The sequence below is a fragment of the Toxorhynchites rutilus genome, chromosome 3, assembly GCF_029784135.1.
Source record: "Toxorhynchites rutilus septentrionalis strain SRP chromosome 3, ASM2978413v1, whole genome shotgun sequence".
Taxonomy (NCBI): domain Eukaryota; kingdom Metazoa; phylum Arthropoda; class Insecta; order Diptera; family Culicidae; genus Toxorhynchites; species Toxorhynchites rutilus.
Genome location: NC_073746.1, coordinates 97,097,449 through 97,241,627, shown reverse-complemented (window position 1 = coordinate 97,241,627; position 144,179 = coordinate 97,097,449). Strand labels below are relative to the sequence as shown.

Below are 144,179 nucleotides of genomic sequence, written 5' to 3'. Positions count from 1 at the left end.
TTATGGAAACCTAAGTAATTACTAAGGACAAATCTGTTGAATATGGTAGATGAGGAAACAGTTCGCAATATAGATCATGTAATTTGAGTTTTACCGTTGTTGACTTCTGAGCGCATTCAATTTGGCAATAGTAGGTTGTAGTTTTCTCCAGATTGCATCATTCACTTTGCCCAATAATGAATTGTCGGTATTCGTTTTTTTTCCTTTTCAAGACAGTATACGAACAATATTCGATGTATATCCCCCAATATAATGGTCATAAAATTTCCACCCAATGGTTGTGTTTTAAATCGCCTTTTTTTAGGGTTCGATGCAGTGTGATTAATGTTGTTTGGATTTCATCAAAATTTCTTTATCGGCGGAAAATCGGTCTTATTATGGTTTAATATGTCCGAACATAGTTGTGAAATGGTTACACTTTCCCATCTCTTACCAATTGTAAGTAAGCGCAGCATTCAGCTTGCTTCAATCTTTTTCGAATGTAAGTGCCTACGTAAAACATTCCCTACTCGTTCTTTTGAGATGTTTTTTTTATATGTTTATGAACAAGTACATATAACTTAACTTTCCGATCATTGAAAACAATATTATGGATTCACTCTATCATTTCTGGTGTTGCCACCTCTTTTGGCCTTCCAGTTAAAGCCTATCCACGTTAAATTTCGGACACTTTTCTTTCAGTGTAGTTTATGAAATATTCCAACGATATGGCATTAGTTTATGAAATATTCCACTAATCAATGAAATATTTCACTTACAAGACAGCTGAAACCCTCCTCTATATTTTGATGTCCAATATGTTTACATTCTTCTTCAGTTTGATAATATGGCGTCGAATCAAGTGGAAATACGCAAACGTATTTTGCGCAAACGGCAGAAAAATCCAACACTGTCGGTACGCGATCTTGCCAAAAAGCTGAAACTGCCGAAGAGTACCGTGTTTAGTGTGTGCAAATCGTTTGACTAGCGCTTAACTGTGGATCGGAAGGTTGGAAGCGGAACAAATCGAAAAGTATGCTCCCGACAGATGGACCGAAAGGTGGTTGCCATTATTGAGAAACATCCCAACCTTTCAGTTAGAAATGTGGCTCGAAAGGTTGGAAAATCAAAATCATATGTACAAAAAGTGAAGCAGAGGCATGGACTGAAGGCGTACGAAGTGAAAAAGGTGCCCAATCGTGATGATAAGCAAAATTTAACTGCAAAAAGCCGTGCTAAGGTGCTCTACATCAAGTTTTTGCAAAAATGTTCATGCACCACAATGGACGATGAAACTTATATTCTCGAAAACTTCAATCAGCTTCCGGGTTTCGTTTTTTATAATGCAATGCAAAGGAATACCGTAGCCGAGTGTTTCCAGACCAAGAAGCAGTCTAAATTCCCCAAAAAGTACTAGTACCGTTGGTAGAGACGAAAGATTTGGATTTTCTTGGTAGTCTCTATCAACAAAGATGTCTACGAGAAGGAATTTCTCCAGAAGCGGTTGCTACCATTCATAAGAAGCCACTACTCTCCAGCGTTGTTTTGGCCAGATTTGGCCTCTTGTCACTATGCAAAATCCATCCTGGAATGGTGTAATGCACATGAGGTCAAATATGTGCAAAAACAGCAAATCCACCGAACTGTCCAGAACTTCGTTCATTGGAAAAGTACTGGGCTCTGATTGAGCGAAGACTATTCGAAACTAAGAAGAAAGCGAATGGCATTAATAATTTAGAGAGGAGATGGAAAAGCGCCGCCGCCAGCATATCTGAGGATACTGTACGGAACCTAATGGTAGATGTTCTCAAGATAGTTCGTGAAATTTACAGACAACGTAATTAAAATTGGAGTAAGCTTTCCTTGTTTTAGACATAAGTCTATTTTACTGAATAAACAATCAGTTTTGTTGTATTACGTGAATTTTTGTTTTACTGGCATCATCTTGGTGTCCGAAGTTTAACGTGGATAGGCTTAAGTTCATCATCCAAAGTACTTGTGCGACCATGTTTAGATTCACCGACCGAAATACTAACAGTAAAAAAAATGTTTACCTGTATAAAGAATTACAAAAGTCATCATTCGAATCATTCGGAGGATGAGGGAAGAACTAAAACAAGAAAAACTGGATCTAGTAACACTTTGCGGTCTACATGAATGCAAATTGTGTCATCTTTTTTGGAATTGCACCCAAAAAAAAATCAAACGACGTCAACGGGGATCGAACCAAGGCCGGCTGGAATGCAAGGCTGTTTTACATGACCACGCTATCCACATAGCTAATGATGCTGTTAAGTAAATGCGTGATTATATTGCATCTGATTATAAAATGAAGTTGGGAAGTGTTTTCTAAGAGTTAAAAAGAGAACATAAAGGAGAGTTATATCTATCTCGGTCTGGGCCGTGTATGTGGCAAAGTATGCGGAAAGCTTATTTGTCTCTTGTTTCGCTCGCTCGTATTAATCTTATATTGATGTACCATATATGGTCGGGGTTTTGCCAAAATGAACCAAGCACCAAAAACATTATTTTGAGATATTTCAATTTGAAGTTTGGGCTCTCCTTAATTGACTGGGTCGGATCAAATCTATCAATTTATCGCTCACGTGTTACAAACAGGATGTCAAACATAATACTCCCTTTCATGCTGTAAGCACACATCTTCGTCAATTTCTGATTCAGAACTTTTAGAAATATGAAAAAAAAACAAGAACCCCGAACATGTATACTACAAATGATTACCAGTATTTGAGAGTCATGACATTTTCTGTTTTTTTAGGCCCATTTAATGTAATAAATCGGGATGACAAAACATGAGCTAAAAATCAATTTGGTGTTGATCTTAATATTATTAATTTAATATTTTAATAATAAATAGGAGTGGTGATTTCCAATCTTTGAAAACAAACATCCTAAACCCACCATTCGGGAGACATTTTGAATTCTTTGGATGGTCTGACTAACTCGGGAATTCTCTGAAAGATGTGCTGCACGATCATTCCATTAGTTATGTTGATCATGTACCAAAAACATTTTCTCATGCGAAAAAAAATTTTTAAAACTCGCTTGTCAATCACTTAGGCTACGACTAGGTGGTTTGAAAAATCTTCAAAAACAAAATTACAAAATTAGTAAAAAGTATAAACGTTACTAGCATCTGGAATTTGAAATTGAAGTAAAGAACCAGTATTTGAAATCAGTAAACAGGAATCTGATATCTGTATCTGGAACTTGAAATCTTGATTAATAGTCTGATATCTAGAGCTGTATCTAAAAGCTATATCAGCAATCAGTCAAGAAGTGGTAATTACATTTTAATCTGAAATTTGACTTGGGAATCTAGAATCTAAAATCTGGAAACTAAGACTAGAATTTCGATACAAAATTCATTTTCCTGCTTTGTATAGATCTCCACAATATGCACTTTTAATCAACGAATAATACCTGATTCAAAAATTTCATTTAACATTCCACATGGCGCTTTCAACTTTAAGCTCCTGCAACACCAATCATATCAGCTGCCTTAAAATTCTCAGAAATTTTCGAGAAAATTGCCAACGAACAAACGACAAAACTCTTGCTACGTGTTTGGAAATAAACGCAAAGCACTAAAGTTTTCCCCAAACTCCGCAAGGAAAGTCTTCTTCGCTACGTCGTGTATTTTCTCTTTCACTCCTCTCCTCCCCCCGTAGATTCTCATTTTTTGCGATGATTTGATTTATTTTGATTTGATTTGTTACGAGTTCAAAGTTTTCCTGGTGTTCGCTTCCAACCCAATGCCAATTGCGATGGGAAATAGCGGGGAAGGCAGGATTTGGATAGAGTTGACAAGATTTGTGCCATTCTGTATGCCATCACCGTCATCATCATCATCATCATCATCATCGTGGAAAGCCGTGGATGGCGACGTAGAAGACGACGGAGATGGTTTCGTCAGCGGAAGCAGAGAGGGCGAGGGTAGATTGAGAGATTGAACCCATTCCCGAAAGAGCGTGACAAGTTGATGCTTCAGCAGAGAGCTCAATCGAATGGTTCCCTCCTGCGCCCCGGAATGATAACGAGAGCAGGGAACTAAGCAGGGGCCAGAAGGACAAAAAGTGTTACATTTGAGGTAATTCAATCAACATAAAATTACGCTCCCTGTCAAAGGATAACGCAGTGTTGGATTTTGCGATAGGGTAGGGGGGGAGGCAGTCGGTGTCATAGGATTTGGATTCTAGGAATGGGAGCGATGGTACGGAAACGTAGACCCCGAAGGGAAATGTCCACTTTTTAAAATTGTGTTTATGGCGCTGTGTGGTTTTTTTAAACAGTTAAACAAATATTGGATATTCTTCAATTGCAATTTTCATTATCATACAGCCATTCCATGCCAAAACGACATAGTGGTTCTCAGATTTCCGTTAAAAGTGTTAGTTCTGTTTCTTATCGCAAAATATTAGAAAATATTAGATTCTATGAAATATCATAACTCATAAACGAAAAAAGACACCTCTCTGACTTTCGGATATGTTATGTGAAAAAAGCAACTTTCAAGAAAAAAAATATGGGGGTCTTCGTAGCCACATTGGTTGCGCGTTCGCGTAGTAAGCAATCGATCGTGAGTTCAAAACTCAGGGCCCTCATTGACCATCTTTGTGTTGTTACAGAATAACTACGTCCACGCAACAATCATCAGCGATGGAGATCGATTCAGTGTCGGAGTCCTGGCCTCCTTTTATCCATACATCGGGCTGTTGTGCTGTGAATAACACAATAATGATCATATCAGCTGTCTCCGCTGTCTGGTGGCTTAACTGGATAATGGAAGGACAGATAGAATACTCTTACGCCTAAATGGCTACTATGTAATGCACCATACAGTATAGAAGGAATTCTTTTACGCCGAAAAATGGCAACTGTGTAATGCTCTATTTATAGATATGATAAACATGTGACATGTACACGATTAAAGTTTGGCTCTGTTACAGCCAGAAATAAACAAATAGGATATGAAAAAAAATAATTTAAAAAATATGATGCCCTTGGTCCCGAAACCATCTTCTTCTTCTTCTTAAATGACACTAACATTCCCTGAGGAACTTCGTCATCTCAACGTAGTATTACTTGCGTTATATTGAGATTTCTATGCTAAATTACACGCCTTGAATGCATTCAAGCCGTGTAATTTGGCATAGAAAATGGCAAGCCCTAGAATACGCGTGACCACAGTGCAAGTCGGACGAAATTTCTACCGAAACTCTCGAAACTTACGGAAACAATATCCTATTGTTTCCCAAGTGTAATATTTTTCTTAGCAAAAATAGCTTTAATTTGATATGTCGATCATTCGAATCGGTTCAGTAGTTCGAAAGTTATGAATTTTTGTGGTGGAAAAAGGAAATATTTTTCGAACCGTTGGATAGTATTGAGAAATCATAACTCAAGATCAAAAAATAACCCCTTTCTTGAATTTTGGATATGTTATGTAAAAGAAACTCAGCTTTCAAGAAAAAAAAATATATAAAAAATATAGCGCCCTTGGTCCCGAGACCATGTAAACTATAAAAAACCAATACAATCAACAATTATGAAAATAAAACCCATTTTTTTACAATTGTAATATTTTTTCAAACAAAACTTGTTCATTGCCTTCAATGTATATCAATAGTATATCAATCATCTAAATCGGTCCAGAAGCTCAAAAGTCATGAATTTTTGAAAAAATCATTTTCATTTTCGAAAAAAAAGGAAAAATTGATTTTTGGACCACCCTAATAAAAAATAAGGGTCCAATATTTTGCGATATGGAACAAAACTACAGTTTTCCATGGAAATCTGAGAACCACTTTATCGGGTTTGCATGGAATGGCTGTATATAAAAATGTTCTGTTTGTTTATGTATGGTTCAAAAACTCAAAAAGTTCGAAAATGATTGAGCTCTAAGTTGAATCCACTTAAAGGAATGTTGTTATGGCATGAAAAATTGACATTATCCGGACTATGCCTGTATATTTGAAAAATAATCAAGGATTTTGTTTCTTCATAAAGTCATTAGTGAACATGTTTAAACCGAAAAAAAATGTGAGACCAATCTCCGGATGTGATCGATATTGGAAAGTACATTCTCCTGAAACACGGAAAACAAAACAAATATAGGAGGTTGTGTTGGTGACACGACCACATTGTTGACGTGGACCTACGCTGTTATTTTGTTAAAGTCGTTTGTTAATAACTTCGGATATTGTTTTAGAATGCTGCGAAATTTTAGAAATAACTGATTAGTAGAAAGGTTTGGTCGCCCTGAAAAGGTGTTTTTATCGTTGTTGACGATAATTGATTGGTGATTCATTCTTACCCTCGCTGATCGCGTGTCGCACTTTGTTTCATATCAATGCATTGAAATTCCGGTGGCCTTTTTCGCAAACTCGGCTACAGGCAAATATATACTTGTTGCAACAGCACCATTATTCCACATCTCATAAATACATCAATTTTTCTTCGGCAGAATGGAAACAACAACATCAATGGCAATACTTTCAAGTACCAAATATCATGCTAAATGTTATTCAGTATTGTCTCAGTGGAATCGCACCACTAGACATCGTTCGTACAACGAAAACCAACCAGCACCAAACAAGCGTTCAACATAGCAGGCACACAGTGCCATACATTGGTGGCTTAAAGCGAATTCCCTTCATTTTGCGCTATTCTCAAAAGGAACGCTTCTGTTAATGTTACTGGTCTTCAAAAATGTTGCATTACTTTCTAATGCTCGAGATAAGCCCTGCTATTATCCTTAGTGGAGAAAGGATAACCTAGAAAAGGGTTGCATTGCTTCATTATGCTCAAGATTAGCGCAAATGCTATCCTTGTTGAAGGCAGTTTTGTGATTGGCACGCGAGCCCAAATAACTCACAGCATTCCAGTACGGCATTCACTATGGTTTAGCTTGATATTTATGTAGCGCACAACCTTAACGCCTGTTTCGCCATAGCGTCAGTTCGATGCATTGATGTACCGTTTTGTCTCATATTCCGAACAGTCTCAAATTCCGTACACTTCATTTTTCAATGTAAATTTCCTAAACTTCCATGTTATAAATGATTGTATAATTAAAACACCGATATTTTTTGAGGCATAGGCTTCATTTTGATATAATTTACAGGTATCGATACAGCCTATATATTATAATATTAGATATTTGCCAAAAAGTGACAGTCAATATCAAGGATAAAATGTTTGTGTTGGCAAGTTCTGTAAAAAACAAGCATCGTTCATTTTTTAGTTTCTGTAGTTTTTTCAACTATTTTGTGTGCTGTTTTCATGTAAAGTACTAAAAATGCTAAGAATCTACAATAAATGGATGAAAAAAAAGATATTTTATGCAGAAATCTTCATTAAAGTTAGTGTTCGGAAGACGAATCAAGTTTCTATGCATGATTCAAATTACGAACACTTCATTTTTATATGTGAATTTACTTTAGCTTTATTGTTCTAAATAATTTAATAATCTGCCATTTAATAAACTGCCATTCTTTGGGTTATAAACTCAATTTTAACTTCATTTATAGGTAGGGGGTCTTCGTAGCCTAATTGGTTGCGTATCCGCTACTAAGCGAACAATCATGAGTTTATAACTCAGGGCCCTCGACTGAACATCTTTGTGTGTTATTCTAGCTACTACGTCCATGCATCAATCATCATGTGATGGTGATCACTCAACATACGATCGATCTGCTGCATCGGAAATTGGTGCTATTTATAAACACAACAAAAAAAACAGGAAGTGGGTTATATCTATGGTATAACCGCAAGGGTGACGTAGGACTATCGTTGATTTAGAGATCATTTGTTTGAAGTTGAATCTAAATTCATTCTGAAGGAATGAATATTTGGGGGACTTCGAAAACGAGAGCGTTACGTTGGAGGCACAAGGTTTTATTTTCCTCGATACTGGAAGCCCACCAGTGGTTAATGCTAACTCGATAACCATCTGTTAATAGCACTTGATTGAAACATATTTGGTCACAGTGTTACATGGATAGAAAACATTCAAATAAACTCTTTCACATGAATGTATTCTTAAATTCCCAGAGGAACTGGCAGATTATTTTCCAGATCTTTCTCGATGTTGAATGGCATCCAAACGGAAAGAATTCCGCGCGTGTATGTGTGTGTGTGTGTGTGTGTGTGTGTAGCGGCTGCTTCGAGATCTTCCCGGGGAACCGTTTGTGGCATCACTCTCCTCCTGATGGATTCCCTTCTGGCCTAAGGTACACAAACAGGCTCTTGGTGACACCGTTCATCCGCGCTTTCATGATAAATGAAGAGCTTCACCACAACAGCGACAACATGCACCAATCGCTGTTCAATTTGAACTGAGTGGATTTCCGAGCGGCGCTCGCTTATATACCGATTGGTGATTTCAATAACCTGTTTTGAAAGCAATTTTAAGACTATTGAAACAAGTTTTAGGATCAGAAAGTAACAAGTATAGAACGCGTAGACATTTTATCTTTCGAATGAAGTGTTTATCATACCATTTCGTTCAGTTGTTTAGGAGCTATTAACGCTCAAAATCTCGGTCTCCGGCGTAACGCTTTCGTTTTCGAAACTTTGATTTTACACCCCGGTATAGAAATGAAAGACGTAGTCCTACGTCAAAACCTATCAACAGTCCAGCTGTGTCCAACTGTGAACATCCAAACAATAGGAATATTCTTACCCCGAAAAATATGACATGCGTTGTGTATCGATAGAATATACAATAGAATAGAATAGGAATACTCTAACGCCTAAAAAAACGGCTAATGTGTAAATAAATAAAAATGTGTCGCTGAGATAGGAATAATCTTACGCCTAAATGGCTACTGTGTAATATACAACATGAGAAAAATGTACAGCTGAACTGCTAGATGAGCCTAATAATAAAAATAAACAGATGGGATAAAAAAAAAGTTTGCTCCCGTGGTCGAGTGGTTAGCGTTACACATTATCATACCGGGGGTTCGGGTTCGATTCCCGTTCTGGTCGGGGGAATTTTTCGTCGAAGAAATTTTCTCCGACCTACACTGTGGTCACGCGTATTCTAGAGCTGGCCACTCAGAATGCATTCAAGACGTGTTATTTGGCATAGAAATCTCAACTAAATGCTAATAAAAATGACGCAAGTAATACTACGTTGAGACGGCGAAGTTCCTCTAGGAACGTTAGAAGAAGTAGAAGAAGAAAAAAAATCATTTACAGGTATCGATGCCGGACCAAGGGCGCTATCTTGTTCCCGAAGGATCCTTGGTTCTTAAACCATGTAAACTGTAAGAAACAAATACTATCAATAATTACGAAAGCAACACCCAATTTTTTGCGAGTATAATATTTTTTCAAAAAAGACTAGCTAATATATCGATCATATAAGTCGGCCCAGTAGTTTAAAAGTTATGATTTTTTGAAAAAAAAAGCATTTTTGCTATTCGGAAACAAAGACACAAAAGTGATTAAATATATTTTTAGTTTTGAGTTTTGATTTTAGTAGCATGAATATGTATTTGTAAATGAATTTTATTGTACTCAAGTGAAAAAGAAGGCTCTATTGTATCCAAAAATCAAATTAATTTCGCGAAAGAGTATCATTTCGATTAAGGGGGTATTTTAGTGTTAAGACATGAATTTCGGACGTTTTCTCAAGCCCGTAAATAGAAAACGAAAACTATGTTTACTATCTATTATATCGTTATTTGATCATCTATCTTTTAACAATAAAACAAAAATAGAACGGAGAAAAAATATTCATAACTAGAATAGTTACAAACTGGTGAAGTGATGGGGTTCATAAAAAGTTGTGCCATGGCGTACACGATTCTAGCCCTCCTGGTTATCTGAAACAGAAAAATCGAACAGATTCCAAATCAGATGCCGCTATCGCATGGACTTCGGACAAGTCAAAAACATCTTTTTTGACAAAATGGCGGCCGTTTGAAAAACAAAATGCGGTTAAAACGTTGTTTCTTACGTTCACCGATTTTTAAAAAAATAGTAAAATTTTAAAATTATCATTTTTCAATGGTTCATGCGATAGAGAGATGCATGCAGATTGTATTCATAAAAAATTTACATGAATCGGTTCAGTAGAACTCGAGATATCGTGTACGCCAGTTTGAAAAAAAATGGGTGGGTTATATCTATAATATAACCGCAAGGTTGACGTGGTACTACCTAAGCTTAACAATCATTTCAGTGAGCAGAAGGTATGAAGGCATATCATTCAATGCAATTTTGAGTAACCGAGCCAAAGCGTTAGGTTCGTATCCGTTTTTGTAATCCGTGTTAGAAAAACACTTTTCGGAGTACAAAAAAAACATGCGGGTGCAGAAGTACCTCCGGCTTGCATGAATCAACAACTTCTACTTTTTATACTATAGAGGATTTAAACCTGAAAGTTCATTCGCCTCTAGTGTCTGTACGATTTTCCCAGGTCCCTAAGTTTAGAAGACCGTGTTAAGGAAACATATTCTAGTTTGCACAAAGGCAAGCGAGTACAAAAGTATTCGCAGTTTGCATTTATTTGCAAAGCCGATTTCCCCAGACATCTTGGTTTTGAAGTCTGTGTTAGTCAAACACATTCCAGACGGAACAAAAATGCCCCCGACTTGTATGAATTTGCAATGCCAATTTCCTCAGACACCTTGGTTTTGATGTCTGTGTTGGGGAAACACATTTCAGTCGAAACAAAAACACACCCAACCTGCGTGAATTTGCAATGCCGATTTCCCTACACATTTCAGTCGGAACAAAAATACCCCCGACCTGCATGAATTTGCAATGCCAATTTCCCTACGCTCCATAGATTTGAAGTCTGTGTTAGGGAAACACATATCAGACGGAACAAAAAAAAACCCGAATTCATGTATTTGCAATGCCGATTTCTCCAAGGCTGCTTGGTTTTGATGGTTGTGTAAGGGAAATCTTAAATCGGGCCAATCAAAACAAGGCAGTTATGGCGTTTAGATAACGCTCAACATTTTACAGTTTTTCAATTGTTTATCTAATGAAAAATAACATTTTATTAATTGCGATAAAAGCATAGAAATATTTCCTATCAATTGATGCAAACATCTTTCCGATCCAGTAAGAAATGTTCGAGTTATAAGCATTCGGAATCTTTCATTTTTTCCTGCATGTTCTTTGTTTAGGTTTTCATTTTACCCCCCATATACTCCGGTTAGACGTAGTCCCACGTCAAAAAACTAGTTTCGAGAAAAACGCGTTTGAAGTCCATTGTTATGGCCGTACCAGGTTAGATACCGCATCACTAAAATGACAGAGGAAGAGATCCATTATTCATGCCCTAGCGCAAATATTCCTCTTTCGATACTTGCCTCTTTGTTTATATTTATTATTGCGGCGGCATACTTTGCACCATCAAACAATTGTCCATCAGAGCATCGAAATATTAGGTGATTATTGCATCGCGACAGGGCCAATGCACACGGGAGAAGATACGAATGGGATTTCAGCGTAGCGAAAATATATAAATCATTCCCCTTCATTGCTCGCCGATAAGTTGCTCGTTATTGACGACACGGGTAGGGAAGCTCACAAATGAGCAGAACAAATGTATGGGGAAACGGAACTGCTTCTAGTTTTCAACCGTTTAAACTGCTTACACACTAGAGGATTGTAATATATAGCATAACAAACAACTCTTAGGGATTTTACGATTTGTTTGGTATGTAAATCGCTAAAATCCGTTCGCTGCGAAAATAATAATGAACGTTAATATTATTTCATAAAAACGTGACCTGTTTTCCGATTTGACACCCTTAATGAAAGACACAGTTCTACGTCAAAAACGAACGAATCATTGCTACATAGTCTTCAGTTTCATGATATCGTTCGAAGCATTCCCTGGAACATCATGCGGCTGAAGCTATGTAATCATTTCACATCGATACACTACGTCATATCGTAGAAAAAACCATACCATGTAAACTAACGCCCAAATTCAACGCAAGAATGTTGATTGTTGCATTGTGGAATAATGTGAGCGGTAAGTAAAATCGGAATATCCTACATCGATTATTCGTTACATAGTTTACTTGTTTCACTTGTTTGTTTGTATGTTTGAAATCAAAATTCATACGTTAGCTGAGAGATATTAACGTTTAAAATCCATACCATTTTTCCATCAGATACATTGAAATTGGCCCCTATATTGGAAGTTTAGGCATAGTTCTACGTCAAAAGACCATTCAGATGACTGTTGATGGAGGGTCTAGGGAATCTCGCTTATGGAACACTTTTGAGTATTTGGGAAGGAAAGATCTGAGTTTTGTGTCGCCAAGTCTGTAGTTGGAAATTTTTCTAGCGTTAATCCGTAATCGTTAATAGATATTGATAGCGATATAATAATGGTCCCTAAAATATGAGGAATGTAAACCAAACTAAACTGGGATGCAACAAGAAACCCAATCAGCTCGAAAAACGATAACAGATGCACCGATAGCATTCACTCGATGTTGCTGAAATAGAATAGAAATATAGAGGTAACGAGTGAAATTCTTTTCGATTCGGATTACATAATATACCCTAATAATTGTGTGACAGGTCACCTGTTTGCTCGGGTTGTTCGAGGCTTCATCTCCTCCTACGGTTATAAATAAATTGAATTTTTCATCACTTTTTTTTGTGGGGTTATGCGAAAGACCGTGTCTATGCCAACTCTCCGTAAACTCTTGAACATTTGAAAGACAACATTCGTGAAGTTATGATCGAGATACCGCCCCATATGTGCCGAAAAGTCATCGAAAATGACCTGTTCCGAATGAAGGTGTGCGAGGAAGCCCTAGGTGGACATTTGAATGATGTTGTATTTCACACATAATGGCATAAACCAAACTTTAATTTGAAATAAAAGTTTCATCGAAATTCGAATTCTAAGTATGTTTTATTTCAATTTACTTTCGGAATTTAATGTTGGAAAACCCTGTATATATTGAACCTCGAATTGTTAAGTGAGAGTTTTCACTGAACTTGTTCGGACAAAATAAAAGTCCAAAGTCGAAAAGTGCCAGTGAGGCGAACTTTGTCGTCATCCGTGCTCCTGTTGAAGAGCTGGCATCCAACCGAGCAGGTGAGCTCCCGGATTGAACCCGGATACTATCCTGACAGAACGGAGTTGGATACTCCGGTGAACCCACATCCTGGTAAAGGGATCGCAACAAACCCGTGAAGCAGAATCCACAAATCCGTGAAGCAGAAACCACGTAACCGGATATTCCAGTAAGCAGCAAACCCAGATCCAGAACGGAACACCTATTGAACTTCCGATCTTGCAACATGCTCTAGATATAATATTACGATGGTGCACTCCTAATTCATTTTAAATTTATTCGATATTATTCCGAAATCATTACAGGTGATGCTCATAATGCTTCTTTAATTTAATTTAATTTTTATCAATTAAATTTTTATTAATTTAATTTTTATTTTATTCCCAAGTATGTTCCCTAACACAGTCATTAGAATCAATATGCCTGGGAGAATCCGCTTTAAAGATACATGTTAGTTGGGGGAAGTTTTGTTTCCATCAAAGTATTTATGTTCCCTAACACAGTCAACAAAAACAAGGTGCCCTACATTAAATGGCGTTTGTTCAAATTCTTTACTTACACGGCAAATATGTTGAATTCAATTGAATTCGAAAATTGTTTCATTCAATCAATAATTTAATCAATACATACAAAAGATTACTAAGCCACCGGTAGTCCCAAGTCAATATTGCGGTTATATCATAGATATAACCCACTATTTTTTTTAGCATCATTCGATTTTTGAAGCGATATATATCTTCCAAATGCAAACACGCTTCGCCTCAAACGCCAACCGCAAATTGTCGATTGTTCTGAAAACATTTGAAACCTAACCAACAATTTTCACTTAAGCGAAGTAATATTCACCGTGAATATATGTATTTGTCGATTCAAAAGATTCGTTATTGTTTATGTATTCGCGACATTCTTCATCATTTTACTTTGTGATTGCCAGTATCCAAATGACATTCAAAAATTTATAGCATATCAACCATTCAGTAAAATTTATTTAAACTGGGATAATTCTCGTTCTGTTGAGGGGCCATAATCTCTGCATCTAAATCAAGCGATGCTACACAATTTCCTAACTCCCACATGAAACGTCACCATCGTGAACAAAGCGTTTGCTTACGCAGAACTCGGAAAATCAATACGCCACATAAAAAACTAAAAACCCTAATGGCTGAAATTAAACCGTTCAACGTTAAATACATCCTCTTTGTCATTGTGCGACTCCCCATTTTGAATCCTGCTTCAATCCCACAGCTTTTCCCAAGCATCCACCGACAACACCCCTCCTGTCACCCATGCATCCTCCTCCACCCAACACACGAATCAGCCCACGCGCTGCGGGTTCAATCCATTTCACTTGCTGTTGACTCTTGCGTTCGATGCGAGATGTTGTGATTGTACATTTTTCCTACCATTCTCATTTGTATCCCCCGTTGTCGCGCCACTGCCGCTACCGCCCTTGTTCGACCGATGGCTGTGTTGGTATTTCTCGGAAACCACACAAAAATCATCCTTCGTGTTTCCATCTCAGTCGATCCCCAACTTTCCAGATAGTACCTACTCTGTCGGATGGATGTCCTGTGTCCTTCCAAGCATTCGCTCACTCGTACTCATCTGCTGCTCTCTCTGATTCTCAGCAAGAGCCTTTTCCACTTTGTTTTGCTGGAAATCCGTATGATACTTCAGCAAACTCCGCCCCTCGGAAGGGGCGTGACGCACGGATTGAATGGTCGTCATATTACATGTGGTGGAAGCAGTAATAAATAAACGTCAGTGAGTGTGAAATATAGAAAGAGGAAAGAGCGTATCAGAGTTCACCAGACGTTTGTTGGGGTTACTGCGTGGTGGAGGTGGAATGAGACGCAGGGTTTTGCTCAGTTTTGCAGTGTGGGCATGGTAACGAGTTGGATCGTTCAACCAAGGCGGAGAAGAACTTTTATCGATGAAGATTATGACATTGATTTTTCAAATGTACACTGTTAACCGTCTACTTCGAGTGGTAATCGAACTTCTGAGCTAGTTTTGATAATCTATCCATCTGTTGGTGGTCAACATATTGAAGAAGACAAACTTTTTAAAAATATTCCGATCTGAATGTCGTGACATTTAACGTACTGAAGAATTCAAGAATCTGAATTTAGTATTTACAAATGAGTTGTCATCGTGCATAATTTTATACTAACACTAAAATTTGAAAAATATTCCATTCCGTATTGTTTCACAGTGTGCAAGAAATGGATGGCGTATAACTTTTACATCCCCGCATAACAAAACATCAAAACCAACACACATGCGATATAGGGAATATCCATTCAACATCGTACCAGCAGCCTCCCAATGATAGACTCCTAACCCCCGCTCCAAATCCCATCAATAAATTTCCGTTTATCATTTGCTCTTCTCGGGTCGTCCACAAATGGATGGAATGGAGGCTGAACATAGTCCCATGTTGCTCTTATGTACTAGAAACTTCTCTCCAACGATGATTATACTTTGTGTGACGTTCGCACCGGAGCATGATGGTTAGACTCATCCCAGCTTGGAAAGTTAAACGATCCGAAGTGAGCATCGCAGCGTCCACTGATGGAACTGGTGCGATCATGGTGCTCTCTAGCTCGCAGAATCCGGACCGGATAATGTTGAATGGTTTGCCTTATTGTGGGGATATTGATGCAGGGGAGATTTTCACTAACATGAGATACCAACAAACAAAGTACAACCATCGAAGTGTTGCAGAGAGCCGGAAGTAGTCACAGTATGCGGACTTAGTGATTTTTGGCCAAAATTATAATCATTTGATATTATAATGTTGTTCTATATAGCGGTCCACTTTTTGTTCTATGCTAGGATCGATCAATCTTGGATCGATATTTAGGAGACCGGTTTTTCATGCCGATTTCCGATTTTTTTTTATCGATTCTCTGAACTCGAAAAAATCGCGAAAGTCGAACCTTTTTTGTAAACTTGTTTTTCATAGTACATTGATTTAAATTTCATCAACGTCCAACTGAAAAAAATATGACAAATTTCCTGGTGGCATTAAAAAAATTATAGGATGGTTGTCTAAAATACCGTCACATATGACATAGGATTAGGTAAGACCATTTGATATTGGATATGTTTGAAAAGTTCCATTATTAAGGGGGGACCCCGGTCCAGGAGATCGAAAAAAACGAATAGTATTTTTGGCATTTTTGGGAAGCTTAACAGTTCGTCTAGATGAATTGGTCTTCGAATTGCTTCCGCATCCACCGTATTCTCCAGATCTGGCCCTTCTATTTTCTGTTCGCAGACCTCGTAGTTTTTATTACGCGATACGATGCGATGCGATGCGATGCGAACAAAACTAAAACAATGATTTAATAACTCAATTTTTATTCTCGTTCAATGAGTTCGATTGTGAGCCATCACCATCACTTGCGTTACATTGCGGCAAAACACTCCGTTTCTCCGCATTGAAATACGCATCGCATCTCATTTACTACGTCAGGTCCGAGCGGTTTGCATTTGATTTCCGCATTTGGGAAGCTTTCCTGCACACGAGGCCCGCATCGCATCGCGTCCATTATGTCCTCGGTCTTATAATACGTGGCGTATCATCATAGATATAATCCACCCATTTTTTTTTTTCCTATATACCCAAAAAACGGTACAAACTGATAAAAAGACGGGACAACTAAAAATGGTCGAAAAAACGGTACCGTCCCGTTAAAAACGGTACGTTCGGTCAGCCTGAGAAAACAGCAACATTCTTCCGATCGGCTCGGATCAAACCAATGGTGCCCTCAAAGCCCCGACTTGAATTCTATTGAGAATTTATGGGCGAATTTGGACAACATCGTGGACAAAACTGACGTTACGAATAGGCCAAACTATTTTGCTGCGTTGAAGAAGGCTTGGGATGAGCTGGACCCACAACACCTCCGGAGCTCTGCTCCTCGAGAGTTGCCAACTATAATTTTCAAAAATTAGGAAGAATGAAAATATAAATCAGGAAGAAACAAGGATAGTTCATATTGGGTTGTCCGGAAAGTTCGTGCCGATTTTCGTGAAAACAAAAGCATCGAAACAATGTGTAGTGTTGTCAAAGATACATTAAGTCTTGCGTTGCCTTGATGGAACACATATTTCATATTCTCATATAGTTTTCGAATCATATTAACAGAAATTCCAAAGAGAAAAGTTATTTGGTCTCGCAGAATTTCGTAATATTTATGCAGAATTTATTGAAGTTTGCAAAACGTTTATTATTATTATATTGAATTATTCATCACCAAAAACGAAGGGGTAATTTTCCGCTCGAACTGAAATATCTCTGTGTGGGAGGGTCATACAGGAACGTTCTTGGAACCAAATAAAAGCTGATGGATAAGGTTAATTGGATTTGCTGTTGAGTTGGTTAGTCCGGAATATTCTTGAAAAAGCAAAGAAAAATTGATTTTTCATTTCTTCCCGATATTGTTGCCCACTACACCTAAACACACCAAGATAAAAATATGTACATAAAATATTCTAATACCGGAGAGTTGTAGCTTCAAAATGATACACATCTTATCGATATGCGTTGATTTTTCACGAAGTTACTGCATGTCAAAAGTTACAGCATGTTAAAAGTCACTCTAATTTTTTTGTCGAGTGTAATTTGGACCTGGCACCAAACGATTATCACTTTTTTCTCGCATCGGGAAATTTCCTGAGTGGTAAGAAATTGGAATAGGAGGTCTTCGTAGCCACTTGGTTAAGCGTTCGCTTACTGAGCGATCGGTCGTGAGTTCAAACTCAGGACCCTCAATTGACCATCTTTGTGTTGTTATAGAATAACTACGTCCACACAAACATCATCAGCGATGAAAATCGATCCACGGTCGAAATTAGATCGATTCATCCATACAACTGCTCTGCTCTGCAAGAAACATCGGGCTGCTGTTCTATAAATAACCCAACAATGATCAATATCAACTGTCTCCGCTGTCCGGTCTGCTGAACAATGGAAGAACAGAAAGAATACCCTTACGCCGAAATGGCTACTACTGTGTAATTTACCATAATGTAATGGGACAGAAAACTTAACGCCTAAATGGATACTAGTAACTACTGTGTAATTTACAGTTTATAGAAACATAAACATATGTACATGTACACGATTAAAACCTGGCTCTGTTACAGCTAAAATGCTAATGAGCCTAATAAATAAAGGGTGTGTCACATCAAATTGCATCACGGAAAAAACGCTGTAGAAATTTAATTTTTAGGAATTATATCTTCAGCTTTCGCTTATAATCAGATAAGAGTGTATAGATCACGTTGGCAATGCTTCACTGTCAATTTTTCGTAAATTTGGAAAAATGTCGTCGAACGAAAAAGAGCGTCGTGAATTAATCCTGTGCACTCATTTCGAGAATCCGGAGTTGTCACAGCGGGATATCGGTAAGATGCTGAGAATCGTCCAATCCACGGTCAGCATAGTACTAACACGATACTTCGAGAACCTAACCATCGACCGGGAGGTGAAGAACGGCAAAAATGGATGCTCCGTCAATGAAAAAGATCACAAGCGCGTAGTTAAGCAGTTTACACGTGATCCGAGAAGTTCGGTCCGGGATGTCGCCAATAAGCTGAATTTGTCAAGTTCATTCGTCCAGCGGACCAAGCAGCGGGAGGGCCTGCGTAAATACAAGGTTCAGAAGGCTCCTAACCGCGACGAAAGGCAAAACATGGTGGGGAAGACGCGAGCCCGGAAGCTGTACACCGAAATGCTGACGAAGCCGCATTGCCTGGTAATGGACGACGAAACCTACGTCAAAGCGGACTTTCGTCAGCTGCCGGGCCTGTTGTTCTTCTCCGCAGAGGACAAATTCAGCGTTCCGGAGGAGATTCGCAAGCAGAAACTATCCAAGTTTGCCAAAGAGTGCATGGTGTGGCAAGCGATCTGCTCTTGCGGAAAGCGGAGCGCCCCTTTCGTGATGACCGGCACGGTAAACGGGCAGGTTTACCTTAAGGAGTGCCTACAGAAGCGCTTACTACCAATATTGAAGCAGCACGAGGGCCCGACCATCTTCTGGCCGGATCTCGCTTCGTGCCACTATTCAAAGGACGTGTTGGAGTGGTACGAAGCCAACGGGGTCACCTTCGTGCCTGTGGAGCTTCCGATATTCACTGCAAGGGTTCCTCAATGCCGGTAGTATAAGCCTACAGTGAAATCACCCGATACAGAGAGGAAATATTAAGTGTGGCTTACCTATTCGACCGTTGTCTGCTGAAGGAGGAAATTGTGAAATGTGTGCTACTACTGCTGCTAACACCAACATCACTGTTATACTGTCAGCTGCGAGGGGTAGGGCATTGTGCATTTATTCTCTCTTCTACGCACCTCACATCTTCCTTCTTCCTTCATCTTTTTGTATTGTTTTCCTTTTTTTATCTTTTGTCTGTCATTCCATTTCTTTTTTTTTTCAATCTACGATACGAAATACTCAAAAAAATGATATAAAAAATATTCAGCTGCGTGAATTTCCTCTGATTACAGTCCTCACGGTCAATTTTGACCTGGATACTCTATCTATCACTAATACAGTTTGGCACATGTCCACATATTCTATAGGTTTGGAAATAAAAAAAAAAAAAACTTAGAGGCGAATGAACTGCAAAGTTTAAAGCCTCTTAAAAACAAAGAAAGAAGAAGAATAAAAAAAATGACGACAATCTGTCTAGGTGACATCTGTGTACTCAACACGCAGCGATAGAAACAAGTACTGTACGCACTCAATAACAAACCAACTGTCAAAATTCATTAATATCATTAATATGTGCTTATCCCCGGTTCAATAGTGCCAAACCACCCTGGTTTTTCTTTTTTAGCATGACTTCCTCTAAAGAAGCTCTGGTGGTTGAGTGGTTGAGTGGTGGTTGAGGGCAGCAGCATTATGTGACTGTATTGCAGCCTGCAGCTCATCATTGTAGTTGTTCCCGATTGACGATGCGGTTGACATTGCTTTATTAACAATTCTCATAAAATTTTCGACTAGCCCATTTTGTTGTGGGAAAAATGGTGTAGAGTATATTGTCTGAATTCCTCTTCCACGAAAAAAGCTTTCAAATTCTTCACCATTGGTATCGAGCGCAATCGTCTCTCAAACCGTTTTAGTAGAGAATATCCTTTGCATTGGAGTTGGTTTTACCGGTCTACCATTTGTGGCACAAGTTTCGCATGACCCATTGATCAGCATCTGTGGCCATGCCAGGTCACATCACTCGCACAATTGTGTTTAGTCAATATTCCGTTCTTGATGGATAGGTCATTCGAGACAGCTTAAAATCTGCTCAGATACTTCGACCACTTTCCTGACTACAAAGCTTCGACTTCCAATTGGGTTGTCTCATCTTTTGCAGTTGAATTCTGCGTTTTAACGCGTTTCAGTCGGCAGGACGCCGCCCAAGTTGACCGCATTTACTGCATTTCAATTTTATAACGGGCAGAACCTGTTGCGGTGCGCCTCCTATTACATCTGGAACAACGTTCCCGACGACTCCTAGAAAAAGCAATGCTAGCACGATATTCTTTAGTCTAAATTCTCTGGTTTATTCGTTTCCCGTCCTACGCTTCAATGGAGCTTTGGTAGAGCGTATATGATTAATTGAAGTATCATTGTACAAGCTGTATCAATCTGATACACTCCGTCTCTCGTTGCCGATTGTACGACGAATTTCGCTTCGCCACTAAATGTGCTAGCAATTCTAGCAAGTTCGCGGTTGAACATGTCCTTGAGCAATTGAGCTTTGACGAAACGTTTCTGATCTGCTGCAATATACTCACAAAGACGTACATTCTCATTTGTCTGGCATGGAAGCTCATAATCGATTCTCCTGATCGTTGTCGCGTGCACGAAAATGCTTCGTGCTCAGCCGCAGTGTCGATTGTTAATCAAAAATGACTTTCGATGTTCTTAACAAAAGTTGTGTAGCAATGACCTTCCTTCAGGTTTGGCCTCAACTTACATGCTCGTACAATACCCTGCAATTCTTCACCCATTGGAAGATAAAGCAGTTGTGACCGTTGTATGTGTCACACACGTTGGATAGAGACGCTGCGATCTCAGAGCCACTCTTAAAACCACTTTGAACCACATTTTGTTTGCATGTACGTTTTATGAGAAAGGTTGGATTTGATTTCATCGGACGTTCGTATTACTTGTCGTCGCTTCATACGCCGGAATGTCACGACACTTCCAGCTATCATCTGCTTCAGTGCATACAATGTTGTTTCCTGGGAACTATTGTTACTGATCGAGCAATTTCCGACTCGTTGTTTCTTTTCGATATTGGGTGGTTTCTTCGACATACCATTTTTTTCAAAAACGGTTGTCCCAACACGCAGTTTTGCGGTTGTCCCAACACGCTTTTTTCAGACGGTTGTCCCGACACGTCACTTTTTCCAAGCGGTTGTCCCAACACGCTTTTTTCAGACGGTTGTCCCGACACGTCACTTTTCCAAGCGGTTATCTCAACACGCAATATCTCAGGCGGTTGTCCCGACACGCCATTTATTTTCACAGGCGGTTGTCCCAACACGCCATTTTCTTGAATTTCTTTCCTCTATGCCGGGTGATTTCACTGAATATTTAATGTATTGTTTTTTTTTGCCAAAAAACACAAAATATCCGGCAGGATCGCCGATGTGGAGCTTCAGATATTCACTGCAAGGGTTCCTCAATGCCGGTAGTATAAGCCTACAGTGAAATCACCCGATACAGAGAGGAAATATTAAGTGTGGCTTACCTATTCGACCGTTGTTTGCTGAAGGAGGAAATTGTGACATGTGTGCTACTACTGCTGCTATGATATAACACCAACATCACTGTTATACTGTCAGCTGCGAGGGGTAGGGCATTGTGCATTTATTCTCTCTTCTACGCACCTCACAGTGCCAAAGGAAATGAACCCGCCCAACGCGCCGAAGCTTCGCCCAATAGAGAAATATTGGGCGATTATGAAGCAGGCCCTCCGGAAGAACCCAAAAGTTGTCAAATCGGAGGCGGACTTCAAGAGAAAATGGATTTCTGTTAAAAAAGACGGGTGGGTAATGTCGGGGACAAAACCGGAGTGACGTAGGACTATACAAAGAGGACAGCTTTTATTAAATATATATTTTAAATATATTGTTTTATTTTCTTCTCCTACGTGAATACCTACCTATCTACCTGAAAAATGGATTAGTTTATTGTTTACTCTTTATGAATATGTTGATGGTTCTGAAAAGAACCTTTGGTGTTGTGTTTTTGTTATCACTCGATATTCCCATCTTGTTCGGTTAAACCTTCCTGTTTAGCTATTGCGTTTGCCACTCGCCACAGCTTTCACAGTTGGAAAATTTCTTCCCATCCAGCTTGTGACATGTTGTTCAGTAAATTACATTTAATGCGACGTGCCGGAGAAACACTTTGCCACTCACTGAAACTAATTGTCGCCTTGATGAGCGCCGAACCGAAGCTGCTCTGTTCTTGATGCGGGTTTTCTGATTGTCGTGAGCAGCATTTCAAGCCAACTCGAGCACTCCGACGGCCGAAACTCTATAATCGCTGTTAGGTATACTGGTGCTCCGGAACCAATCTGTTCGGCCTAGTTACCCTTGCGGAGCAATCAGTGAATCTGACCAACAGGGAACTGGAGACCTGCACGGTTCGAGTGAGACTTTGCCTTTCCCTTAACTTGTCCTCCTTTGTTACGTCCAAGATGCCGATGCCGTACAACCACACGGGTTTACGGTTTGAAAGAAAATAAGATATTTTATTGGGGTCCGCGTGTTTTATACTCTAGCGGTACACACTCACAGGATAGAGACAAATCGGCAGACTCAGCCAGAGGGGCGAGTCCAACAAGACGAACGAATGAGCATTAAAAGGGAGCGATGGCAAAAAAATACATTCATTACAATTTGTTCACTCGTTGGATTCACATGTAGGCTAAAAAGGGTCCTTTTCAGGATCACAAAATTATCTTCAATCTAAAGAGTTTATTGTTTTGTTATCACTCGATATCCCCATCTTGTTCGGCTGAACCTTTCTGTTTAGCGATTGCATTTGCCACTCGCCACAGCTTTCACAGTTGGAAAATTTCTTCCCATCCAGCTTGTGACATATTTTACAGTAAATTACATTCAATGGCACGTCGCATTACCACCACTCAGTATCGGATTGGAGGTAATTTTAACCTGTAATTGAACATTTGCGATGACAGTGGTACAGTGTCGACTTTCAATGTGGGGTCATAATTTGGACCCCGAACTCTATGTTTACAAAAATGTCCAACTAAATAAGTCGCATTACATGTCCGTCCAATTAGCTAACTGTCGAACTAATTGTAGATTACTGTACTTTCAATCTGGAAACAATTTAAGAATTGGTGAAAATTGAATAATCAGGAAAGTCCCCAACTATCAATAAGCTCAGAACAACTGCCAAATTCACATACTCATCAGATCCTGGCAAACAAATTATGAAAACATCAATTTGTGTTTTATTATAATTTTGGATAATTGAACTTTATTTCCTAAACTCTTTTTTGGAAGGTTTAATGACCCTGAAAAGCGCCTTGTTTTATGGAATGGTTCCAATTTAGAAAACTTTGTACTCGTGGTTTTGAAAAAAACCATTTCGAACGCCCTCGATGCCGCCTTGTTCTGGATTTGCCACCAAAGCAGTTTGTATAAAGAACAAACTTTTTTCTTCTGCTACCTGATGCCGTTTTGCGATTGCGTTTGCCACTCGCCACTCGCTGCAACTGCCTGTTGTCTTGATGTCCACCGAACCGAATGTGTTCTGTTCCGAATGCAGGTTTTCTTATCGTCGCGAGCAGCTTTGCCAGCTAACTCGATCACTCCGGCGGCCGAAACTATATAACGCCGGCTAGATGGACTGGTGCACTGGTACTAACGCGCTCGGCCTAGCTACCCTTGCGGGGAACTCCAGATCAACACGGTTCGAGCGGGATTTTGCCTTTCCCTTCACTTTTCCTCCTTTACCATGTCCAGGCATGGCTGCTTGGGTTGGTTTGTTGATGTGTTGTGATGCGAACCGATGTAGTGTACGGTTTGGATGAGAATGATCGTTACGGCAGCGGAGCGGGGATTTTTAAGCTGACTGGCTGGCTCGAGAATTACGCATGTGTGAGACTGCGACCAATGTTTCCCTCATTTTTTTTTCTTTCCAATCGTGCTTCATTCTATTTCTTCTTCTTCTTTTTCTTTGTTTACGGAGGCTTTAAATCTAACGATTCATTCGTCTCCGACATTCTATTTCGCTGCTGCTCTGGTTGCCCGTTTTGGTCGGTACGATTTGAGGAGCACAAAATGGACCAATCAAAAATGGGCACATAGTGCATTTTGACAATGCTTGATATTTCACAATTATTCAATTATTTATCTCAAGAAAAATGAAATGTTATTCATTATGATAGATGCGTAGATATATTTCCTACCAATTGATGCAAAAACCGAACCGAAGCTGCTCTGTTCTTGATGCGGGTTTTCTGATCGTCGTGAGCAGCTTTGCAAGCCAACTCGAGCACTTCGACGGCCGAAACTCTATAATCGCTGTTAGGTATACTGGTACTCCGGCACCAATCCGTTCGGCCTTGTTACCCTTGCGGAGCAATCAGTAAATGCGACCAACAGGGAACTGGAGACCTGCACGGTTCGAGTGAGACTTTGCCTTTCCCTTAACTTGTCCTCCTTTGTTACGTCCACGATGCCGATGCCGTACAACCACACGGGTTTACGGTTTGAAAGAAAATAAAATATTTTTTTGGGGTCCGCGTGTATTATACTCTAGCAGTACACACTCACAGGATAGAGACAAATTGGCATATTCAGCCAAAGGGGCGAGTCCAACGAGACGAATGAATGAGCGTTAAAAGGGAGCGATGGCAAAAAAATACATTCATTACGATTTGTTCGCTCGTTGGATTCACATGCAGGCTAAAAAGGGTCCTTTTCAGGATCACAAAATTATCTTCAATCTAAAGAGTTTATTGTTTTGTTATCACTCGATATCCCCATCTTGTTCGGCTAAACCTTTCTGTTTAGCGATTGCATTTGCCACTCGCCACAGCTTTCACAGTTGGAAAATTTCTTCCCATCCAGCTTGTGACATATTTTACAGTAAATTACATTCAATGGCACGTCACATTACCACCACTCAGTATCGGATTGGAGGTAATTTTAACCTGTAATTGAACATTTGCGATGACAGTGGTACAGTGTCGACCTTCAATGTGGGGTCATAATTTGGACCCCGAACTCTATGTTTACAAAAATGTCCAACTAAATATGTCGAATTACAAGTCCGTCCAATTAGCTAAATGTCGAGATAAGTGTAAATTACTGTACTTTCAATCTAGAAGCAATTCTGTCAAATTCACATACTCATCATAACTTGGCAAACAAATTATGAAAAAATCAATTTGTGTTTTATTATTATTTTGGATATTGTTTTAGAAAGCATTGAACTGTATTTCCTAAATTCTTTTTTGGAAGGTTTAATGGCCCTGAAAAGCGCCTTGTTTTATGGAATGGTTCCAATTTAGAAAACTTTGTACTCGTGGTTTTGAAAAAAAACCATTTCGAACGCCCTCGATGCCGCCTTGTTCTGGATTTGCCACCAAAGCAGTTTGTATAAAGAACAAACTTTTTTCTTCTGCTACCTGATGCCGTTTTGCGATTGCGTTTGCCACTCGCCACTCGCTGCAACTGCCTGTTGTCTTGATGTCCACCGAACCGAATGTGTTCTGTTCCGAATGCAGGTTTTCTTATCGTCGCGAGCAGCTTTGCCAGCTAACTCGATCACTCCAGCGGCCGAAACTATATAACGCCGGCTAGGTGGACTGGTGCACTGGTACTAACGCGCTCGGCCTAGCTACCCTTGCGGGGAACTCCAGATCAACACGGTTCGAGCGGGATTTTGCCTTTCACTTCACTTTTCCTCCTTTACCATGTCCAGACATGGCTGCTTGGGTTGGTTTGTTGATGTGTTGTGATGCGAACCGATGTGGTGTACGGTTTGAATGAGAATGATCGTTACGGCAGCGGAGCGGGGATTTTTAAGCTGACTGGCTGGCTCGAGAATTACGCATGTGTGAGACTGCGACCAATGTTTCGTTCATTTTTTTCTTTTTCCTTTCCAAACGTGGTTCATTCTATTTCGCTGCTGCTCTGGTTGCCCGTTTTGGTCGGTACGATTTGAGGAGCACAAAATGGACCAATCAAAAATGGGCACATAGTGCATTTTGACAATGCTTGATATTTCACAATTATTCAATTATTTATCTCAAGAAAAATGAAATGTTATTCGTTATGATAGATGCGTAGATATATTTCCTATCAATTGATGCAAAAACCTTTGCGATCTATTGAGAAATGCTCTAGTTGTAAGCGTTCCAAATCTTGCATTTTTTCCTACTTGTTCAGTGCCTAGATTTCCATTTCACCCCCTATATCTTCCGGTTAGACGTAGTCCTACGTCAAAATACATTTTTTCCAGAATTGTGAAAAGTATTGACAAAAAACTGTATCCAGTAATGACCTGACAGGGATCCCAGTTTATTTATTACGGACAATTTTTATTGCGATGAAGCAAAAAGTAAAAAAAAAAAATCAGGAAAAATCAGAATTATATCAGTGAAATCTGGAGAAAATGTTTGTTGGGATGTCAGGGAACGTCCAAAAAGGTCTGAGAAATCCTGAAGAAGGAGGAAGGTTGGCATCTCTGTCGAGAAGTGTATGCCAAGCGTTGTCAGTTGCATATCGAGGCCAAAAGGGTCTCTTGGCTATTATTTTTTTGTTTTTATTCGTTTTGATTATTTTTTTAAATTAAACCATGGAGTGGAATTTTTATGTCATACCCTGAAAGTGCCAGTTAGGAACAAAAGTCATTTTTTTTCTAAAAAGAAAATCAACGATATTGAAATAGAAAAATGGTTTACTAATTACCTACTTTTACGTATTATTGACTGGACTACCGAAAAGTTTGAAAAAACTTTTAAAATTGGAACACTTTAATTTTAAATGGGGTGTTTTTTGCGCCCATCGGTGTACTTGATAAAATTTAATCTCAATAAAAAAATCATTGGAAAATTTCACAAAAATCGCGGTTTTTTTACATGACCAAACAGTATGCAGTATGAATTTCAAGCAATTCTAATCCAGTGTGCGGAGGGCATCCTAGCAGTAGTATTAGCGCTCACTAACCCTTCGAAACAGCTCCTTCATCCGTACGGCACACTCTGCATTACGCTCTGCTTCCCATTCACAACTGGCCAGCTGGTTGTGGATGCTGTGGCTGGTTTTCCGCGACAGATGGGAGGAAGTGTGTGCACGGGTCGGCGAAACGTCAAGTGGTGGCACCAGATTTCATCTTTCTCTCTCGTCGACTTTTGTCTGCCCTCCCCGCAGCATCACATCAGATATGTGTTATGGCTTGACTTGGCTGTGTGTGGTGTATGTCGTCGTGAACAGGGCAAAAATACGACATGGTGGAATTATAATGCCATTTGGTATATAACAGACGGGGGAGAGTATCGAAGTTTGCACTGGTGCTTCCTTGCTGTCGTTACACACCGCGGTAGAACGAGACAGCAGCCGGACGAGATGAGACGGAGTGATACAGCCGTCGACAGAGAGGAGGAGTTAGCTGATGCTTTTGCTGTGGCTTATGGCAAAAGTAAAAAATGTGGAATTTCGACATCAAGTAGGACGAATCATAAATTCTCTATTGCATGCATTTTCCGCGTGCTCTGATCTCCGGGAGATGATGATGGTGATATAGCGATAGCAGCAGCAGCGGCAGTAGCAGGCTTGGAGGGTTCATGTCATCCTCGCAGCGGAACTTGGTTGTTGTTATCAAATTAACGGAGTGATTTTTAGTCGCTGAACGGATCGGGAAGCGTACATACGGAATTCCTCTAAAGCTCTGCACTGTATGCAACTGTTGGAGCTCCATCGGTAACCTTACCTGCTGTTGCGTTGAAAGTTGGCAAAAAAAGGTGATTTCATGCGTTCATTGTCGCTCAACTGCATGAGTGTAGAAAAAGTGCAATCCTTTCCTGAGATATCCGCCGAAAAAATCTCAACTGCATCGTCCGGTATTGTGGTGGTCTTTGGGCACTGTCCAACCAACGTTTGATTAGGACTACAGTACGGAAGTCGGTCCGACAAGTGGATGTTAATTGGATTTTTCAGTGTACCGTTCGACACAAGTGAGCATCGTGAATGCATATCATCAAATTTTTCTTTTGGCGTTACCCGATTCGGAAGTCTAGCTGCATTTTGACAGTAGTGAACCTGATTCATCTCACCGCGAGCACAGCAATTAATGTGTGCAATTGAAAAGGATTAACGCGTGACGTGTGCCTATCGGAACAAACGAGCGGAAAAAGATCCGTGCCGTTGCTGAGCGCGAGTGCATCGTCAGAGATCAAATGGGATAATTTCGTTGGTGTCCGTGGAAAACGTTGTGAGAAAAAATAAGTGTTAGCTCGTTCTAGGATAGACAGTTGGGTGAATGTTTTCGTTCCGTAACATGGAAGGCTCGACGGTTTTGCAGGATAACAAAACAGGTATGGGTTGTTTTGAGTGAGTTTTGAGTGTTAGCTACAAATGAACTGAGATTGATCCCATTGAACCCATTTGATGAGATGAAATTTTATTCAACTGTGAAATGTATCCATATTTCCGAATTCTGGATTCCTGATTAGTGAATATTGATTTTTTTTAAATAGCATGAATACAAGGGGAACTTAATGTCTCCTTCCGTTGTGAAATAAAATATTGAGACCGTGAATGAGTTCTATATCTTTGTTGTTGTAAAAATTAATGGTTCATTAAAAAATGAACATATAAATAAATAATAGTAAACATGGCACAACCATATTTTTAAATGCCAGCTACTCTTCTTTATTTCCCTCTATTTCTTCTGGTAGCATTTGACTTCTTGCCATAAAAATGTTCTATTATCTACAACATCAAAATGATACTTGTGTTATCAAAACTAATCACTGAATGTTATTGCACGGGTGTCAGAAGCAGTGTTGCCACATTTTTATCGGTATTTGGAGAGTTAAAATCGATTTTCAGCTGTAGTTTTTCTTTCAAAAATCTGTACCGAAATCTGTACCAATCAAATATTTGTTGCATAGAAAAATCTGTTTGATTAACATGAACAATTATTAATTTCTCTTCAAAAGCCTCAAATTAACCATTTGTTTGATGATGCTCCTACATACCTAATATGCCTAACATAGGCTGCAAAGAATCAGTTGCTGAAAAATTTGAACTACCTTTTTAAAAATGTATAATATGTACCGTACAGAAATTATACCCAAAAATCGAAAAAAAACTGTACCCTTCCAGATAAATTTGTACTTGGCAACACTGATCAGAAGTGCTCACGATAATTCTGGGTGCTTCACCTGTATGTTTTTGAATTGAATAGTACAGTGAATCCGTGCAAATGCTATTCTTTTACATTTGTTCGATAGTGAAGAACGGCGAGAACTCATTCAAACTTCCAGTTTTTTCTTATCATGTATTACAAATATTTAGAAAATTACAAGTTGTTTTGGATACACCAATTGTCCGTTAATCTAGCGTTGCCGTTTAGATTCGATGATTAGCAATTTAAACAATATATATACTCTTGTCAAGACTAATCTGAATATTTTTTTTGTCATATTCTATGCGAGCTATCTCTGTAAAATGATGCCCAAACCTGAATCGCCTATTTTAGGATATTTTGAACAATAGAGCTCTCAAAGCATATACATCATCGAAAACGATAGTGTTGCGTCGGATGAATCCTAGTAGAGCGTGCATTTTAATCGCGACCGTTGAGATATGTTCATAGAATTTCGTTTCTGGGTCAATTAAGATGGCAATCATAAAAAAAATTGGAACAAGTGAAACGTTTTGTGCAATAGTTTGTTACAACTTTCACGATGAATACAATAAATATTGACATTTACATAATTTTTGTTCTTAGATAAGATTATTTTTCCAAATCATCTTGCAGGAAACAAAACATCGTCTAAATACAGGATTGGCAAAATGGCTCAAATTAGACTTTTTGGAGGGCTGAAAAAGTGATTAAAAGGGTTAACAATTTCACAGCTCTGCGTCGCATGTCAATCGGTTAACGCTAAAATAAATGAATGAACCTGTTTGTCTTTGTCCAACAAATTTGAATGTGAATGCGTTGATTATGTCGGAGAAAATTTGCGATTTTTATGTATTTTTATAAGAGCTAAAAATTATTATGATGGTAAAAAATGTCGAATATCGACAAGTTTTGTGAATTTATGTTTAAAAGTAATGTTTTTTTAATATTCTTTGTATTGAATTTCAATCAAAAGTGCTAAAACTTGACACCGGTAGCCCCGAAATCTGTGGTTTACAAACAGCCATTCCATGCCAAACCGATACAATGGTTCTCAGATTTTCGTGAAAATTTGTAGTTCTGTTTCTTATCGCGAAAGATTTCCGATTCAGCAAAATATTATACTTGCAAAATCATTGGATTTTGTTCTCATAATTATTCATTGTATTTGTTGACGTGGGACTACGTCTAACCGGAATATATGAGGGGTGAAGTGAAAACCTAAACAGGAAAAATGAAAGATTTCGTATGCTTATAACTTAAACAATTCTTAATAAATCGGAAAGATGTTTGCATCAATTGATGGGAAATATTTCTATGCATCTATCACAATGAATAAAATGCTATTTTTCATGAGATAAACCATTTAATAACTGTTAAATGTCAAGCGTTATCTAAACACCCTAACTAACACGTTTTGGTTGGCCCGATTTACGTTTTCCCCAACACAGTCTTCAAAATCAATGTGTCTGGGGGAATCCGCTTTGCAAACACAATCAAGTCGGGGGTAGTTTTGTTCCAACCGATATGTGTTTCCTCAAAATGGATTTCAAAAAAAAGGTGCCTGGGGGAATCCGCTTTGCAAATATATGCAAGCTGAGAGTGCTTTTTATTCGCTTTTTGTGCAGACCGGAATGTTTCTCTAACAAGTACTTCTGAACTGAGGTGCCTGGAAAAGCCGTCATCTCAGATACTAGGGGCGAATGAACTTGCAAGTTTAAAGTCCCTATAGCATAAAAAGTTGAAATTGATGTTGTTGATTCATGCAAACCGGAGGTACACTTTCTTTCTGAAATGTTTTCTTGGAGGTACACTTGTACCCGCTTTTTTTGCAATTCGGAATGTGTTGCCCTAACAAGGACTACAAAAGCGGATACGAACATATCGCTTTAGCTCGATTATTCGAGACTGTTGATTCAACAATATGCGTTGAACGTGCATGTCAAAATAGGAAAACTGAGTGCCTAAAGTTCATCAAATCAAGCAAATTCGCGGTTCGAGAACTACGTACACAAAGATATGTAGTAATTTCAGAAAGAAATGTAAAATACAATGATCGTATGACAATTCTTCCGTACACATATTTTGGTAGTCCTAGGCATAATATCGAACGTAAATGGATGGTCATCAAACTTACTTGTAACGAAAAACCTAATCTATTACAATGTATGAATTATTTTTACATGGCAACTGTTAAAATTCTCTATTTACAGAGCAAATATGTTGAACTCAATTGAATTCTAAAATGGTTAATAAATTGTTTTAGATTAAATGTTATAGGTGTTATAGATTAAATAAAACACAACTGTAGATCATTGGTTTTGTAGTTTTATGATAGCAATGAATGATAAGAATATTAAGCATATTCATTTTATCGGTGACTCCAGATTCATTCATTCAATTGAAGTATCGTTTGTCGTTTGCATTTTATGTAAGGCACAGTAAACAGCAAACAAACTATTTCTGCCGCTTTCCTAGGCGAATAGTGAAGCTGACGAGCACCAAGAATGCAACGGAATCGATTTTTCATGATACATGATTTCATGATGTTCTCTCTATTATTCCCCTTGCCAAAGAATGTTTCTTGTTAAATTAACATTTTGGACTTCTTGATTCTGGAGCTCGATAAGGCATCAGCCGGATAAAAACAATGATTGAGAATTATATGCATCGCAATAATATTTGTAATTTTCTCGTAAGCGTGCTAGGGCCAGACTTAAACACCAAATATGGGAATCGCGATTGGTGCCCTAATAACTTGTAAGCGCATCCTTTGGGTGATCACATATCTGTATAAATATTTTTGTAATTTGGCTTTTGTTTTTAACAAATACAGGGTGTTAGGTTTATCCTTGTAAATATACTAAGGTGTAAAGGAGGATCATATTTGATGATAAAAGAAAACTGTTCGAACACTTTACTTATGAAGCAAATATTAGGCTGTCAGAAAAGTCCTGCGGTATTCTTTTTGAATTTTCATTTGTTCATAAAATTAGTTACAATCATCTGCTTTAAGTCAAATATGCGCCGTTTTGTTCGATGACTTGTTCCCAACGAGATGCCAACTTCATAATACCCCTGTTATAGAAGCTCGCTTCCTTATTGGCAAAAAACTCGGAGAGCCAATTTTCACAGGCCTCTTTTGTGGCTAACTTCTGACTACCTAGCTCGTTCGCCATGGACAAAAACAGGTGGTAGTCACTTGGTGCAAGGTCCGGACTATACGGCGGATGCAAAAGAACCTCCCATCCGAGCTCCCGGAGCTTCTGGCGCGTCACCAAAGAAGTGTGTGGCCTGGCGTTGTCCTGATGGAAGACAATGCGGCCTCTGTTTATCAAAGATGGCTTCTTCTTCATGAGTGCTACCTTCAAGCGGTCCAGTTGTTGGCAGTACAGGTCCGAATTGAGCGTTTGGCCATAGGGAAGCAGCTCATAATAGATTATTCCTTGACAATCCCACCAAACACACAGCAGAACCTTCCTGGCCGTTAATGAGGGCTTGGCCACCGTCTGAGCCGCTTCAGCGGGCTTCGACCACGACCGTTTGCGCTTCACGTTGTCGTAAGTGACCCACTTTTCATCGCCAGTCACCATCCGCTTCAGAAACGGGTCGATTTTGTTGCGATTCAGCAGCGATTCACATGCGTCGATAAGGTCAAAGATGTTTTTTTTGCGTCAACGTGTGTGGCACCCATACATCGAGCTTCTTTGTGAATCCAAGCTTCTTCAAATGGTTAATAACGGTTTGATGATTTATCCCCAGCTCTTGGCCGATGCTACGGCTGCTACTATGCCGGTCTTTCTCGGCTAATTCAGCGATTTTGTCGCAATTTTCGACGACAGGCCTTCCGGAGCGTGGCGCATCTTCGACGACCTCTACACCAGAACGAAAACGTTGAAACCATCGTTGTGCGATGGAAATGGAAACTGTATCGGGTCCATAAACTGCACAAATTTTATTGCCAGCTTGAGATGCATTTTTGCCTTTGTCATAGTAGTACTGTAAAATATGTCGGATTTTCTCTTTATTTTGCTCCATATTTGCGACACTATAACTCACGAACGACTTAACCAAACAAAACACAGTCAAGGACTATATTATAGCGCGCAAAAATACCTTTCCAGCAAGCTATATCATGACTCGATACCATGAATACAACTAGAACTACGCGCTTACAACGACACCTCGCGGAAATACCGCAGGACTTTTTTGACAGTCTAATATATTGAACTCAATTGAATTCGAAAATTGTTTAATTCAATCAATAATTCAATCAGTACAAACAAATGCTACTAAACGAACGATAGTCTCACGTCAACCTTGCGTTTATACCATATATATAACACACCGATTTTTTTAAGTTTTTTATAGTTCTATTATATTATTTTAAATATTTTTTTCTTGAAAGCTAAGGCTTTTTCACATAACATATCATAGAATCAGAGATGTGTTTTGTTTTTGAGTTATGTAAATAGAACTAAGGTGTAATGGAGGATAATATTTGATGATAAAAGAAAACTGTTCGAACACTTTACTTATGAAGCAAATATATTGAACTCAATTGAATTCGAAAATTGTTTCATTCAATCAATAATTCAATCAGTACAAACAAATGCTACTAAGCGAACGATAGTCTCACGTCAACCTTGCGTTTTTATCATAGATATAACACACCCATTTTTTTATAGTTCTATTATATTATTTTAAATATTTTTTCTTGAAAGCTAAGCCTTTTTCACATAACATATCATAGAATCAGAGATGTGTTTTGTTTTTGAGTTATGGTTTTTCAAAGTTAACATGTTTTCAGTTTTCTTTCGATATTCCTATGCGGCTAGACTACCATGCGCGTAGATTGATTTATAGTGACTGTAACATGGTTACTCTATCAATAATCATTATAATTTCCGATCCTAGACTATCATGTTATACGCTGAAACTTGAATCAATTTAGAATATATGAATTATGATGAACAGATGAACTAATTTTATTCCAAACCTGTCATGTGCATAGTTAGAAATCAAGGTAATCTGATCAAAATATTGAATCAAATTAAAATAGATATCGACATGGACTTCCTTATAGATCAGAAAGTAATAAATCAATTTAATGATTTTTATGAGATACAAAAGCAAATATCGAAATTGATTCAACCCTCCACGAATAACATGATAATCTAGTATTAGAAATTATAATGAATACACTGAATTCTTTTTTTACGCGACTGATGCGTGTGCACAAAAAATAAAATCGCTTTAAAAAAAATAGTATAAATTCGCGTAAAAAAAGAATCCATAGTATTGATAAAAAAGGCCCAAGAATTTGCAAAACATTGATTTTTGGGCAGCTCTGCTCAGTTGGTCAAGAGTTCTGAGTACGCATATAATCTGAAACGTCAAACAACATAACGCCGAAGTCTGTTGTAGCAGATGATCGCGTATTTCGAAACTTATTGATCGAAACCTCGTATTATGAGCTGCTGAAACACAGTTAGTTCCGAACGTCAACTAATGAAACATTTTAATTGACCTTTGCTTATGGAAATGGAAAATAGTTTAGGGCTTTGTCTTCCCACAACACAATAACCGAAAAAAAATATTGCTGGTGAAGGAAAAAACAACTGTGAATAATATAAAGTGTTCCATTATTACAAATTAGTCAACCTTCTTTATATTACTGTCTGTCATTTAAAAAAAAAACCATAATAAAATTTTTGTTTTTTTGACGTAGGACTACGTCTTTCATTTCTATACTGGGATGTAAGTTCAAAGTTTCGAAAACGAAAGCGTTACGCCGGAGAACGAGATTTTGAGCGTTAATAGCTCCTGAACAACTGAAAAAAATGGTATGATAAACACTTCATTTGAAAGATAAAATGTCTACGCATTATATGCTTGTTACTTTTTAATCCAAAATCTTGTTTCAATAGCCCTAAAATTGCTTTCAAAACAGGCTATTTAAATCACACCAATCGGTATATCAGCGAGTGCCGCTCGGAAATCCACTCAGTTATGATTGCGCAACGATTGAGGTACGATCGCTGGAATGAATGGATGTTTCCCTAACACAACTTCTAAAATATTGAACCAGGGAAATCGGGAGCAACGGGTACTTCTATACTCGCTTGCGTTTCTGCAAATCGAAATGTTTCCCTAACATAGATTTCAAAACCATGGAGCCTGAGGAAATCGGCATTGCAAAATAGATGAAAGCAGCGGGTACTTTTGTACTCGTTTGCCTTTTGCAAATTGGAATTCTTCCCTAACACAGATTTCAAAATCATGAAGCCTGGGGAAATCGGCATTGCAAAATAGATGATGATGATGTTGGATTAAAGAGGCTTTAAACTTTTCAGTTCTTTCGCCTCTGATACAAAATAGATGCGAGCTGCGGGTACTTATGTACTCGCTTGCGTTTCTGCTAATTGGTATGTTTTTCTAACACAGACTTCAAAATCATGAGGCCTGGGGAAATTGGCATTGCAAAATAGTAGCGAGCGGTGAGTATTTTGTACTCACTTGCATTTCTGCAAATCGAAATGTTTCCCTAACACAGATTTCCAAACCATGGAGCCTGAAGAAATCGGCATTGCAAAATAGATGCAAGCTGTGGGTACTTTTGTACTCGCTTGTATTTTTGCAAACTGGAATGTATTTTCCCAATACAGATTCCGAAACCAAAAAGTTGGGAGAATCGGCATTGCAGATACATTCAAGGCAATACTGCATTTTTACACTCCGGAATTCGTTTTGCTAACACGGTCTACAAAAGCGGGTACAGATGCAACGCTTTGGCTCGATTATTCAAGACTGTATTGGAAGATATCTCTTCATGTCGCCAGCTCACTGAACTTCTACGCATACCTTTTGATGATAAGGCAAAATGTTGATAACTATTTCCTGCGATAACCACTACCATAATGCATGAATTGACTTAAATTGGTATTTGTTTGCAATTAAATTCGTAAATAGTTTCATTCATTCACTAGTTTAATCAATAATTTAATCAATACACACAAAAGATAGCTCTGCGCAGTGGAGGCGATCTAGCGTAGTGGTAACAACCATACCTCTCACGCAGAGATCACGAGTTCAATTCTCACTCCCAACATTCTTCCAAAAATGGAAGTAAAAAGTGACGAACCAGCCGAAATGTGTTGAAAGTCACTATAAAAGAGAAAAAAAAAATATAGCTCTGCGCAGCGGCGATATCGTACCCAATGAGGAACATCCGAGATGGGACTATTGCTAATTGAAGAAATACAATTGATTACTAAGTCAACGGCAGTCCTACGTCAACCTTGAATTTATATCGTAGGTATAAGCCATCCATAGTTTTTTTTTCAATTTTTTTATGCTTGACGATTCGTCTCTTTCCTCATGTGGGTATGTGTGTGCAAGGCGTTTATGTATGTGTGTGAGTGTTCTCTTTACTACCCTCACAGTATATTTCATCTACTGGTGTTCAGTCATCACGAAGATGAAGCCTTTATGAAAAAACTTTTCAAAACGAATGTTATTTTCCATATAATAAACGAAAATTGTTTCTCGTACTATTGTATAACTCAAACTATTCCTCGCGAAAAAAAAACAAACTTGATGGATGAAACTTTGTATACGTTTTCTGTATAAGCAACTAAGCGATGTGGTTTTGTGAAAAATGTACAAAAGAATTTTTTACAAATTTTTGTGCATAGTAATTTGACAGACCATTTTTATTAAATCTGAGATTGAAGAACTTGAAGTGAAGACGTTTTTTCAAGTGAAACTAACAGACCCGGTAAACTTCGTCCCGACCACAATGATTTTTTTTTATTTAAATTATTTTGAACAACCATGTTTCCTCCCTAAATTGTTGTTTGATGGTATGGAAGTAAATAGTTATCAACATTCTGCTTTATCATGCAATGGATTTTCATGCCTATTTTTGCATAAAAATTTGACACAGACAAAAATGCCTGAATCAAGTCTAAACATAATCATTAAGTTCCATTGATCTGATTTCAAATGGTGACATTTAGACATCAAACCTTTTTTAAAACCATTAGAACCTGATGTAGATAAAAAATCATCAAACAGAAAACTAATTGTTCATATCCGTTGAATCGTTCTCGAGTTAAATACACGGACATCAAATCATTTTCTGTTTTAGAGATAGTTCTGATTTAGTTTTGACATATTTAGAAAAAAATAAAAAAATACGCACTTTTCATGCAATACGCAGGTTTTATAGCAAATTTTTAATATCATCTTTTTGAAGCTACATTCTATGAGATTAAATGTATTATTTTTTTAATCGTGATTCTTATAAAAATAAACTTCCTTAAAGCCTCCGTTTCGAAATATCTCTAACTTATTTTAAATTTATAGAAATAGGTCCTTTTAATCGCAGCTTCTTGAGAACATTTTTTGAGTTTTTAATATGTACACTCGACGGAAAAAATAGACGAATTCCTCGTAACATCTAAATTTTTGAGTGATCTTCGAGATAAATCATTTTGAACGTTCATGTTTCTAGTTTTAGAATATCATACGCTCAATTTTGTTATCTTGCTGTGTGTAGGTTAGGGTGGCAATGGATGTATGGAATAAAATTCCTCATCGAATTTCAAAAACCAACTATGTACATTTCGTTTATTGGACATGATTTAGGGGTGACTCCAAACGCTCAAAGTTTTGATTTTTTGATCCTCGAAAATCTTCCAGGGGGGGAGGAAATTTGGGAAATCGAAATTTTTTTCGATGCCAAATGACTTAAAAATGCATGAAACGTCGAGATCTGGTGTCATCTCGAAAAAAAATTTTTGCCCGAAAATCGACCTTCTGGGACTTAGCCTGATGGCAATGAAGGTATGGAAAAAAATTTATCGAATCTAAAGAATCGACCATGTACATTTTGTTTATTGGTCCAAAAAAATGATCTGTGCAAAGTTTCAGCTCAATCGAACATGATTTAGGGGTGCCTTAAAGCACTCAAAGTTTTAATTTTTTGGACATTCAGGCTAAGTCCCAAAACTTTGATTTTCGACCAAAAATTTGTTTTCGAGATAACACCAGAACTCGACGTTTTACACATTTTAAGTCATTTGGCATTGAAGAAAAAATTTCTATTTTCTAAATTTCCTTTACTCCCTCCTTGGAAGATTTTGGATGAAAAAATCAAAACTTTGCGCGTTTTGAGGCACTTTGCACAGATCATTTGATCAGATCATAAACGAAATGTAAATGGTCGGTTTTTGAAATTTGACATGACCATTTTCGCTGCCACCCTAGTGTAGGTGTTGCAGTCAAAAATAACAAGAAAAAAATAAAAGTGGCTTAGTATTCTGGACTGCCTTGCTTATTTACCAGTTCAAACCCCAATCGAGTATATATGGGGAGCGATTGAACGAAGAATAGATCCAGCTAACAGGCGGTATGAGAGTTTCAAGGAGCTTAATCCACCATCTTCTGCTTTATTGTAATTTCATCAATGCCCTAGACTAACGAAGGAAGGGCTGCTGCTTGTCTAATTTTTTTATGCTTTTAGTATATTTTCTATATTATTACTATGTTTGATCACAATGAAATCGTTTAACCTAAAACCTTTTTTGACGTAGGACTACGTCTAACCGGAAGATATAGGGGGTGAAATGGAAATCTAGGCACTGAACAAGTAGGAAAAAATGCAAGATTTGGAACGCTTATAACTCGAGCATTTCTCAATAGATCGCAAAGGTTTTTGCATCAATTGATAGGAAATATATCTACGCATCTATCATAACGAATAACATTTCATTTTTCTCGAGATAAATAATTGAATAATTGTGAAATATCAAGCATTGTCCAAATGTACTATGTGCCCATTTTTGATTGGTCCATTTTGTGCTCCTCAAATCGTACCGACCAAAACGGGCAACCAGAGCAGCAGCGAAATAGCACGATTGGAGAGGAAAAAGAAAAAATATGAACGAAAAATTGGTCGCAGTCTCACACATGCGTAATTCTCGAGCCAGCCAGTCAGCTTAAAAATTCCCGCTCCGCTGCCGTAACGATCATTCTTTGTGTGGACACCGACTGGACAACATCGTTGCTGGACGGGCTGGACGGCGAGGGATCGAGTGCCTTTCTCAAGGCAAGAGGGCGGAGGTGGTAGCGCTGGAGTAGAATAGAGTAGAGTTTTCAAAGGGCTTTTCTCAAGGCTAGAGACGAATGAACTGCAAAAGTTTAAAGTCTCTATAATACAATACCTACCTTCCTTCCTTCCGTAACGATCATTCTCATTCAAACCGTACACCACATCAGTTCGCATCACAACACATCAACAAACCAACCCAAGCAGCCATGTCTGGACATGGCAAAGGAGGAAAAGTGAAGGGAAAGGCAAAATCCCGCTCGAACCGTGTTGGTCTGGAGTTTCCCGCAAGGGTAGCTAGGCCGAGCGCGGCATCGAAGGCGTTCGAAATGGTTTTTTTCAAAATCACGAGTACTAAGTTTTCTAAATTGGAACCATTCCATAAAACAAGGCGCTTTTCAGGGCCATTAAACCTTCCAAAAAAGAGTTTAGGAAATACAGTTCAATGCTTTCTTAAACAAATGGTCGTGATGGACGTACATGGGGATCAAAGACAATGTAAAGAGGTATTCCATGTACGGAGCTAGGTGGTGAGCCTTCATAAAAAACGCAAAAACACAACGCCAAAGGTTCTTTTCAGAACCACCAACATGTTCATAAAGAGTAAACAGTAAATTAATCCATTTTTCAGGTAGATAGGTAGGTATTCACGTAGGAGAAGAAAATAAAACAATATATTTGAAATATATATTTAACAAAAGCTGTCCCCTTTGTATAGTCCTACGTCACTCCGGTTATGTCCCCGACATTACCCACCCGTCTTTTTTTTATTTCATTTGATACTCTGATTCATGTAATTCTCACCGTTGATTGTGACTGTTTTTAAATACGAAGAACTCATCAAGTCAAATGATTGCTTTCTGAAATGTGTTCTGTTTATGAGGCGAACTTACGTTTAAGTTTAAACCCCTTTATAAAATAAATGAACAAACAAACAAACAAACAATACATTACTTCCGTTTATGATTCCAATGTACCGTACGTCATCGGAAGCATCCTTCCCCTGAATAGAGTTATCAAATCCCAGATCTGGAAGTGTGCTGGGATACGTAGGCCTCATCATTCATTGAAACGTTCTCCTTTCGAAGAAGCGTGTGAATATCGATGCTTTACCTTATACAGTATACAGCAAATTGTTTTACTCTTTACTCTTTTGACAGCAAATTGTACAATCAAGAAGTGCTTCCGTGGTAAAATGACAACGGGGTCCATTACTTTGAAAATGACCTCAATCCTCCCTATTACCTATAATTCCGCCCAATTGGAAAATATTGAGCAATTGTCAAGAGGAAATTGAAGTAGGGTGCCAAAGTGACTTGGGATGCTGCAGACATGAAGAAATCGTGGAATGAAATGACCGCTGAGGTAGATCAACAGAGAGCTCGAACTTTGATGGAGAGTATCCGAAGAAAAGTTCGAAAATTCATCAAAACTGTAACGGAACATTGTTTTCAATATTTTCTCTGAAAATCATTTTCAATAAATTATTTGCATCTTGATATACAGCCATTCCATGCCAAACCGATGGTGCTCCCGTGGCCGAGCGTTTAGCGTCACACCTAACATACCGGGGGCTCGGGTTCGATTCCTGTTCTGGTCGGGGAATTTTCAGTCAAAAATAATTCCTTCGACTTGCACTGTGGTCACGCGTATTCTGGAGCTTTCCACTCAGAATGCATTCAAGGCGTATTATTCGGCATATAAATCTCAACTAATTACTAATGAAAATGACGCAAGTAATACTACGTTGAGACGGCGAAGTTTCTCTAGGAAAGTTAGTGCCATTCTAGAAGAAAGAAGAAGAAAGACGTTAGACCCGTATTTCTCTATTTTTACATTAATCAACTTTTTCCCTTTTTTTTTCCAAAAATGGCTTTTTCAAAAATTCCTAATTTGTGAACTACTGAACCCATTTAGATGGTCGACATATCAAAGTAAAGCTAATTAGCTGGAAAAATGTTACACTTGCAAAAATTTTATGTTTTGATTTCGTCATTATTGATTGCATTTGTTATTTTTAGTTTAAATGGTCTCGGGACCAAGGGCGCTATATATTTTTAGTTTTTTTTCTTGAAACCTGAGTTTTTTTTACATAACATATCCAAAAATCAGAGAGGCTCAATTATTTTTTCTCGAGTTATGATTTTTCAAAATTAACCGATGGTCTGAAAAAGCAATTTTTACCCCTGTTTTCCACCACAACAATTCATAACTTTTGAACCACTGGATCGATTCAGATGATCGACATATCAAATTCAAGCTATTAAGCTTCTTGTTTAGAAAAATATTGCACTCGGGGAAAAAATATAATTTTGTTTTCGTAATTATTGGTTGTAATTGTTTTCATAGTTTACAAAGTCGAAAGGTTTCGGGAACAAAGGCTCCATAACTTTTTATATATCTTCTTGAAAGCTGGGGTTTTTTCACTTAACATATCCGAATTTCAGAGGGGTGTCTTTTTTCGTCTATAAACTTCAAAGTGTTCAAATTTTTTCAAAGTTAACATGTTAACATGAAAAAAAATTTTCGACCGAAAATCAACCTTCTAGGACTTGAGAGGCAATGAAGGCAAGGATGGAAAACAAGGGAGGATGATGCGATTTACGATTAATCGCCAACTGCACAGATCGCAATGTGTGCAAACTGCGACTAATTATTAATCCTCTCCCATCATAACCAAATGATTTTCTCTTGGTAACTCTGAGTTGACCAAAGCATTGCTAGACTGAAACTAGTTGGAATAATTGAGTTACTCTCCTTCCTCGTTTTGTTTACAACTCCTAATAATAATTTGCTCCATGGGAATGAGTATCTCTATGACGTACGCTTTACGATTCTCGCTCTCTCGTCCGGGCGTTCAATTCTCTCCGAGCGCGTTTACTTCGATGAAACTGGGGTCTATTCCGAGAGTCGCTTTACGACGTGACAGTCAATTTACGCGCGTGTTTGTATTCTGAGAATCGGCGTAATTAAAAAAAATGCCAGGTGCAATGAACTCTTTTCATTTCTCATTATACTTCCGAGTCACTCGACTCTTATTGGGTGAGAATTGTCATATAACTCCGAAGGGAAAAATGTCACTTATACCGACTTGACTCTCAGAATAACCCCCACTGTGTGAGGAAAAAAATGCGCTACAGCAGATAGGATGACATTAATGTTTAATGTTCAACAGAGGATTTCTCAGATGGTGTTTAAATTCATCTACAAGAGACTACAAACAATAATCCCCCTCAAATCACTAATTTTATGAGTTAATGTAAATGCATTATTGGCCAAGGCTATTACGATATCGCACACGTGGTCTTGCGAGATATTTTTTTCCGCCAGCCCAAATACAGAACACTTCTTTCGGGCCCGAGTAAACTTGTGGCCAGAGAAGACCTAATTACCTTCAATTGATCAAACACATAAATTAGCGCAAATATGTCAACATGTGTGTTTTTTTTTGTGTAAGCACGTAAATATTTACTCATAAAATTTTAGGATTGTGGAACACTACATAATTTGTATGCAGATAGACTATCCACAGTTTGTGGGGGGAATACTCATACAACTCAAATGGGTTATGATTATCTGCTATCACAAAGCTGAGAAATTTTTTTACGTTTTGTTTTACTACTGATTCATTCAAAAAGAAATTAAGCTTTATTTTAAAATGTTTTCTTATCCTGAGACTGGCTCACCATATTGGCTCACCATATTGCACTGCTACTCAGAACAATAGCAAAAACAACATCACGATCATAAGGTGTTGGTTCGGTTATTCCAGACGACATTGGAATATATTCCATCTGATCATCCTTAGGAAGGTTAACGACCTTCAAAGGATAAATTTATCTTGGGAACATTAAATTGATGTTCATCACTTCCAGTCGGACGTTTATCCGCTCTGATAATTATTTTGTGGTCCTCACAAAGCATGTATTCCAATGCCGTCAGTTCACTTAAATTCTTCGCATACCGTTTGATGATTAGGTAGGATGTTGATAATCATTTTCTGCGATACCGATTGTTCCAACAGTATTTATTCGACAATATGGAGATTGAATACCTGAAATTAACCAGATTCAACCAAACAAATCTGCGGACAAAGCAGTATGTACACTCAAGAGATGCAACAAGTTTGAAGGGATATGACAAAAAAACATCGGTCGTCCAATAAATCTACTGCCACATATGACGGAAGTCCACGATATATGAATAACATATGTCCATACTAATTCATTACATTTATTTGCAACGAAAAACGTAACCACACAGAATTGAATTAATCAAATATGTGATCCGTTTTATCAACAAAATAAAAAAAGGATCTTAAATTCTATTGAATTCGAAAAGTGTTTCGTGAAATCTCTAATTGAATTATTATTAGAAAAAATATTTGAAGAGAAATGTGAATGTTCAAAATTATTGGAATCTAAAAAACGATTTTGGCGGGATGATATTCGCCCAAATCTGCTGGTAAAAAAATTAATCAATTGCATCCATTACCCGTATGCTGTTTATCGGGCGGGAGACGACAGCAAAATAAAATCGACACGCCACTCACTGCGGTCAGTGCAATAGAGAATTAAAAATCCCTCGACGAGTGTCGTAAGATTTCAGTTGATCGTCTCTTGTACACTTTCCGATCAAGAACTCATCATCCGCTCTATGGGATGGGATTAATCGTTTGTGGCTTGCACTCACGATAAACCTTGAGTAGTAGAAGTAATGTTTCGAGAGTGTATACAGTGGGGATTCCTTTTTCATGTTGCTTTTTTGAGATCTTGGTAGCTCACCGTTCCAAGTATTCTCTCTGTGTACATATGAAGGATAAAAGAGCATCGCCTGTTGGGGATGATTTAGAAACATCCGACTAGAGGGATATACTTATTCATTGATCGTTGAATGTGATTTTTTACCATCACTGAATGAAGGTATGGAAAAAATAATTATCGAATTTAAAGAACCGACCATGTACATTTTGTTTATTGGCCCAAAAAAATGACCTGTGCAAAATTTCAGCTCAATCGGACATGATTTAGGGGTGGGTGCCTCAAAGTACTCAATGTTTTGATTTTTTGGCCACTCAGTCCCAGAAGGTCGATTTTCGGCCAAAATTTTTTTTATCGAAATGACACCAGATCTCGGCGTTGCATGCATTTTTAAGACATTTGGCATCGAAAAAAAAAATCGATTTCCCAAATTTCCTTTACATCCAAGGAGGGAGGATGATTTTCGAGGATCAAAAAATCAAACCCTAAATCATGTCCGATCGAGCTGAGACTTTGCACAGATAATTTTTTTGGGGCCAATAAACAAAATGGTCGGTTTTTTGAAATTTGACATGACCATTTTCGCTGCCACCTTAGTGGGCACCCTATTGAAAAAATAAAAAAAAACGGGTCTAATATTCTGCGAAAAGGAACAAAACTACCACTTTTCACAAAAATCTGAGAACCACTATATCGGTTTGGCATGGAATGGATGTATAAAAATGATTATGATTCTGGATTCCAAAGGAATCGAGCTTTATACGGTAAAAAAGATCTCTGAGTTTGAAAGAGGTGTTGAGTGTGTCATTGATGATACCGTTCAGTGTCAGTGTCAGTGTTTGGCCATGATTGTTGCGGGCAAACTTCTGTTATACAGTCATCCGGATCACTGACGTGAAAATGAGTATCTGATAGTACCAGAAAAGATCGTAGATGTCATTGAATTAATTATACTCAAAGGATGGTCATAGGATAAATAACAAAAAATAAAGAAATAACATGTAGTACAATAATAAACTGTACATTTTGATACACATGGACAAAACGAGGTGCGCACTGCGTTAAACTTGTATCTGATGGATCAAAAGAAAACGCCTCCCTCAGACAGGAGTGATTGAACTCGCTCTAGGCCGACCGCATCCGTCTGCAAAGGGCGGTTGAAACTTACTCATCCGTTCGATCGATTGGTGGCCCACAAGACTCTTCCAGCTTCCAGTGAGGGATGTTTTTCTTCCTCCTCTATTCCACGGACAAACAGTTTGTTTTTAAAGATGTAAACCCAGCCAGCCGGTAATGCAAATAGGTGAGCACAAGTTGCTTCAATTTGATCGGAATGTCTTTTGTTGTGCTGTAAGAAATTAAATTTGTTTGCGCACGTTGGAGAAGTCAACAACGAGGTGCCACACTTTGCTACCGGCGAGGTGTTTCCACATAATGGACGTTTTGTTTTAGTTGTTTTAGTATGATGTGTTATTTACACACTTTTGGCTGATTGTCTTGAAATTGTGTCAACAGATTGGTTAATTTTTTTTCGAACTCGAGAAAATTCAAACATCTGATGGATGAACCGAAATTTGTCATTAACTGAAGTAACACATTGTGTGTAAGTATTTTTATTGTTTGTTTATGTGAAAATTTGAATGACAATAGTTGATTAAATTCTCATCAAATGTTTCAATGGCACAAAGAAACGAGTAGACAAGAACGCTCAATGCCATACCACTTCACGGGCAAAGTGTATCCTTCGTCTGAAGCCGGCCCATTTAAAGGGGACGACAGGACGTGACGTAAATATCGAATGAAGATTTATGCAAATTTGGCTTTTCGCAATGCTATTAAAATACACTTTTTGTTGTGTCGGAGGAAGGGCCAATCCGATAAACATATTTGGAGCGCTGATTCGATGATCCTAGAGCGAAGTACTCGGAGCAATTAGGTGTGATAAAGCATGTTATGCATTCCTAGAACACTGTACCGAAAAAGTGTCGATATATTTTTTTGTTTCCATCCGAAAGGTTTCAATAAAACATCCATTGCCGAGTTCTATGACAAATTGGAAAAAGACGAAGGTGGCCTTCAGAGTGGTCGAGGGTTCGGAATTGACGATTCAGGCCATGGGGCACTCAGCAGGATCGAAAATGGAAAAGCAGGTGTGTTATTAGTTGTGCTTAAATCGAAAGATAAACATAATAATTACTGATAATTTACACTTACACAGATCATCGCGGGTCTCCGGTATCCTGCTACTCACCACAAAATCGACTTCTGCCGTGGCCACCCCAGCATCTAACTTCGGCCAGTGAAAGTGGCACTGTTAGTTCACGAAAGTCGCAGAATCTGGGACTGATTTGCGTGGTGTGTGGAGATACCAGCTCCGGCAAGCACTATGGTATTCTCGCCTGCAACGGATGTTCGGGATTCTTCAAGCGCAGCGTGCGACGAAAGTTAATCTACAGGTAAGAGATTCAATTTTCAGAATTCGATTGTTTGAGCGGGCCATAAATCAATACTAAATAGCTACCACCCCTCCCTGGGTCCCTCCGATCAATTCGACTGTTTACATATTTATGTTTTATTATCATAAGTTATATTTAATTTACAAACACACAAAAGCGCTCGACCCGAATCCCTCGACGGTGCGTTCCCAAACGTGAGGATAACCTCTCCATATATATCCGCATAAGTGAATCCGTCGGTCACATTTGGCCAAGTGTATCCTCGACATAATTCCAATCGATCCCTCGGGGAAACGAAAGTGAGCCTACGTAAATACGGAAGACATGAACAAGCACAACAGCGGTATCAATGAGGGCCATGGATGAGCAGAGGCACCCTTTTCGCTTTTTCTTTTTTTTTTTTTTGCTGATGTTCCACATCTCTTGCCACTCGCCAAAGCATGAGAGGGAGATGAAATCACTGTAACCTACATAAAAACTATCAGTGGGATAAATTATACCATCGGTGACGGTATGTTATCAGCGATGCCGCATTTGAGTTGAATCTTGATAGAACCCACCGCAAATTGGCGTTTAATTTTTATGTTTTGTATTGTACAAATATTTATTGCTGAATGTTTGTGAAACATGGTAAAAACACCCTTACAGTATAAAAACATCACACGTAAAAACTATTAAAATTGTTGTTGTTCACTTACTGGGGTTGTTACCTTCACCAGTAATATCATCATATTACATCAAATTGTACAAATAATAAAAAAAAATAATCAGGCTAATGAATCATCATATTTGAATGGAAATGCATCACAGGCAAACCTTTTTTGTGCGGGGGATAGGGACCGCACAAAAAAAAATCGCATAAAAATCGTGCGAAACTTTCCCAGCAGTTTCAAAAAATCGTGTTCGGTACACATTTTGAGAAAAACTTTTTTTGTGCGGTGGATAGGGATCGCATAAAAAAAGTTTCTCCCAAGAAAATAACTCAAATCCACGCCGATCTCCGTTCAGAGTGAGGCTCGTGCATTCGTCGCGTTAAGACGTGTCTTTGAACGCTCCGTTTATGTAATGTGTAGTGTGTATTATTTTGTCTGTAAATCATCATCATATCGTTGGAATTTTATGATGTGAAGAGTAGTGGATTGCGATATTATTCGGAAAATAACTATCAAATAAAGTGAAATCCAGGAGAGCTTCATCAGAATATTATAATTTCTGCTTCGGAGCTTTATATTAATACAGTCAGCGTATGCGCATGTGTTAGTGAAAACGCTTTGTTTTCCTCTTTTACCCACTGTTCGAGAGCAAGTTCAAATCAAGTGATATCAATTGTCAGATAAAGTTTCTCTCCGGTTTTTTGTGTTAAGTTTGTGTTTGCTTATCCCGATTCGGATAGAAAAATTGTATGCATCGGTGCATTTCTGATTGTTTGTCGTTGTCGAGAAGAATAATTGTTTACCGCAACCCGAATCGTAACGTAATTCTTTCGTGTGTATGTGTTTTTATTTATTTTTTGTTCTTTTTTTTTAATTTTTCTCTGAAATATGTATGAGTGTATGATTATTGTGCTACACAAAGCGAACGCAACATTTGCTTGAACGCGAATGTATTTAATATACTTATCAGTGGTATTATCACCGAGGAAGAGAGCCCCGTGGTGAAATCAATAGAGCTATGCCGGAGATCAAATCAAACTAATACAGCCTCTTACATTCCGTACATTCATTATTATATGCATGAATATTAGGGCGACGCCATTCGTAATACAAGTCAACGCGAATCATTTCTAGATAGTGTGCGTGACACATACTCCAAAGCGCTCCTTGTCGCAGTGGGTTGGATGCTGATAATTTGTCGTTAAACGATTAGCAACTATTTTATGATTTGGATATTAAATGCTCAGATATTAACCCTTTACTTACAATGTACAACGTACAACTCTCGAGACTCTCTCGTAGTGCGCTTGCATATCAAAGTGCTAAGACGCTCAGTAGAGTAGTGAAATTTCTCGATGTGTGACCCTTCGAAGCGTCGTACGCGAAGGGGTTAAATTCCTTCTTGATTGAGTTTATGGAATGTTCAGGTGTACTTTTTTGTAATTTTTAAAGACCTTCTCAGATCAAGAAAATATTAATCTCCTACGCACGATGAATATCGAAATGTATGACCGGTCCGATAAGAATGTATATTTTCTACAAATCTCATTTCGCCGAATAGTTGAGAGTTCACGTTTTTTAGAATCACATCACCTACCGCAGTGAATCCTGATTTTTATTAACCATTCCCACTAACAACTATCCCTTCCATGATAAACGCTAGGGAACCACGCTATAGAGGCGACCCTTCTGGCCTTCGGGCGGCGAATATCATACTAACATTCCTTCGCTTCCCCTGGTGACTGTAAGGACGTGGCCGGCGTCGTTATTGACCATTCAAAGCTCGAATCACCGAAAATTGCACAACGAGAATGATGTGCTAGTCCCAAGAGTCATTCTGTGTGTTCTTTGTGCAATTTGGTTGGTTCAGGTCAATCACGGAGAGCAACTACGAATTGTACAGTCTACACAAACTCAAGCTTAAGCTCAAGCTCAAATCCTCGCCGATCTCCGTTCAATTTCCTTTTGTTTCCCTGCTTTGCGATGGGACACTTTGCGTGTTTTTCGGTTGCGTGTGGCTGTTTTGTGTTTTAGTTGCATGTCGAAACGTGTTGCTGTTAGAAATCATGTCATGCAAAAACTTAGAGCATTTTATGAGAGGAGAGGAATGATTCTAGAAGTGGATAATTGAGACGCAAATATGCTTTTTCGCACTGAAATGCATTATAAACCATGGAATAAACTGAATGGACGATAACTTCGTCAAATATGCTTCTTTTCATACACCGCACAAAAACAAAAATCGCACAAAAAAAAACCGCACAAAAAAACCGCACAAAAACAGGGTTTACTGTATATCAGTCTCATTGAATAATTTATTTTTTTTTATCCAAAATATATATTTTTATTAAGGCTCATATGGCGTCAGCCTAACGGGGCCGGGAGTTCAATATTTCGACAATGTTTGCTTACAACTATGTTAGTAATATGTAACCGATTAGTCGCGGTTGGCTCGAGGTTAGTATTACAAGTGTTCTCATAATTGGTATGTTGCAGTCTTCGATGCTCTGTACGTGTGCCCGACACGGGATACCTGCTATTGGGATGCAGCTGACCATTAATCAGCAACGCCCCCCTAGTCTGTACCCCATATCTAGCGTGGTGCGTCTTTCTCGACTCGAAGAATCCAGGATAGAATGGTCACTAGCCGGCGCAATCATCAGCTCGTGTAGAGTTGTCATGAGCGGTACAACCTTTGGCTCTTGTTGAATGATCAGAGGACTGCACAACCTTTGGCCCGTGTATCTGTAAAGAGTGTGTGTATGTATTGCCGCGACTAAGTAAAAGTTTATCGTTTGGATAGGAGGGATATGAAACGGGGACACAACGAAGGAAACATCATTAAACGTTGACATCGGTGTTTCTGAGGAACAGGTATAGATGAAGCAGAAGATCAGGATCACGGCTACCTAAGATATCCCGGACGGGGATATCCGATTGTCTGCCTTGTGCTCTCAGTGCTCTAGAGAGCTGAGAGCGAGCAGCATGGAACCGGATACACGACCAGACAACATGCTCGATGTCGTGGTAGCCATCGCCACAATCACAAAGATTGTTTGCTGCGAGCCCAATGCGATAGAGATGCGCGTTTAGGTTGTAGTGATTGGACATAAGCCGAGATATCACGCGAATGAAATCACGACCTACATTCAATCCCTTGAACCATGCACTCGTCGAGACCTTAGGGATAATCGTGTGTAACCAACGACCGAACTCATCTTCACTCCACATGCGCTGCCAACTTACGAGCGTATACTGACGAGGAATGTGGAAAAATTCATTATAAGCAATTTGCCTTTCAAAAAGTGTGCCTTCTGAAGCGCCCACCTTAGCTAGCGAGTCCGCTTTCTCATTGCCCGGTATCGAGCAATGAGAGGGAACCCATGCTAAGGTAATCTTGAATAATTTTTCGACCAAAACACTCAATAGTTGTCTTATTCTTGTTAGGAAATAAGATGAGCATTTATCAACTTTCATTGAGCGGATTGCCTCTATTGAGCTGAGACTGTCTGAAAAAATAAAATAGTGGTCGATGGGCAATGTTTCAATGATCCCTAATGCGTAATATATCGCACCCAGTTCAGCGACATACACGGAACAAGGATCTTTGAGTTTGAAAGAGGCACTGGAATTTTCATTGAAGATGCCGAAGTCAGTGGACCCGTTTATGAATGAACCGTCAGTAAAGAACATTTTATCAGATCTAACTTTCTCATATTCTGCTGAAAATATCGGCGGAATAGAATAGGAGCGTAGGTGATCTGGGATTCCATGGATTTTTTGTCGCATGGACAGATCAAAAATGACAGAGGAATTGCAGTAGTATGGGAAGCAAACTTGGTTGGAGATGCCTGGTGAAGGGTGCACGTCGTGGGTAAGGTACTCATGGTATAAAGACATAAAACTTGACTGAGGAGTCAGTTGGAGGAGATTTTCGAAGTTATCAATCACCAATGGATTCATGATCTTGCAACGGATGAGAAATCTGTAGGATAATTCTGTGAACCGAAGAGTAAGCGGGGGTACTCCTGCCAAAACTTCGAGACTCGTCGTATGTGTCGAATGCAAACACCCCATGGCTATACGCAAGCAACGATATTGTATTCTCTCCAGCTTGAGAATATGAATCCTGGCAGCTGATCGGAAGCAAAAACTGCCATATTCTAACACTGATAATATCGTTGTTTTGTACAACTGAATGAGGTCTCCTGGATGGGCGCCCCACCATGTTCCGGTTATTGTTTGGAGAAAATTGATTCTTTGCTGGCATTTCTGTTTCAAATACGCAATGTGTCTCCCCCAGGTACACTTAGAATCAAAATATACACCCAGGTATTTGAAAAACATAGAGTGTTGGATCGTTTTGCCGGATAGATGAAGCTGGAATTGGGCGGGTTCGTGCTTCCTAGAAAAAACGACCATTTCAGTTTTCTCCGTAGAGAATTCAATACCCAGCTTGAGGGCCCACGTGAACAGATTGTTCAGAGTATCTTGCAACGACTTTTGCAGAACGACGGGATTAGTACCCGTGATGGAAACAACTCCATCGTCTGCAAGTTGTCTCAGCGTGCAGTCTCTAATTAGACAATCATCCATATCATTGACGTAAAAACTGTACAAGAGGGGGCTTAGGCAGGAGCCTTGTGGTAGGCCCATAAAACTGTAACGAGAAGATTTCGAGCTGCCATGAGAGAAAATCATGTGCTTTTCTGACAGTAAATTGTACAGGAAATTATTGAGAATTGGTGAAAGTCCACGATTATGAAGCTTCTCTGAGAGAATTTCCATGGAAACTGAATCAAATGCCCCTTTGATATCGAGAAAAACGGAAGCCATTTGTTCTTTGCGAGCAAATGCGATTTGGATTCCAGAAGATAGCAGCGCGAGACAATCATTTGTCCCTTTACCTCGGCGGAAGCCAAACTGCGTATTTGACAGCAAATTGTTCGTTTCGACCCACTTGTCCAAACGAAGTAGAATCATTTTCTCTAACAATTTACGAATACAGGATAACATTGCAATCGGCCTATACGAGTTGTGATCGCAAGCCGGCTTGTTGGGTTTCATGCGGGACAATATTCAGCTCCAGAAACTTGTTGAACAAGTTCAGCAAACGCTGTTGTGCCAAGTCGGGAAGATTCTTCAACAAGTTGAATTAAATCTTGTCCGACCCCGGAGCTGAATTGTTACATGATTGTTGACATGACATTGAATAATGTTTAAAACTAAAAAACGATATAGTTTACTTGAAACATGCATTGGCGTTTTCATGTTGAATGAATAATTTTAGAAATCAAGAAATGAAAATGATTTTTTTTTTACTTAATTCTTTCCCCCTATTCAGGATTATTTTTGATTGATGAGTCGGCAGAGATGCCAACCAAATTTTTGGGAAAGCTGGAAAATTTAAAAAAAAACTGAAGAAAGCTGGAAAAAAATTGAAAAAAGTGGAAAAAACTGGGAGATTTTTTTTAAAATTTTTCTCAATTTTTTTATATTAACAATACAAACAAGGGTATACAGTGACGGTGTCATTATGTAGCATTGGTACTTACGTATCACTGCCACCGGAGCGCTATTTTCAATATGATTTTATTTTTTTCTCAGTGAAATTTATTGTTTACAATTTGGGGAAACAGGTTTGCTTGCGAGAAGCCGCCGCTTCTGACAGCGAGTCGGTGGTCGACTCGGATTGCGTCACCTCGATGAATTGGGGCCGTTTCTGTTCCTTATCCTCGTTAAATGGGAGCTTCGCCACCCTATAACTTTACACTCAGAAGAAATTTTATATTCATTTTCATATTCATTTACATTCTGTGTGATTCTTACTAACCCTAACTGTTCTTTATGCATTTTTGGAAGCTAGAATTCCGCGCATAGTTTTTGTTCCTGTTCTATTTCTTAGTTTTGTTTTGTTCAAATTGTATTCTGAAATTGCTGATTGCTGAGTAATGCGGCAAAATCAGAAATATTGTAATAATATTTTTCAACTTAGGATAAGCAAAATGATTGTCATTCCTTTTTAGTGCCAAAATTTTACCCCAAAAGAAAGATGCATCCTTGCGTTCGTTTACAGTGAAGTCAGTAAAATCCAGGTTTCGGATCTCCCCAAACTTGTTATCAATGTTCTGAATTTTTCGATTTCGATCGCAAATATTCGGAAGACTTTGTAGAAGGAGAACAGTTGACATATGCTTCCGTTTTATGACATTAGTTGGATCTATATTGGTCATGTTGATAATCAAAGGATCATTGAAATTAAATGTAAGATTCTACATGCGACCAAATATTCATTGATCAACAATTCAATCGCGGCACCTACATAAACGTTATCAAAAATGACATAATTTTCCTGACCGAGCTGCACGTTGTTCAGATTGATTATATTTTTCATATCTGTCTCAGAAAAGTTATCCAAAAGTGTCCTGAACAATCTTGAAATGCTCGAATGCAAAGTAAATAGCTCCGAACTTCGGCTTTGAAATATTCTGGTAATAATGTTCACCATGCTTTGAGTGTGAGATGAGAAGGTTGAAAAAATGATCGTCGTAGGATTATTTAAACCGTCATAGATCGATCTTACTCGGATCTTCTCCACTTTATCACCATTCAAAATAAATTCGGAGCGGTTCGTAACGTTCCAATATACGTATAATAGAACATTTTGTAATGAAATCCACCGCTTGACTGACGGATGCAGCCTTTTCAACGGTTTCAACTCTAAGAGAGTTTGAATTTTAGCAAGCTTACTGTATCGTAATGGAATACAGCTAAGATAGGAGTAGATATCCTTACACAGCTGCTCAAATCTATCAGGCATGTGTTTACATGCATATATTGCACACAGAACCATACTATGGCAAACACATTTTAGTGTGAACGAACTTGAGCAGTACATTTCTTTTTTTTTTTTTATTAAATCGTTCATTTTTACAGGCTCAGTTACATAAGTTTAAAGGAGCCAAACTTCTATCTGTATTGTTACAAGTATATATAAACATTTTTCATTAATTCTAATGTTAATGAAGTAGAGAACCGATTGCTCGCGGTTTGCTCGAGTTTAGAAGGGTGATATTTTTTTTCAGGAAAAGGAAGGGGTATAAGGATATGTTGTCAATGTTCACCTCATTCTATTTTTAGTACTTTTCTAGATACGCTCTTTATGACTTCTCGGTACCGGTCATGTTATTAGCCCCTTCGGCAGAATATCCTACAAGAATATCCTGCTTGTATGGTATTCCGTCTCTATTGAAACAGGCAACCACAGTTTCGTAAAACGTTTCTGAGTCAGTTTCGATAACCTCAATCAAGTCATGGACGCAGTCTTAACAATAGGGAGTAAAAAAAACTTGAAAATGCCGAAAAATAAAAAATCTGGATTAAACTGTGAAAATTAAAAAAAAAACTGAAGATTTTTGGACTTTGGCTGTTTCGCTGGCATGCTCAAAAAAAAAAAAACTGGCAATATACAGGAAAAACTGGAAAGTTGGCAACTCTGTGACTCGGTATAGTTTCTACGCTCAGTGAAACATCGATTCTTCTGTTTCGTTCATATATGCTCCCGTTTCCTTTAAATTTGGAAAGCAGATGATTTCATTGACGATTGAAATTGCTCGAACGGGTTATATTCATTATCATCATCAAAGTGTAATATTTCGCATGCGAAAAACGCTCGCTACTTCAATTGAACTCAAATCAATCGTCATTTTTCGGAGAAGCGAATTGAAACCTTCATTTATTCGCAGCCAAAAAATGAATGCTTCAATTCGCATCGGGAATGAAAATTGAAAAGCTCTCTTCAGTGTAAAGAATAAAACGAACAACGTGAAGCGAAAGGAGGATGCACGAAAAAGAAGAAGAAATATTATCTTTATCGGACGTGAAAAGAGAGCGACAATATATTTTGAGCGAGTGAGAATAATGCGAATAAGGTGCAATGAGAATAATTTTGGAAGGCCCTGATCGTTATTATGAGTTTAAACGCATTAGTTATGTCCATTAATTGTATTAAACCCATAGCACACGAGAATATTTCTATGAATGTAATGGGCTGGCTTGACCGAAGCTTATTGCGTTATGAAATCTCTGCATATACAAAATTTCAACTCCAAACATTATACCGTTTTGTCTCATATTCCGAACACTTAAGTTTTGATGTACATTCAACAGTGTCTCATTACTCAATATGGTACGAAATTAATTTGATTTTTGGCTACAATAGAGCCTTCTTTTTCGTTTGACTACAATAAAATTGATTTACAAATACATATTCATGGTGAAAAACTAAAAATATATTTAATCACTTTTGTCTCAAATTCCGAACAGCAAAAATGCATTTTTTTAAAAACCACAACTTTTAAACTACTGGACCGATTCATATGATCAATATATCAAATTAGAATCAATTGGCTAGTCTTTTTTGGAAAAATGTCATGCTCGCAAAGAAAAAATGGATTTCGCTTTTGTAATTATTGATTGTATTTGTTTCTTATAGTTCACATGGTTTCGGGACCAAGGGCACTATATCGGTGTCAATACCTGTAAATTATGTTAAAATGAAGTCTATAACCCAAAAAAATGTCAGGGTTCTGAATATTATATTATCTTCTTCTTCAATGGCACTAACGTTCCTAGAGGAACTTCGCCGCCTCAACGTAGTATTACTTGCGTCATTTTTATTAGTACTTAGTTGAGATTTCTATGCCAAATAACACGCCTTGAATGCATTCTGAGTGGCAAGCTCTAGAATACGCGTGATCACAGTGCAAGTCGGAGGAAATTTCTTTGACGAAAAATTCCCCCGACCAGAACGGGAATCGAACCCGACCACCCGGCATGTTAGTTATGACGCTAACCACTCGGCCACGGGAGCACAAAAAAGTGCCAACGACACGCGACGTTCCCAAGCGGTCACCCATCTAAGTCACTGTCACTTTTTTGCAAATGTCTAATATTATAAATTATAGGCTGAATTGATACCTGTAAATGATGTCAAAATGAAGCCTATACCTCAAAGAATGTCTGTGTTTTCATTATTCCATTATTTATAACATAAAAGTTTAGTAAATTCACATTTAAAAATGAAGTGTTCGGAAAGGAGACAATACGGTACAGTGCAAAACAACATTTTATTTTGCTTCTCTGAAGTAACAAATTCTCAATTCTCCCTTCGCAGCTTTGCACAATATTCCCTCCGGTATACTCGAGGGAGTTATTTGGTGCCTATTAAAATTCATCGTTGCATAGACCTCGAAAAAAGAAATAAGAAAATATAGTAGGTCGTGGAAACCAGTCGCTTTCATCTTTCCTATGATGGAAGCTATACAAAATCACAATTTTCATTAACATATGACCAATTGAATTTACGATTCATATTTTAAGAGAGCTTATTCAAAATCATTGATCTTTCTTCCAAAAACCTTAACTAAAAATCCAATAGCTCTCGTTAAGCTTGTTTAAGCATTAATAACGGCGGAGATAGTTTTAGTCTGTTTATAATGACCTAGTCCGGAAGGATGAAACGGGAAAGAGTCGCCCAAAACGAGCTCGAAGGAGTAAACTCAGTTTTTCCCACTACAAACGAAGCAGTTTTGAGTGTTAACTAGTTCAGGCAATCCAGGATGATCATAATTATCGAGGGAAACTGTTTAAACTTACCAATTCCATCTTTCATCACGCCGAGATGCTTCGGTTTTCACGCCGTATATTTCTTTGTCATGGGATAGATTGTAGACGCGATATTCTAACATAAAATGTTGGTCAGCAATAAGAATTGAGTTGTCGCAACCATAATCAATGATCGGAATGGCGGTAAGGGCTGTTTAAGCTGAAAAAACCAACCCATCGGCTTGCTGGCTGAATTTGTCTTGTGCATTGAACATCTATCCACGTCTCCAAGCAGTCGAAGGCTCGGTTTGCTCAGAAAAATATCCCGTTAGTAAACTGGCCAGCCTGTAATCTAGCATATAATCTCATTGAGAACCTCTGACATCAGTTTAACAGGATTTTTCAATGTCATAGAACGACAAATGCTCATTAAAAAATATCAAACTAATTTTAATAAAATATTCCGAAAACTAAATTATATTTTCTAGAACCCATACAATAATCATCAAGACATTCATAAGGGGGTCTCCGTAGCCACATTGGTTGCGCGTTCGCTTAGTAAGCGATCGATCGTGAATTCAATACTCAGGGCCCTCATTGACCATCTTTGTGTTGTTACAGAATAGAATAGTCCACGCAACAATCATCAGCGATGGAGATCGATCCACGGTCGAAATAAGATCGATTCATCCATACAACTGCTCTGCTCTGCAAGACACATCGGGCTGCTGTCCTATAAATAACTCAACAATGATCAATCAACTGTCTCCGCTGTCCGGTGGTCCAACTGTGGATAATGGAAGAACAGAAAGAATACTCTTACGCCTAAATGGCTACTGTGTGAATGTACCATATGTAATGGTATAGAAGGAATGCTGGCGAATGACAACTGTGTAATGTGCTAATTATAGATATGATAACCATGTGACATACACACGATTAAAATTCGGCTCTGTTACATCAAAAAATGCTAATGAGCCTTAAATAAATAAATGGGATAAAAAAAAGACATTCATACATCGACAGAAGGGCATTGCTACAGAAAAGGAGTTTTTCTACTGACAATATTTTCATGTTCTGAATAGGGAAAGTTTGCTGAACATGTCAATCGCGAGCATTTACACTTGAAAATTATACAAGTAAAACATGAATTTTTCACGAGTCTACATGCAAAACTACCGAATATTTCAAAAGCTATTAAAAAAAGAAAGTTGACATCTTTTATAAATATCCATATTTATATTCACCATCTTGATTGGATGATCTTGGATCGATATTAAGAAGATCGATCTTTTCCTCTCCGATTTTCGATTTTTTGGTAGGATTTTTGTACATCAAATCTAAATAAAATGCCTTTGATGATTGAATAGAAATGTGAAATGTACAAATATACAAATCAAATGTTAAATTTCGTTTGACGTTTCACTCGCACCGAGTAACTAACAACGTATAAATGGGCCTTAACCTGATTCGGTTTGACGTTTCTGCGTGGTTTGTTTCACCTCCCGTTTGTTAACATTTCAATAGGGGAAAAAATATGCATAGTATGAATACTTACATATACATTTTATGTAAAATATGCATCATCTCATTTTATTACGAACTATGCGTTAAATAGGAGAGTTTAGATTATGGGGTACAGACTAGGATGCGTTGCTGATTAATTGTCAGCTGCATCCCAATAGGAAGTATCCCGTGTCGGGCACAGGTATTGGAGACAGCAACATCACAATTACGAAAACACTTGTAATACTAACCTCGAGCCATCCGCGAGTAATCGGTTACATATTACTAATATAGTTATAAGGCAAACATTGTCGAAATATTGAACTCCCGGCCCCGTCAGGTTGACGCCATATGAGCCTTAATAAAAATATATATTTTGGATTAAAAAAAAAATACCGGTAATTGTACAATCAAAAACCGGTAATTTCGGTAATTTTCATTTTTACACCATAAATAATATTTGCTTTTATGCCACTTTGAAATATTACTCGAGAATCAAAATAAGATCGAGAAAGCACAACAGGCAGTGTTGCGTTGATTGTACGACCTCTGGCCTTAAGTTCAAAAACCGCTGCTCGACCTGGAAACGACTACATAACACTACATAACCTTCAGCGATGAAGAACTGACAGTGCTAAAGGAATTTAGTCGGTGCCCTCGAACCAGTTCTGATTGCTGTTGAACTGCTATTGCGAATTGGAAGAATTGCAGAAAGACGTTTCGTATATGTAGATTTGTTCCCGTATAACTATGAATAATCATTCCGTTCGTGGTAGTGTCAAAATTAATGATGACAATGGCATCTTCTATCAAATGTCCCGGACTGCATTGATCAAGCAGACATTTGAAATTGTTCGTGACTTGATTAAATTTGACGATGATGGTATTGATCCACTAGCTGGACAAAAGGGAGGAAAAATCCACTAGATGATGCAGAATCTGCAGCACAGTTGAGCATCGAGGAAAAACTTGAACGAAGATTGCAGCAATCAAAGGTATCAACGTCCAGCCCAAGCTCAACGTCTATAAACGGATTGATAAAAATCCTCAGACAAAAGTTTTTGTACAGAGGGCATCAGAGGCAAATACATGACAAAGGTATTCGATGCTCTTCCTGCGTCTTCCTGTTCTGAAAGTTTTGTTAATGAGACCCGATCAAGATTATAAGACAACAAGTTAACATCCTCTGCGTCCTTAAGTATACTTTAACCAACATACTAAGTAGCCAAAATTTGCAAAATGTTTTTTTGTAAACTGCTCATTATCAATAAAAGCCATTTCTTCAAGAAAATGATTTATTTTGAAGTATTTTTATTACCGGTAATTCACCGGTTTTACAGGTTTTACCGGTAATGGAATTTTCATTACCGAATAACCGGTTATTGAATTTTGGCACGGTAATGCAATCCCTAATGGTGATTCTCTAATTATTTTGCCCAAATTGGTGCTATTATGTAAAGGGTGTGTCACATCAAATTGCATCACGGAAAAAACGCTGTAGAAATTCGCCCAGTAGACCGATCCTTTTGAAAATTTTAGACAGTAAAATAAAAACTATTAAACAACTTTTGGCATTTTCTTTTTATTCATACTTCGAGCCCAAGCCCGTATGCTCGCACCTTCCTCTTTACCCCGTCCATAAGGTTCTGTACAACGTCAGGTTGTAGTTTTTTTTGAACAGAAATCCATTTTCTCTTGAAGTCCGCCTCCGTTTTGACAACTTTTGGGTTCTTCCGGAGGGCCTGCTTCATAATCGCCCAATATTTCTCTATTGGGCGAAGCTCCGGCGCGTTGGGCGGGTTCATTTCCTTTGGCACGAAGGTGACCCCGTTGACTCCAACACGTCCTTTGAATAGTGGCACGAAGCGAGATCCGGCCAGAAGATGGTCGGGCCCTCGTGCTGCTTCAATAGTGGTAGTAAGCGCTTTTGTAGGCACTCCTTAAGGTAAACTTGCCCGTTTACCGTGCCGGTCATCACGAAGGGAGCGCTCCGCTTTCCGCAAGAGCAGATCGCTTGCCACACCATGTACTTTTTGACAAGCTTGGATAGTTCCTGTTTGCGAATCTCCTCCGGAACGCTGAATTTGTCCTCTGCGGAGAAGAAAAACAGGCCCGGCAGCTGACGAAAGTCCGCTTTGACGTAGGTTTCGTCGTCCATTACCAGGCAATGCGGCTTCGTCAGCATTTCGGTGTACAGCTTCCGGGCTCGCGTCTTCCCCACCATGTTTTGCCTTTCGTCGCGGTTAGGAGCTTTCTGAACCTTGTATGTACGCAGGCCCTCCCGCTGCTTGGTCCGCTGGACGAATGAACTTGACAAATTCAGCTTATTGGCGACATCCCGGACCGAACTTCTCGGATCACGTCTAAACTAACTACGCGCTTGTGATCTTTTTCACTGACGGAGCATCCATTTTAGCCGTTCTTCACCTTCCGGTTGATGGTTAGGTTCTCGAAGTATCGTTTTAGTACTCTGCTGACCGTGGATTGGACGATTCCCAGCATCTTATCGATGTCCCGATGTGACAACTCCGGATTCCCGAAATGAGTGCGCAGGATTATTTCACGACGCTCTTTTTCGTTCGACGACATTTTTCCAAATATACGAAAAATTGACAGTCAAGCATGGCCAACGTGGTCTATACACTCTTATCTGATTATAAGCGAAAGCTGAAGATATAATTCCTAAAAATTAAATTTCTACAGCGTATTTTTCGTGATGCAATTGGATGTGACACACCCTTTAAATACGGTCTTGAAAGGGTGCTTAACAGAAACCTTCAATTTTGCGCTCAAAACTGCTTGAACGACACAAGCAAAAGCTGAATAAATGTGTTATATTGGCCGAAATGAAGCAGAAGTGGAAAAAAACAATGAAAATTAGATGAGAAAGATTGATAGATATCATCAAGTAAATCATCAAACTATTTTTCACGGTGAGTAAATGAATCTTTTCGACAGCTTGATATTATATCACAGACTTTTTCATGATTCGGTCCACGTGAATTTAGGCGATGCAATAATTTCTATGAACTACCACAATCATATTTTTGATTTACTTTTACATAGATTTGAGAAAAAAACTGTTTTTGTTCTATTCAAGAAACTCCATCGTCGACAAAGTCTCTGACCAGAAATCGTAGCTTGCATTCGTAGGCATTGTTCAAATAAATGTTCAAGCGACGAATCCAGGTTATTATGATGAATATCACAATCGTGATAATGATGTTTAAAAAGATACCAAACTTACAATATTCACTACAAACTTACCAAATCTATGCACTCCATTACGCTTCATGTTACCCGAGTTGGATGAAAACATTTACATATTGAGTCAAACATAAAAGTTTATTCCCTATATTCCCGGCCATCCCGTCCGGCGATGCGTAAAAATTTACTTCTACGTGAAAGGTCCATTTGTACGCTCCACCTGAGAGCCGCCATCCGGTCCATCAAAGCTACCTTTTATGTATCGTTCCATTGATGGCACCACTAGCCGGGATGGGAGGAAGAAAAATGAAAAATAAAATAACTTTGATATCCACCCACCCGCACAACGATGTACAGCATACATGTCAGAGTCGGATCCACCGGCGGCCGCTTCTGAATAATGACACCCCTGGGGATCCCACTTTATTCTCCTGGTCTCTTGGCCTCTCGCACCGGAACAACATCAACCGATGCGGCTCAATCGAGGATTGTACCGACGGGGTCGAGCCCATGTATTGACGCTTGACAGTCCACAGCATCAATTTGCACATTCAACTTGTTCCGGCAGCCGCCAATAAACCCAAGCGGCAGAGATTCGCCAGTAATCCATATAACTTTTCCACTTGGCCAAACCCAGACCCAACCGGGAGCTTCATCGTGCGGCTCGGTGCTAGTCACATCCTAGCAGCCGCACCGAACGCAGGACCACAGTACAAATATCAAAATATTGAATCAAAATTTATGTATACAGGCCGGATTAGATGGGATTACATTCTTATGATTTATGGGATATCTTGTTTCTGCCACTCCCTTCCTTTCTCTCACTTACTCACTCGGGCAGGATACCATTGAGCTCCTGCTCGGTGGATCTCGCACATGCTGTATGCTTTGTTGGTTGATGATGACGATGCTATCCTCTGCCGGAGTCGAGTCGTTGCCATTCCATGGCGTATGTTAGAAATGGTAGGATTTTGTGTCACTCCTCCTGGTGTAGAGCGAAGTGCGCGTAGAGCATTGGGACTCGAAACGGCGGATTATAACTTTGATGGAACTCTCAGTTTGGGTAGCGGATAGCGGGCTCTCGATATCACCGCTTCCGTTCCGTCGGTGTTCCACCCAATGACAAATTCGAGTTAGTTTTTATGATAGGACATAAATCAAGAATGTGATTCCTGTGCAGAAGTGTCCCTCCAGTGCTATGTAGTACATCCGAGAATCGGCGGGCGATATTTGTGCGAGGGACATTCATGGCAGCAGGTGAGATTTGGAAGTCGTTCGCTTTTAACTGCCGGTGTTTTATTGTGTTTATAAAATTATGAACGTTTTATAGGTGAACCGTAATGTGGTTTAGAAATGTCATCTATATTCCTAAATCATTCTAGATAATGATTGGACGGATTGTTCTTCTTTATGGTGTTTTTTCTCTTGATGTGTGCCAACATTAGAATTATCTCTCGAAATAATAATTCATCATGCAATCGATTCATCAGAAATTTTGCGTTAATATTATCCTTGAAAAACATATTTTATTTGCAGCAATTTTTTTTTACTATCGAATTAACACTGATCATTACACTGAATACTGACCCTTCATTTGACAATCTTTGAAATGACTTTTTCCAAGATCAGAAGCGAATGCGAATGTTTAAAGCCTCCATACTATCAATAGAAAAGTAATTTGAATGAAAAAACATCCCATAATGATTCGATAGGTTTTCTGTTTTTGATAAGACAATAACTGTTAAAGAATTAAAAATGGTTTTGCCATAGCCTTTTCGAAAATAAATCAACGGATGGCGTAGCATATAATATGGGAGTTTGATTGCAATATACAAATTTCATGCCAACTCGACTGCCCATTGGCAGTACCATCTCAGATTGCAGTGAAACGTTGTTAGTGTAAAGATATTGAACATTCAAGCAACTTTGTATACTTGAAATTTATAAAAAAAATCTATCAGACTACTTTTTTAAAAGAGACAAAGTGTTTTTTTATTTAATTTTTACGAAAAATCAAACTTAAAAACCATAAATCCAACAAAGTTTTGATCGTAGGGTAAAATGTAAGAAAAAGTTTAAATTTTCATAAAAACAAATACTAAAAAGTTTTTACAAAAAATTACACTGACAAATCTTAGATCTTAGAGAGTGACTGCTCCATTCATTCTAGCATTTTGGTGTCGTTTTGTGTTTTTAATGCTCAAAAAAGGAATATATAGATCATTGACCTGTACGGGAAATGAGCTAAATGTTCTTGTAGATGTCGAAAAATTACAAAACTAGGCAATTTCGATTGCTCATGGTCTGCTCATCAAAATAATATATATAAATTTAAATTATATATTTATATAATTATGAACAGGTTCACGGCATGCCGTTAATTGCAAAAAGTCAGTGTGGTCCTAAACCGACCCTTTGTCTTTGCTTTGAGTATGGAGGTTTGTGTTTGCGTGTTGACCGTTAACCTTTGAACGTTGAGCGGCGAACATTTAGCATTAAGGCGGCTCGCACACCGGAGCAATAAGCAACTAGCAACTATCAACATGCAATAAGCAATATTATCGCCAATGGATTTTTCCATTTGATTTTTGGTGATCTCGCACACCGACGCAATACGATATCGCTATCGCCCTTACAGAGCAACACATATCGCTAGCAACACGACGTGTCGGTTGAAGAGCAACTTATCGCTCATAATTTGACAAGTTTCGTACATTAAGTAGATTGTTTGCATAATGTCAGGCGTTATTATTGCTCTGGTATGCGAAGAACAACAAAATATGTTGCCTGTTGCATATTGCCTATTGCAGCTTGCTAGTTGCTTGTTGCTCCAGTGTGCGAGCCGCCTAAGAGTTCAGCGTTGATCGTTTAGCGTCGAGCGTTTAGCATTGAGCGTTGAGCGTTTAATATTGACCATGATCATCAAGTGTTGAGCGTTTAGTATTAATAGTTGAGCATTAAGTGTGTTTGTTTCCGTTTCCGTTTCCGTTTCCGTTTTCATTTCCTTACTGAAAACATGAACGATTTCCCGCATTTCCATTTTTAAACAAGCTAAAGTCTTATACCTTGTTAGATAACCTTAAAAAAAAATTAAATAAAAAGGACCTCAAAATTTCAAAAATAATCTGATTCAAAAACTGTAACACCTACAATATTTTAGTCATAGAATGAATGTAATAAATTGTTCAAGTTTTCATTCAAAAATGTCAAATAATTTTTGTTTTTAAAGTTTCATTGACGAAAGATATTTTGAAGATTGAAGTCCATTTTTCTCAAAAACGTGTTTTTTTTAAATTCTGTCAAATATGAATAGCCCATACAATTACCAATTAGTCATTCCTACATAAAAAAAAAGTACCGCTACATTGCCTGAATATGCATGGTTAACGTAAGCGCCAACTGAGTTTTTCAATTGTATTATAATAACATAAATCATAAAACACCTCTGACCCATTTTTAACCGTTAATATCTATTAAATAGAACCAGTTTATTCTATATAAATTGTAAACAGTCATGATCATTCAGCTAAAAAAAATCATAATTCAGCTGAAAAAGCGTTCTCCATTACTGAGTTGTGTTGGTGGTTTGAGCATTACAGGGAAAGAGCTTAGATAAGCTCTTAAGCTTAATAAGAACTTTTTCATATTTTCCTTGAATAAATTACTACTTATGTTTGACTCGTAACAGTTTTGTGTATGAATTATTGCGATTGAAATGTTCTGCAAACTTTTTCTATTTATAAACATGAAAAGAATATATTAAATGCGAGAGTTTACACATAAAAATGTTACGGGTACAAAAAAATGTTTTCAAGTGTCTCTCCAGTTTTATTTCGGGATTGGCTGAAGGTAGAAAACATGTTTTAGTAGCAAAATAAAGATAATTTATTGTTCCTCCAGAAAAAAACATATTCACAAAATTATTCCTTTACACATTGAAAATGTGTACGTTATATCGAGGTAAAATGTACGTTATATCGAAGTATATCCCAGGAACTGTAAAAGATAGAAATTGGACGTCTTCGATAAAATTCCATTGTTTAATAATATCTAAAACTTTGTCGAATATACTATATCACTATCTTGACTTTAACCCTTTATGAGGCTGTGGAAACTCAACTCCATCTTCAAAGAACATAATTCTTACATGAGAAATAACACATATTCATCTTTTAATTTTTTTTTACTATTTCAAACAGTTGAAAACATTGGTGGCAATATAGTTGCCACTGCCCGGTAACTACAAAAACACTGTTTGCCGCTGTCTTGTAAAGTAAAATTCCAAATGAAATCGAACTAAAAATGCAGATTTTAAAAACTCGTATTTTTGATTCGAACAAAAATTTGTATTCCGTTTGGGTTGGAGGAAATATGAGTTTTTCACAGCATTTGGGAATTTTTTGACTCAAGTGTATCTTTTGGAAAGGGCGTATCGATTTTATTAATAGAAATCCTTGATAATTTATATCTCTAAAACTATGAGTCATAACGAAATAGTGTCTTAGAAAGAGTTATAGAATCTTGATGTTAAAATGTGAAAAAAATATACACTGAGAAAACGAATTAATATTCTTTTTTTATTTACAAAAAAACTTTAATTTGCAATGTCTAAACTACATATTTTTTAAAAAAAATTTCTCATATAAAATAGATGTCATGTAATTTAATTGAAATTTAAAAAATCAGTCCAAGATGGTAAAACTATTTTTGACTAACTTTCATGAATTTTCGAAACTTCGAATTTGTGTATATCAGCAATAGTTTTTAGCCACCAATTACGAATCCTGATATGATTTAAAATAAAAAAGCTCTTTATCAATCTCCTTCTAAATGCAGCCATTCTCGAGATATTTAAAAAAACATTTCTATTTATTTGTTTTTTTTTTCAATTTTAATTTTTATTCAATTTATACATGTATTTTTTATTTTTTTTCTATTTATTCATATAAAATAGAAGTTATGTAGAAAATTGAAAAAATCAGTCCAAGACGGTAAAACTATTTTTGACGAACTTTGTGGAACAACGAATTTTTATGAATTTTCGAAACTTCGAACTTTTGTATATTAACAATAATTTCTAGCCTCGAATTATGAATCTTGATGGGATTTAAAATAAAAAACCACTTCATCAATCTCCTTCTAAATGCAGCCATTCTCGAGATATTAAAAAAATATATTTCTAATTTATTGTCTTTCTTATAGTAAATAGGCTCTTTTAATATGTTTGTCGTGATATATCGCCATGGTCATAAAATTTGAAAAATTTGATTATAATTTTCAACAACTCTTCTAAATACATCATTATGGTATATATTTTATATGGCTATATTTTATATGAAAAAAATGAACAATAAATTATAAATATATATTTCAGATATTGCTAATTAAAGCTTTTTTTTGTAAATCAATAAAGAGTACTAATTTGTTTTCTCAGTGTACATTTTTTCACGTTTTTACATCAACACAGATATAAATTATTTAATTGAGATATAAATTATCAAAGATTTCTCTTACTAAAATCGATAAGCCCTTTTCAAAAGTTACACTTGAGTCAAAAAATTCCCAAATGATGTGGAAAACTCATATTTCCTCCAGCCCAAACGGAATACAAACTTTCGTTCGAATTTTGTTTGGTTATGCAAAAATCAAAACAATATTTCTAGTGCAGCGATACCGATTATTTCTGCGATTTACAATATTTCTCATGAAGTGAAAAAAAAAGGTTTTTATTATAGTTTTAAAAAGACGGGTGGGTAATGTCGGGGACATAACCGGAGTGACGTAGGACTATACAAAGGGGACAGCTTTTGTTAAATATATATTTTAAATATATTGTTTTATTTTTTTCTCCTACGTGAATACCTACCTATCTACCTGAAAAATTGATTAGTTTACTGTTTACTCTTTATGAATATGTTGATGGTTCTGAAAAGAACCTTTGGTGTTGTGTTTTTGTTATCACTCGATATTCCCATCTTGTTCGGTTAAACCTTCCTGTTTAGCTATTGCGTTTGCCACTCGCCACAGCTTTCACAGTTGGAAAATTTCTTCCCATCCAGCTTGTGACATGTTGTTCAGTAAATTACATTCAATGCGACGTGCCGAAGCACCACTCAGTGTTGCATTGGAGGCGATTTTAACCTGTAATTGAACATTTGCGATGACAGTGGTACAGTGTCGACTTTCAATGTGGGGTCATAATTTGGATCTCTATGTTTACAAAAATGTCCAATTAAATAAGTCGCATTACATGTCCGTCCAATTAGCTAAATGTCGAACTAATTGTAAATTACTGTACTTTCAATCTGGAAACAATTTAAGAATTGGTGAAAATTTAATAATCAGGAAAGTCCCCAACTATCAATAAGCTCAGAACAACAGCCAAATTCACATACTCATCAGATCCTGGCAAACAAATTATGAAAAAATCAATTTGTGTTTTATTATTATTTTGGATAATGTTTTAGAAAGCATTGAACTGTATTTCCTAAACTCTTTTATGGAAGGTTTAATGGCCCTGAAAAGCGCCTTGTTTTATGGAATGGTTCCAATTTAGAAAACTTAGTACTCGTGGTTTTGAAAAAAAAAAACCATTTCGAACGCCCTCGATGCCGGCTTGTTCTGGATTTGCCACCAAAGCAGTTTGTATAAAGAACAAACTTTTTTCTTCTGCTACCTGATGCCGTTTTGCGATTGCGTTTGCCACTCGCTGCAACTGCCTGTTGTCTTGTTGTCCACCGAACCGAATGTGTTCTGTTCCGAATGCGGGTTTTCTTATCGTCGCGAGCAGCTTTGCCAGCTAACTCGATCACTTCGGCGGCAGAAACTATATAACGCCGGCTAGGTGGACTGGTGCACTGGTACTAACGCGCTCGGCCTAGCTACCCTTGCGGGGAACTCCAGATCAACACGGTTCGAGCGGGATTTTGCCTTTCCCTTCACTTTTCCTCCTTTACCATGTCCAGACATGGCTGCTTGGGTTGGTTTGTTGATGTGTTGTGATGCGAACCGATGTAGTGTACGGTTTGAATGAGAATGATCGTTACGGCAGCGGAGCGGGGATTTTTAAGCTGACTGGCTGGCTCGAGAATTACGCATGTGTGAGACTGCGACCAATGTTTCGTTCATTTTTTTCTTTTTCCTTTCCAATCGTGCTTCATTCTATTTCGCTGCTGCTCTGGTTGCCCGTTTTGGTCGGTACGATTTGAGGAGCACAAAATGGACCAATCAAAAATGGGCACATAGGGCATTTTAACAATGCTTGATATTTCACAATTATTCAATTATTTATCTCATGAAAAATGAAATGTTATTCGTTATGATAGATGCGTAGATATATTTCCTATCAATTGATGCAAAAACCTTTGCGATCTATTGAGAAATGCTCGAGTTATAAGCGTTCCAAATCTTGCATTTTTTCCTACTTGTTCAGTGCCTAGATTCCCATTTCACCCCCTATATCTTCCGGTTAGACGTAGTCCTACGTCAAAATAAAATTGGATTTTTCCATCGAAAACATCATTTATTTTATTGAAAAAACTGCATGATCTTACACAGTAGATTTTTTTTTTGAAAAAATACTTATTTGGCATTTTTTTTTTGAAAATCGAAATAATTTCCTAAATGTCTTGCTTCGATAAATTTTTTGTTGTTCTGGTCCAATTATTTTCTGGAGATTTCAAGTGTTTGCCTACTTAGAATGTTGCTTAAATGTCCAATACCTTTACACCCACACTTTGCACTCTAGAATTTTTGGTAACTCTAGTTTTAGATAGTCAATGAAGACGCATGTTATGTTCTTGCTGTCACAAGTAGATATGTGAAGAAAAACTAGTACCTTTTTCTGATTTTACGGCGAAAAATTATGCGATCGTGTTGATATGCTAACACGTCTTACTATCTGGATCCTCTATTCATCAACAAGCTCCTGAACACAAACAATATCTTCGCATAGAATCTCAGACAACTTCCAGCTGATATTTTGTCCACTACTCAATCAAACATATGGACAGATTTTCTCCGAGATTACCAGAATCAAAATAGAAAAATTACACGCCATAAAAATCAATTTATCATAACACCATTCATCAACCACCATAATCTCTCACCGTAAACCCTCCCCGTGTTGCACATCGCTTATGCAAAGCGGAACCCTCAAATCCCACTTGTTCCAGTGCGCTTCCGCCGAATGTAACATTCTGTTAAAAAGCAGCATATTCATCCGCGCAGAAACCGAATTGAATCCATATTTATGCTTCCTGAATCTGGAGAATAGAAATGCCAACTGGTGTCTCGCCGCCGAGCTCACCGCGTACCCTCTGCGCCTTTCTGCGACCATATGATTCCAGTCCGGAGGATTGGTGAGTGAGCAAAGTGCATTAACTCAGGTCTACGAACAATTGAATAGCGACATCTGACAAATTTTTGGCCCTAATCTCCTGCCTCTTACGCACCCACCCCTTATTTTCGGTTGGCAAATAGAAGAAAAAAAGGAGTCCATCCCGTTGATCGTTGATTAATTAGAATTTAATTTATTGAGTGGCACTCTTGCTGGCACCGGTCCGTGTCACCCTTCGTGTCCGGCTTGTTTTCCCGAGTGAGGCACGCTGCAATGAAAAGATCAGCTATTTTCCTCGGCCCAGGGTATGCCGTCCGCAAGTATTTCCCCCTGTGATCGAAGTCAGCAGTCACGGACGGTACGAAGAGATACCTCCAGGGCTGCCGGGATTGTTCCATTGTGTTATCGATTGTGTTTCGTTAAATTGATACCGGGGATTAAGTTGTATTCGCTCTCTCTCCCGGTAATTTTATTTTGCTTACGCTGGATCGGTGCTAAAATTTTGTTTTAGTTGCACTCGAAGGAGAGGCAACTGTCAATCTCTCAGGGGGTGACTTCGAGTAAATATTGACAATCGGGTGACAGAGGTTGGTAAATATTGGTTGACATTAGCTGACTAAACTGTTTTCATTGAGGAAAGTGGAGTTTCATAAGAAAAATATAGACTACAGGGGAACATGATTTGATGCTAGATTGGCATACAGCCAGAAATAATAAACATTTTTAAGGGGTAGTGAAAATTAATATGTCAAATTACTTTACATTTCATCCTTCCTGTCCGTTTTGCTGCTAAACGCAATTTCGGTATTTGTGGTTGGATGCATCAATAATCGAAGATCAGTTATCTGCCAACTAGTGATAGTTTGGCCAGATACCAGATTTCCGAAAATTTAAATAATATTTGTTCGCCAAAGCAAAAAATTAAACATTGTACAGAATTTAATGGAGTTTTCAAAAAACTACCTTTTGGCTTGCGGTACGACCATTACTATTTGAATTATTCATCATCAAAGACGAAGGGAGAATGTTTTATTCAAATGGGAATATCTCTGATCCTGAAATTGGTTATTATTTTTTTTCCGATATTGTTGTCCACTACACCTACACACACCGAGATAAAAATATGTACGTAGAATATTCCTAAACTTGAAAATAGCTTTGAAATGATGTTCCAGCATTGTCAACAGCATGTCAAAAATCGTTTAAAAGTTTCAACTACGCATTCTGTTACTCTAATTTCTTTGTCGAGTGTATTTTAATGTTATGAAGATAATCAACAAAATTATTCCAGAAGATACCCATTAGCTCAACTACTTTACGCTTGGACAAACGTCTAAAACTATTACACTGGCCTCCATTGGTATGAACAAAACTTTTTATCAATTATCGTTGGGATTTCCTCGATTTTTTTTCGCATTTATGTAAGATAATCGACCCCTGAAAATTTCTCATTTGGTTGAATCTGGAACATTTTATTTGAAATTTGTTTGGATATTTAGACCAGAATATATATTATATTATATTTACTGAGATATTTGCATGTAATGATGTAAATGTGCAGCGTTTCGTGTGTATACCACCGGCTGTTAGAAGAAGATACATTAACTTCTCTGTTATTAGAACTATACAACTAGTTTATCAAAAACAGATCCAGAAAAAGGTGAAGAAAACAAAAATTTAATATTTACTCGTCGTGTTCTGTGTCAACAATGTTTGATCAGTACCATCAGTAAAAATTGATCAAATTTTATCAAAATTTTATAGCACTAGTCGGTTATCGAAAATCGGTAATCTTTAAGTTTAGTTATTCCAATTAAATTAAGTCGACCGCGAGTAATCAGTTTCCTACCTTACTAATCATATAATTGGAAGGATCTTCAAAATCTTTATCTACTGCTGCAATAACTTGTTCATTTAAAAGATGTCATGCACTGGCTTGTTTTCGCATTCACTCTCATTATTCGCTAATTTTACGTTACGTATCGTGTTACGTTTATTCCTTTTGTATCAAAGAGATGCAAAGTTGCAGAACTTGTACTATGAAAAGTTTAATATACAGCTACTGCGATAACAGTAAATGCTTCTATACCATCGAATGATGTTACAGTTCGGCTGAAATGGAGGCGATCTGGCATAGTGGAAACATCCATACCTCCCACGCAGAGATCACGAGTTCAATTCTCACTCCCGACATTCTTCCAAAAATGGAACTAGAAGTGACGAACCAGCCGAAATGTGTTGAAAGTCACTATAATAGAGAAAAAAAAAGTTCGACTGAAAAGTTAATAAGGTTGACATCTAGATGGCGCCTCTTGCAAAAATCTACTTGACTATTACAAAGCACCATCTTTCAATGGATACGTGTCAACATTTGACAGCAATCGGTCGATTGGTTCGTGAGTTACAGCATTGAGAGTGAAGCAACTTTTGCTATTGTGAAAAAAATGGAAAAATCACAAATCAATGAAAACGAATTGTTTCCGCATCCACCTTATTCTCAAGATCTGGCCCCCAGCGACTATTTTCTGTTCCCAGACATGAAGAGAATGCTCGCTGGCAAGAAATTTAAGACCGATGATGAAGTTATTACCGAAACTGAGGCCTATTTTGGAAAAACCAAAAGAGTACTATAAAAATAGTATCGAAAAGTTGCAAGATCGCTATAATCGCTGCATCGCCCTCGAAGGCAATTATGTTGAATAATATAATTGAATTTCGCAAAAAAAAAATAGTTTTACTGTGTTACCTTATAAACTTTTCAGCCGAACTGTTTTATTCAACAGTTTCCCCGAGGCGCGATGCAATGCAATCTCCTTTTACAAACGATTTGCTGATTTTCTTCCATCTCAACCGGAATTTCACTGACAATTGTAAACTCTAAAGAAAAACTGGAGAAAAATTGGTCAAGTATGTAAAAATAGTTACGCGAGCTTTAATGTGTCGTAATAATTATTGACTCACCATTCAATGCAGATTGCAAACTGGAATTGAAATGAAAATAAGTTTGTTAGAATAAATACTCATATACTTAAGATGTTTACAGTTCCACAATTCTCTTTTTTCATCTTTTCCGAAATAGCAACCTCATTTGAATGGCATGGACGATCATCACAGATGCAATACCTTCAAACATTCACGTTTTCTTACTATGAGCAAGTTCATGGGTCCAATCGCAGAACTGTTCATTGATTGATCTTCTAATCGACCCCGTTTAATTTTGTTTGGCAGCTCCCCTTTAGAGAGGGGGTGGAGTGTCTAACCATCGTAAAAACATTTATTGTATCCTAAAATCTCCGCATGCCAAATTTGGTTTCATTTGCTTGATTAAATCTCGAGTTATGCCGAAAAGTGTGTTTCATTTGTATGACAGCCCCACCTAAAAAAGGGGGAGGAGTATCTAACCATCATAGAATCATTTATTGCACCCCAAAACCTCCACATGCTAAATTTCGTTCCATTTGCTTGATTAATTCTCGAGTAATGCAGAAAATTTGAATTTCATTTGGCAGCCCCCCCCCTCAGAGAGGGAGGGTGGAGAGACTAACTACCATGGAAACATTTATTGCATCCTAAAACCTCAATATGCCTAATTTGGTTTCATTTGCTTGATTAATTCCCGAGTAATGTAGAAATTTGTGTTTAATTTGTATGTCAGCCCCTCCTTAGAGAGGGGGGAGGGGTCTCAAACTATCACGAAAACCTTCCCCGGCCTCAAAAACCCCCACATACCAATTTTTATGTTGATCGGTTCAGTTGTTTCCAAGTCCATTAGAATCAGACAGACAGACAGACAGAAATCGATATATATATATATATATATATATATATATATATATATATATATATATATATATATATATATATATATATATATATATATATATATATATATATATATATATATATATATATATATATATATATATATGTATATATATATATATATATATATATATATATATATATATATATATATATATATATACACAATATATACAGAAGATAATTTTTGAAGAATTTTTCTTCCAAATGTTGATCGCAACTGCGGTCATGAAGGCTCAACAGTAACAAATAATTTATTCATTGCATTTTATAACAGACCCGAAAAACTTCGTCCCGGCCAAAATGTATTTTTTGATATCAATACCTCCAAACATTCACGTTTTGTTTAGCTTTGAAAAATCATAACTTAAAAACGAAAAAGAATACATCTCTGATTTTCGAATATGTTATCCTCAACTTTCAAGAAAAATACGAAAAAAAATAAAGCATCCTTGGTCCCGAAACCATGTTAACTATAAAATACAAATACAATCAATAATTACGAAAACAAAATTATTTTTTTCCCAAATGTAATGCTTTTTTCCAAAGAAGTCTAGCCCATTGGCTTTAAGTTGATCTATCGATCATCTAAATCGGTCTAGTAGTTCAAAAGTTATAAAAATTCATAACTCGAAAAAATAGGAAAAAATTGTTCGGAATATCAATTTTTCGGATCACCCTAGAACGGAAATGATCACTCTAACGAAAAAATAAAAAAACGGGTCTAATTGTTTGCGATAAAGAACAAATCTACCACTTTTCACGAAAATCTGAGAACCACTATATCGGTTTGGCATGGAATGGCTGTATAGAAAACAAATATAATCAATACTTACGAAAACAAAATCCATTTCTATTCAGAGTATATATAATATATAATATATAAGTATATATAATGTATAATATTTTTTCAAACAAGAATAGCTTATTGGCTTTAATTTAATATGTCGATCATCTGAATCGGTTCAGTAGATCAAAAGTTATGATTTTTTTGTAGTGGAAAAAATTAGAAAAAAAATGATTTTTCGGACCATCGGTTATCTTTGAAAAATAATAACTCCAAAACGAAAAAAATGCCTCTCTGGTTTCGAGATATGTTATGTAAAAAATTCTCAGTTTTCCGAAAAAAATATATAATAATATAGCGCCTTTGGTCCTGAGACCATGAAAACTATAAAAAAACAAATACAATCATTAATGTCGAAATCAAAATTAAAATTTTCTTCAACTCTGGTATTTTTTTCAAAAAAGATTGGCTTTAATTTTATATGTCGATCATTCAAATCGGCTCAATAGTTCAAAAGTTATGAATTTTGGAAAAAAGTCATTTTTTGAAAAAAGTGGAAAAATTTGATTTTTCAGCCCACCCTAAAATGGAAATGGTCACCCTAACAAAAAAATAAAAAAATACGGGTCTAATAATTTGCGACAAAGAACAAAATTTTCACTTCTCACGAAAATCTGAGAACCACTATATCGGTTTGACATGTAAATAATTTCAAAAATATCACCTATTGTTATTATTGTCGTTCTATTGTTCAAAGTATAGTTAGAAAGATCATGTTCAGGTCAAATATGCATCGTCTGTTGCCATACTGTAGGTAGATGGGATTTTTCATCTTTGCATGTAAATTTCCCGGAATGTTATCGACGAAACTAAAATTTTACGCGATTGACTGTTACAATATCAGGACCATAACAATTATTTACCTCACCAGTTGCTGACGTTTTCGGATTTCTCGAGGTTTTGGATGTTCAACTTAATTAGTTCCGTCTCCACGAGATGGCTCAAGGTGCTAGAATTAGCCGACGGCGGCAGGTGATTTTTGCTGAAACGTGAAGTGTCGCAATCTGTCAACCAAATATCGTTTACAAGTATTCCAGTTTTGCACAACAAGTTCAATTTTGACTGCGTTGGAAAAGTCGAGTTTTATTGCAAATAAGCGCCATTTGCGGGAATTTTCGATTTTCTGTTTCCATTGGAAGAAAATTGCATTTGAAGCGCATCGAATGCCTGTGGAAGTTGATGATGATTCTGCACCATTGGATAGAGTTTGTACGGAATGATTTGGACGACTTAAAAGTAATGATTTTAGTGTTAAATACTAAAAGCATCTAGGTCAACCGTAAACGTTTGAAGACGAAGAATTAGAGACATTGCTCGATCAAGATTTGTGTCAAACGCAAACAGAGTTTTCAAAATCAGTGGGAGTAATTCGAAAAGCTCAAAGAAATCATGTTCCATACGAATTGAAAGTGAGAAATGTCGAACAGCGTTTTTGCATGTCCGAAATGTTACTTGAATGGCATTAAAGCAAGTCTCTTCTCCATCGAATCGTTGTTGAAGAAGAACAATGCATTCATTGCAAGAAGTCAAAACGCAAAAGATAGTATCAAATTAATGCTTTATATGTTTTCACTTGGAGCTGCTAAAACGATCAATGCGATAAGACATAAGACGATAATATTCCATCATGACAACGCTTGACCTCTTGTGGCTGTTCGAGTTAAAAACTATTTAGAAAATAGCGGATGGGAAACTCTGGTTCACACGCCCTGATCTTGCCACTTCTGACTACCATTTGATGGCTAGCGATGGCCAATAGTTTAATTCATTTTGCTATTCAAAAATATGTGTTTTGATTGCAAAAAAAAACGGAACTAATAAAATAAAACCAATACTCAACACCCAATAGAACTAGAAGAAATATATGAATACCATATTTTTCTCACTGCTTGAGTCCATTTTTGACGTACACTCAAAAAACTGAATCAAGCATTTACAATACAGCCTGAAAGTGGTATTTAGTACGATATCTTATCATTTACCGCCACCTACTGATCACATTTATACAACGTGAATTCGTCAAATTTTGCGGGATTCTGCGATATTCACCACATTCTTGCATATTGCATATATTTACTGGATTACCAAAAAAAGAATGGTATATTTTAAGTGCGGTATCATCAGCTTCATGTTCTCAAATGAGGGAATCACACCCTGAAATAACAGCTCATTATATTAGAAAATAAGTTTGTGCATTTTAATTCAAAGGGCCTGGCCGGGTAAGGGAGTAAAAAGTGCCCCCAAACCAAATCACTAGCTGTATGGCAAATATTGTAAAGGATTGTAAAGGAAATTTTGGTGGTTTATTTGAACCCCTATGTGGTTTGACGTAGGATCTATAGTGAAAATCGTACTTTTTCGATTATTTCACGCCATCCTCAAAAGATCCGAGATAAAAATTTGAAAAAATACTGAATGTGCATTTTACTACGGTGTATCAAAAAAAAAATTATCAAAAAAAATTTCATCAAAAATTTTAGTACTAAAAAATATTGAAATTTGAAAAAAAAAAATTTGGGATCTAGAGATTCAGTACTACTCTAATTCATATTTTAATGTGTTTCTACGGCTTTTCTAGATATGTGTGATTTTTTTCAGATTTTTTTCAGTGTTGCGCGATATCAAAAAATATTTTTTTATATTTCCAAAGAGTGGTTAGGTAAGGGAGTAAAAAGTGCCCCCAAACCAAATCACTAGCTGTATGGCAAATATTGTAAAGGATATTAAATAAGAAATTTTGGCGGTTTATTCGAACCCCTATGTGGTTTGACGTAGGATCTATAGTGAAAAACGTAATTTTTCGATTATTTCACGCCATCCTCAAAAGATCCGAGATAAAAATTTGAAAAAAATACTGAATGTGCAACTTACTACGGTGTATCAAAAAAAATTTCCAAAAAACAAATTATCAAAAAATGATGGGGTTATATTTATGATATAACCGCAAGGTTCACGTGGGACTACCTTAGCTTAGCAATCATTTGTTTGTATTGATTAAATTTTCTTCGTTACAAGTAAATTTAATGACAGCATTTTGCCTAATCATCAAATGGTATGCGTAGAAATTCAGTGAGCAGAAGATATGAAGACATATCCTTCAATACAATAATGAATAACCGACCCAAGCGTTGCGTTCGTACCCGCTTTTGTAATCCGTGCTAGGAGAACACTTTCTTCTTCTTGAATGGCACTAACGTTCCTAGAGGAGCTTCGCCGTCTGAATGTAGTATTACTTACGTCATTTTATTAGTACTTAATTGAGATTTCTATGACAAATAACACGCCTTGAATGCATTCTGAGTGGCAAGCTCTAGAAATACGCATGACCACAGTGCAAGACGGAAGAAGTTTCTTTGACGAAAAATTCCCCCAACCAGAACGGGAATCGAATCCGAACCCCCGGCATGTTAGGTTTGACGCACCAGTCAGCCACGGGAGCACAGGAAAACACTTTGCGGAGTGCAAAAAAAAATGCGAGTGCAGAAGTACCCCCGGCTTGCATGAATCAAAAACTTCAACTTCTACTTTGTATACTATAAAGGATTTAAACTTGAAAGTTCATTCGTCTCTAGTGTCTGCACAATTTTCCCAGGTTCCTAAGTTTAGGAGACCATGTTAAGGAAACATATTCTAGTTTGCACAAAGTCAAGCGAGTACAAAAATACTCGAAGCTTGCATTTATTTGCAGAGCCGATTTTCTCATACATCTTGGTTTTGAAGTCTGTGTTATTTCAGTCGGAACAAAAATGCCACTGACTTGCATGAATTTGCAATACCAATTTCCTCAGACACCTTGGTTCTGAAATCTGTGTTGAGGAAACACTATTCAATCGGAACAAAAGTTCTCCCGACTTTCATGTATTTGCAATGCCGATTTCCCCAAGGCTGGTTGGGTTTGATGGCTGTGTTAGGGAAACCGTAGATCGGGCCAATCAAAATGAGGTAGTTATGAAGTTTAGATAACGCTTAATATTTTACAGTTATTCAATTGTTTATCTAATGAAAAATAACATTTTATTAATCGCGATAGAAGCGAAGAAATATTCCCTATCAATTGATGCAAACATCTTTCCGTTCCAGTAAGAAATGTTCGAGTTATAAGCATTCGGAATCTTTCATTTTTTCCTGCATGTTGTTTGTTTAGTGTTTCATTTTACCCCCCATATACTCCGGTTAGACGTAGTCCCACGTCAAAATTTTAGTACTAAAAAATATTGAAAGTTTGAAAAAAATTTTTTTGGGATTTAGAGATTCAGTACTACTCTAATTCATATTTAAATGTGCTCTTACGGCTTAGGGGCTCAAATAAACCACCAAAATTTCTTATTTAATATGCTTTACAATATTAGCTATACAGCTAGTGATTTGGTTTGGGGGCACTTTTTACTCCCTTACCCGGCCAGGCCCTTTGTATAGAAAATTTTAATAAAATATGTGGTTTAATTACATAAATTTACTATTTTCGTCAGAAAAGCATACAATATGAAGCGTGGAACGATCAAAATTAGGTCAACCAGTGTCTTGCCTTCTTTTGAGTGTGAATTAGAATGACCCGAACACCCCTCATTTTGTAGGTTTTTGCGTGTATAATGATTCCTTTATCTAGTTCTTGACACGTTTAATCTTCATTTCTTAAAATGGCGTCAAATCAAGAGGAGCAACGCTTGCGAAGCTGTTAAAATTAAAAATCATCCGTAATGGAAGTGATTAAAGTGATCGGGGAATATTTATAAACTGCCAGGAAGCCTAGATCGGGGGAGTATCGAAAGTCGGGAGCTGTAGCGGCAACGAAAAAAATGACCAGTACTTTCGAGCAGTACCCCAATCCCTTAATCCGAGACGTCGGATACAATGATGATGGTCGAACTTGACGATTTACATTATTTTATTGATAATTACGTATATACAAATATATACAAGTAGTGAAAAATAATGGAATAATTTGGTTGAAATTCTGGAGGTCTGTTTGAAAAGAAAATTGAAAAGAAGAACCGTATAATATCGAAAAACATTACCGAACAAAAAATGTGGAATCCATGAACTATAATAACTGAAGCACTCTGCTTACCCATTAATCTGACTTGATGGGACGTGATTTGATTCCGACTTTCGCCTCTTCGAGTTGTACTCCAGCCTCCTCTATTCACCACCCGATTTCGACGCGATTTTATATTTTATTCAATTTCAACGAAAATGGCTTCTGCCTTCTCTCGTTCCATTCGTTTGGATCCGGGTGCAACCACTTCTGCGCATCATGGCGTCGTGGGTTTTGGAGTCAATCCAATTCGCTTTGTGTCAACTGGAAACAAAGGCGGAGATGAGTAGGGATAGAGGGGGTGGTCTAGATACAGCAAAGTGGAGGGACACATCTGAACTTGTAGCATTTGGATGATGCTCTCTGTTTTTCCCTCCCCAATGCTCTGAACGTGGCTTTGCGCCCCGTTCGAATGGTATACACTTCAATTCCAATTAACGTCGCCCTCGAATGTTGGCTCCTGCTCTGGTATCTGTTTTGGCTGTTGTTGCTGTTGATGTTGCTGGTTCGCTTTGATAGGATTTAGTAGTGAGCTTCTTGGAGTTTCATCGGACCGGACCGAGTGTGCGGGAAGAAAGGGGATTCCTGCCCGAAACAACCCGTGTCATCAGCGCGAGGGGAAAGGCTAAAGAACAAAAACGAGAAACGAGAAAATTAAACCAAAATGCAAAAGGATGATCCGGTATTAAAAATCTATTCAATTGAGAAGATCCACCGACATGTCTGTGCTCAGCTGAAGTTTTGCGGGTTCGAGTGCCTCTTCTGTGGGAGTGGAATGGAATCGCGCCCCGTGTAGTTTGTAGCGTTTGTTCCGCCGGGTGATGCTACTATTATGCTTCTCTGAATGGGAGATGACACCAACTGGGCCGACGGCGAGAGTGAATTGATCGCATTTTGGGTTCATCGAGGTATATCAGTGGTGTTAGAGTGCATATGGCCAAATTTTGTAACTCCTGTCACTTCGATTATTGCGGGGGTGCTGGGGATTAGGTGAAAATATAACATGATTACACGCAAATACTAAAGATAGCTACACGCCATACATCGTTTTTTGTTTGTCTGTTTGTTTTCAGGTGTCAGGCTGGCACGGGGAATTGTACAGTGGATAAGGCTCACAGAAATCAGTGTCAAGCATGTCGGCTGAAAAAATGTCTCAACATGGGAATGAATAAAGACGGTAAGTGTTAACATACTGGTATCTATTTTTCACTTCTGACGTGGCTCGGTATTCTAAACGTTGTGAATTTCGATATTCAAAAGAAGCTTTATAGTCGAGCCTCACAAATTGCCAGTTTAGAATAGTCGTGCATTCAGTATGAATTTCAATCAAATTTTCATCAAAACCAGATAATTGCGACAATCCTGAAATCAAAACAAACAATGATGCCGAACACAATCACTTTTCACTTACGAAATTAATCGAATTGAGTTGTTTTGAAATGAGATATGACTTAAACGTAACACGAAGGAACTTGGCATATTTTGAAAAAAATCTCGTTATAAAACAATTTCCAGAAGTACATCAAATGGATGAACTTTGTCTATTCGAAGATAGATTTTTTACTATTCCTTTAACATGAAAAATGTATAAGCCATAAACAGTTTAATTCAAATCTACTACTAATTAGTTTATTCTCCTCCTCATTTACAGTGATCATGGTTAATCGAAGGCTTTTTGGTATGCAACAATATAATTTGTTTTACGGGGATTAGATATGCCATCGTTATAATTATTACAGTTACGATTTTATCGTAGCGTCCAGTTTTTTAACGAAATCACTTGATAACAATCAGAACGCACGACGCACGTATTGTACGAATTCTGGAAACAATATATTTGATGTTCATTGTTTCGTGGTGCACGATACATTAGTCCAAATTTAAGTTTATATAATCCTCATAAACCACGATGAGCTTCATTCAAGTTTCAACGAGATATTAATTATTCCACATCTAGTGAATTTTTCATTTTTGTTGTATTTTTCAAACACGACAAAATTTGAAATATTTCTTTCCTTTTTTTCTTTGTTTTTGTTGAATTGCTGTATATATTTTCAAAATTGTCATGGTAATCATGTGACGGCACAGACTTTTTTGTTCGATTAGCTCTGATTATCGTCACACAGCCTAATATAATGTGACAAGGCGCGTAGTATCATAAGAAGTAGAAGGGTTCCGAGCCTAGAGGCACGGATAGAAACTTGACGTAGGACTTTGAGGATATTTTGTACCTGTTTAGAAATCCGTAAATTCAACTCAATCAATACTCCAAAAGGTTGCTCTAGAAAAATCATTTGTTATATGAACTGAGCCGGATTTCAAACGGATTGAAAGAGTTGTGGTGACAGAAAGAATCCGGAATCACTAATTATTGATCCTGTCTAATCAAAAGTTCAATAGTAAACAGTTCAGTTGATAAAAGCAGATAGATATATATTTCACATCAACAAGAAACACTCGACATCTTCTGGCTTTCTTGTATCGATGTTCATAAATGTACATAAAAAAATCGAAATATTAGTCGTCAGTCATCTCTTTGTTTTGGTTTATTTAATTTAGCTGAATACGGGAAGAAGCCATCATCTTACAGTGCATTCCTAAACCTAAGTTTAAATAGACTCGGCGATATTATTCTTGTTTGAAATATTGCCCGTGGAGAATCGTAATAACTGCATATATTGACAGGTGATGCAGATTAGATATCTGATAAGTGCTCATGTGCTTCCTCGTGATGTTTGTGAAGATTCTATACTGAATGGACAAATGGATTTGGGGGAGAGTAGCTCGCTAAATAAAACCATTGTTAAGATATCCACCAAGTTCCAAGTTCTCCTCTTCGTTGATTTTGATAAGTACTTACCATCGGCAAATGTAAAATGATTCTTAATATACATCGACTCACCTAGTCAAAAATATGTCAGAACGAATAAGGAAACCAGACCGTGGAGCTCTCCTCCATGACAAAGCAATTCACTTTCATGAACGCCTTAGTCGCTAACCGTTCACCTAAGTGAACCAGTCTTTTTGAGCCTTGAAAATTGAATGTTAGCTGGAACCCAATATTAAACTACCTCACAGCTGTTCATGTTCTGCCATTGATTTCGTTAGATTTGATAGGAAATACTCCAATTTGTATGAAATTGTACAAATATGTCTCTCACCCGACAATGCTGTATGTAATAATTTGATTCGCACAATTTTTCACATTTTATGATGGGACTCAACCTATATTCCATTAAATATCATATTCATTTGTAGTTCAATCAGAGAAAGAAAAAAAATTAAAAAAGTAAAGTAACGTGTTTTTTTCAATTTTTACAAACATTCCGGTAATGGTTATAACGGAAACACGTACACGCAATAGGAAAAATAATGTATTGAAATCAACGAAAAAACATTTTTCCAATTTGTCTTCCCACTAGATTTTTTTTATCCTATTCATGCAATGTTTTAGCTTCACCCGGATTTTTTTTCTGATAAACAGAAAATATATAAATATTTCAATCAAATATAATTGCAATGATGTAACCAATCCTAATTTTAAATTCAAAGTGAAGTATACATTAACTAAATAAGTCACAATGTAACGCGTGACTTATTTAGTCAATGTATACTTCATTTTGTTCGAGTTAAAATTTAAAAAAAAAGCTGAATAAATTTCCTATTTAACCGTGTGAATACGCCCCTCTTGTTGTATGTGAAAATTGCGGGGAGCGCGATAGCGCTCTTCTTGTTCTATGTTATTATTTTTGACTTGGCACCTCTTAACGTAGGATTTCGTCTTTCGGGGACATTTTTTAAAGAGGATTTCGCGCGCTTTGTGCAGCAAACCATAATCTTGAATGAAATTGTTTAAATATTATTTTTCATTAATTTAAAAAACATATTTATGTATAGATAAGGGAGTTTATGTTAGTAAATTTTATAAACCCCACTTTTTATGTGTTTTTTTTCCTGTTAATACAACTTTTGTGACCTAATCAGTTATCTAAGCTCTTTAGTATTCTTTTTTAAATATACCAAAACTCATCCGCATTTTTGGCATATGCTAACAAAATTTGCTCCGCACCCAAACGGTTAATGGTATATAGTATAACATATATCGCAATAACGATTTGGCGTAATATATATTTGAAATCCTTCATTTTTTTCGTCACATTTTTCGCACCATTCCCCCTTATATAGAAATCAAAGACGTAGTCCTAAGTCAAAAGAGTATAGCAACAACTTCTCTCTGACAAGTACAAACTGAGTTCCGTAGCGCGTGCTCTGTTGACGAATCATTAGAATTGAGTGAGACGGAAAGGCCTGAGTGCTGAGCTAATGACGTTTTAATTTGTTAAGATCGTGACATTGTTCTGATTAATCGTGGGGCCATTTCTGAGTATTCGATTCATTCGAATAATTGTTTTTTCAGTATTCGATTAATCGAGCGAATATTTAATCAAAATGAACAGAAATTTATAATAAAAATAATATGATGTCATAATTTAATAGTTGCATTAAATATAATTTTAAAATAAACATGGTGCAGAATAATGGTTAATGGTTAGACGCAATGAGGTACATATAGAGGTGGAGCAGTAGGCGAAGTGTATCTGTATTGGCAAATAAAATATCGTGTCGTAATTATTTGCATTCAATATGGAATGTATATGGAAGAAACAAAAAAATGTTGAAAGTACTCACGGTTGCATGATAATTTGAGCCAAAATTCTCATGAAATCATTCAACTGGTTGTTTTTTAACAGATGACAATTATATCGTAGCTTATTTCGATTATTCATGTGGTAAAAGGTCCAGAAAGCAGTCGTATACTTAGTTCTGGAAAACAGTAACATTTTCGGTGAAATTTTGATTAGCTGGCGATTATTATGTCACAACATACACACCGACACTGAGAGCCTTCGAAAAATCAACTTCATAACGGTAAAATAATGAAACTTCATTTGTTTCTATGAACGCGGGGGAGTGAAAATGCCGCAAGCAAATATCACTTTTATCCGTCTTTTTCGACGAGATTTCACAAATATTCACTCCACGCTATCACTTTAGTCTCATAGTCAGCGGGAGCTCTACAAAAATTAACGTTTTAATTGATAAATTACTTCCTGAAAATAGCATTTTCACATGGATGCGGTGGGCAATCAAAGATAAACACAACGACTGACGTCACTATTTGCGAAATAGTTATGGCAGCGCATGCTATGTCGCTCAAAACTCGACCATCTTCATTACCTTTTTTCCAGAACATTGGGTTAGACGATTGAAAAAAGAGCACATCATGAAAATGATGCGCAATATTTTTATTGCACCAACATACATTTTTTTCTGTTCAAATTTACCTGTTCTTCAAAAGTTGTTGAAATAGCAGATTTGTTTGAAAATTTCTGCTCAGTCCCTATAACCTCTAGTTCAAATGAAGTATATAGGGTTGGGGAAAAAGAAATGTCGTATTTCTGATCGAAATTTGACGCTTTATTTAACATACTTAAAATTATCCAATTTAAGTCAAATATGCGTTTTGTTCGCAAACTTGTTGCCATTTAGAAGGCAACTTCATTATCCCCCCCCCTTATAAAACCCTCCCTCCTTATTTGCAAAAAACTCAGACAGCCAGTTTTCGCAAGCCTCTTTTGAAGCCAACTTAGTATCACCAAGAGCGTTTTGCATGGACCGGAAGAGATGATAATCACTTGGAGCCAGGTCCGGACTATACAGTGGGTGCAATAGGATATCCCATCCGAGCTCCCGTAGCTTATGGCGGGGCATCAAAAATGTGTGAGGCCGAGCGTTGTCCTGGTGGAAAACAACACCATTCCTATTGATCATTTCTGGCCGCTTCTGGTCAATCGCCTGCTTCAAACGGTCAAGCTGCTCACAGTAGAGAACCGAGTTGAGGGTCTGGCCATAGTTGAGCAGCTCATAGTGGATGATTCCCTTTCAATCCTACCAAAACACACAGCAAAACCTTCCTGGCCGTCAATCCGGGCTTGACGATGGTTTGGGCCGGCTCACCGCGCTTCGCTTGTAGTACGTGATCCATTTTTCATCACCAGTCACCATCTTCTTCAAAAATGGGTCGAGTTCGTTCCGTTTCAGCAGTGCATCGCAGGCGTTGATTTCGGTCTAAAAGATTTTTTTTTGCGTCAACTCGTGCGGCACCCATACATCAACCTTTTTTTGGAATCCAATCTTCTGCAAATGGTTCCAAACGGTTTTATGGTCTATACCCAGTTCCTGGCCAATCGAGCAAGTGCTCACATGCCGGTCTACTTGGATGATTTCAACGATTTTATCGGTTTTCATGACGATTGGCCTACCAGTACGTGGTGTATCTTCGGTTAAACAAAATTTTCACTGTATTTTTTGAAAAAAATGATTCCCTTTTTCATTAAACGCGATTACTGTGATAATTATTCGATATATTCAAATTTTGATTCCTTATTCGATACAAAATTACTCGATTAAAATTGCAGATATTCGATCATTTGAATTAATCGAACGATTAACCGACGTCTCTAGTTCGGATTGTGTGTGTTTGCTGCATCTTGTTTCTGTGATGATGACCCTTTCTCATAAATGTTGTTGTCTCCTGTGTAAATACTATTCAATGAGTAAGCAAATATTAGGTTAGGAAAATAGAAATCCATTATGTCCCCGGTAGATGGCTCGTATAATATCGATTAAACAATTTCAAATTTACGTTCGTTGTAAACATTTCATTTCACACTGAAAAAAAAAACTTGCGGTTTTTTGTATGTTTCATTCAGTTTTGAGTTACAGGGTGTTAACAATGGAAGTCAACAAAGAGAAAATTCGGTACATTTGCAAAGCTGGATTCACAAAGAAGCTCGATGTTTGGGTGCCACACTAATTAACACAAAAAAAACATAATCGAATTTCTATCGGAGAAGCCCTGGCCAAATGGAGTGAAATCGACTCAATTCTTGAAGGGATAGTGACTGGGGATGAGAAATGGGTCACATACGACTATATTGTGCGAAAACGATCGTGCTCGAACGGTAGTCAAACCAGGACTAACGGCCAGGAAGGTTGTACTGAGTACTTAGAGAGTCTTGAAAGTAATAATTTATTATGAGTTGCTTCTGTATGGCCCAACAATAAATTCAGATCTCTACTGTCAAAAACTGGACCTTTTGAAGCTAGCGATTGACCAGAAACACCCAGAATTGGTCAACAGAAGTGGTTTTGTGTTCCATCACCACAACGCAAGGCCACACATGTCTGTAGTGACTCACTAGAAACTCCGGGAGCTTGGTTGGGAAGCTGTAATGCATCCACCATATAGTCCTGACCTGGCACCAAGCGATTACCACCTTTTACTCGCATTGCAAAACTTCCTGAGTGATAAGAAATAGGGATCAAGAGATGCTTACAAAAATCGATTACTAGAGTTATTCTTCAATAAGGACCAATACTTCTATGAGAGAGGCATTATGAAGCCACTTTTAGATTGCCAACAAATTTAGCAACAAAACGGTGCATAGTTGACCCAAATCGGACAATCCGAAGCATATTGAAAAAGTTTTGAATTTCACGCAAAAATAATGGATTTCTTTTTCCCCGATCTACTGTTTTCTTCTTCGTAGCGTCAAGTGCTCAAAATTTTAACTCTCATTACTTTCTCCCCGTCAAATTGTGAATATGTAATAGGGCTCGACAAGGTCATAGTCAATTAAGGTCATAAAGTCAGGTGACTATGAAGCATTTTCTTTGCTCTCTCCTCTACGATGCTCCGTGCTCATTTCATTCGTCACCGTCAAATTGAAGTGACTCCCCCAGACTGAATTCGTTTCTCTCTCTCTCTCATGTATCATGTATTAGTATCCATTCGTCACGTCAACTAAAATAATCATTTGCTAGAATTGAATTGACTAGAAATGAATTAACGAGCGTGAGGAGCGAGGATGACTGATGAACTAATCATGTATACGGTGAATGCCGAAGTAGTCCTACTAGAAGCGAAGCGATTTTACAATGGAGCATTCGGAACTCATTCTCCATGAGAGAAATTGAGTAACTATGAGTGTGACTGTGATGGCAATGATTTGCAACGCTGGGTTTACCTCGAGATGGCAGTACGTATTTCTGTTTATTTTTCTGATGACACTATAGTCGTCAAACGTATGAATCTCTCAAATGAACCGAATGATAAAAAAAGGCGTCATTTCAACTTGAAATACATATTACAAAAACTATTAAATTACGAAAAAGTAATAATAAATAGTTTCAAGTAGTAAAATTCGAGAACTCGGAACAGAAGTGTGTATTATCGGCAAAAATCAAACAATAAAAATTGTATGTTATCTTTTTTAGTTTTTTCCAAGCGTTCTCGTTATATTCATCCGTTCCGTACCATAGCGAGTAAAATCTAAAAATACATACTTATTTTATTCGTTAGGTTGTTTACTTGTTTTACTATCTCAATTTTGCATAATATGCATATCCATTAATTTTTCGTTACATTTTCATCTTTGATAAAATACGAACCAATTATTCCACCGGCTTATAAATCTCATCAAACCATAGTGTATTTTTGTAGATGCATAGTCAAATTATTCATTTCTTGTTGCTGCTAATTATATCAAATGCAATAAGCTTTCACTTAGATAGCAAATTATATCGGTTGAGAAGATCGAATATATTCCAGAAAATTTTCCAAATATTCGTTTATTGAGCTTTGACCATCATTTATCGTGTGTTTCTTATGATGGTTACGATTTAAATTTTTCATCTAGTCTGTTATGGTTTGGCCAAACGTCTACCAGTGTAAGTGTTTTCTTCTTACCAGCATTAAAGACCAGACACCAGATCCCTCCTAAATATGTTCCGGACCAATGGGCAATATCTCTAGGATATCGAAATTGAAGAGAGAAGTTTTGGTTGATTTATGAAATCCATTATGGAAAAAAATCATGCTTTCTTCTGATTAGTGCATCGACCTTATATGGATGTGGATAAGATGTGGATGTGGATGTGAATAATATATGTTTTGCAAAGAAAAGTTGCTCGAAATGAACTTGCATAAGTGTATCTTTAAACTTATCCTTGAAAAAATCAGTCAAGACGTGTCACCGACGAGATTATTCCAACTGTTTGAGTGGCTAGTTACTTCGTCCACGTTAAATTTCGGACACCAAAATGATGCCAGTAAAACAAAAATTCACGTAATTCAACAAAACCGATTGTTTATTTCAGTAAAATAGACTTATATCTAAAACAAGGAAAGCTTACTTCGATATTAATTACGTTGTCTGTAAAATTCATTATCTTTCTTCGGAACATCTGCCATTAGGTTCCGTACAGTTTCCTCAGATATGCTGGCGGCGGCGCTTTTCCATCTCCTCTTGAAATCATTAATGCCATTCGCTTTCTTCTCAGTTTCGAATAGTTTTCGCTTAATCAGAGCCCAGTACTTTTCCACTGGGTGAAGTTCTGGACAGTTCGGTGGATTTGCTGTTTTTGGCACATATTTGACCTCATGTGCATTATACCATTCCAGGATGGATTTTGCATAGTGACAAGAGACCAAATCTGGCCAAAACAACGCTGGTGAGTCGTGGCTTCTTATGAATGGTGGCAACCGCTTCTGCTGACATTCCTTCTCGTAGACATCTTTGTTGATAGTGCCGGTAGAGACGAAAGATTTGGATTTTCGGCCACAACTGCATATGGCCTGCCAAACCAAGTACTTTATGGGGAATTTAGACTGCTTCTTGGTCCGGAAACACTCGGCTACGGAATTTCTTTGCATTGCAGTATAAAAAGCGAGATCCGGAAGCTGTTTCTTTGAGAACATAAGCTTCATCGTCCATTATGGTGCATGAACATTTTTGCAAAATCTGGGTGTAGAGCACCTTAGCACGGCTTTTTGCAGTTAAATTTTGCTTATCATCACGATTGGGCACCTTTTTCACTTCGTACGCCTTCAGTCCATGCCTCTGCTTCACTTTTTGTACATATGATTTTGATTTTCCAACCTTTCGAGCCACATTTCTAACTGAAAGGTTGGGATGTTTCTCAATAATGACAACCACCTTTCGGTCCATCTGTCGGGAGCATACTTTTCGATTTGTTCCGCTTCCAACCTTCCCATCCACAGTTAAGCGCTGGTCAAACGATTTGCACACACTAAACATGGTACTTTTCGGCAGTTTTAGCTTTTTGGCGAGATCGCGTACCGACAGTGTAGGATTTTGCTGCCGTTCGCGCAAAATGTGTTTGCGTACTTCCACTGGATTCGACTCCATTTTACCAAACTGAAGAAGAATGTAAACATGTTGGACATCGAAATAAAGAGGAGGGTTTCAGCTGTCATGGAAGTGAAATATTTCATTGATTAGTGAAATATTTCATAAACTACACTGAAAGAAAAGTGTCCGAAATTTAATGTGGACAGGCTTTAGTTCAACATGTAAAAAAAAAATTCAGTAAATTAAAATTTGATTTCGCTCTTCAATAATATTGTTTCTATTTTATTGTTCACTTACTAAACGGTAGACTTCAGCGAAATAAACGAACCGAGAACATGAAGAATTTACTCATTGGTTATTATAGATTTCTAATCAAATTAGTATTCATCATATTCTATTCACGCTTTTTTATATTCTAATGGTACCCCTTTAATTTTTCATTCTAATAAGAACAAATAAGAACATTCCTATTTATTCCATTTTTGTACAATTTTTAAAACAATCGACATCGCTTTATCTAGTAAATGATTGGCATAGTTGAACAATAACAACTTTTTTGAGCTCAAGAATAATGAGAAATATCAACGAGAAACTGGAATAACAAATCTAATTTCACGAACTAATTCTAATTTCTGGCAACCAGACAAACCTGCATTCACCCGAAATAGCATTATCTTCTATCGATTATTTATTCTTCACCAGCACAACAATCGAAGTCGGAAGTCCAAACTAAATTATTGCACTAGCTCGAGTAAAAATTTTGCTTTTCCTCACCAGTTCTCCAAAACCCTAGTTCTACCCCGTGACCATCGTTGTTCGCATGCAAAATTTGTAACCAGGAAAACAATTTGTACATGGCTAAACAAGGGGCAGCGAGCAACCAACAGCAAACCATTTCAAACACTGTCATCACTCCAGGTGGCTCCCTGCCACACAGGGAGACATTTTTTCCCCGTTTTTGCATCCGCAACCGACCTTCCTGCCAAACTGTTTTCGCCACAAACTAGAAAATGTAATTTCCCGCGGCACGTGTTTTATTCCATGCTTTTCCAGCCCCGAAATATCCGCCCGCGGTTCCCAGCAGGACGCGAGTTTGGCCTTTTCGGGACAGTAGTCCTCCCGTTCTGTCACATACTGCTCAGCAGAAGAAGTTCTGTTTTTGTTTTCTGTGTTCGAGTGCACGAGGTGAAGAGCCTGGAATCAGGTCGAAAGCGAACCGAACTCTCTCTCCTCATCAAATAAAATATGGTCCAAATTGGGTGGGATGTGGAAGGAAATGAACGGCACTCGTTGTTGTTTTCCGGCGGGTGGTGTGCGGAATGAGTGGGCGGTTCTGGATGTGTGTTTGATAAAAACAGAGCAAGATGAGGCATGGGAAATGAGGTGACATGAACAAGAGCTCGCTCTGCAGTGATTACGAGTTGGTTGTAAAATTACATTTTTTCTTCGTTACCTCGCCATCAGCATGAATGCAGCACCAAAGTTGTTACTCGTTAAACAAATAATGCTTCCTCTGGTCTGTGGAAATGCCTTCAGGTTAGGAAAATTTTTCAAACAATAAGCGCATTTGGCGCAGCCCTCTGCCGATGGTTCCGTGTGATCGTGATGTGGGAAAACTGAAAATAATGATGCCGAGGCGGAGGTTGCTTTGTGCTTGCTGTCGCTATTTTCCTGGATCCGATTTTTATCGCTATTCATGAGAGCAGAGCATGAACGGGGGGAGTTGTAATCAAATTTGAGATGCTTAAGATCTTATAATCGGTCCACCGGAGCAAAGAAGCTTTTCCAAGACAACGGCAGTAAGGCGCGTGATAATCGGTATTTTTCGCACAAATGTGGGGCGGGCGGTTCTATCTGGGTGAAAATTTTGATGAGCGTCATCACGAACTGGGCTAGGACACGAAGTATGGCAATTTGAAACGACGATCAATAAGTAATCATGAGGATTTTCGAATTTGATATCATTATGTTATCGTCACATTCGTTCAAGAATTTTGTTCTCTCTAACAAGCTATATCTTGTTTGAAAAATTCTTGGTTAGATTAATAGAAAACTTCTCATGTTAGTGAAATACAATACAATTATATGATTTATTTTGTGGAGCCAACTTCCAGCTGAAATTAAAATAATCCATTTTTACGAAATACATCAAGTTGAGTTGTTCGTAGTGAATCGTATACTACTTTCCAGTTGGAGCGTTCTGTTGTGGAACGAAGGGGAAATGGGCGTAGGACGGACATGTTAAGAAGAACATTAATTGTATCTTTGAAAACTCATGTTTTCCAAAACATAAAAGCAGTGTCTTACAGTTCAATACATTGGTTTTCGAAATGATTGGTCAAATGTTTCATAAAAATGTGGTTTCCCATGTTTTTTTTATTGAAATTAAAACAAGCCGAAAAGTAAAACATTTTATCGATGCGGGTATAATGGACATCTAGTGGGGGGAATATGGACAGGTTTGGCGAACAGGCGAGAGGAATAATTTCGCTCTCTTTCAGTGTTTGTGTGTCCAGCAATTGAAATAGAACAAAAAAAGAAAGCAACATAAAAAAAGAGTTGAATATTCTTTCCTTCACTTCCCATCATGCATTGGATGTGATTATGGATGTGACTATCCGTTTCAACCTCACCAGTGCAATTATTTCAATAATTTAAATTTACTTTTCCGTACATACCTATTATCGCTTCTCTGTCAACTCACCAACCGGAATATAATCATCAGCGAATTCAATTTTGCAATTAAACCTCTCAAAATGCTTAATGCCATTCAATTTGAGTTCATGTTGGAGAGAGCTAGCCCGTGAATTGAATATCTCTCACGAGACGGTTCGTCATATTTTGGTATTTTGGGTCAACCACTTGCAAATAACATGTTTCTCCGTTACATGGAATAAATGTTTTATACAGAATATATGATAGCATATAGACAGCCCTAAATCGGACAATTCCTTCCTCGAGGTCTGCTCTTATCAACACATCCGGCGATCCTTTTTTTTTTGGGATAGATAGAAGAAGATATAGGAGTGCGTTTCATCACATTAAAATCCATTTCCAGTTCAGAACAAAGATCAATTTCGCTAGTGCAAACATCAAATGAACTAACAGTACTTGTCACTATGTAATTGTAGAACATATGGGAATTTAATTTTCCGAATTTTCCCTTTTTCCTTTAGAGTCTTCCGAAAATTTTCAATTGTCAAGTTTGGTTGGAATATTTTTGGTTGAAATATGTGTAATATTTTTATGGGACCTCTCCTCTCCATTCCAGGGGAGGGAGGGGTGTCATACCATCATAGAAACATTTCTCATACCCTAAAGCCCTCACATCCCAAATTGTGCTTGATTAGTTCTCTTGTTATGCAGAAGTTTGTGTTCCGTTTGTATGGCAGCCCCCCTTAGAGAGCAGGAGGTGTGTCTAACCACCATAGAAACATTTATTGCATCCTAAAACCTCCACATGCCACATTTGGTTTTGTTTGCTTGATTAGTTCTCGAGTAATTCAGAAATTTGTGTTTCATTTGTATGGCAGCCCCCCACTTAGAGAGGGGGTGGAGAATCTAACCATCATAGAAACATTTATTGCGCCCTAAAACCTAAATATGTCTAATTTGGTTTAATTTGCTTGATTAATTCTCAATAATGAAGAAATTTGTGTTTCATTTGTATGGCAGCCCTACATTAGAGAAGAGGGAGTAGTATCTAACCACCGTAAAATCTTCTACATGACTCAAAACCTCCACATGCCAAATTTGGTTTCATTTGCTTGATTAATTCTCGAGTAATGCAGAAATTTGAGTTTCATATGACAGAGCCCCCCCCCCTCGAGAGGGGGGAGGAGTGTCTAACAACCATAGAAACATTTATTGCACCCTAAAACTTTCAGATGCCAAATTTGGTTTCATTTGCTTGATTAATTCTCGAGTTACGCAGAAATTTGTGTTTTATTTGTACGACAGCCTCCATTTAGAAAGGGAGGTGGAAAGTCTAACCATCATAGAAACATTTATTGCATCCTGAAACCTCAATATGCCTAATTTCGTTTCATTTGCTTAAGTAATTCTCGAGTTATGCAGAAATTTGTGTTTCATTTGTATGGCAGTCCCGCCTTAGAGAGGGGGTGGAGAGTCTAACCACCATAGAATCATTTATTGCAACCTAAAACCTCAATATGCCTAATTTGGTTTCATTTGCTTGATTAATTCTAGAGTAATGCAGAAATTTGGGTATGGTAGCCCCCCCTTAGAGAGAGGTGGTAGAGTCTAACCACCATAGAAACATTTATTGCACCCTATAACCTCAAGATACCTAATTGAGTTCATTTGCTTGATTAATTCTCGAGTAATGCAGAAATTTGTGTTTCATTTGTATGGCAGCCTCCATTTAGAGTGGGGGGCGTAGAGTTTATCCATCATTGGAACATTTATTGCACCATAAAACCTCAATATGCCTAATTTCATTTCATTTGCTTGAGTAATTCTCGAGTAATGCAGAAATTTGTGTTTCATTTGTATGGCAGCCCCCTCTTAGAGAGGGGGGTGGAGAGTCTAACCATCATAGAATCATTTATTGCACCCTAGAACCTCCATATGCCAAATTTGGTTTCATTTGCTTGATTAATTCCCGAGTAATGTAGAAATTTGTGTTTACTTTGTATGGGAGCCCTCCCTTAGAAAGGGGGGAGGGGTCTCAAACTATCACGAAATCCTTCCCTGGCCCCAAAAACTCCTACATACCAATTTTCATGTTGATCGGTTCAGTAGTTTCCGAGTCCATAGGAATCAAACAGAGAGACAGACAGAAATCCATATTTGTATATAATATATAGATAGGTGATAGATAAAGATTTTTTTTTAAAAACACAAGTATATTTTGAATTTTTTTGTTATTCATTCTCATTGAATCAGTTTACAAGTTTGTGGAAAATAATTCAAAAACAAATTGTTTGAACGTGAAGGAGTGTTGATATAATGAATTTAAATTCGGTTCATTTGCCGTGAACAGTGGTATATCCTACATATCCTACAATATCCTACAACAATACAGAAACAGTTTACTGTAGTTTTTGACTTAGAACTACGTCTTTCAGGAAGGGTGTCAAATCAGAAAACAGGTCACGTTTTTATGAAATAAAGTTAACGTTAATAACTATTTTCACAGCGAACAAATTCTGATACTTTGCACAGTAATGGAATCGAAAATTCTCTAAGATTCTTTTGATATACTATACAGTACAATCTTGCCTAAATAGTTTCTTTCCACAAGGGCCCTTCCCAGAGCTAGAGGCGAAAACCAAAAATAGAATAGAATGAGAACACAGATGCGAGTGAGCTAGCATAACACAACGAGCGGATATCATTCATGCCTAATGCTGATTTCACACACATACACACACAGCTTGATAAAAGGAGAGGAAGCCCTCTGCCTCGAGGTGTGCTACAACAAAGAAGAGCCGCATACGACAATTTTTCGTGCTAGTGTGGATATGGAAGAGTATCCAGAATTTTGGAATATAGATATACACTGCATTTATTTAGATAAACGTATATTTCATGAAAGTATGCTTTCAAATTCCAGCAGGGTAACCTCACTGTTGCATGTCGTGGGGTTCGATCACATCTCAAGCCGAATATGTGAGCAGAAGGGTTCATAGTTTGTCATCGATATCTGAGAGGGAAGGAGAAAGTCTGATGCGAGTTGAACCAAATAAACGAGAAGTGCTGATAGCTTTCGGCTCTACTCGACTCTTTCGAGTCTAATGAAGTAATACAAAATTAAATAGCTAAAAAGATATTACAAAAATTTCGATGCATTCTAAAATAATATCCAAAGTGATAAACAAGTGGTTTGAATAATATAATTCCGTAGTTCTACGTCAAAAACTGCGGTCGTGTCCTAGATACAACCCATTACCATTTTTTTATCCAATTTGTTTATTTTTGGTTCATTAGCTTTTAGCTGTAACAGAACCGAATTAACATGTTTATCATATCTAAAAATAGAATATTACACAGTTGCCATTTTTCGGCGTAAGAATATTCCTTCTATACCAATGCATATGGTACATTTACACAGTAGCCACTTAGGCGTAAGAGTATTCCTTCTATTATTCCATTATCCAGTTAGACCACCGGACAGCGGAGACAGTTGATATGATCATTTATGATCATTGTTGAGTTATTAATAGAACAGCAGCCCGATGTTCCTTGCAGAGCAGAGCAGTTGTATGGATGAATCGATCTTATTTCGACCGTGGAGCGATCTCCATCGCTGATAATTATTGCGTGGACGTAGTTATTCTGTAACAACACAAAGATGGTAAATGAGGACCTTGAGTTTTGAACTCATGATCTAGGCGAACGCGCAACCAATGTGGCTACGAAGACCCCCCCCCCCTTTTTGCTGTAGTTGAGCGTGCAATAATATTGGTAAGCGGCGCGTTATAATTGGATATTTAAGGAACTTCTTCCTTCTCGAATTCAAATTATCATTCTCGAAGTGATATCATCTGAACATAATATAATCATCTTCTTACACACAAATGCACGTAAAATAAGACAAGTTTTCCAAAATTATCAATAAATCCAATTTCAAAAATAATTTTTATTGCTGCAATAGCTGTAATAACAACAAATCAATGTAAAATGATGAAGCAAAAAAAAAATTAAACTACTTAAACGACGATCCGGAAAATAAAATTTTCCCTTTTTTTCAAAATTCATAACGAGACCGATTTAGATGATCGAAATATCAAATTTAAGCCAATTAGCAAATCTCCATTGAACAAATTTACACTTGCATAAAAATTGGTTTTCTCATGTTCTTATTTACTGTCCATTGAGACACCGCAACAAAAACATCTCAACTTTGAAAAATTATGACTCAAAAACGATAAAAATCACATCTTTGATTTTTGGTTATGTTATGTACAAAAATCCCCTGTTTACATTGCGTCCCGGAAGCATGTGATAATACGGTCTACATGAAATTTCGAAAAAAAAATGGTAGCCAAATATCTTCAAATTGCACGCTGTCATTACTACTGTCATCTCGAAAAAAATGTTTGGTCCAAAACCGATTCTCTACGATTTTTGGAACACGATTGTTCATATGGGACTTCCTGTGAAATGTTGATTTGCACGATAAAATATCATGTGCAAAGTTTCAGCTCAATCGAACTTTATTTACTACCATCGCACAATCGTCAAAGTTTTTTAATTTTTTTGAAAACCGAAAAATCACCCAAGAAGGGAGACAAAGAAAATACAAATTTCTGCATTGCTCGAGAATTAATCAAGCAAATGAAACCAAATTAGGCATATGAAGGTTTTAGGGTGCAATAAATGTTTTTACGGTGGTTAGACACTCCACCCCCTCTCTAAGGGGGGGCTGCCATACAAATGAAACGCAAATTTCTGCATTACTCGAGAATAAATCAAGCAAATGAGACGAAATTTGGCATGTGGAGGTTTTAGGGTGCAACAAATGTTTCTATGATGGTTAGACACTCCATCCTCCTCTCTAAGGGTGAGCTGGCATACAAATGAAAGAAAAAATTCTGCATAACTTGAAAACTAATCAAGCAAATGGATCCAAATTTGGTATGCGAAGGCTTTAGGGGACACGAAACGTTTCTATGGTAAATAGACACTCCTCCCCTCTCTTTGAGGAGGAGGAGGAGGAGGAGGAGGAGGAGGAGAAGGGGGGGGGGAAAGGGCTGCCATACAAATGAAGCATACATTTCTGCATAATTCAAGAACTAGTCAAGCAAACGGAACTAAATTTGGTATGTGGAAGTTGTAGAGGGCAAGAAACATTCGTAAGTTGTTCGTCCCACTTTTCTAAGTGGGGGCTGCCATAGAAATGAAACACGAATTTCTGCATATCTCGAGAACTAATCAAGCAAATGGAACCAAATTTGGCATTTGGAGGTTTTAGGGAGCAATAGATGTTTTTATGGTAGTTCGACACTTCTCCCCCTCTCTAAACAATGAATATGGATGTGATAACGAAAAATAAATTTTGGGCGGAATGAAGTTTGCCGGGTCAGCTAGTTTATTATAAAACATATTTAAGAAAGTTTCGTTTTAAAATTCGAGATGGCCATTTTCATTGGCACTCTACTGTATATATAAATATATATTTTAATTATAATTACTCAATTTCATTCATAATTATGGTTTGTTGCACAAAGCGCTCGAAGTTCTCTTTTGTTTTAAAATATTCGTAATTTTTTTTATATTCCAATGAATTGTTGATTGGTGCGAAAATTTCTTCAACCTATCGAAAAATGGATGAAAAATGGATGTATTTGTACCTTCAATGTTCCCGAACGACGAAATCCTTCGTCAAAAGGTGTCAGGTCAAAAATGTTAACATAAAGGAGCACTTTCGCGCTCCCCGCGACTCTGGCATATAACAAAAGAAGCGTTGTAGCGAACTCCGATTATCTGCGAAATAGTCGGACAAGTTCACCGCGGACAACGAAGATCGCGCATAACGCAATAAAGAACTAAACATGAAGTGCAAACGTGATGAAAAGACATTTCCGCATGGTTTATCAATACAGAAATCATTCGACTATCCATCTGTGTGATCATGTATACCAGAGGACAAATAGTGTGAAAGCCATGATCAAAACAAAAGATCAAGAGCCTACCACTCTGTGACTAATTTCGGAAAGTTCTATAGAATAACTATAGAACTCGAACCGGCAGATAATCCGCTCGCGAATAATCGAGGATCTACTGTATTGCTTGAAAAAATTGGGAAAATGGGCAGCTTCCGATGGTCATAAATAATTGTTTTTGAACCATTCAAAAGTAAAAAAAATATAGAAGGTTGTGTCCAAGATACGTCCGCATTGTTGACGTAGAACTACGCTGTTATTCTATATAAGTCGCTTGTTTATACCTTCGGATATTATTCTATAATGCTGTGAAATTTTCGAAACAACTGCTTAGTAGAATAATCTTTGAAATGGTTTTTCATTGTAGAATCAGTTGACGATAATTGATTGATGATTCATTCTTGCCTTCGCAAAACAATACACTAGCTGATCGTATGTCGCAATTTATTTCATGTCAATGCATTGAAAATTTACCTCGAACGCTATTCCGGTGGCCTTTTCCGCAATTGACATAGACTCGGCTACAGTCGATTATATTACATGTTACACCAGCACCATTATTCCACATCTCATATATTTTTGGCACCGAATGGAAACAACAACAATGACAACACTTGCAAGTATCAAATATCATGCTACGTGTTATTTAGTATTGCCTCAAAGCACCTCTAGGCATCGCTCGTACAACGTAATCCAAGCGCCAAACAAGCGTTCGCCATAGCATGCATACAGAACCATACATTGGTGGCTTGAAGCTACTAGGAATACAAATACTTCTCATCATTTTGCGCTATTCTCAAAAGAAACGCTTTTGTTGATATTACTGGCCTCAAAAAAAGTTGCATTACTTTCTCATGCTCGAGAGAAGCGCAGCTGTCACCCTTAGTGGAGGAATTTTTGCAGAACGACATTTACTTTCTTGGTGTCTAAACAAGCGAAATAAACTCTTTTTGTTAATATCAACAACCTCGAAAACAGTAGCAATGCTTCATTATGATCAATATTAGCGCAAATGCAATCCTAGTTGAAGGCAGTTTTGCGACTGGCACGCGAACCCAAATAACTTCTAACATTCCAGTAAGACATTCAAGATGCTTGGTATTCCCCAAATATTTTTTTTGGAGCATAACCTTAACGCCTGCTTCGCCATAACGCCAGTTGAATGCATTGATGCATTCTCAAAGGCACCAAAGAAGCCGTTTACATTTTCGACCGACGCGCCGAAATCACCTATTTTGCTGTTGTTCGATGCGGTGTCACACTCGCGAAGGCTCGGTTCAGTGCGAGCGCTTTTCACTACACCAACATCGCGTGCATCATTAGATGACGCTTGCTCGAAATTTCATTGCCCCTGGCAATGCGTTCGTTTTTTGCGGGACTCGAGCCTGCCTCCCTCTTCTTCTTGCTCATTACACACTACGCGAAACGTCCAATTTATGACGCGGAAAGAAAAACACACGATACGAATAACGCCAAAAACGATCTGAAAAAACCACACGACGATATCCAAGTTGGATTACCACTGGTAGGGTCCAATCTTAGATCGAAGCGCAGCGAAAGCAAAGTGAACTGGATTGCTCAACAGTTTGAAAGTTTGCCTCAGCAAGATCCACTGTTTATACTCAAGGCAAATATTCCCCTTCATTCTTCTGCTTTTCCTTTGTTCACGGCGACTTCAAATCCTACGATTTCCCCTTCGTTGGTCGTCGATAAGTTGCTCGTTATTGACAGCTCTGTTCGGGAAAGCACACAAATGGACAGAACAAATGTATGGAAAAATGGAAACGCCTAAAGTTTTCATGAATTTTAACCATTTACAAACCAGGGGATTCTAATGTAAAGCATATTAAACAAATCATAGGGAATTTCCGATTCGTTTAGTATGTAAATCGCTAAAATCCGTTCGCGGCAAAAATAGTTATTAACGTTAACTTTATTTCATAAAAACGTGACCTGTTTTCTGATTTGGCACCCTTAAAGGAAGACGTAGTTCTATGTCAAAAAGTACTTTTTAAATAGAAAAAATCCGGTTTTATATTTATACACCTAGTAGAATAACATATTCGATATGCAAAAATTAATTTTCATTCACATTTTTTAATTTGAAAACGGGCCCGTTCAACCTGAAAATTCATTTTTTTTATTATCATATAACGGAGATTAATGCCGTAAACGCGAATGCCAATTGGAGGAATGAATTTCAATTCGACAAACTCCTCATTTCAGAGCATATGGGAAATCGTTTTCTTCGAATTTTTCTACTTACTTTAACATTTTGCAATTTTTCTCGTCATACCATTCTTTCATGGGTGAAGACGAACACATAAAAATCTCAAATTTCATCATCTCGATATGTTCTTGAGTGACGCACGGGACTTTATTTTATATATTAGAAGAATATGACAGAGCTCTTCCCAGTCTCAGAAATATTACATGGATAAACAGTGTATGACAGTCGTCTTCTAGAATACGATATTTCGCTCGACTCGACGGTGATTGGAGCCGAAGCCAGACGAAGTTTCACCAGAAACATCAACTCCATGGTAGAATATCTACTCCAAGGTAGAATACGGGTCAAGGTATCACGGGCGAGGTTTATAGACAACACTTGTCTCTCCTAAAGCGATTATAACCCAAAAAACGTCCAGCTTTTGTGACCAGACCCGAGGCCGTCATCTTCCTCATTGATAACGGTCGGCCTAATTTTGTTATACTGGCAGTATATTAAATATATACTTGATTCACATCTGGTCTAGAAAAAACCGAACAATCCCTTAAGTAGAGAAGCCATACATTCTGGATGGGAGAAAATCTGTATTAGTTTCTCATGTCCCTCTATCATCCAAACATATCATTTTCAGTGAGAGGGATTAAATTTTTAAATTATGCTCCCAAAATATCCGCTCTACAAATCATTCAACAAAAATCTAGAACGATCGAATTGTTCTAAATGATATGGTCGCTTGTCAAGTAAAACACTGTGACACTTCGTCTCGGCCTAATTTACGCCAAACCTTCCCCGTCGAGGTTAAACCAACATCAACAAACGGCACACACGCTTTCCAAACATTATCGAGCGTTAAAGTGTCACTTTGTTGTTTATTCAAATGATCTTACGGCCTAAATGTGGTTCACTGTCATCCAAGCGTCGATAACAAGCGAAACGATGTTCCTTGAAGGCACGCGCCAGTTTCCCATCTCATCCAAAAGCGAGACGCGAAGTACAAAGCCACTAATTATTGTACCTCTATTACAGCAAATTGGTTCAAGTTGTTTCCCGAGAGCCGGTCGTCACCCGTTGTGTGTGTTCGCATAATCATAATTGTTCAAATCCGAAGGCGTACAATGATGGGCACCGTTTGCTTGGAATATTTGATGAGCTCACTTCGAAGATTCACTCCGTTTGCAGGGTTCAATTGCAATATTCATATAGATTCGCGCATTGCCACTGTTGCCCTGCAAACCAGGCAGACAACGTAACCCCTTCGGGGGGTCGGCACGTGTCCGCTGTTGCATCGCCTTCTCAACCCTTGATCACCATGTTAATCTTTACACACGCGAAAAACGAAATCACATCAGCAGGGAAAATTAATTATGCATAAAAATGTCGCTCAGCTCTCACGCATGCAGCATCAGCACCGTTGATTGAGGCACTTTTTCTTCTCCTTTCATGCTCTTCCGAACGGGTGCCAACCGACCAAATACCATAAAAAAGCGGTCCAAAATGAGCGTCAACCACGTAACACGGCAACAATCAGACCGGAGACACTGCGGGACATGGAACAGGGTCGTGCCCTGCGGGAAGCTGCGGTCGCGGTCGGCGTTTTCGGGTGAGTATCCTTGGCGTGGTGTGTTCAAATTTTTTTTCTCAGCCTTTTTCCGGCATCCAACAGCACACGACTTTCACACTTACCCTTCGTCAAAATATAATTACGAAGCTTAATGTTTGCGAATGTTCGGGGAAATTTTGTTTCTTTTTTCTGTGTGATTTATATTGAGTTATATCTTTATTGTAATTGCATTCAATGCGCTCAGTTATTACATCGCATACTGATCGAAATTTATTTTCTTTGGCAGGCCACCGGTATCGCTTGCGCTTCTGTCGCCCTCTCGATATGGTCCAAGCATTCTTCCGGCACCGGCCTTACCCACTAGTCAATTTCTGCACCACCACAGCCAGGTTTCCTCACTGGTCAACAGCCTCCCCCATCACCACCCACATCATCCTCACCATGCAATGCACGGCTTAGCCAATGGCCTCAGCCTGGGTCTCAACGGAGTCAACGCAGTCGGCCACAACATCTCGGCTGCTGCGCCTATTTCGGCCACCTCCAACAGTAACAACAATAATAATAACAACAACAATAGTCCCTTGGTCAACAACAACAATCTCAGCTCGACGGAGAATCTCAACAACACCCAATCATCGAACCATTCCAACGCCAGCGAGCAGCACTCCCCGGCTGGAGGATCGCCGGTGCATCGTCGGAACTCAAACACCCCGGGTTGTCAGAACTCCGCGAGTCAGGAGAACTCCTTGGTTAAACAGCATACCCACAGCACATCCTCGTGCGGATCGGCAAGTCCGATTCTCCAGGAGGATACCGCCAACGACAACGACGGTAAGTGCGATGCGAGATTCAATCAGACTGATTGAAATTTTATAGCCCCGATGAACTGGATTGGGATATTTATCTGCGAAAAATACTTGTTCCCTAGCCACTTGGCCACTTGGTGTGGGAAATGGGAACCATAAAATAATAATCATATTTTGCCCCGACAATGGGTGCCTGCCGCAGGTCGCACAAATCTCGGCCCCGGCACGAAAGGGAAACCTAATTTGACTAATGAAGTTCGGAAGGAAATATCCTGGGGTTCAAGGCGAGGGTTCCTGTTGCTTGGAGGGAGAACCATAAAATAACTATTTGTCACTTTTCGGTATTTTAATACCGCATAAATAATTGCCGGTTGAAGGGTGAACTATTTGCGCACCGAGGGGAATGTGTGGATGATATGCTTGGATTCTATGGTGATATGGATATTAATACACTTTGAGAGTGGACCTATGTTTCGGGAAAAATAAAGGTTACTGAAGATATTGTGTCATATTCATTTGGGTGTTACGGATTAAACGGACTGTCGGGGAAAATAGGGAAAGTATCATTCTATTAGCTAAGAATGATTTGAGCTGAATGGTTGTTGTATTGTTAAGTAAAGCAGTTTACTGAAATTGTATCACGTCCAATTAAATTCATTATAATCATAAAAGTACTAGCTGGCCCGGCAAACGTTTTTCTGCTATATGAAGTGTTTCTAGTGAATATGTTGGTTGTTAAAAATCACAATAACTTATACGCTGTTGAGGATAGATTACACGTGGATATCGAGCAAATACGTGAAGGTTGGCGTTGCACCATGGGGAAATATTCTTCCCAAACCCAAGTATGATGACCATTCAATTTCCTAATTCAATGTATTACATTAACGTAAGTGAAATGTTTGATCTCTTAAAAGTTAAATGTGATGAGAAATATATTTCACAATATATTTTTGTCGTAAAGTAGATAAATGAAATAAACAAAATTAATTTTAATTCCGTTTAATTGCTGTCTCATTGGTGAAAATAATGCGCTTGCCGGTTTCAAGATGGACGGCTAAATCTCTCACTGCTGGGTCCCGTTCAAGATTTGTTAAACTTATGATACGCCAGACAACTTATTAGAGCTGATGTACCGCTCTATTTGGTATCGCATTATTTGTTGTTGTTATTCAATCGAGGAGTGTTCTCTTCAGTATTCTGAATCTCGAACAACCAACCATTCTATGCGAATGTGGCAACCTTGTCTAGATACAAAACAGACGTGAAAATAATTCCAACTCGATATTATTTGAATACTTAGAAGACATAATCCTGACTCTAACTTAATTATTTTTTCTTGTATTACCGCCAAAACTTCTTCCATACTCTGTTACATAGAACACATAAAATCACGAAAATTATAAATGAAAATTGTCTCTACGCTACGCTTCGAAAACGTATATATTCCACCCGAAAATTCATTACCATTTTCGCTTTACAGGAATGGAACGCGAAGCTCAATGTCGGCCCTGTTGTATAGCGTGACAAGGTTGCCACATTTGTACAACTCGATTGGATTTGAGTAGAACGAATAAAATATTGCAATACTGCAATCCGTTGTTGTAATTCTGGCTCGATTCGATTTTAAACTACGGAAGAGTATTTTGTATTTTGTAGACTAACCAAACTAGGAATGTGTGTATGCGGTCATCCTCACTTTTGCCATTCAACCGAACTCATCCAACAACGTGTAATGTTGTAATGAAGCTCATTAAAAACATATTTTTTGTTTGAACACACGTGCCTTAATGTGATATAAATTCATTGCGTTCTGGCCTGGCAATAGCAAAGGCTGTGTCAGCTTTGCTCTTGATAGCGTCTCGCAACAGTACACATCCACACCGCGGATCATCCGCTCGCGGAAGATCGGGGTTCCACTGTACTAATAAAAATGACGCAAGTTGTGATGTTGAACGGTAGGAAAGCTAGTACCCGTAGTGTTGACGATGTACTTCAGATTATTGTTTCTTCATCCTCGAACCACAATTTCTCTCGTCGCTGTGCAGTTACGGTTCAATGAAGCGAAGGTGGCGCCATCTGTCTTTTAACAACGTAAATAAATTCGTTCTGTTTGAGGAACGAACGACGGTTGTTGTTTATACAAAAATACAAAAATATCGATTAAAAATATGGGATGGGGATGGAAGGAATAATATTCGGGGTGTATGTATTTTTTGAAGCCAAATTTAAGAAAAAATGCAAAAGCAAATTATTCAAAACATTTATTTTGCTTCATAGGCCCACCCTAATCGGTATTAAATATACTCAGGTTCGCAAATGGTTCTCAGATTTTCGCGAAGAAGGGAAGTTTTGTTCATTATCGCAAAATATTAGACCCGCATTTTTTTTGTTTTCATTACGGTGCCATTTTCCATTTTAGGGTGGACTGAAAAATCAACTTTTTCCCCTTTTTCCAAAAATGATTTATTTCAAAAATTCATAACTTTCGAACTACTGGACGATTATGATGATCAGCATATCAAATTGAAGCCAATGAGCTAGTTGTTTTGAGAAAATATTACACTTGCAAGAAAGTTGGGTTTTGTTTTCGTAATTATTGATTGTATTGTTGTTTTTCAATTTATTATTTTCAGACACAACTCTCGTTCAAGATTTTCCAACCACTTGCAAATAACATGTTTCTCCTTTACATGGAACAAATTTTTGAAACAGAAAGTATGATAGAATAAAGACAGCCCTAAATCGGACAATTCCTTCCTCGAGTTTTGCTCTTATCAACACATTCGGCGATTCACTTTTATTTATATAGATAGAAGAAGCTATAGGAGTGAGTTTTATCACATTAAAATCAATTTTCACTTTCGAACAAAGATCAATTTCGTTAGCGCAAATATCAAATGGACTAACAACGCTTGTCACTATGAAATTGTAGAACATATGGGCATTGAATTTTCGCGAAATTTTTCCGAAAATTTTCAATTGTCATGTTTGGTTGGAATGGTTTTGATTGAAATATGTGTTTAAATTTTTTGAAACCTCCCCTCCATTTTCCTCCATTTCCACATACATACCAATTTTCATGTCGATCGGTTCAGTAGTTTTCGAGTCCATAAGAATCAGACAACAGATTACAACAGATGGCGTAACTTGATTATTATTCCAGTGAATCAAATTTCCAGAAATTCGTTGGAAATCTACCGTCATTGCACGTCTTTTTCAGTATATGTCAAAAAGTTGGAGCGTAAACAACATAGTTTTTTGCCACTTCGACTATGTCGAAGTTCCTACTAACGAGAGTGTTTTTGCGGGGATTATCATTACTTCAATATGAAGAAAAAACCTGCGGAAAGTCACCGCATTTTGGTGGAAGTTTATGGTGACCATGCTCCAATTGAGTGAACGTGACAGACGTGGTTGGCACGGTTTAAAAGTGGTAATTTTGACTTGGAAGACGAAGAACGTTCCGGAACGCCAAAAAAGTTTGAAGAGGAAGAATTGTAGGCTTTCCATCACAAACGCAACAAGAACTTACAGATACACTTGGAGTAACTCAGCAAACCATATCCGATCGTTTAATAGCAATGGGAATGATCCGAAAGATAGGACATTGGGTGTCGTATGAATTGAAGTCACGAGACGTCGAACGCCGTTTTTTCACGTGCGAACAACTGCTCCAACGGCATAAAAGAATTTTTTTTGCCTCGAATCGCTACTGGCGATGAAAAGTGGGTCCATTACGACAATCCTAAACGTCGGGCAAAGTATGGATACCCCGGCCATGCATCAATATCAACGGCCGCGCGGAATATTCACGGCCAGAAGGTTATGCTTTCTATTTGGTGGGACCAGCTGGGTGTTGTGTACTATGAGCTGCTAAAACCGAATGAAACCATTACCGGAGACCTCTACCGTCGATAATTGATGCGTTTGAGCCGTGCACTGAAGGAAAAACGACAAAGCAAAGACACGATGAAGTTATTTCGCAGCACGACAATGCTCGGCCGCATGTCGTGAAACCGGTCTAAACATACTTGGAAACGCTGAAATGGGAGGTCCTATCCCAGCCGCCGTATTCTCCAGATATTGCGCCGTCCGATTATTATCTTTTTCGATCGAAGCAACATGGCCTGGTTGACCAGCACTTCTCCAATTTTGATGAAGTCAAAAATTGGATTGATTCGTGGTTTGCCGACGAACCGGCCGATTATTTTAGAAAAGGGATCCGTGTATTGCCAAAAAGATGGGAAAAAGTTGTGACTAGCGCTGGGCAATACTTTGAATAATAAATTTGTATCCATTTTTGCAGAATAAAGCATTTTTTTTTTCGAAAAAAAACGCTTTATTCTGCAAAAAACTCCCATTATTTTTTTGTTTTTTTTTTATAATAGAAGTGAAAAAAATATTTCACCCCTTGAATTCAGAAAATACCATATCCTGAATCTTTCTGGAGGTTATAGAAATGACGATAAAAATCTTTCTACGCATATGTTCGAATTCGAGCATCGACAGAGTTATCGATTTTTTTTGTTTCGGGCTCTATTTGCTTTAAACTGGGTAGGACGATTTTGGTCTTTCAAAAAAAAAGAGAAAATTAAATAAAATATATAGTTGTGAAACATCTAAATTAGTGGATTTAAATAACATTTTTGAAGTTGATAACTCGAAAGTTAGTGGGTTTTAAAGTGTCATTATCCCAAAAAATGCGTTGCGTTTAATTGGTGAAATCTTGCACTACGTTTACACAATTCATTGACGGATATGTTCGAATATATTCATTCAGTCGCTATTGTTTAGCAACGATGAAAGAATTTCGTGCTGTGATGATGAAACAAAAATTTAGAAAGGAGTTGCTGTTTACATAACTCTCAAAAACTTTGAAGTGAAACGTGATTTTGTTGATCGCACCATTAAAAGGTACCATCAGACTTCCTCGTTGGATGACCGGACTGAGCAAATGATTGAGATAGAATGGCCGCCGAACGCAATGTTTTGAAATCGACAATGCACAATGTGCTCGAACATGGCCTGGAATGACAAGCTTTAAAGGTGCGAATGGAGTTGAGTTTCAGAAAACATCGAAGAAGAAACTTTTTGAGAGAGCAAATCTCCTACTATCGCGGCACGGTGAACAATACTTTGTCTTTTCGGATGAAAAGTTATTTGTCTTGCAGCAGTCTCAGAATGTCCAAAACGACAGATTGTGAGCTTACAGTCCAAGTAATGTCTCAGATAGTGACAGAAACATTCCACGGTTCCGAATTTGCATGTCATTTTGTTCAAATTGGACAACTATTAGAAACGTTTTAAAGGAGAACAAATCCATTCAAAAATTTACTACCCAACTGTTGACATTCGGGTGGATATGCTATCAATACCTCAAACGCTCATTTCAGTTACTGCAACATGTTTCATAATTACCAGCGACAGATTCCATCCACACCCCTTCCGTCTGTTAGCTAATTTCCATACAAATCCTGCGCCAGTGTGGCGTCGTCTGATGCTCGCTCATAACTTTTCCCATATTTTTTGTTGTTGTTACCGACACCTTTGTTACCCCCGTAACGTCAGACCATCGAAGGCGCGTCGGTTAAACGACGCTGCCTTTTTTTTGCCCTGTTGTTCTCAAATGCAAATCGATGGGATTTTCTACGGCTTGGTGTCGCTGAAAACTGGGAGGAAAAATAAAAATTCAATCAAATAAAAAGCTTTCCGAAAGGGATTTTGCATCAAACATTTTTTCCGCTGTAGTTAGTTTGCATCTTGAGAGAGATTTTATTTCTTCATCTCGTGTGCTTCGGTGTCTCCTGGGAGGAGCCCTGTGGATGAGTTTTTTTGTCAATACGTCTGGGTGAAGTCGTAAGCCTTCCACGTGACTCTCGACTGGGAGAAATGTCACCGTCCTCGGTGAAGATCCCTCTCCGCACTCCACCGAGATATTTATTTTAAACATTACAAAAATAATCGTTTAAATGCCTCGCTATACCTGCGGATTTCGCGGGATGCTGCGCATTCGTGAGCCCTGACTAGTGTGAGTGACAGCCAGCTACACCTTTGAGCTACGCCCGTGGATATCCAACTTGCTGCTCCTAACTTTTCCAATTGAAAGTAGCGAAACGTGCACAAATGAGTTTTTTATTGAAATTTTATAGCCGTTTAACAGCCGTTTAGTCTCCGTCGCATTGCCACGGGCGAACTTTTCCGTCTCGAGGGGTGCGACGGGAGACACATAAAAAGGGCAAGAAGATTGTTTATTTTCAAATGAAATTGAAACCGAGCAGTGATTCCCCGCACGCACGCGGGGTCCCAAGGGGTGTCAAGTGTGGCTGGCGTTTTGTGTGTGCAATTTGCTCGCGGAAGCGATTTAATGATTAATTGCTAGATAAGTCCTCGGAGTGTTGCAATTGCACACACACTCGAAGGGTTTTAAGGTTCGGGCATGATGCTGCTTGCGATTAATTAAATTATTTACTTGGAGAGTGGGGAACAACGAATAAAAATCGCTTATGTAAATAGTGTAATGATTTTATTTAATTTTTTACAGATGATTCAATCGATGTCACGAACGATGAGGACGTGGAACCTGTCCAGAACAACTCGACCATTCCCAGCCTTGTAAATCATCCCTTGTATGGTCAAAGTCCGGTAAGCGTTCGTTCAATTATTCTACCACACACCAGAGGTGCCAGATCTTTTCAGTGTAAATTAAACGCCTTTTGACGTAGGAATACGTCTTTCGGGAACATATTGGGGTACAAATTGGAAATCGAAAATCGAGCACATGATGGATTGATGAAATTTTTGCGTCAATCGATTTCGGCACTTCAGAACAATTTTTTATATTGAAGAAAATAATATACGTCATGAAACTATATATCGAACAATTGAAAAATCTCAACCCCTATCCTAACGGAATACACACTTCTAATTGGTCGAAATTGACGACACAAGCGGCGGTTCCTTAACAGAGACATCAAAACCGAGCTGCCTGAGGGAAATCGGCATTGCAAATTCATGAAAGTAGGGAGAAATTTTGTTCCTACCGAAATGTATTCCCTAACAGAGACATCGAAACCAAGCTGTCTGGGAAAATCGGCATTGCAAATATATGGAGGTCGGGTGCATTTTTAAATTGTAAGTAAGGTGAGTGATACGGGTAATTCCAACAAATAAAATTTATTTTTAGAACTTCAATGTTGGTTGCTTCATGATATTTCATATCAATGACCGATGTGAAAAATTTAGCGCAAGTGTAAGTGTAAAATTGTATATGGTAGCAGTTGTGTTAAAATGAATTAATAAATGAAACAATTTATTTCAATTTTCATAAATGAAAACCAATGTGTGTTCCCGCTCGAGAACGGGTCGTTTGGTTTAAGCTGTTTGTTTTGTTGTGTTCATTTTCACCCAAGGAAAGTATACAACGAGAAAAATTGGAACAATGAAGACATATTAGAAAAAGTGATTGCTATTATAGTATTAGGTGTTGTCAGTCCAATTAAAATTCGCATTGGGTTTAATAAGCACTCAGCAAGTAAAAATTTTAAAATAAAATTACCTTTTCAATTTCAAATATGTTTTCTCAATATTAAAGTAACATGTTTTTACTGATGAGAAAAATTGATAATTGTGTTCGGTATTGGTAATTTATAATTAATTTATTAATTTATCTCGTCTAGGATCACAGAGGGCGGTTTTCATCATATCTCGTTCCACTTCGGTATCTTTTATCTGATACGCACTATCCAACGACTGTTTACCATCCTTCTGTCATCATCACTCGGTAAACAAAGGTGGAGTGAACAAACAATACCCAACAACCAAACAAAGCGGCCCTTTTCAGAAGGCCACCAAATCATTATCAAAGAGTTTAATGATGTAATTCTTCAAATATATCAAAAATCAACAAATATTCTAACGGAATCCTACGTCAACTATGCGGTCGTGTCTCGAACACAACCCTCCTGTGACTTTTGAAAAAAAAAGGGCCAAGGCTAGAAAAATCAGAATCGTCAAGATAAGCAACCACATTTCATATAAGCGCAATATATTCTTTACTTTCTCTAATGCTCTAGTCGTTTCGAGCGTTGATCTCTTCTTCAATGACGTTTACTCCGTTATCGCGATACCACTGTTGCGCGTTCTTACTGTATTAGCAGAACATGACAGGTCGGACCTCAAAGAACGATGAACAAAGAACGTACATTTCTTCGACGTAGGACTATGTCTTTGATTTCTGTATAGGGGGTTACTCTACGAAAAATGTAACGCACAATTAAGGAATTTCAATTGCATATTACGCAATACCATCAGATAGAACAATTTTTCAGCTTTTTTTTAAGATTGAAACATAATCAGTGGAGATAGTAAAACAAGAAAACAATTTAACGAATAAGAGAGGTATGTTTTTTAGATTTTACTCACTGCTTGAGCTGTGGGAGAAGAACAACAAACATCATAGCTTTAATTTTAGCTTTTTTTTTTCGAAAAAAATATCCTTAAAATATAGAATGAAATATAGAAAATAATTTAATCTTTAATAAAAAAAATACAAACAAAATTTATAAAAATTACGGTAAAAAAAATTATTTCGTAAATTGAAATTAATTTTTCTGAAAAATATAGTTGTATAATTCTGTTAATTTTTTTCGAAAAAAATATCTTTAAAATATAGAATGAAATATAGAAAATAATTTAATCTTTAATAAAAAAAATACAAACAAAATTTATAAAAATTACGGTAAAAAAAATTATTTCGTAAATTGAAATTAATTTTTCTGAAAAATATAGTCAAATAAAAATATAGTTATAAATATAGAATATTCTGTTAATTCTGAACGAAAATTATATGAATAGTCCATACAACAACCCACAAGACTCTCATACATCGGAAAAAGGGCACTGTTACAGAGAAAAAGCTTTTTTTTAACAAATAAGCGGTTATTTTACCAATTTATCCTCAATCAACAGTATGAAGGGAAACATCATGAGAATGGTTGGCTTCACCTTCTGGTTGAATTTTGTTATCATTTTTTAGTAACTCTACCCGAACAGCCTCACAATAAAGTAATACAGGTAAACTTCGATATAACGTACATTTTACTTTCAAAATTGTACGTTGTATCGAATTGTACGTTATATCGAAGCATAATGTAGTACTCACAAACGTAGTCTATAATACATTATTGTGTTGCTGTTTTAGTCAAGTTAATGAATAACTTCAATCAGAAGACGAAGCCAGCTTTTCTCATGATGTTTCCCTTCGTACTGTTGATTAAAGCTTGATTCATTTAGAATCCGGAATCACAAAACCAGCTGTATTTCGGGATTGATTGAAGGTACAAAACTTGTTTTAGCATCACAATACAAATAATTCATTGTGCTATCAGAAAAAAATTTTTTTTTTCCTTTACTCTTCGGAAGTGTGTACGTTATATCGAGGTAAAATGTACGTTATATCGAGTGACGTTATATCGAGGGTACGTTATAACGAGGGTACGTTATATCGAGTAAGTTATATCGAACTAAGCTTCGATACAACGTACAATTTTGAAAGTGCATCATTTGCGGGAAAATTTTCTCCATCAAATGCTTGTGGAAGTTTATGATGACTTTGCACCATAGGATAGATTTTGTGGGGAATGGTTTGGAAGATTTAATAAAAATGGGGATCTCAATGTTAAAGACATAAAGCGAGAAAGTTTGAAGGCGGAAAATTAGATGCATTACACGATCAAGATTCGTACCAAACGCAAACAGAGCTATCAAAATCTTTGGGAGTAACTCAACAAGTTATTGCTAAACGACTCAAAGCCGCAGGATATATCCAAAAGCAAGGAAATTATGTTCCAAACGAATTTAAAGTGCGAGATGTCGAATGGCGATTTTGCACATCCGAAATGTTGCTTGAACGGCACAAAATGAAGCCTTTTCAATAAAATCGTTACCGGGGACGAAAAAGGATTCAATACGACAATGCAAAACGCAAGAGATTGCATGTAAAGCTGGCCAACCAGAAACATCAACGCTGAAGCTGAATATCCACAGATCCAAAGCAATGCTCTGTATTTGGTGGGATCAAAAGGTTATGATCCATTATGACCTGCTAAAACCTGGTGTATATGTTCTGGCTGGGTTCTCAGAATAAACCCTACCCGTATTTCGAATGCTTATAACTCGAACATTTCCTAACAGATCGGAAAGATGTTTGCATCTTTCGATAGGAAATATTTCTACGCGTCTATCACAATTAATAAAATGTAATATTTGATGAGATGAACAATTGAATAACTGTAAAATGTCAAGCGTTATCTAAACGCCCTAACTGCCAAGTTTTGATTGGTCCGATTTACGGTTTCCCCAACACAGATTTCAAAATCGATGTACCTGAGGAAACCCGCTTTGCAAATATACATGCAAGTCGAGGGTATTTTTGTTCCCACCGAGCTGTGTTTCCCTAACACGGACTTCTAAATCAATGTACCTGGGGGAATCCGCTTTGTCAAAACATGCAAGTCGGGGGTATTTTTTCCAACTGAGCTGAGTTTCCCTAATACGGACTTCAAAATTAATGCGCCTGGGGAATCCACTTTGCTAATACAAGCAAGTCAGGGGTATTTTTTGGTGTTGAGTACCTTTGTACTCGCTTGTCGTTGTGCAGACCAGAATATGTTTCCCTAAAACGTACTTTTAAACTGAGAAGCCTGAGAAAATTATCATTTCAGATACTAGAGGTGAATGACCTTCCGCAGTTCGAGAACTACGTAAACGTGGGATGTGCAATACTTTCAGAGGAAAATGTAAAATACAATGATCGTTTGATCATTTTTCCGTTCACATATTTTGGTAGTCCTAGGCATCATGTCAAGCGTAAAAGGACGTTCATCAAATTTATCAGTAACAAAGAACATAATCTATTACAAAAATTTCGATGCATTCTAAAATAATAACAAGTGGATTGCATAATATAATTGGATGACATAATATAATTGCGCAGTTCTACGTCTAAAATATGCGGTTGTGTCCAAGATACAACCCCTCACATTTTAATAAAAAAATGCCGGACACATTAATTTTTTAAAATTTCTGCCTCAAAGACAAATCTATATATGCAAAAATGGATTTCTGTCTGTCTGTCTGTCTGATTATTATGGACTCAGAAACTACTGAACCGATCGATAAATTTCTGCATAACTCAAAAACTAATCAAGCAAACAAAACCAAATTAGCCATGTGGACGTTTTAGAACACAATAAATGTTTCTGTGGTGGTTTGACTGCATTACTAGAGAATCAATCAAGCAAACGGAACCAAAATTTTGCATGTGGAGGTTTCAGAGGGAGGGGGGCCGGGGTCTTGCATAACTCGAGAACTAATCAAGCAAATTGAACCAAAACTTTCATATGGAGGTTTTGGGGAGCAATAAATGTTTTTATGGTGGTTTGACGCTCCTTTCCCCTCTCTAAAGAGGTGAGAGGGGGATGCTGAATAACTCGAGAACTCATCAAACAAATGGAATCAAACTTAGTATATAGAGGTTTTAAGGATCGATAAACGATTATTATGGTAATTCGACACTCCAACTCCAATTCCAACGAAACATGATTGAAAATTTTCGGAAAACTCTGAAGGAAAATGGAAAAATTCGAAAATTCAATTCGCATATGTTCTACAATTACATATTGACAAGTTGTTAGTCCATTTGATGTTTGCGCTAACAAAATTGATCTTCGTTCGAAAGTGGAAATAGATTTTAATGTGATAAAACGCATTGCTATATCGTCTTCTAGCTATATAAATAAAAATGGATCGCCGAATGTGTTGATAACAGCAAAACTCGAGAAAGGAATCGTCCGATTTAGTGCAGTTTTCATTTTATCATATTTTCTGTATCAAATATTTATTCCAAGTAACGGAAAATAAATTTTGGGCTGGACGAAGTTAGTGGTAGATGAATATGTGCCCTACAACTCTTCCATACATCGCAACATGTGCATATTTAAGGCATAAAAGTTTTTCTAACAAAAACTTTTTCAAGATTTTTTCTCGAAAAATTTGTATTTTTTCTACAAAATGACCATTCCATTATTCGAGTTCCATTCGTATTATCAATTGAGACATTTCGGAAAAAAAATGGAATTGATTTGTGATAATTTTAAGGGCAACATTTTTTTTACAGGATGTCGACTCAAAATCCGAGAGAAAGTTCCCTGATATTCCCTGATTTTCCAGTAATATTTCAGAAAAATTCCAGATGTAGAGTAGTAATAAAATTCTCTGCTAGTACTTTAACTGTAGTTCCTAAAACTTTTAGTTATTTAAACAATGAAATTTGAGAACGTCTGTCGATATCTTCCAACAAATGAATTGTTTGTGATTTTTGATTGAGCTAAACGATGACAGAGAAGTGTCGTAAAAGATTTTAAAAAATGGATTTATCAATACAGGTCGGACTCGATTATATACAGACACGATTATATGTGATTCGATTATATACAGTTTGAAAAAAGCATTTTTTTATATTTCAAATATGACTTATTTCACGAAAAGCTATTACCTTTCAATGTTAAGATGGAATTTAGGTGGCTTCTATGTGTACAGTGGGGTCAAAATCGTCATTTTTGAAGATATTGCTTGAATTTTCACCAGGAATTGTTTATATCGATATTGCTGAAAAATTAAGATAGATAGAAGTTAAATGTCAAAGAACAAATTGTAGAGCGGTTAGAGAGCTTTAATTTGATTGATAGAAACAATCAAAGTTAATATGAATTTTTGGGATAAAATTAATAATAACCCATTAAAAACTACTAACTTTGATATTTATCACTTTCAAAATATTATTTAAATTCACTTATTTAGATGTTTCAGAACTATATCCTGTACTAAATTTTCTCATCTTTCTAATGGAATCAACGGAATCGTCTTCTGTAGCGTAATTTTTTTCATGTAGCACCAGTTTGAGGCAACAGAGTCAGAATTAAACAAATGGTTCTATAACTCTGTCATTGTTGAAATTCGCACATATGCGTAGAAGGATTTTTTTCATCATATATGATCCACTATCACCTCCTGAAAGAAATCGGGTTTTCTATATGAGAAAGGTATTTGTGAATTCAAGGGGATGAATCAAAAATTAAATTCTTCTTTTATATACAAAAAACGAAAAATATATGCAAAAAAACGATTAAAATTTTTTTTTTGACTCGATTACATACAGGATTCGATTATATACGGTGAAACGGTGAAATCCAAAACTGTATATAATCGAGTCCGCACTGTACAGCATTTGAAATGAAAATTTCGAACTCGTTGAATTAACTATCTCGACATTTTTATTGATGCTATCCAAAGTTAAGCATAGCATCATAAATTTGTCATACAGCATAAACCGTTGGGGTTTCCACACGAGAGACAGAAGACTATTTTGGTAAAAAAAAGTTTCACAAACCTATCCTTTCCAAAAATTGTGCTTCCTATGCTACATATAATAGTAATATTTTCTGTAACAGAAACCATTTTTATAAATACGATGAAAATTGCAACAACTTCATACTTTCGCTCCAGTTGACAGTCGGGGAAGAATGCCAAACCACTTTATGATTATACCGTACCTCTATTTCTGCTTCTGGGCACATCTCTGCCAAATGCCAGCTAAAGCAGCGCGAATGTAAAAGCCGTCTTTTTCTGCGCTGTTTACCCTTGAGATAGATTATGTTCACTTACAGGCAAAAACAAACAATATATACTGAACAACCTAGAGAGTCAAACTAGTCTAATGCTTTGTTTTGGTATCTTTAACATTCTAATCATTGCGTTAATCAAAATTCTAATTAGCGGAGTTTTATTTTTTCCAGATTGGTGACGAAGTTCCCTGATATTCCCTGATTTTCCTTAACAATGTTTGAATTCCCTGATTTTCAAGGTTTTTTAAGGTAGCCGACAACCTGTTTTACGACTTTACAATATTAAACAAGACAGAAGTATATCGATTAACCAATCAACCAATCTCTAACCACTGTGAGTTTCTGGTACAATATATCAATCGATATCGTCGTTTGCTTGACAAGAAAAGCCGCGAAGGCTGTCCAAGATATAATTTGTCAACATCTCGAAACTACTTTTCAGTCGGTGGGTCTAAAAATGCCAGAAACAACAATGGTGCTCCAGACATGTAGAAGACTGCGACATTTGTTATTATTCTAATTAATGACCATGAATTATGTTTTAAAAACAACTAACTAAGTATTCGGTGTCTTATTCCTGCTAGTTTTGAAAATTTACCTTAATAAATCTTATTCGTTCTACAGTGGAACCACAATATTCATGTTCGTTAGGCCTGTCATCATTTGTTATTTCCTTTTCCATGAAAGCGTTTTTAATCTCTCAATGGGATTGTTCACCCTGTTCGTTATTAAATTTTCTAAGGTTTTCTGAAGGAAAGAAAAAAATGTAAATCCAGAAAGTGAATTTTGAGATACTTTTAGCATACCAGGTCATAAGTTTACAATTTTTCCCTCAAATATTTGTTTTTTTTTATCTGTGTTATAGTGACTTTCAACTCATTTGGCTGGTTCGTCACTTTTACTTCCATTTTTGGAAGAATGTCGGAAGTGAGAATTGTACTCGTGACCTTTAGCGTGAGAGGCATGGATGTTACCACTACGCCAGATCGCCTCCATCAAATATTTGTTGCTCGATATAATTTCATTTCATTTCATCAAAATATTGTGAGCAGTTGTAATTTTTGGAATTGGGATTTGGAATTCCAATTTTTGGAATTTTGAAAATCATCCAAACAAAGCGTTTAGAAAAATCATCGAAGTAGGTAGACGATATGAAGGCCTTATTTATACTTACAAAAAGACTTTAGCTTCGGAAGTGTTGATCTGACTTTATCAAATGAGTATTATTTCGGTAGTAGATGCACTTTGAAAGATGCTCTGACATAGACATTTTTTATTTGCATTTTTTGAACTGATTGAACTGCGCTATTACATAAAAAAAAATTCTCGAGCCCACAACATTTCTATTCTATTGAAGCTATCCCGAGTGTGGCTGATTTCTTGCGTACAGATTAAAACTAAAGCCATCACCCTAAAGATACAATAGATCAAACTAAAGGTCGCAGTAATGAAGGCCTCCTATAGACGAACGTGTTAAAAGACTTTCGCGGTTTTACAATTCTTCGTCATGCATGTTAGAAATCGTGTGTTCCTCTCTGTTCTGCCATCGCTTTCCACAAAATCTGTTTACACTTTGTTTCTGAAGCGAAACTTAAAAATAACACAAATCAGATGATCGTTGGATATTCCTGTATAGACCTGGCATTTCTGTTTCAAGTTTTAGAACAGTTCTAATAAAGCAAATCCCGTTACAGATGTTCAACTTTCAAGAAACGATTTACGAAACCAGCGCTAGGCTACTGTTTATGGCGGTGAAGTGGGCGAAGAATTTACCCAGCTTCGCGAGTTTAACCTTCAGAGATCAGGTAACTTCATCGGAATGAAATGTCTCTCTATCTCTCTATTTAACATGAATGTTCCATTTTCTAGGTCATATTACTGGAGGAATCGTGGGCGGAACTGTTTCTTCTCAATGCCATCCAGTGGTGCATGCCTATTGACACCGCTGCCTGCACACTGTTCTCACTTAATGAACACTGTTCGAGCGTAAACAACTCGGGAATCTTCAAACCTGGACAGGTGGGTTTTGTACGCAATATTTCGGTTTTGCATATTAAAACGATGTCTATCTTATTCCAGCTAGCGCAAGATTTACGAGTATTGAATGACACCCTCTGTCGGTTCAAATCCGTAATGGTAGATCCAGCCGAATTCGCTTGTATGAAAGCGATTGTGCTTTTCCGATCGGAAGCGCGTGGGCTGAAAGATCCTGTGCAGATTGAAAATCTTCAGGACCAAGCGCAGGTTCGTATTGCTACCTCGTTTCGTACTCGATAAATCATTGTAACATATGATGAACATTTCAGGTCATGTTGGCACAACACTCTCGAACCCAGTTCCCGGGTCAAATCGCGCGTTTCGGAAGGCTACTGCTGATGCTGCCGCTGCTGCGGATCATCAACTCGCATAAAATCGAATCGATCTACTTCCAGAAGACGATCGGCAACACCCCGATGGAGAAGGTTCTTTGTGATATGTACAAAAATTAGCGGCACAAATTTGCTTTATTACTGGCCCAAATATGTGAATATAGCGTAAGACTAGTCTAAAACACGTATAGATAGTTAAAAATCCACACCCACACACATAACGCAATAGGATAGGAGACAGCTCGCCAATTATCGTTTCGTTTTCGGGACGTTTGTCAATTTTATTGTGCACAGACGAGTCGGAAAGACGAAAAAAAGTGCATCCAATTTGGATCATTTGCGTAATTATTGGAGTGTTCCGTTTTATGTTCCCCGTTCCGAACCACAATTTTGTTCATAAAACAGAACTAATCGAAAAACAACAACGAGTTTAGCTATTAAAACTGATTCGAGGCTGCCAGGCTCATTCCAACCCACCTAACTTAACTGGCGCTCGTAGTTTCACTCCAACCCCCCCTCCAATTTGGGGGCGAAACTTCACATTAGTAAACTCGTGCGTAAATTATCATGCGGTCACATTTCACATCACGTGTGGAATTTTGCTTCGCTATACTTTTTTTCCCTCTCGTCTGCTTCAGCTCTCTCCAATCTCGTCCCACTTCGAACTTCTGCACCGGACAGCTCGTTTGCGTGTCACTTTCTCGGTTTCTAAACCATAAAATTTCAGCGGTTATTGTTCGTTCACTCGCAGCAGTTAGATAATTAAATTTGGTATATATATATATATATATATATATATATATATATATATATATATATATATATATATATATATATATATTATGATGTAGAGGAAAATCTGCATGATAACACGTCTATTCTTTCAGAGCATCAGGGTGCTGTTAACTAATGCTTTCTACTTCGTAGCTTTATGAGCATAATCTAATAAAGAGATCCATGTAAAACATTGTAACATATGTCCTCAGCTAGCACGTATTTCCCGAGAAGCACCTTTAAGAACGATCTTTCAAACGAACCCTAGCATATTAGTGTACCACTGAAACCAAATACTTTTAATTAGAATTTGATGATATTTTAGCCGAACGACGCAGTCATCTGTGTATCAAATTATGTGTACAGTTATACCGAATAAATGACAATGAACAGTAAACGAAATGGGGAATTGATTCATCCGATTTTATCATATGACGGATTTCGTGCCAACTCGACCAGATGTTGGCATGACCCTCTCAGAACTTAATGAAACTTTCTGGGCGTGAAGATCATACCTAAGTAAGCAACTTGGCATACTTAGTTTTCCATAAGTTTATCTAGACCAGGGGTTCTCAAACTATTTTGGGCAAGCGAACCCTTTTTCAGAATTAAGTTATACCTCAGACCCCTATAGCGAAATTTCTTCGAAAATCGTATTTCTATTTTTTTTTCTTACTGAATAACTATCAATTTAAAAACATTGCAGTTAGTTAAATGAGTAAACTTGACATTATTCTCTCACAGAGCCGATCTAACGTAGTGGTAACATCGGTACCTCTCACGCAAAAGGTCACGAGTTCTGTTCACACTCCCGACATTCTTTCAAAAAATGCAATTAATGTGACAAACCAGCCAAAAATGTTGAAAGTCACTATTTAATACAGAAAAAAATATTTTCTAATCATATTCAACAAAATAAATAGACATAAAATTCAGTAAATATCAAGTGTAATAAATGATTATTTGTACAAATAACTTACAAACTATAAAAACATTCAAATCGCAATCGCAAAATATCAAAATACTTGACAAGTTAACCCATTTTAGGCCAAGCGTTCGAAAAATCGAACAGCAACTTTGATAATTTTTCATGTCTTTGGACAGCTACCATATGATAATGTTTTTGCACAAAAAGATAGCTTAATTTATTAGCTACCACTTACTCTTAAGTTCATTCAGTTTTGTATAACTTTATTGGGCAATAAATTCGATATAAAGCAAGTATGTTTGGAAGGGAAGGTGTTCTTACTTTCAGTTGAAAAACCCAATAAAATACATAATTATGTGAACTTTTCGAACGTTGGCCATAACGAACATTTTTTTCTGCTGATTTTATACCAACACATCTAACCTCTGCAGCGCGTTTTAGTTTATTTACTTTGGAAGACGGAAATTTTTCATTTGTTTTTGCATTTTCATTTGTGAATGTTTGCAAATATCAATTAATTCAGTAAATATTATTGAAAATCCTTAACCTTAGGTACTGGCGGCTCGTAGAGTTTCGTGTGTGGAGGACCCGGAGGAAATGATCAGTACATGTAACGAGGATTTTAATGAGATTGCTGGTATAAATATTCTTCCACCGGACCGAATAGTAACCACCCAACCCTCGACTACATTGTTTTTTCGCATCATTTTGGTATTTCGCAGGTTTTGGAAAATGGATAATTGGAAAGAAATAATTCTTAAGCATAGACATTTCATCACGGCCAACAATAGAAGTAATAAGTTGAAATTACATGAAATAAGAAATGTCACATCTCACCTTAGGTGGATTAAATTAAGTTTATACCAAGACGGGTCTATGGTGAGGCAGTGGTGAGGAAGAAAGCGGAAGGGGAATTATTTTCTTGAAGCGTGAAAGAGACAGACTGATCACGAGCGAGCTCCGGCACAAGCGTATTGTGTTTTGTTTACAAACAAAACACAGTAGACTTCCAAGATGGCTGAAGAGTGGTTTTAGCAAGTTGGCCCACCTTAGGATATACTTCTACGCGCCTTGGTTTATACTTAGAGACCTCTATCCTCCTGTGCTTTTTCGTCCGTGAATATAGAATTAATGCATTTCTGAATACCGTATATTTGAATACCGTATATTTGAACTGATTTTCAGATCGCAGTATGTTTGTGCTTGCAAAAAAAGTGCGGTTTCGGCCAATGTTCGATTTTTCGAACAGTCATTTCCCGGAAAATGAAAGATGGGAAAAACATAATTCTTGAACATTGGGGTTTCTTCGGCATCAATAATCGAAATTACACCAATGACTTTCGTAAAAAAAATAATTTTTACAGCTTGGTCGTTAATGGGTTAATGCCTTGAATCTACGCGTTCGGTGATTTTCCAATGGCTCCTTCGGTCTTAGCTTGTTTGTAAATACCAGGAGTATGGCATGCTTATCGCTATCTCACTCTACCTACCGTCACCGCCTATCTCACTATCTCTCTAATGTAAAAGTTCATCATCAACTTCACGATATGTCAGATGGTGGTAAATTGGTTATTCGCGATGACAGAAAAATAGTGTCGACGTCTGGTGGCGACTTCAAATTAGGGCCATAATTTGGGTCCCAAACTCGTTAGTGTAATCTCTATCAGATTAAAAGACACGAAGCCGGTTTTTAAATTTTAATATTTGAATGAAAATTTTCACATCATGTTATTAAATTACATGAGACACGTATTTATGACTTTCATTCAACCTTATGGCTATACAATTCCAACATTGTTGCTGATTCTTTTTCATTATAATATAAAGTTGTCTTCATAAACAATTTTCGTATGAGACTTTTTCCCCACCTGCAAACAAAAATGTTTTTAATTCGAAAAGAATACTAATATGATATAAGTAAGATTAGCTCTGCCTAGGTGAGGAAACTACGAGCCCAAGAAAAGACTGGTTCGACGGGGAGTGCCAGCAAGCGATGCCGAGAAGCCAAACAGCTCGGAAAAACTATCTAAGCATTGCCACGAGGGAGAATTTGGCCAAATATCGACGAGCGCGGAATAAGTTGACCACGATACTGAGGCGAAAAAATCGCCAGCAGGAGGACAGGGATCGTGACGAATTAGAACAACTATTTCAGACTAATTTTTTTTTTTTTCATCCAAAATATATATTTTTATTAAGGCTCATATGGCGTCAATCAGACTAATGATACGCGCAAATTCTATGAGAAGGTGAACCAATCTCGTAAGAGCTTCATACCGAATCTGGAAATGTGTAGGGACGAGGAAGGAAACCTGATTACAAGCGAGCGCGAGGTGGTCGAGAGATGGCAGCAGTTCTTCGATAAGCACCTCAATGGCGAGATAACAGATGGAGGCGTAATGGAAATCTACCTGGGAGTGCCTTCAAACGATAATGATGTCCCAGCCCCCGACCTCCAGGAGATCCAGCGAGAAATCGGGCTGCTGAAGGCAAATAGAGCCGCTGGAAAAGACCGACTTCCGGCTGAACTCTATATGAACACGGTAAAAATATACTGGCAACGGCACTTCATTGGGTAATATCCAGGATTTGGGAGGAGGAGAAATTACCGGAAGAATGGATGGAGGGTATTGTTTGCCCCATCTATAAAACGATCGGTTCGAGTGCGGCAACTACCGTGGCATAACGCTAACTAACGCTGCTTACAAGGTGCTCTTCCAGATTCTAACACGTCGTCTATCCCCGATAGCCAAAGGCTTCGTAGGGCAGTACCAAGCGGGTTTCATGGGGGCCCGCGCCACTACGGACCAGATTTCGCAGATGATATTGACTCAATAACAAGAAACTTTGGGACGGCTGAGGCAAACTACGCCAGACTAAAAGCGGAGGCCAGGAGGGTGGGACTACTAATTAAGCTCAAAGGAGAAAACAGTGAGCCTCCCAAGGACAGTGACAGTGGACGGCGATGAACTGGAAGTGGTTGATGAATTCGTGTACTTGGGATATCTGATCACCGCCGACAACAATACCCCGGAAGAGATCCAACGACGCATTCAAGCTGGAAATCGTGCATACTTTGCGCTCCGCAAGACGCTTCGGTCGAGGAGAATAGGGCGTCGCACAAAGCTAACGGTATACAAAACCTTAATAAGACCAGTGGTCCTTTATGGACTCGAGACTGTGACGCTGCTCACGGAGGACATACGCTCTCTGGCCGTCTTTGAGCGGAAAGTGCTGCGGACTATTTTTGGTGGAGTACAAACGGAGAGCGGAGAGTGGCGCAGACGTATGAACCACGAGCTACAGGCACTACTTGGAGAGATTCCCATTGTACGCCTGGCGAAAGTCGGGAGGTTACGGTGGGCCGGACATGTTGCGAGGATGCCGGACGACAGTGCAGTGAAATCCGTTCTCTTCAATGACTCCGCCGGCACCAGAAGTAAAGGTGCTCAACGTGCCAGGTGGCTCGACCAGATCGAAGCCGACTTGCGGGTGACGGGACGCTTACGAAATTGGCGACGAGTGGCCCAGGACCGAGTAGATTGTAGACGAATAATTGAGACAGCACGAGTCACCACGACTCTCAACTGATTATGTATGTATAACTAATGTGATATGGAAAAGCTAATTTTCATTCTTAATTTTAATTTTGAAAACGTTCATTCCGACTGAAAATTAGCTATTATTTGACGCTCCCCTAAACTAGTAAACGAAGCTCAATGGCGTCAACGCGTCAATCGCGGTTTGAACCAAAAACATGGCGGGTGCCATATAGCTGGTAATTACACTAAAGCCTTTTTCGACAAAGTATGATGATGAAACTAAGAAAAAAAATTCAGCATTGTCCCGCATCGTGAAAAGGCGTTAACATTCCCTGTGGAACTTTTGCCGTCTCAACGTATGCATTAACTAGTGTCATTTATAAATACTTAGTTGAGATTTCTTAAGCCAAATAACACGCCTTGAATGTATTCCGAGGGGCAAGCTCTTGAATACGCGTGACCACAGTGCAAGTCGAAGGAAATTTCTTTGACGAAAAATCCTCCGGCCAGAACGGGAATCGAACCCGAACACCCGGCAGGATAATGTGTGACATCGTAGGATACTGTGTTTCAATGTTGCGTTGTAATCAGAACTTATGACAACTTTGGTTGTACTCCTGCTTGAGCTCCTCATCTGTGCTGATGATAATCAACGTTTCTTACTTTATCACCTTGGCTCATTCCATGGCTGTGATAGAGTACGGAGTTATTATCCATTGAGCAATTTGAAAATTTTGAAGATCCTAAATCTTAGTAAAATCTTCGTGTAATGCGTCCAAGTGAGTGACATATGATAATATGACATGGTATTGAAGCTTTCGTGATAATTTTGACCAATGCGAAAACTGTGAATATTCTTTTCTGCTCAACATTTTTTTTCAAAGGTCGATATTATTGATATTGTTTCAATCAAGATGAAATCGTCACCCTGCAGCTGAAACACAATTCAAAAAATGAAAATCCTTATGGTGATCAGCGCACCTCAGCGTGTAGAAGTAACCGAGTAAAGATCTCGTCGTTTTTCTCATATAGCTGAGCAAATAATCGAGTGTTCAAAGAATTGCTTCGAAGTTTTTTTGAGGCTCAGATTTTTTGCTACTAAATGCTGTCTGTGAATCACGCAGCGAATGACCAATACCTCACGCAGTTGTAACTTTGAGTGAGTTATAAAACCACGAACCATAGATGATGCGCCATCAGTCTCAATCTACTTCCATGAAATAGCTTTGCCGGTAAAAGAAATTATCAAATCATCAAATGAAAATGAAAGGTTTTTGTATCGGATAAAAGTGTCTTATTTCGAATGAAAATTTCATTGGAACTCGAACCGTATTTACTGAAACTAAGGAAAATGACGATGTTAAAGAATGTGCAGTATACTAGCAGGCGTAATCAGTTGTAGGCGCTGGTTGAAAGACTAATGTGCCCTAATATACCTCTTACAATTCCACTTGTTTTGAAAGACGGCCTGGGAAAATCCAGTTTGGAGAAATTAAATCGAATGAAACTTTCAATTGAAAGCAGTGATCGTCCTTTGACATGTGAAAATTAAAGCGACATAAAGCCCATTCAAATGATAATGAATAGGACACTTTCAATCGTCAAGTGAAAGCACGAACCAGAACGCAAATGAACTTGCAACCTAAGGACAAGCTTGTTATACAGTAAAATATCAGGAGCATGTTTGGACATGAACGCGTATATGTTTAAAAAACAGAGAAATTTAAAATGTGCCTGAAGGATTCGTACGGTCAAACATATTATCTTGCACAAACCTGTTCACGTTTTTTACTTGCCGAAGTTTTCATCTTGTACTTTTTGTAATTTTTTCTTTTCATTTTGCGCAAGCTTATCGTCTTATTGAGTTTTTAAAATGTACAGCAATAATACCTTCTAATAAAATATTAGTCATTTTTATAACCGGGTGGTTCACGTAATACATCTTACGCAGCATCTTGAATATTTTAAATAAGAACTTGTGTTATTTTCTAGGGGTCGATTTTCAGACCTCGTCGATCCCCAAAATCAATTTTCGGTTATGTCGACCCCTGGGAGACCGAAACCGACCCCAGAGGGATATCGACCACTTTGACAAAACTTGATTTAGAGCTAGACTAACACGTGGAATAAATATTTTTGATCTTTTTTTTATAATTTTTTTTCACTCGAAAATGGCAAGTCCTACAAAAAGTGTTCTATGGAAGAGTTTTGGGAAAATAATAGAATTTTCAGAAAAAAATATTTTTTCAAAATTCTACACTGAAAAACAAAGATTTCGAAAACTAAAAGTCGATTTTCTCAAAAAAGTCATCTCAGATTCTGATAACATGGCAGAAAAATGGTAGAAAAATATGTGCAATACAACTCTTCCATGCATCGCAACTTGTGCATATTTAAGGCAAAAAAGATTTTCTGACAAAAACTTTTTCAAGATTTTTTCTCGAAAATTTTCCATTTTTTTTGTGTACAGTTATAGAAAAAATCAATTACAGGTAGAAATGGATCTATGGTGACCATTGACGAATTTACGCAAAGCTGAATCAGCTCATGCGACATCTACATTGGAACTCAGAACCACAAAAGTGAGGGTGTTTGTTTATTTTACGCACTGAAAAGCAAGATTCGGTGGTGATTATTCATTTTAAAGGGTGTGTACCATCAAATTGCATCACGGAAAAAACGCTGTAGAAATTTAATTTTTAGGAATTATATCTTCAGCTTTCGCTTATAATCAGATAAGATTGTATAGATCAAGTTGGCCATGCTTCACTGTCAATTTTTCGTAAATTTGGAAAAATGTCGTCGAACGAAAAAGAGCGTCGTGAATTAATCATGTGCACTCATTTCGAGAATCCGGAGTTCAATCCACGGTCAGCAGAGTACTAAAACGATACTTCGAGAACCTAACCATCGACCGGAAGGTGAAGAACGGCAAAAATGGATGCTCCGTCAGTGAAAAAAATCACAATGTAGGATACGATATATCGTATCCTGGGTTCCCTGAACGTAGAGTGGAAGGTCGGAAGTGGTCGTCCGGTGACGATAATGACGAAGCAGAGGAAGACATCGTTAAAGAAGCTGTTTGACAACAAGGACGCAACCAGCCTGCGTGACGCCGGTCGGAAATATGGCTGTTCCCACGTATTGATCCATCGGACCCTCAAGATGGATCGTCTGCAGGAAGAAGACGAGGTCGCCGGAGTACACGGAGGAGCAGATTGAGACGGTTAAATCACATTGTCGGTGGATGACCAAAAAATACCGCGGGACGTCTTTCGTTCTGGACGACGAAAGCTATTTTCCGCTGTCCAAAACGCATATTCCGGGAAATGATAATTACTACTCCAGCGACAAGTCATCCACACCGCCTGAAGTGAAACACAAGTTCAAGCACAAGTTTGAAAAAAAGGTTATGTTGTACATCGCCATTTCCGACCGGGACATTTCAAAGCCTTGGTTTAAGCCGAGCGGACTGGCAATCAACCAACAAATCTATCGATAAGAGTGGCTCGATAAATTCCTGCTGCCGTTCCTGAACGAGCATCACGCGGATGGGAAGTACGTCTTCTGGCCGGACAAGGCGTCTCCCCATTACGCCAAGAAGACGCTGGCGTATCTTGAGGAGAAAAAGATACCGTTCGTGCCGAAAGATCGTAACCCAACAAACTTGCCCCAGTGCCGCCCAATAGAGGATTTCACTCATTTCACTTTTGGCTCACTCAGTGCCCTAGTGTATAAAAACAATTGGAGGGCCAAGGACACGAAGCAACTGACTTCAATAATCCGGAATTGTATCCGGAAAATGGACGTAAGTGCCGTATAACGTTCTTGTGAGAGCATCGCGACAAAGTTGCGTCGAACAGCAGACCACGGCCCTTACTCAAACATTCACTGACATTTTTTTGAAGAAAATACATTATGTTATTAATAAAAAATACTGAAATCGATGAAAGAAATTTTTTTTTAATATGTAATTGAAAAAATTCTCATTTTTTATTTAACACCAGTTATTTTTAGCGCAAAACACCCTATTCATCGTTTACTTAGTTGAAAAAAAAAAAAAGTTACAATACTTATAACAAGCCATTCCTCGTAATATTTATAGCACATTGTAAAATGATGATTTTCTAACCTTTTCAGCGTGGAAAGAATACATGAAACCGGGAAATTTGAAGATAAATTCTGATTTGTCTAGAAAATTTGAACGAATTCCATACCAAAAAAACAAAACATCCTCATTTTACTCGCTGCGCCATCTGGTTGTGAATCCAACGTAAATTTGTCAATTGGGTGCTAAAGTACAGTTTTTAGCTTGTTTTTGTAGTCAAATACAATATGTTTCAATTCAGAGAGCAACGACAGCTCTCAAACAATAGCCATCTGCCAAAAATCTCTTGATCGGTCAGGTAACGAATAGTTGTTGTAGATTTAGGTATCTATTAAGAGTCACTGTAGATATGATAATAATAAATGGATTGTATTTATGCCTAAAGTATGAATAAAATGGCTCTGCAGTTGTTTGAAAATTACCAGTCGTGACCGACAGCAAAAGTGAAGTGGTGGAAAATAAATAACATTATTTCGTTTCTGCGTAATCATCGGAATTCAACAAAGAAAAGAGTGACATTATTTAGCAACATTAGTCAAGCCGTGATCTCCAGAATTTGCAAGGATTCGTCATAAATTTTTATTTTTTCGTTAAGGTGCCCATTTCCATTTTGGGGTGATCCGAAAAATAATTTTTTCCGCTTTTTCCCAAAAATGTATTTTTTTTAAGAAAATTCATAACTTTTGAAACACCGAACCGATTTTGGTGACCGACATATTCAATTGAGGCCAATCAACCAGCCTTTTATTAAGCAATATTGAACATGCAAAAAATGGATTTTATTTTCGTTATTATTCATTGTAGTCGTTTTTTATTGGACTTTGGACTAGTTATGAGCTTTGGACTAGAGGGCGCTGTATTTTTTTATATTTTTCCTTGAAAGCTGAGATTTTTTTACATGACATATCTCGATATTAGAGATGCTATTTTCTTTCGTGTTTGAGTTATTATTTTTCAAATCTAACATGTTTTAAGTCTTCTTTCAATATTTCTATGTGACTAGACTAGACCTTTGCGACTAGAATCCAATCTTCCCGCAAGTGTGATATTTTTTCGAAGAAACCTAGTTTATTGGCTTCATTTAAGCATGTCGATCGTCTAAATCGGTTCAGTAGTTCAAATGTTATGAATTTTCGCAAAAAAAAAACTTTTGGATAAAGGGGGAAAAATGAGTTTTCGAACTGCCGATTAACTTCGAAAAATCATAACTCAAAACGGGAAAAAATAGCATGTCTGATATCGGGATCTTCTTCTTCTTCAATGGCACTAACGTTCCTAGAGGAACTTCGCCGTCTCAACGTAGTATTACCTGTGTCATTTTTATTAGTACTTAGTTGAGATTTCTATGCCAAATAACACGCCTTGAATGCATTCTGAGTGGCAAGATCTAGAATACGCGTGATCACAGTGCAAGTCGGAGGAAATTTCTTTGAAGAAAAATTCCCCCGATCAGAACGGGAATCGAACCCGAACACCCGGCATGTTAGTTATGACGCTAACCACTCGGCCACGGGAGCACTGATATCGGGATATGTTATGTTAAAAATCCTCAGCTTTCAAGAAAAAAAACGAAGCCATAAAAACAATAAATAAACGCCTACAATCAATAATAACAAAAACAAAATCTATTTTCTTTGCAAGTTTAATATATAAGAGGCTAGCTCATTGGCTTTCAATTTGATATGACGATTATCTAAATTGGTTCAGTGGTTCAAAAGTTATGATTTTCTGGAAAAAAGTAATTATTGGGAAAAATTGATTTTTCGGACCACCCTGAAATGGAAATGGACACCCTAATGAAAAAATAAAAAAAAAACAGGTCTAACGTTTTGCGATAAAGAACAAAATTACTACTTTTGACGAAAATCTGAGAACTACTTTATTGGTTTACCATGAAATGGCTGTTTATATAGAAGGTGTGTTTTGCATATGAAGTAAAATTCTAATAAAACCCGAGCGTAACATGAGCAAATTTATAACACATGTGTATTGGGGCTCTTTAGGGAGTGTATTTCCACTTAGACTGAAGAAATGTTCCAGGGCATAAAAATAGCAAGGAAAGAATTGCGATCTTACCTTGTAGCAACGCCACGGGAAGTCACAAATTTAAACTTAGTGTAATCGGTAAATTAAAAAAAAAACAAGATGTTTGAAGAGACCAAAGCAGACCATCTAACAGTTGATTGTTGTTGATGATTCCTTAATATTTTCCTTTGTTGATCGTATTTTTTCACATATTCACGTCACTTTAACCCTTCTCTTTGTTGGTCGAGGTATTTTGATTGAATGTAATACTTTTCCGTTTACTATTTTTGACAGCAGAGGCAGTCGTGTTCCGAGCTCTGGTATACAATTTTCTTAACCAATGTAAAATTGCTAAAACTTACATTATAGACCCATTAAACGTAAAAAATAATAATCGTATTGATATCAACACAATTTTATTTTATTGATTTTCATGAGATGAAACGCTATGACTCAGGAATAACATTTTATTGAGTGGTTTTTATAGCTCTTACGATGATGTTGTCTGGCATCAGTGTCGAAAAAATAACGATGCTTTTACCAATACAAACAAAACCATTGCGTAAAATTGAGAAATGAAAACTTAACTTTCAGAACACTAGCTCGAGTTTTACGACGTTTTCCGCTATACATTGCGACGGCAGATGAAAATTTAATATCTTGTGAGTAATCGAATGAAGTTTGGTTGATATGACTTGATGGGAAGTGTGCGAAAGCGATCATTTTCTACACACTGTTTGGCAAAATTAATGTTTTGTTCTGCATATTGGGCGAGGGGAGAGGGAGTTAGATGAAAGAAATGAGCGCCATTGTGGCAGCCATTTGTAGCTTCCTTTCACCTTCGCTTTAACATTTCGATGGCGAATCTATAATAAATAGGCCAAAATATTGATTACTGTACGAGGGCAGTCCGATAAGTACGTAGGCTACAAAAAACAAAACAAACAAAAATTTTGGAAAAGTGGTGATTCAATTCTCAACATAGTCTCCTTTTAGCTCGATACACTTGACCCAGCGATGCTCCAGCTTCTTAAATCCATCTGAAAATACGTTTTCTCGTGACCTTCAAAGTAGGCCTCCGTGGCGGCGATGACCTCCTCATTCGACTCAAATTTGTGCCCGGCGAGTGACTTTTTCAAGTTTGAAAACAAAAAAAAAGTTGCACGGGAGAATACGGTGGATGGGGTAGCAGTTCGTAGTGCAATTTGACCAATTTGGCCGTGGCGACGGCGGATTTTCCATTGTTTCCACTTTCCTAAAAAAAATTTGACAGTAGCCGTCTACGAGAATGTACTACAGGATGAGTAATCTCTCTTGCGATACTGACACCATCGGGCGATGAGGCTAAGTACTTATCGGACCGCCTTCGTATGTACAGTATACAGTAAGTTACCTCTAATTCGACATACCGCGGCACTACTCAGTGCCGCATTAGAGGTGATTGTGACCTGTAATTGAACATTCGCTATGACAGTGGTGGTACAGTGTCGACGTCGACTTTCAATCTGGGGCCAAAATTTGGGTCCAAAACTCGATGTTTACAAATATGTCCAATTAGAGGCGAAAATGTCCAATTATTTTTGTGGCAGGTCTGTCCAATTGACGAATCTATGCAAAGCTGCATCAGCTCATCCGACAGCTACATTAGAGCTCAGACCCACAAAAGTTATGATGTTCGTACTTCTGCACGCTTGAAAGCGAGATTCGGTCGTGATTATTTTCATTAATTTCTTTTTGAATTCATTTTAACCTTTCAATGTCGCCATTAAATGGTAAGAAAATTAGATTTTTGTATATTTACAATGGATTCAACACGCGATTGGACCAAAGTCATGGATAATCTTCGAAATTTTTAAGTTAGTTAATGCATAAAGGTTATGAGCAGTGTTGTCATATTTTTACCTATACTAGAGGGATAAAAAATCATTCTCATCTGTTCTTTTTATTCCAGAACTCTGTACCAAAAATCTGTACCATCTAAAATATTTGTTGTAGAGAAAAGACTAATTTATTAGCATGAAAAAAAATACTAATTAATTTACTACAAATACTACATATACATTTGCAAGTCATTCGTATGTTTGATGATACTTATACATAGTTTTTCTGAATTTCGATTGCATACTTTCGTTTGTTAAAATTATCGAGCTGCCGCCACGATGTTTAATCGAAACTTTTGATCTCAAAATAGCGTTCAACGTTCAAATGTGAAATATTTCACTCGTGGAAAAAATCTGTACCAATCCTTACTTTTTGACGAAAATCTGTACCCTGTACCGTACAGAATCTGCACAAAAAAATAACGGAAAAATTTGTACCTATCCTATACTATATAAATCTATACGAGTGGCAACACTGGTTATGAGTATAGGAGAAGTGTGTAATACGCACCCCCTAAGGGAAAATGGATTTATCTTGACCGTGCTCTTAAAATTTAAAGTAACAACTACGGCAGTACGTAGATTAGTTAACCCTCAGTCATCTGTAATCGTTCTGTATTTTAGATACTGAATAACAAAAGGGCTACGAATTTTATCTTGTAAGGTGCCCAAATTCAAAATTTCCAATCATACGGTGTTAAATGGCCTAGCAGAAGTATAATATGCCCATGAGTTGTTTTCTCTCAGAGTTCATAAAGCTCAGAGAAACAGCTTGTATGAATGAGAGATTCCATCAATCTATTCTCTTCATGCCCACCAGCGAAGACAAGAAATCGTTTCTCCGGTGAGCGTGTTCTCTCAGTATTCGTGCATTAATTCTCCAGTCCGCGCTCTTGTTTTCCTGCATTCTCTGAGCACATAATATAGATGCCAGATGTGAAAACATGTTTTCGTTTTGAAGACATTTAATTTTGTGAAAACATACTGAGGTCATTTCAAAGTATGTGAAAACAATTGTTTGTGTGATTTATCGAACATGATTTAGAAATATCGTATTGGTTAGCTCATTTTTGTTCATTATGATTACATTTGAAGACATTTATCCGTGCCATGCAGAGATATTTGATAAAATCATCTGGCATCCCTCACAAACAAGCTATTTCTCTCGTGAGAATGTTATCCGGCCGAAAGCGAGCAAATTGCCCCGATTGAGGGTATGCCATACTGCCCGATGGTAAGCTGATGCAGAAAATATCAATTCGAGAAGGAAATGAATCATTTCTTACCATTTTCTTCATCTGAGATATTCACTGGGAACTCGACTCAATAAGTATGGCCCACGGTTATCGCCTCTGAATCGGTTTCAAGCAACAAAAACCTTGATGTAGTAAATTACATCGAAAATCGCCTCCAAAGAAAATTATTTTTCTTATTTTTTTAAAGCATGTTACAAATGTAAAACTTGCATGGTAGGATTCTATCGTTGACTAGCACGATTTCCTATATCCATTGCATTTCTATTCTTGCTGGTTTACGCGAAAATCAGGCGGATCAAATTGCCCGGCAGGCGCGTTTTAGACACATCTCCTCTACTAACTTTCGGACATTTTTCATGCTGTGGATAATGGCGATGAAATCGATATCACATTACGTTGATTGATATCACTGATCGTGCAGGGGATTCCGTCCGAGCGACACGAGAAGGATCTGCAGTACTTGAAGGGAAACTTATGCCACCCATCGTTTGCCTAGGAAAAAATGTTAATGACAAAACACTTATACCGAGTCAGTTTTTATACGTTATGGATGAAACAATTTCAAATGATGAATTTTCTAACCTTTTCAGCGTAGAAAAAATACTTTAAACCGGGAAATTTCTTTAAATTCAGATTTTTCTGAAAATTAAACGAATTTCAAACCAAAAAAACAAAACACCGACATTTTACTCGCTGCGCGTCAATTAGCTAGATGTCGAATTGGAAGTAACATACTGTAAACGAAAAACAGATTTTTCCGCAAGTGGTGAAAAAATCTCATACGAAAATTGTGTCTGAAGATTATTTTGTATCATAATGGTATGCTTTAGTGGGAATATCAAGAAATTTATGGAAAATAGATTGAGTTAGGCTCAGGACAACGTGCTTCAAGTAATTAAACAACGCCATGTAAAAATTTATCGATGTTAAACTGCCTTCAGTCCGGGTAACGCGATAGAGAGTACACCGAATTCACGTAAAAAAATTGTAAAGAGTCGTGTAACAAAAGAATCCCGTGTAGTTGCCCTGTTGAAAACTAATGTCGTACTCAGATGTCGACACCGTAATGGTGTCATTATTCAAAGTCATTCATCCCACTGAAATATTTCATTGATTTTTTCTTTCGCCAACATGCTATTGCGAAGCATGTTGTATGCAATGTAGAATGGATGATTATTCTAACCAAGCAGTGACATCTGTATGTGAAGTTTGATAAGCTTTGAGGCTTTATCTAAAATATTGACGAATTTACGCAAAGCTGAATCAGCTCATGCGACATCTACATTAGAGCTCAGAACCACAAAAGTGAGGGTGTTTGTTTATTTTACGCGCTAAAAAGCAAGATTCGGTGGTGATTATTCATTATATTTCAATTCAGATTCATTTCAGCATTCAATGGCTGGTCGTCAGTATATGGTAAGAAAGTTAGAGTTTTGTATATTTACGATGGTTTCAACACGCGATTCGACCAAAGTCATAGATAATCTTCGAAAATTTTAAGTTTGATAATGCATACCGGTTATTTTTTTTTTTTATATAAATTCGTTTATTTTTACAGGCTCAGTTACATAAGTTTAAAGGAGCCGAAATCTTAAATATATTTTTAAAACTATATATATGAACAATTTTCTTAAATCTATGGTTAGTAATGTGGGAAACCGATTACTCGTGGTGGACTCGAGATTAAAAGGGTGACATTTTCTCAGGAAAAGGATGGGGTATAAGGAAATTATTACAATGTTGATAATCACACACACTCAATTCTTAAATCTATTCGTACATCAGTTGTGAATTTACATTTCATTCTTCTGTTTATAGCAAGCGGACCAATTACTCACAAAGGAAGAAATGGAGGGTATAAGGATATAAGGATAATCACACACGAACATCGATAGATTTAAGGAAAACATATATTTGGGACATGTAATCAAGGTCTAACCGAGCCAACACATCTCTCACCGGCACATTGGGCTGCCTTCCTCTAGCCCGAAGGGAGTTCTCTAAATTCGATCTGGCAACAAGATACACCTCACACGACCAAACAACGTGTTCGATGTCGTGGTAACCTCGGCCACAAACGCAGATATTGCTGCCGGCCAGATTGAAACGAAAGAGTAGCGCGTCTAACGAACAGTGATTGGACATGAGTCGGGAGAAGGTGCGAATAAAGTCCCGACTCAAGTCCAGACTTTTGAACCATGGTTTGAGGCTAACCTTAGGGATAATCGAGTGAAGCCACCGGCCCAATTCATCTTCGTTCCATTTGCGTTGCCAGTTAGCGATGGTATTTTTACGGACTAAAGAGTAAAATTCATTGAAGGCGATTTGACGCTGATAAATATCGCCTTCAATCGCACCTACCTTTGCTAATGAGTCAGCCCTCTCATTACCCGGAATTGAGCAATGAGAAGGGACCCACACAAAGGTAATGACATAACAGCGTCTGGATAAAGCACTCAAAATTTTTCGTATTCTCTCAAGGAAGTACGGCGAGTGCTTTTCCGGCCTCACTGAACGGATAGCTTCGACAGAGCTAAGACTATCCGTTACAATGTAATAGTGTTCAACAGGTCGTGAGGCGACGCTGTCCAGCGCCCAATGAATTGCTGCCAATTCAGCAATATACACTGAGCAAGGATTCTGAAGACTGTGTGAGGTGCTAAAAAATTCGTTGAACACTCCAAATCCTGTGGACTCATTTATAGTGGACCCATCAGTAAAGTACATATTATCACAATTGATACCCCTATATTTTTCATCGAAGATCGTTGGAGCGATCCTCGATCGTTGGTAATCTGAATATCCATGGATATCTTGCTTCATGGACAGATCAAAATGCACAGAGGAATTGATGTAGTCAGGGAAACAAACACGGTTGGGAATATACGAAGAAGAATCAACCTGCATGGAGATGAATTCATGATATGAACTCATGAATCCGGAGTGAAAATTTAGCTCGATTAGCCGCTCAAAAAATATACCGGTTATTGATACTATAGATAATTGCGATGAAATCGATATCATATCAAATTGGCTGATTTCATTGGTTATGTAGGGGCCGATACGAGAAGGATTTGTAGTATTTTTAGCGCGAAACACCCTATTCATCGTTTACTTAGTTGTAAAATAATAAAGTTACAATACTTATAACAAGCCATTCCACGTAATACACATAGCACATTGTAAAATGATGATTTTCTAACCTTTTCAGCGTGGAAAGAATACATGAAACCGGGAAATTTGAAGATAAATTCTGATTTTTCTAGAAAATTTGAACGAATTTCATACCAAAAAAACAAAACATTCTTATTTTACTCGCTGCGCCATCTGGTTGTAAATCCAACGTAAATTCGTCAATTGGTATGAGCTTACAATATCCGGAAAACGGGTTTCCGGATAATCCCGAATGGACTTGGAAAGCGCAGACATCGATGATTTTTCCGTGCTATATGTGCTTATATAGTTTCGTTCGAATTAATACACTTCTGGAGAGACGAATGAACTCTCAGAGTTTAAAGTCTCTCTAATTCAATACCTTCCTTCCTAATACACTTCTTTTTAGAGGCGAATGAACTGAAAAGTTTAAACCCTCTTAAAGCCAAAAAGAAGAAGAAGAAGAATGCGCTTTTTAATTTAATGCAAATGCTTGGAGTAAAAAGCGCATGAATTTGTGCGAAGGTTTCATAGAATGTTGTTTTTTGAGATTTCAAATTTGTCATGTTGTTAGTTAATGAAATAAAATAAATCCATCTAATAAAATCTTGAATAGGTTCTGTGCTCCATGGTTGCAATCCTTTCTCATTGTGAGAGATAAGTGTCTTGAATTATAAGATTATAACAAACATTGAATAGTATTTTCATACCGAATTTGATGGAATTGACACCTGAATATAAATTTAGGATATGTGGAAAAATCATGAAATGAAAACCACAAAAATATAATGATTATTCTATACTATACATTTACATTACGGATGGTTTGAACTACTGTTTCATACGAAACCCATATTATATGAATTTGGCATGTACAGAGTTTTCCAACTTCAAATTCCGAAAGTAAATTGAAATAAAACACACTTAGAATTCGAATTTCGATGAAACTTTTATTTCAAATTAAAGTTTGGTTTATGCCATTATGTGTGAAATACAACATCATTCAAATGTCCACCTAGGGCTTCCTCGCACACCTTGATCCGGAACAGGTAATTTTCGATGACTTTTCGGCACATATGGGGCGGTATCTCGGTCATAACTTCACGAATGTTGTCTTTCAAATGTTCAAGAGTTTGCGGAGAGTTTGCATAGACACGGTCCTTCGCATAACCCCACAAAAAAAAAGTCTAGCGGGCGCAAATCGCATGATCTGGCCGGTCAATTGGCATCACCAAAACGCGAAATTATGCGTCCCTCAAATTTCGTTCGCAATATGGCCATGTTCGGTCGTGTTGTGTGGCGCCGTCCTGCTGAAACCACATGTCATCCGTACCCATATCTTCAATTTGTGGCAAAAAAAATCGGTTAACATGCGGCCATAGCGCTCACAATTCACAGTTACCGTCTCGCCGTCCTCATTTTCAAAGAAATACGGCCCGATGACTCCACCAGACCATAATGCGCACCAAACAGTGACTTTTGGCGGATGCAATGGCCTCTCAACAATCACGTGTGGATTTTCTGAGCCCCATATACAGAAATTTTGGGTGTTCACATAACTACCGAGCTCGAAATGTGCCTCATCGCTGAAGAAAATTTAATGCGAAAATTCAGCATTTTGCTGCTGTTGTTCGTTCACCCAATCGACGTATGCCCGACGCATTCCATGGTCACCACGCTCTAATTTTTGTACCAGTTGGACTTTATATGGATGTAGGTGCAAGTCCAAATGCAAAATTCGCCACAATGATGTGTTTGACATGCCCAATTGCTGAGCACGCCGTGGAATCGAAACATTCGGGTCATCCTCCACACTGGCAGCAACAGCAGCAATATTTTCGGCCGAACGCACATTACGATGATGCACAGGTTTCACAATATCCGCTACGGATCCAGTTTGTTCGAATTTACGCACTACATTAGCGATTGTGTGCTCTGTAGGCCGTCCATGACGACCAAAATCCGTCCGTAATGCTCGAAAAACATTTGCCGGTTTTTTCATCATTTTTATAGTATAATTTAACAAAATTAACACGTTGTGCGATGCTACAACGATCCATATTGTAAAATGGCAGACATTCAACTAACGATATGACGCTTTGGTTGACAGCTATGTCAAACGGTTGTCTGCGCAGGGTTGTATACTTTCGGAAGCCCGAAATGAAAAACCCTGTATTATTGTTGTCAGTTCGTCTTCAGTTTGAAAACGAATATTGCTAGATTATGTTAAAGTAGTATACAAACACAATTTGACCTTCTTTTAATAATTTATTCGCAATTTGGGTCCCGCAAGAAACTCAACCGGATCGTATGGGGTGACGAATATGTTAAATTCGTGTGAATGTAAGTATGGCTTTAACTGTAAAGACGAGTTGACGATGTTATCACAGTATTCGTTCGCTAAATGGGCTGGAGGCAAACCCAGTCTTACAAGAAGGGTACCAAATCAGAAAACAGGTCACGTTCTTATGATATAAAGTAAACGTTAATAACTATTTTCACTGTGAACGAATTCTTATGATTCGCATACCAATCGAATCGGAAATTCTCTAAGATTCATTTGATATGCTATGCAATTTGCTAATCTCTAAACGGTTTAAATTCATGAAAACTGGACGAGTTTCTTTTTTCCCATTCCTTTGTTCTGCCCGTATTTCGAATGCTTATAACTCGAACAATTCTCAATAGATCGGAAAGATGTTTGCATCAATCGATAGGAAATATTTCTACGCGTCTATCACAATTAATGAAATGTTATTTTTCATGAGATGAACAATTGAATAACTGTAAAATGTCAAGCGTTATCTAAAAGCCCTAACTGCCAAGTTTTGATTGGCCCGATTTACGGTTTCCCCAACACAGACTTGAAAATCGATGTATCTGTATGTATCTGTGCAAACATACATGCAAGTCGGGGGTATTTTTTGGTGTTGCGTACTTTTGTAATCGCTTGTCGTTGCCGGAATATGTTTCCCTAAAATGTACTTTCAAACTAAGAAGCCTGGGAAAATCTTCATTAACTTCTAGTAACGATATCCATATTATTCTCTATCTGTTTACCAGGCCTGGTCTACCAGTTTTAAATTGTTCGAATTTCAAATGAAAATTTTTACTACTGAAGTAGTAACAATAAAAAAAACTTAAAAGTTATTTCAAAAATTTCGACGCATTCCAAAATAATATTCGAAGTGGTAAACAAGTGGATTGCATAATATAATTGCGTAGTTCTACATCAAAAATGCGGTCGTGTCCTAAATAGAACCCCTTACAATTTTTTGTATACTTTTATTGGAAATTCATCCAATTTAACAAAGTTTGACGTACAGTGGTGCCGTGGTAAACTCACCAAAATGGAGATATGAATTTTTGAAAGGGCCTGGCCGGGTAAGGGAGTAAAAAGTGCCTCCAAACCAAATCACTAGCTGTATGGCAAATATTGTGTAGGATATTAAATAAGAAATTTTGGCGGTTTTTTTGAACCCCTATGTGGTTTAACATAGGATCTATGGTGAAAACGTACTTTTTCGTTTATTTCACGCCGTCCTCAAGGGCTTCGAGATAAACATTTGCAAAAATAATGAGTGGCATTTTACTACGATGTATCAAGAAATATGATCAAAAAAAAACTTCTTCGAAAATTTAAGTACCAAAAAATATTGAAATGTTGAAATTTTTTTTTGGGATTTAGAGATTCAGTACTACTTTAATTAATATTTAAATGTGTTCCTACGGCTTTTCTAGATATGTGTGGTTTTTTTCAGATTTTTTCAGAGACGAAAAGGTGCATTTTTCACCATCGATCATATGGTTTACCATATAAGGACTCAAATATATGGTACTACTGCCAAAATGTTTTATTTAGTACCCTGTATAATATTGTCCATACAGCTGGTGATTTGGTTTGGGGGCCTTTTAACTCCCTTACCCAGCCAGACCCTTTAGAAATATAAAAAAAAACAAATTTGTACCGCGCAACACTGAAAAAAATTTCTAAAAAAATCACACACATCTAGGAAAGGAAAGGAACGTAGGATCACATCTAAATATGAATTAAGGAGTGCTGAATCTCTAAACCCCAAAAAAAAAAATTCAAAATTTCAATATTTTTTTAGTACTTAAATTTTTGATGAAATTTTTTTTTAATATATTTCTTTATACACCGTAGTAAGATGCACATTCAGTATTTTTTTTTTTAATTTTTATCTCGAAGCTTTTGAGGATGGCGTGAAATAAACGAAAAAGTACGTTTTTCACTATAGATCCTATGTTAAACCATAGAGGTGTCAAAAAACCGTCAAAATTTCTTATTTAATATCCTATACAATATTTTCCATACAGCTGGTAATTTAGTTTAGGGGCACTTTTTACTCCCTTACCCGGCCAGGCCCTTTCAGTACTTTGTGAAATCGTAACCATTCAGAAAAATGGAATCTACATGCGATTCTACATGGAAAACTATGTATAACGTTGCATCCTGGAACTTTGTGAGTTTACTATGGTACCACTGTACGTCAAACTTAGTTGAATTGTAAGAGCTTTCCAATAAAAATATACAAAAAAAATATCGAAGGTGGTTTGTCCCGAAAGTGATGTTAAGTGATGCATTTTCACAAACTGTTTGAAAACGTTCTATTTTACAACCAAACGATACTTACATTCAATATTCGTACTGATTCGAGAACTCTATAACACTATTACTGAAGGGATCCGAAGTCTTCCAACTCTAGATCCGTCATCTTCTGGCAAACCATTTGAAGACAATAGCCGGATACATGTTTACTCGTATCCTCACCGCAGCATTCACAGCTCTCGCTTTTATTGATCTATCAGCACCACATAAATTGAAATAAATGAGTATGTGCTGCCAATTGGATTCGATTCATTGCGAGTCAGGGTACTTCATATCGTCAATTTCTGGTCCCCAAATAACGGAAAATCCTCAGCTGTCGAAAACGGCGAGAGATTTTCCCTATTCGAATGGTTCCATTCAACCCAAAAACAAGGGTAAATCATATGTATCGAAATCCTTCTTCCACCAGTTTCCATTGTCTCACTTTGATTTGATTGCCAAGCACTCTCCAGTTTGCAAAAAAACCGAGTTTCTGTTTCGTTTCATCAATGAGTACGGTGTGTGTGTGTGCACCTTCGCATTCGAGATGTTGACATTTGAAGTCATACACACGCAATGTTTAGCTGCCACCCCCACCTCACTTGCTTACACTGTGATTTAGCCCATTAGCACACGCGTCAAATGCGAGGTCCTTGCTTTGCACAATTCGCTACGCTTTCTTCCTTCCGCCCTGTCACTGCTCTCGGGAACCACTTGATAGGATTTGTTTCGGATTCTTTTGTTACACTCCGAGGGTTCGATTCATTGGGAAGTACAACCCGACATGCATTGGCACATAAATTCGGCGTAACACTCGAGGATAAGGGGTGTTTTATTATATTTGCGAGACGAATGTGAGCAGAGCTGCTTTAGTGGAATTTTTCGCTCTCAAGCACACTCCGTTCGTTCCGAGCCCTCGCCCGAGAGAGAGGGGTTTAAAACAGTGGTGTGCCATCAAATATTTACCGATTAAAATTCCGACGAACCGTAAAGTAGGACTCGTTTCAATTGCATTTTTTCCGAGGTGCGGGAGTATGGCGGAATTTTGTGAACAAGATCTGTGTTGTGCAGATGGGGCGGATGAATTTAAAAGGCAGCGGAAGGAGTATGTTGAAACGTAATAAAAACGCGATTAGTAATTAACAGAAGCTTAAAAATTGCCACAAAAGAACGCACAGTTTGCGGGAAACTTTTCTCATTTCAGTTTTATTTTGCCAACATGAACCAATGTTGCGTCACTAAAGCGAACCAGAAATATCATTATCACATAACTTCCACATTATCAACCTCGCAAAGTACGGCGGAAGTTGCCACACTCAAGGTGCGGAAAATCAGTGGCGAAGGAAAAGATTTTTCAAACAAAATTAGGAGTTCAGTTGAGAAATACTCGGAAGGGAAGGAAGTAACTTTACAGCATCACAGCAGAAAAAGATAACCGTAGCAGAAACACAAACTCGTCCTGCAGAACTACAATGACTCATGTTGTTCACCGAGGCGCGGCGGAATCAGGAAAGATGATCATTACGATGATTGCAGCTATTATGATGAATAGGAAAGAAATTAGGCACTGAGAGAGAGAGTTACCTTTCAGGATAGACTACTGCTGCGCTTCGGGGGGATTCATTGAAGTCCTTTCGGGTGGAATGAAAGACCGCAATTATACACTTTTCACGTAATTGCTTGTTCTGTTTTGCTGCTGCTTTGCTGAAGAGGAGTAGTGAGCTTCCGACCGAGGCTTGGTTTCTGGTTTGGGGGCAAGCAAAAAAGCCGGGGAGCAATTTTCAATAAACATCCGTTCGATCCTTTCAGAAAATCTTGTTTTGGTGGTCAGAGTTTTTGTATCGTACACTTTTGTTTAATTAGTTAGCAAGTGATGATGAGATCGCAGCGGATTCAAGATTTTTTTCCACTTCACATTTGAGTTTTCACTGTTCAACACATCTCACACCAAAGCAGAATCTGTGTTTAATAGAAAGCACGCACATGTTTAGATGGAAAGTATTATTGAGTATTTTGTTGCGTATGCCTTCATATTTATATGGGTATCGATCGTAAGCTCAACCTTTATTTCAGCTGACACTCATCTCCCGTTCCTGATAATTCTCAGACCCGATTCGTAGCCTGTGTCCACATATACGGCAATACACGCCCTCTTCTTTCGGATTGAACTTCCAATCAACGTCATATAGCACATGTTCCGTTCACGTTCCGACAGTATTTGATGAACCAGCGTTGATGGTTAAATATATGGATATGAAATTTGAAACCACGGTGGTAACCATTTCTTTTACTGAGTAAATTGGAAGAAAAAACGTTCGGATCACGGGCATGCTTGTTTCTGATAAGGCTTTTGAACTGAAGATTTCGTTTCACTTTATTCTGATGCATAATCACACAATATCTCCAGCCATTAGATAGAAGAATAAAGGGTGTGTCACATCAAATTGCATCACGGAAAAAACGCTGTGGAAATTAATTTTTTAGGAATTATATCTTCAGCTTTCGCTTATAATCAGATAAGAGCGTATAGATCACGTTGGCCATGCTTCACTGTCAATTTTTCGTAAATTTGGAAAAATG

The 144,179-nt window shown here is 37.7% G+C and overlaps 2 protein-coding genes and 1 non-coding gene across 4 annotated transcripts; all 3 read left to right on the top strand.

Annotated features, from left to right (window-relative positions):
• Positions 1-27,890: 27,890 nt before the first annotated feature.
• LOC129777069 (photoreceptor-specific nuclear receptor) lies at positions 27,891-120,011 on the top strand. 2 transcript variants are annotated; one of them, XM_055783132.1, is made up of 11 exons: positions 27,891-28,667; positions 46,372-46,506; positions 46,575-46,812; positions 80,900-81,003; positions 102,389-102,503; positions 102,751-103,295; positions 109,815-109,915; positions 118,650-118,760; positions 118,825-118,974; positions 119,035-119,199; positions 119,262-120,011. In XM_055783132.1, exons 1-11 carry the CDS (start codon positions 28,613-28,615, stop codon positions 119,442-119,444), a joined length of 1,902 nt encoding a protein of 633 aa, XP_055639107.1. In that variant the 5' UTR covers positions 27,891-28,612; the 3' UTR covers positions 119,445-120,011. The 2 variants fall into 2 exon arrangements, with proteins under 2 accessions (XP_055639107.1, XP_055639106.1); XM_055783131.1 differs by having other exon boundaries at positions 118,825-119,199.
• LOC129781026 (U4 spliceosomal RNA) lies at positions 36,674-36,810 on the top strand. The gene has a single exon (XR_008744061.1). It is a non-coding gene; the product is annotated as a U4 spliceosomal RNA (small nuclear RNA).
• A 3,303-nt stretch (positions 120,012-123,314) lies between the features above and the next one.
• On the top strand, positions 123,315-124,617 carry LOC129773327 (uncharacterized). Its single transcript, XM_055776929.1, has 2 exons — positions 123,315-123,601; positions 123,972-124,617. Exons 1-2 carry the CDS (start codon positions 123,315-123,317, stop codon positions 124,615-124,617), a joined length of 933 nt encoding a protein of 310 aa, XP_055632904.1.
• Positions 124,618-144,179: the final 19,562 nt, after the last annotated feature.

Coding starts and splice junctions, on each gene's coding strand:
- LOC129777069 (XM_055783131.1), top strand. CDS start 28,613: ATGTTTTCGTTCCGTAACATGGAAGGCTCGACGGTTTTGCAGGATAAC. Junction 81,004..102,388: donor CATGGGAATGAATAAAGACG/GTAAGTGTTAAC, acceptor ACCATAAAAAAG/CGGTCCAAAATGAGCGTCAA. Junction 103,296..109,814: donor TACCGCCAACGACAACGACG/GTAAGTGCGATG, acceptor AATTTTTTACAG/ATGATTCAATCGATGTCACG.
- LOC129773327 (XM_055776929.1), top strand. CDS start 123,315: ATGTGTAGGGACGAGGAAGGAAACCTGATTACAAGCGAGCGCGAGGTG. Junction 123,602..123,971: donor TGGCAACGGCACTTCATTGG/GTAATATCCAGG, acceptor GAGCCTCCCAAG/GACAGTGACAGTGGACGGCG.